We start from the raw sequence: 116,985 nt of genomic DNA, 5'->3' as shown, positions 1-116,985 counted from the left end.
GGGTATTCTTAAATTCATCAAGTACATTTGTAAACTTAACTCTAAAATTTATTGGATTGGCTTTGAACGATGAATCCAAACTGTCGAAACTAATCTACTTTACGAGTGATGCGTCTACATGAAAAAAAATTGAATTTTTGAACTAATTTTGTATAGAGTCAAATGGTTAAAAAAAAAAAATCAAAAACTGAATGTATTAAAATTAATTTATAAACCTTTTTATTTTGACCGCTTTACTTTATACTGAATTAATTCGAAAATTTAAAACTCTCACATGTAGACACATCACTCATTAAGTAACTGAATTTCAATAATTTGAATTCGTCGTTTGAAGTCAATCCAATAAATTTTAAAGTTTAGTTCGCTCAGAAACTTGATAAACTTAAAAACAGCGTAGTTTTAGTCGTAAATATTTATATTAACAAAATTTCGAATATGACTAACACATTTTTTTTTTTATTGACTAGCGCCATAGTATATATAGTTGTTGTTTTTTTCTTGTCTTCTCTAATTTTGGACCTATTACTTCCTAGTGATTTTTTTTTTTTTTTCAAACTTAGCGGTGCTGCCAAGAATTTGTTGAAATTAAAACAACCGGAATACATCATGCCTAATAGAAGAAGTGTGCAACATTTACGCTTTCCTAGAGAATTGAGAATTCCCATTTTGACATGTTTGCGAGCAATGATTGATGATTGATGATTGATACCAGTAAAGTGTCCAATAGAAATGTTTAATGTTATATAAGCTAAGCGTATCGCAAAAGCAAAAGGAAAAACGGGACATCTTTTTACTGTTTTCGGAATTTTGTTCCCAAAAGAGAAAAAGCTTGGTGTGAACTGCAGTCTGCAGCAGAGCTTGAACTAACAGAAAAAAAGAAGACTGAGTCTATGGTACTATGCATATTACGATTTGTTACCGTGCTATAGCTCTATATTCGAGTTTTCAAATCCTAACGGTCGATCCGAACCGTTCATCTTGTTCTCCATATTAATGTGTTTGGAGATCAAATTTTACATTTTTTGAATTTTTTTAGATTTATTGAAAATCACTGTTTTTGGATGGTCCAGAATTTTCAGATCAAGTGATTTTCTAAATATCTAAAAAAATAGTAAATTTTTTTCAAAAAATATAAAATTTGGTCTCCAAACACATATTAATATGGAGAACAAGACGAACTGTTTGGATCGACCGTTAGGATTTGAAAACTCGAATATAGAGCCGTAACACGGTAACAACCCGTGATATTCATAGTACCATAGACTCACTCAAAAAAGAAATACAAAGTTGCACATTATCAGTATTGTTTTTTGTAACTACATAAATGCAGTTACTTTGCTGAAAATGATACTACAATAGATGAAAATATTATTTATGATGGGGGTTGAAGGCAGGACTAATTTAAAATAAATTGAAAACTTTAAAGATTAGAACAATAGTTTTAAAACTATGAGGACTAGAATGCTTAACAAGTTATCATCTAAGAATTGTGTAATTTACTGAATAATTTATATGTTTATATTTAAAGATAAAATAATCAATATACGAGTTGCATTGTGGTGTTCCGCAAAATAAAATGCACCATTACTTTACATTCAAAAATTTGAGCTTTTGAACTTGAATGGATGATCCAAGATACTTAGTGTGATTTACATATCGAGATATATCATTGATCAAATTTTAGACTTTTTAGATACGAAGAAAATTTCTGAATTTCGTCTTTAGTTTTCTTTCTATCTAAAATAATACCAAAATAAATCTATAAAATATAATTTTTATTTTTAGTAAAATTTTAATATGTAGATATTAAATTGCTCTAGTCGGTTGTTTAAATCGAGATTTGAGAGTGTAAAATAACAACAAAGTTTTACTTTTACAGAGAACTTACTATAAAAATTTGTCACTATTCGTGAGGATAAAAGTGTTTTTTGTCGACGGTATCTTTGCGGATGCTTTAATTGGGAATACTGATGTGTTTAGAAATAGCAATTTCTATTGGTATACCTTCGGTAATAGTCACTTCTTAGAATAGTGGCATAATTTTGTAGTTATATACATCCAACTCTCTAATATGCAGTCGTACAAAATACAATGAGAAATAATATTGTATTTTGTACGACTGCATACCGTTAAAATTGATTTACTTTATGAGTGACGCATTTAGATGTCAAATTTATATTTTTTTTCAACTTAATTAATTATAAAGTCAGACTGTTAAAAAAATATTTATAGGTTAATTTTAATGCATTCATATTTCATTATTTTTTGACCACTTATTTTATACTAAACTAATTCAAAAATTTATAAATTAGACATGTAAACGCATCACTTGTAAAATAACTGGTTTCGATAAAAAAAAAAATTGAAGTCAATTCAATACTTTAAAGATAATCTCACAAAAACTCAGTGTTCTAAATAGCGGCGCTATAGCGCCGCTATAGCATTTTTGGAGACCAAACGCTATGCTATAGCATTAAAACACGCTATTTGCGCTACAGACGCTATAGCGGTAATAGCGGTCCGCTATAGCGTATAGCGTGTAGCGCAAATAGCGCGCGCTATGCAACATTTGCTGTTTTTTTTTTCAATTTATACGAGCTTTAAAATAAATAAATGGTGAAGATATTGTTTAATTTTGATGAATATTACATTATATCAAATTCAGGTCCGCTATAATAATTTTTTCATTTTGCTCTTGGTTTTTTTTTAACTGATGATAAATCAAATAAATAATTGCTAAATTATGGAAATTTTAGGGACTAACAAGAATTTCTTCAAGGATCATCTGTTTATTTTACTAGAAGTATGATTTTTTTTTTCTTTTCAATTTCTAGGTTATTTTGAAATTTAAATAGAAAAAGGATAAATTATGTTATGATGTTGAAGATATTTTAAATAGAAAAAGATCGATAGTTTATGATATTAGTATTACTATAGATATTTTGAGTCGCAATTTGGACTTTGTATTGGTTCAATATGAATATTATAATTTTTTAATCAATTTGATATTATTTATTGTTCTATGAGACTAAATAATGTTGATATTTAGTACAAATATATAATATAATTTTTATAAAAATAAAAAACGCTATTTGGAATAGCTTTCGCTATAGCGTCGCTATTCGCTATAGCTTTTTTTGGAGGCTCCCCGCTGTGACGCGATAAACGCTATTTAGAACCTTGCAAAAACTTGATGAACTCAATGACATTCTTAGTTCTATTCTAAAATCACATGGTATCTTTTCTATTTATCACCGGGCATCATATGTATATTTTTTTCTCGTGATATTAGCGTTTCTCGTTGCTCAGCAATTGAGTACTAAAATATCCTAAAGTAGACACCATCTTACATGCGAGCACAACATTGGTATGAAAATTGAAAGTTCAACAATATTTCGCACAAGTTTTTTAAAACGAAAATCAAACTCAACAAAGAGAAAATGAGAACAACACCGGAATCTTTGTCTTAAATAAACTTGAAGGTTTTTTTTCTCAAATATAAATAAATTTAAAGGTAAGTTTATTGGGTTGGATTTCTCACCTATCCCAAATCTCCAATTTACTAATTTACAAATAAATTAAAAGTTTAAACAAACTGAGATCATTTTATCAAAATTGAACAGTCAGATCAATCCTCATTTATGGACTATTTAAAGAGCCTAGTCAGAATTTTTATTAAGACTAGACAAAAAAAGAAATATTGGTAAAACTAAAAAGTTACAATTATCGTGAATTAACTAATTCATACCTTTGAGTTGTTTAAAGATAAGCAAAATTTTCTTCAAAAATAATCTGATTATATAGACCTATAATAGGTTTTCAAAATTTAAAAATAGACAACAACAATAAAATTGTTGTCAAACATAAGTTGAATCAAATAAAATTATAAAAAATGTAGAAGAGTACAATTGAGATAAAATTTTGCAGTCAAAATGGTCCTCTTCCTCTTTCAGTGAAATTTCCCATGTATTTTATAAAGAATAAAATAATAAAAGAGTAATCTTTTCATAAGCTGAAACATTCAAATTTTACCTTTTCACCATTCCATATTTACGGAACCCTAGCAGCAAAAATAAAAATGATCTTCTCTTTGCAAGTTTTGTAGTTTTCATTACTCCACTGTACGAGTTTAATTAATAGAAGTAACGAGGATGTCAGCGTAAGAAATCTCGAGCAAGAGAGAGAACTTTACTAGAGTAGAGAAGTCTGCTAGTTACCTAGTTTGAAACTAAAGTCTTCGACTGGCCTCTCCGTAAATAATGTAAATTGCAGGGGTCAGACTGTAAAAACACTTCTCCCTCCTATCTTTAAGTAAAAATACAACCGAGCTTTAATTTACCACCGACTTGCTCCCCTATCAGCCCAAATTCCATTGCCATCTCCTCTTACCTCTCATCCCATCCCATCCATTTCCATGGCCGATCCCTCCCCTTCTCCATCCCACCATCCCTCTTGAACTCTTCTCTCTCTATCTTAACCTCTCTCTTTCCTTCTCGTCTCCTATTCTATCACTTGCTACCTGCAATCAGAGCACAGTAACTGTCAGGAGAAATAGAAGGAAAAAATATTAAAAGGTCATGTCTGGAGGTTTCACGGCATCCCAATGGGTAGAGCTGGAGCATCAAGCTCTTATATTTAAGTATTTAATGGCTGGAGTTCCCGTGCCGCCGGATCTGCTCCTTCCTATCAGAAGAAGCTTTGATCCCCTTCAATCTCCTTTCTACCATCACTCTTCTCGTAACTTCCCTTGTCCCTTCTCATATTCTTCTTTAGTCTTTCGATATTGTTTTGTTTGCTTTTATATTGATCAGGTCTCAATATATCGTGTTATCTTAACAACTACCCCCTTCATTGTTAACGAACCTTTTTTTAGAATAGACTGTTACTCTTTAGCATAATATTTGTAAGGGACTAGGTTGAAAATCCTTTTTCTAGACTATTTGGTAGACATAAAGTGCTCTGGTCTATATTAATAGCTGACAACAGGTCTATTGGATTGCCAGATGTATCCTAATTTTTTTTATTTAAAATCTAGGAAAACGAGTAATGAGATTTTATAAACCAAGTCGCATGTCTTATAATTTTTATAAAGGAACTGTATTTGATAAAAGAATGTACTACACAGTGGGGTACTATGCTTACTATGGCAAAAAGCTAGACCCAGAGCCATGGCGGTGCCGACGCACTGACGGCAAAAAGTGGAGGTGCGCAAAGGAGGCGTACCCTGACTCCAAGTATTGCGAACGGCACATGCACCGTGGCCGCAATCGTTCAAGAAAGCCTGTGGAATCTTCTTCTACTCCTAATTCTATCTCTACTACCAAAGCTCCTTCCCCCCCTGCTACACCTTCTCTATTGACACCAGTCCTCAATCCTGCTGCCCCGAGAGGCTTTGACCCTCTTTCTGCCCCCACGGATGTGTCAGGCAACAGTGGTTCTCAGGGGTTGTGCCTTGACGGGCCCACTAGCACACATGGTTACCTCAACAGGTGCGTCTTTTGCCTCTCTAAGCACTTAAATTTAATTACATCTCTGTTGATATGTGTGATAACTCAGGTAGCTTGGTCCAAGAGATTTAGTATCAGATTTTGGCACTTTGTAGAGGATACTTATTAGATTCTTGTGAAAAGGAATGACTGGATACTGGCAGCTACTGTCAGTATAAATCACTAAAAGGCAGTATGGTAATACTGGGTTTTACTTGTACCAAGGGTAATGATTGTCAAAATTGACATTCTTGGAGAATGTTAAAATAAATCCAAATACATGCAGGTACTCCAACACACTAAAATCTGAATCGGGGGAGCACCATTTCTTTGCGGAACCGTCTGGAACCGCAGCATATGGTACTGTAGACTCTGCCATGACCTCACTCTCGTCATGCAAGTCACGAGATACGCATTCCCTAGGAGGCTTGTCTTACTCCTCTTATGGTGACCTGATGCAAGAGGAACTGGGTCAAGTTGTGACGATCAGCTCCCTGCCACGGGAGCAGGAAAAGCCACCACCGCACTCCTTTCTGGGGTATGGGTTCAGACATGAGGAACCCGTTAAGCCAGAGAACCAGTTGCTCAGGCCCTTCTTTGATGAGTGGCCAAAGAATAGGGAGTCTTGGTTGGAGTTTGAGAGTGAGAGATCGAACCGCAACTCTTCTTTCTCTACTACTCGCCTCTCCATATCGATTCCGATGGGCTCTTCTGCCTCCTCTCCTAATGGTAACATCTTTGATTCCTTGAGAAATGCTAGTGTGAATTTTTGTTGTGCACCCTTCTTTTTCCTAATGTTAAGGGTTTATAGATGATTTCCTTCGGTGTCCATCATGACATTAATAAATTAATAAAAAAACACACATATACAGGGAGAAAGGATGTATGCACAAGCATCATAATCTCCCTTTAATAGAAAAGTTAAAACATCCAAGTACTCAAATTAATAGGGTGATTATATTGCTTCTTGTTCCAAATTAATCCTTTTCAGCATGTGTATTTAATAAGGTGTAGAATCAGTCCTTATTAGCTATTAGTTCAAGAAAAATATTTACATTTTTGTGATTGTTACCAACGCAGATGGGTGATGCAGAGGTGTTATGTTGCATGTATCCAACTGTAGTTTGGTCCTCTGCTGCACTACTCTTCCCAAGCTTAAGTAAACTCAGAATATTTCTTCCCTAGTAAATGCAGGCTACAAATTATGATGTTGCTACTTGTATCTTAGTCATTAGACCATATTCTCTTTGTGTATTTCCAACGGACTATGTTCCTTGTATGATTACTTCCTGCGTCTCATAAAAAGGATGTCCTCTTGTGTTGCTTGCCTTTTTGGTTCTATGAGAAATGCTGATGGCGAGGTCATTTTAAATGGTATGATAGAAGCTATTGGTGTGGGCAGTGGGAGCCATTTTAGTCAGTGTGAGAGAAGCTAGTGAAACCTTTCTTTTATCATATCAGATTGTTATTTCTTTCCCCTTCCCTACTGTCGTCTGTTGGCCTAATAATTTTGCTATTAGAGACAGCATGGCCTGTTTTGGGGCTCAAGTTATTTGTTGACCATTTAGATTTGATGAGGGGACCACGTACACAAATCTCCTAGTAAGAACCTACTGTACTAAATAAATGTCATTTAAGGGAAGTCAAATTCTTCTAAGTTCTAATATATAGTTCCACACTTATATAATGTGAGAATAAGCAAGTGCTTTCTCCTAGCAGCTTAGCTAGATCAAGTTCTGCTCATTTGTATCCCTGGACCATATCAGTATATTTATGTCTTTTATTTTGGTTTATTTTTATTTTCTCTTGACCATCTCATTTGGAACCATATTCAACGTTCGCATCTACATATCTGTACGACAGCAATAATATGTTTTTTGTTCAACTTACGGAAGTAATGTGCGATGTCTATTATCTCTTAAAAGACCTAAAAAGAGGGTATCTTGAAATTTGGTCACTCATCTTGTTTCTTTGCATTCTTCTCTTTAATATTTCTTCTGTAACCCTCTCATCGTCCCGCTTCATTTTTTGTCCTGCATGTTATTACTTAAATTGGAGAGCGAGGCTATGGTAACATAGCGTATATTTTAGTCTGCCAATATATCTCCTTAAAATTATGCGGTTTAGATTGCCTATGCAGATTTTGAAAACAAAAATATTTTTTTTGAAAACTCGGTAGTTGCTACCAAGGTTTGTGAGGGGGAATCGAACTCTCGACCTTTGGGTATAATAACTCTAGGACATTTTCCTAGTCAATTGTGTTACCTCCCTTTTCTCCAAAACAAAAATATTGATACGGACTAATCTGCACTGTTCATAGCTCATAAGTTACTTGGTTTTTTTGTTCCTATATAGGGTTATAAAGGATGGTCCAGTTGAATCGTTTGCGTTTTTTATTCTCGTAGTAGCAGCACAACTCGTCCACTTTTAAATTTTAATCCGACTCATTTTACGTAAATAAAGAGCTCTATGCAATAGGTTAGCGCCAGATTCAACCTCTCAACTATTTCTCTTCTTGAATTTTGATGTAATGCTATTTGAATAATTTAATTTCTGATTGACATACAGTATGTAATGTTGTTGGTTGTAATTCTCTGCCTACGGGCGTGATCAATGCAAAAAAATATCTCCTAAACTACTTTTATATTACTAAGCCCGCAAATAGATTCATTCCTTACTGCCCGTTCTAATTTAATATTGACAGAGTAAACTAACTACAACTTTTTCTTCATATAGACATCAGAGGGAGTGATTATGCTTGTGCAGAGAGTAGTTCATAAATAGTGTTTTGTTCAACTGTCTCGTAACATAAGCCTGTTTCAATCATTATTGCACTAAAAATATTGGTTTTAATGCATCACCTGAGAATATTGAACCATCCCTCGCAAATTACAGAAACAACAGGCTAGCCACAAAATTTAAAGCATTGCAAATTAATTTTTTTTTTTATAAAAAAAGAACCACAAGCCATAGTATTTATTAGGAAGCACAGAATATTTGACCCCAAACAACATAGAAAACAACACCTTACAAGTCAAAAACAAGTTTGCTTTATTGACACACCTCACAAACAGCATCTGCAAAACACTAGCAGCAAGACGAGCAGAAATGCAGGAAAGGTATTTGTATGGAGAAAAGGAGAACTAAACATGATTATAACTGACGAGTTTCCGTGAAGGAAAGTTTCTCGTGTACGGAGCCTGATACACTGGTTCGGCATAATCTGTACGGTCATACCCATAACAATATCCATGACCCTGACCTTGCCACCCCCCTGCCTTGAAATTGGAAGGTACCTGATTGGGTACCTGATAATGGACACCTCCATTTGTTGCTTTTATACTTGTAAGTTTCCCTTCAGCCATATCGGTAGAGACAACCCTGCTATTATTCACTTTTGACCTCACTGATAGCTGAGACAGCTGATCCGCCACATCAGATACCCTTGGAGTATCCTTAGTAGTGCCATTGTAAACTGCAATTCATTTTAACATTAAACACGTTAATATGGAAAGAGACCCTATCAATCTAGAAGAAAATATGCAAAGAAGGGTTATTTACCTGGATTTGAATAGTTGTTCATGGGAGTCAGTTTGCCTTGAGATTGCTTCATACTGTTCCTTGACACATAGTTGTTATCCAGTACCTATAAATTGCAAAATCTGTAAATGCATGGAGATCTACTTGTAGAAATAATAAAATGCTATTTAGACACAAAAGGGATTATATCGTATTCACCTTATTGTCCATCTCCAGCTTCCTCTGCACACCTGTTGCAATCCATGCAGATCATTAACTTGTTTATATAAATCCACAAAGAAACTCATGGCAAGTAGAAAACATGGCAAATTCTAAAAGCACAAGGTATTCTTATTCACCTGTCTTATAGGAAACTCTAGCATTCGTTTGCCAATTGTTGCATTCCAGCTTGGCACCAGAGAAATTGTTTCCAACTGGATGCCTATCAATACTTCTCTGCCCCATAGCTCCTTTGATCCCTACCAAAAAAATATTCAAATAGACTGTGTTATTACTCTTTTTAGACAAAATCATTACAGGAAGTTACTTCCGAAATTCTCCGATACTTCAGGTCCTAATAATTCAGTACAGAACCTATATTTGGTGTATTACTACACAGCTATGGGGACATCAAATAGTAAAAGGGTAGTTCTAGAACTGACCTGATGGAGGAGTAGCACCAAAATTGGTGGATCGGTAACGCAGTGATGGCGGTACATAATAACAAGGCTGTAATACAATCAATTATGACATCAGTAACCAGAAAAATTTGAAACAACAATATTCATAAAAATAGAGCACATATTCTTTTATTGCAAAAATTTGAAGTTATAATGTAAAGAAGGACTAGAACCTGGAAGAAAGAATGCTGAAGGGCCTCTGAAGCTGTTGGTCTTCTATTCGGGTCCCACAAACAGAGCCACTGCACAGAACAACATCATTCTCACATCACACTTGTCACTGTTACTATAATACATGACAGTATAAGATGGAGCCAAAGAGAGAAGAAATACCGAAATGAGGCTGACAGCTTCTTCGCTAGCAGATGGAATTAGCTGAAACAAGTTTGCTCTCTCACACATAGGGAACTGAAAGTTGAGAGATTCAGCAAGGCACAATCCATCAGACCAAGTGTCATGATCTGGAGTCCCAATAACACTGCATATCTTGTACATCTCATCTGCTTCGCTGATTGATGTAACCAACCATACAGAGTTCCAGTGAATCAAACCAATAAGTCAGACAAAATGTCGAAAATATATATACAAACAAGAAAGGAAAGGCACAGGGATGGATGTAGTACTTGGAGCCAGGGAACAGAGGGCGGAGTGTGAAAAGTTCTGCAATAATCGCACCCATTGCCCACATATCTGAATAAAATCCAAGAAATGGTGGATAAATATGAATTTTAGATATCATACAAGACTTTGGAAGAACTATAATTTTACTTACCAACTGCAGAGTTATAAGAAGTAGCCTGGAGCAGAACTTCAGGAGCTCGGTACCTATTTACCCAAGATTGTAAATTATCAGCATCTTATTGAAGTAAAGATGCTTTGCATTCAGCATCAAAAATAAATAAAAATTAACAGCTCACCAGCGGGTGGAAACATATTCTGTGTAAGGTGGTTCAGACGAAATCTCACGTGCAAGTCCAAAATCTGCCATCTTAATCACATTTTTTGTCACCAGCAGATTTTCTACAATGATGAAAATTAGATTAACAAAAACTATCTATAGACAGAGATGGTAGGAACGGAGGCAGAGAGTTGAGCAGCTTACCAGGCTTGAGGTCCCGGTGAAAATATCCACGCTGATGCATGTGAGCCAGAGCATGGAAAACTTGGAAGCACCAATTTCTAACCTCTGCCTCCGTAAAAGGTTTTCCTCTGTTCTTCATAAGCTGATATAAATTGCACTCCTGTTGTAAAGAGAAAGTAAAGTTTCAACTACAACAATAAACTAGCCTTATGACTTTCTTGAGTTTTACAATCCGTGGGTTAAGTGGCAGGCATACCATGTACTCAAAAACGAAGAACAAAGTGTCATTCTCCCTTATGACTTCCCTGAGTTTTACAATATTTGGATGACTCATCCTCCTCAGTGACTGCACAAACAGAGAATATATCCATGAGAAACCAGACTTCCAAAGGAATTCATTTGCCAATTCAATAGAAGAATTATTTTTACTACCTTTACTTCTCGAAGATTGATACACTCCTCCCACGAGAAGTATTTTTTCTTCATTTTCTTAATAGCAACCTGTTAAGACATAGATTATGAATTTAATAAAACCTCACATTCAGTGAATTTGTGGAAATAAGGAGAGGGATTAAATTAAAATACATACAATTTCACCACTTTGCTTGTTTACTGCTCTAAAAACACTTCCAAATGTCCCGTCCCCTACTTCCTTGATAACCTTATACCTATTTCATCCACAGAATTATGCATACAATCATGTGATCATCTCTGTTTGCATTACCAAAACTCAGATCATGTAGTATTTTGTAGAACAGAGCAAATAGTTACCTCTCCATTATGTTTATCGTAAAAGGTCCGTCAGATATACGGTTATTTGTGGGAAGAAGAAACGCTATTTCCACAGTTAGGATATCTTTTCATCAGACATGTATCATTGAAGAGGGATTTCTCGGGGACAGAAACAAAATTCAGGAGTGGTTCATTTAATTTGTGAGAGCTCGTGGACATTTTAGTGGGGAAGCACAGGATTTTTAGTCGTCTTGATAACCTAAGAAATAAGAATCAAAAGTTAAAACATGAATAACATAAGAAATCAATGTTAGGCATTTGTAGATTACACTTATTCACGGTTATATTGTAAAAGATTGGCCGAAACAGGTGCAAAACTCAGCTTTTGCATAGTTAAAAAAATTTAGTACCACACACCTTAATGTAACAATATTTCTGGCTTTAGTTTCTACTTGATGTTATAAGAGGGTATCAATAGATAAATCCTACCTATTATGCAGTTATGCATCATGGCACATGGTAACGGCTCTGGCTGTAAAGGAAATATTAGATAATGTAAACCGGATATAAACAGCATACCTTATCCAAATTGAGCCATATTCTCAATAGAATAGCAACGCAGCAGAAAAAACAGGTATGGAAGAGGAAAACAGACAGTGAGAGGCAACAAGCGAACAGAGAGAAAACTATGTAAAGAAAACAAGATGTGCAACTGAAGTAGCCAGTTGCCTAGAGACAAAGATAGGTCAATCCTTTATCTAGAGTTGCATGAGAAAGAAGAAAGGGAGAAGAGGTTTCAGGTATAGTTAAGAAAGGAACTAAGGGAGTCCCCAAATACAAAGAAACGCCAACCAAGCACTTCTTGTAGGAGCAAAACGCGACACTTTGCACAGAAGATGCTCTGCTCCATATCCTCTCTTTTTCCCTTCGCCTAAGAGCAAAACCCGCTAATCGAATCTGAAATAGACAAAACAAAATATAAACATTTTGAATGAGAATATTCAAATGGGCGATGAAGTATAACTGCTGCTCCCCCCTCCTTCCCTCTTTTCTCTGATTGGCTTGTCCAAAAGAATATGCAGATAAGCTTATCCTTCAAAAAGGAAATCTCCAGACAAAGCAGGAGTTTTAATTGACTTTGTTTCATGAAAAAGTGCAACAAAATTCCAACGCAATAACCCACTTTCGCCAGTGCATTTGAAAAAGGCTGAGGTCATCAAAATTAGGTTACATAATGTGAAGTTTAGGCCATAAGGACCCACTAATATCCAATTCCCCCATCAAAACGAGCCCCCAACCAGTAGGAATAAATTCAATTCAAAGTCCCCCATAACCTACTCAATATAACATAGAAAATAGATCCAAAAGCACCAATCGACCAGAAATTAAACACGCTGCAGCTTTATTGCTCAATTGAGACTAAATTCGTACTAGCATACATACAAATTAGACAATTCGAGAACGAATTGGTCTTCAAATCCCACTCTTGCCACAAAATCAGCAAATTGAGCAAACTAATCAATCAATAAGAGAAGAAAAAATTGAACCGATCAAGGATTCGGTGTAGTACCAAGAAAGCTAGAGGCATACAAGGCCTCTTGGGACGCCGCGCCGCCGCTGGTGTGGAGCGTCTTCTCCAGGGTAGAATAGAGTCTCTAAACAGGTCAAAACCAACAGAGTCGTAGAAGAGGGGATAAGGAAGGTGCTCTGTTGAAATTTTCCATTTATCACACTTGGTGTGTCGGCGGTATCCTGTTCCTCGAGTTGCTATTCTGATCCAACGTGCTAGTGGGAAGAGCGCATCGACAGACCCGCAGAAGCCACTTTCTTTATATATATGCTTTGATACGCGCTCCCTATGATGGTCCGCAGGCTCATCTTCCTCTTTTGTGAACCGCTTTTGACCCCTATAAAAGTTGCTATTTTCTAACAACCGAGTTTTCAGGGACAGAATTGTCATGTAGAAAAATGGAAAAAAGGTAAAATGAGGTTTTTTTTCTGAGGAAAAAAAAAATGAAGTTAAAGAAATGGTCCGGCTTGTAATTAAATTAAGTGCACCACATATCACGTACTTCTATCTATTAATTGCATGTTATATATATACATCAGTTTAAATTTATATATAATTTATAATTTATAATTAGTACAGATTTATTTAGAATTCACAGTTAATGTTATATTTAAACTGACAGAAACATATCGTGGCTTTGAATGTTGGATGAACTACAAGACGAAAAAGAATTTGACAACCTATGGGCATCGGGGGGTGTTGGGTGCAGGAGGAATTTTTTTTTTTTTAGAAACCATAAATGAAAAATTAAATTTTATTAAACCAACTTGATGCTTTGTTTTTAACAAAAATCATAAGAATCGAGATATCATTTCGGTCCCTTTTTTTTTTTACCGAATTATCATTTTGGTCCCAATCGTTCTCACAGATTTTGAGAAAAAAAATACGTTAAAAAATTGTTAAAATACCTTAGACCAAATTACCATTTCGGTCCAACAAAAAAAAATTCAAAACCAAAATGGCATAAAAAAATTCGTGCAAGAGCAGATTCACTCTCAATGAATGGAATCAATTTAACCCCATTTGTTCTAAAAAAAAATTTATACTTATACATTATTTTTTATATATTTTAGAGCAGTGTATTGTAAAATTAATCTCCATTTGTAGTATGAAATTTTTGTATGATTAACTCTTATAGTTTGAAAATCTTGCTCCACTTTTTATTGAGTGCTATGGTATGAGTGAAACTGAAGAGTTTTTACAGAAAAGAGCAAGACGATGCTGGATCTAGTCAATCACACCACGCTAGAGTTTTTAAAATGACATAGGAACTTATAGTCGAGCAGGATTTCTATTCTAGAGTCCTTGTGAATATTTACTTTTTATTTTTTGTAAATGACTTTTTTTATTAATCAATATATAATATAATAGTTTGTTTTTTAAGTGATTGTAATAGCGAAAATGAAAAGAGCGATTGGCCGATTGTCCTGCATTTTCAAGTGAAAATTTGAAAATTTGAAAAGCGAAGGTAAAAACTAAAAATGAAAAAGAGCAATTGGCTGATTGTCCTACATTTTCAAGTGAAAAATTGAAATTTTAATTGGTCAAATTTAAGATGGATGTTTTTGCATGTATAATTTATAATTTATAATTTATGACGCATGCAATTTCAGTTATAACCGAAAGTTGTTGTTAACATCAAATATCTAAATATTTTTGGGGTTAGCAATTTCCAAATAATTAGTCGGACTGAAGATCCAATAAAAATCATAACATGTGTAGAGTTTGAGAGAACTTTTTGCGAAATAAAAGATGACAGTTATATCAAATTTTAAATTTACAACTTTACATTTTAAAAATATTTTCTTAGTGAGAATCAGTTTTAGATTTAGTGGCAAAGTCGATATTTTCCGTGTGATAGGAAGCTGATTTGAAATCTAAATAAAAAAAATATCTTCTAGATATTAAATAGTTAGATGTTTTGACTTTTAATCTTTACAAAAATAAAAATCCTTTAGTCACTGAAACAGTAATTGATCCTTGTAAATACACTATTGTTATTTGATGTTTGGCGCGTTTATTATGGATTAAACTCGGCAGGGGCGGAAGGTGGTACTGTTGAAAGGTGGCTGAGTAAACTCCAATATTTTCAAAAAAATTTAACAAATACCTAGAAAATTTACTAAAATTTATATTTGAGTGAGTCTATGGTACTATGCATATTACGATTTGGCACCGTGCTACGGCTCTATATTCGAGTTTTCAAATCCTAACGGTCCATCCGAACCGTTCATTTTGTTCTCCATATTAATATGTGTTTGGAGACCAAATTTTACATTTTTTGAAATTTTTTTACTATTTTTTGAAATTTATTGAAAATCACTATTTTTGGATGGTCCAGAATTTTCAGATCAAGTGATTTTCTAAATATCTAAAAAAACAGTAAAAAAATTTAAAAAAATGTAAAATTTGGTCTCCAAGCACATATTAATATGGAGAACAAGATGAACGGTTCGGATCGACCGTTAGGATTTGAAAATTCGAATATAGAGCCGTAGCACGGTAACAACCCGTGATATGCATAGTACCATAGACTCACTCTTTATATTTTGTATACCTCAGCCTTGTGATAATATTAGAGAGTTCATATATAAAAAAGTAACATCAACATCATTTGTTTGGGTATGGTTTCACGTGACCTGCAACCGATTGACTTAAAACATCTCATTTGAAAACTTTAAAAAATGTTTAATATAGAAAAGTACAAAATAAAATAGGAAAAAAACAAATGCACATCACAGTTATAAAAACAAAGTTATTGTAATTTCAGAAAAACGAAAAAAATTATAAAAATGGTTTAATATAGAAAAGTACAAAATAAAATAGGAAAAAGACAAATGCACATCACAATTATAAAAAAGAAGAAGTTATTGTAATTTCAGAAAAAAAAAACGAAAAAAAAGTTATAAAAATAGAAAGCAAAGAAAAGAGAAGAAAGCAACAAATTAGTTTCTCATGTTAGAAAAAATTCAAAATAAGAACGATAAAATTAGCGCTCCATTAATAATCATTCTATATATTTCGAAAGTAGCAAATTAATTTCTAAAGTTAGAAGATTTCAAAAGAAGAAGAGCATAAGTCTAAATTAAAATAATATAAAAAAATATGATGTTTGAATATACTATGTTTTTTTTTTTTTTTTGTTAAACATGTCATTTATCGGTGTTTGTTAATTATTGTAAGTTTTATAAAATCAAATAGTGAAGAATCATATTATTTTGTATTTTATAGATTTTGATTTTTATGATAATATTTTTTGAGTATATGATGTTTAGTCGGTTAGCTCTCCCCATACTCAAAGTTGAGTTCCACCTCTGAAACTCGGTAGGTTAACAACACATACACGCGCTTTATGTGTAAATTTGTAATTACGAGGAAAGTGCTATTTTAAAAGTTTAAATAAAAAATTTGCTTTGAATTTCAAAACTTAAATTTTTGAATATAAATTAAGTCTCCGCATGCTCAATAAAAATTAAAGTAGAGCTCTGAGCAATTCAGTCGAACAAGAAGTCGGGCTTACAAAAGACCATGCCTTAAAAAGGTGAAGCATGTGGTGTAGTGGGAATCCGTATCCTCTCCGGTATTGCAGAGGATCACCCTCACTTTACGGTTTCAGATTCAATTTCAACCGGTTTGGTATTCGGGCTGCAATAGGGGACAGTATTTTTGGGCTTTGAGATCTGTGCCAAGTTAAAAAGAACGGTTCAGATCTAGTAATTGTAAAAGATTCCCTTATCAGGTATTGGAGAGGATGTGAATTCGTGTGGTGGTGGGATAGGAGTCCACATCGTCTGCATTAACTCAAAAGAGCATTTTTTGAGTTAATAGATATGGACTGTTCGATTATAAACAGAGCTCATCCGGTTTCCGTCTAAAACAAACAAGATCTTTAATATTAGTGCGGATTTAATTCACACGAATCTTAAAGCTGATCGGACAGTCCAGATATATTAACTCAAAAGATTCCTTTTTGAGTTGATGCATAGGATACGATTTCGTGGGGTAGAGACATAAAGCACGGTATAAGACGGATTCAAGCATTATAAATAGGGCTCAATTCATTGCTATTTTTTTAAGTATATACTTATATATAATTTTTTATATAGTTTAAATTAAAATATTATAGTTTGTAAATTAATTTTATTTTCATTATACAAATTTTATATAATTAGTTCTCAATGTGTGTTTGACTTTTATAGTTCAAAAGTCTAAGTCCTTCTCTGAGCATAATAATACGTTCATATAATTTAACAAGACCTGTAATTCATTATTTTATAATCAAATAATATGTATTTCGTACTAAATAAATAACTATTTTAAGATGCTCGTTAATTACATCGAATAAACATGCGCTATCTGTATAATTTGACAAATTTGAAATTAATTGAAAAGATATTAAAAAAGATACACGTATGATCCAAATATATATTATTTGAGAACTTTATTTATGTGATTGCGAGTGCTTGTTGTTGATATATGACAGATGGCATAATCTCGAGCAAGAAACCATGAGCTAATGTTGAAAGATTATTAACGAAGCCGTTAAACCAGAAGACTAAAAAGTTCCCCTAACTCTGATTCCATGCAAACGAAGATAATTAAAAGGGGAAATTAGTTTTATGCCACTCCAAAACATTGAAATTATAAAATTGCCACCTCAAAACTTGAAATTAGTTTTTTGCCACCTCAAAACTTTGAAATTTATGAAATTGCCACATCTATACAACTAATATACATATTGAATTAAAAATATTATGAAAAGTATTGTATAAAAGATGTATTTTGATATTTCCAAAAATACCCTTCAATAAAATTATAAAATTGAAGCCTCCAGTCCAATAGCCCTCCATCCCCTTCGCTTGTCTTTCTCTTGTTCCTCCACCAGACCATTTCCTCCGCCAATCCACCGATCACCCTTCTTCCCTCTCCACTGACGCACGCCCCGGACCCAGACCCAACCCCAAGCGAGGAGGTCCGCCGATCCACTTCCGTCGCTATCCACCCTGCACTCCCCGGACCCAGACACACCTCCGTCGTGCTGCTTCGGCCGACTTTGTATGGCAGGCCAAATTGCCAGATAATTGTAGTTATTTGATGGGGTTTGTATTGGTTGAGAAGGGAAGGAAAGAGGTGCGGTTTAGGAAGAAAGATATCTATACTCGGCTTTGTCAGCCAATAAACTTGGATGATGGCAATCATAAAAGGCAATCATAAAATCTTTTCTCATAATTCAAACAAAAAGGATCAATACAATTATATTCCTAATTCAAAGAAACTCCAAACAAAAAGGCAATCATAAAATCTTTTCTCATAAAGGAATGTTGTCAGAAGTTCATTCCCTGCATAATTGTATTGATCCTTTAGCTTGTTACTTCAGAATATGTTTGGATCGTGTTCTGCGGTTTTAATTGTACGAAGTTCTGGTATATACATATTATTCACAAGTCATGTAATTGCAAATAGAACATGCCATATCAGTCTTGTCTCCTATTTCTTTTACTAAGTATTATTATTATTTGCTACCTTTTCAGATTCCAGTATGTTGCATACCTTCAACAGATATGGTGGTTTGAGGTGGTAGGAGAGGTTGAATTCTGCTTCCCGGTTGGCACATACAGCCTCTACTTTAGACTCCATCTGGGCCGTCCATCAAAGCGATTTGGCCGTAGAATTTGCTTCCCAGATTGACTGTACCCATACCAAAGGTGGTCTCTGTGTTGACTCTGCTTTTATCTACCCAAAGGGGTATAGAGAAGAAAGTGTATTTAATACTAGATGGTGTTAGTGTTAATTAGTTATTACTTATTAGTTAGATAACGAAGAATGACCAGGCCTTTTAAATATGGTCATTTATCCTGTGTGCTTAATTTGTATAGTGTACTCTGGAAGTGTGAGGAAGCTGTGTTTTTGACTAAGTTTGCATGGGTGCAGCTTAGGCTTTTTCTGAAATGAATGAATGAAAAAATTGTCATTTCGTGATTTATGTTTGCGTTTTATTCTTTGATGCTATTTCTACTTTCTTTTTTTATTTGTTTTATTGCATGTATAAAGTTTGAAGAGGTCTACTATTATTATCATACTGGTACTGTATCAGGTCATAGTCGTCTCCGCAATCTATTTAAATCATAGGGAACCAGATTGCACCTGGTTACATACTGTTCCCTTTTGTGTTTCGTGGTTGGGATGCTAGGTTGAGATGCTGAGGTAGTTAAATTTGACTTGCGTTCTTGCAGCACAAGTTTCTTACTCAAAAGGCCATTGCCTCTAGTCACTAAACCAAAATTTGATTCTCGCTTATATAATTAAACAGTTGCATAAAATAATCAGATGTATTGGAATCATGTTGATAATACTAAATAACATTAAAGTAGAAATTTTTACATCGGCTCATTTTCAAAGTAATAACATAAATAATGTATTCGATCATACATGTTTAGAAATATAAAAAAAAATAACATAAATATCAAATAAAAGTTCCAAAATCAAAACACATTATGACCAAGAAACAGTAAGATCGAGGACCTAACTTTATAGAAAATTAAAATTCAAAATTCCAACTGGCACATCTAACATTGCCATCAGTCTGGTACATACCAAACTTTTCTCAAACAACAAGTAATAAGAACACAGAGCAGATTATACCAAGCATAAAAAAATATCAATTCATGTTAACCATAAAGAAAATAAAAAATGACAAAACTGAACCCAACAACAAATAAGGCTTGTAAATAGCTTACAACATAAAATGCATGTATTAGAAATGACATTGCATTCATCTCCAATTTAGAAGAAAAACTAAAATTAACATAAACTAAACCCAACGCTTTCACATTCTGATATGCCTTTGAACCCATTTCTGATGTAGTGTCACTCTGATTGGATCCATAGCAGATTTAACTGGTATATCCGTGTGAACCATGTTTCTACAAGGTGATGCCGACAACAATTTATTGAGATCAGGGCTTTTGTATGACTCATAATCAAAAGGCCAAAAGAAGGCTCCTCTGTGTCGGAATTTAGTACTGACTTGTGCAATTCTTCCTTACAACTGTCACGGCAGAGACAAAAGAGATCAGAGCCTCAGGGGATTTGGAGAGGTGGTGGCAATACCTTGACGGGAAGAGGGGAGTAGGCGACGAGGTAGTGGCGGACCGACGGAGCTCCTCGCGTTGGGTTGGGTCTGGGTCCGAGGCGTGCAGGGTGGAGAGCGACGGAGGTGGATCGGCAGACCTCCTCGCTTTGGATTGGGTCTGGGTCCGGGGCGTGCGTCAGTGGAGAGGGAGGAAGGGTGATCGGTGGATTGGCGGAGGAACAAGAGAAAGGCAGGCGAAGGGGATGGAGGGATGTTGGACTGGAGGCTTCAATTTTATAATTTTATCCCTTCAAATGAAGGGTGTTTTTAGAAATATCAAAATACATCTTTTATACAATACTTTTTAGAATATTTTTAATTCAATATGTATATTAGTTGTATAGATGTGGCAATTTCATAAATTTCTAAGTTTTGGGATGGCAAAAAACTAATTTCAAGTTTTGGGGTAGCAATTTCATAATTTCAATGTTTTGGAGTGGCATAAAACTAATTTCCCCTAATTAAAAGCCAAATGTATTAATAAAAAAATTAAGTTAAATTTACTGTATTTTTTTTACCATGTGACTTCATATAATATGAATTCGTAAATTTATAATTTTTTTATGTAAATACATCACTTGTAAAGTAGATTGGTTTGAACATTTTAAATTCGCAATAATATTGATATCGCAGTAGCGAGACTCGTTAGTCAATATTACTATCTTCGTTCTTATATTATGCACGTAGAATAATGTCCTGATCCGTCAATGACTATGATTGAAATATGAAATTTCAAATTTAATATCAACTCTCCAATCAAATAATCTGTCTTCTTTTGATTAGATGCATATTTTTACGTGTAGAAGTCTAATTTTAGTTAAAAACATACTTGTCACACATACTATCACACGATATGTTACAATTAAAATTGAATAGAAAATAAAATTAGAGAGAGAATCATTTTTTTATTTCCTTATTTCTCCTCTCCAGTTATCTCACATTCCTTATTTTCTTATTTAAAAATTGTAATGAATGATCAATTTATTTTTAAGAATGTAAAATGTTGACATCTTTTAAAAATATTTTATCAACATTTGATATCTTATCAAATTATTTGATATCTCCAAATTCAATGCATTACTCAATTTAAGCTATAGTAAATCTTTTTACAATTTTGCTTCTTCAATTTTAATAAAAAAAAAATTTATTAGTATATTCATGTTCGTTTTTAGTTTCAGTTGTTAATTATATGGAGAACATATATTGAAGAGAAATTTTAGTAAAATTAACTATAATTAGTGCCACAAAATAGAGCAACTAATTTATTAATACGAATCAGTGTTATCAGAACCGGACCGGACCGACAGTTGAACCGGAAAAAACTGGAACCGATCACATGTCCGGTCTGGTTATGTAAAATGATCGCTTCTACTGTTGGCCCGGTGAAAAGTGAAAACTGATTCAACCGGGCAAATTATTACGAAATCGCTGAACTAGTTAGATTAAAAACCCGGTTCAAAGCAAAAATTAACCCGGTTCAAACCCTAAATCATCTGGTTAGTGCTGTTAGCAGTCTTAATTGGTCCCTCCCGCTAATTTGGTTGTACTCTATCAGTAATAAATGTCCTATCACTTTTAATAAAACACTAAATTATCTAATTAAGAAGTTTCGCATACATACCACCTGGTGATTTTTGACAATCCTTTCTTCTTAATTACTTTTGTTATGTTAGCTTTTATTGTTTGTCTATGGCTCAATAGTTGTCACTGTGTCAGTTTCCAATCCAAAGGAAAAAACAATAAGAATATTGTTATTTTGATTAATTATGTAATGAATCGTAATAATACTGATGGGTACCAATTTGAAATAAATAAAATGTATAAACATTGTTATTTAAATTATTTATAAAATGAATTATGCTATCTAGACAAAATGTAATTGAAATTGGCATTCCAATAATATAAGAAATCACAACTCACTATCAAACTTAAGTAATTGATTTTTTCAAAAAATCGGTGATTGAACCGGTTGACCAACTAGTCCGACCAGTAAACCAGTGACCCGAAGCTTTAAGAGGTCGACGTCCGGTTCGGTTCTGATCAATGTTATCATAACCAGATTGGACATTGACCCGGTAACTTTTATGGTCAATGATTCACTGGTCTAACTGATGGGTCGACCGGTTCAACCGCTGTTTTTTTTTCTAAAACAATCACAATTTATATGGGTACCAGTAAAATTGGGAAACCTGTTTCATTTACCATAAAAATTGAGAAATATGTTTCATTTACCAATAAAACTGGGAAACCCAAGCCCTTTTCTGATTCCCAATTACCAGTACCCTCCATTTTTCGTTTTCTTGATCCCCCATTTACCAGTAGCTTCCTCCTTACCTTTGCTGATCCCTTCTACTGTTCCATTGCCATCCCACTTCGATATGCAACTGTTGGTGCTTGCTGTACCAACTTGGAACTACCAAACACTAACATAGATGAAAAATATCAAGAAGTACTTAAACAAGCAAACAAACAATAATTTACTAATTTTATAACTTCGGTTTTTCATTTGAGCAATCATTGGCAACCCCACTGTTCTCATCTAAAATTATTTTTTCATTTGAGCATTTCATCAAACACTTAATATGCATGCATGAATTCAATAAAGTTTACTAAAAATTCAACCATTTCACATATTTTACAGAATTGAATGGATTAATTGAATGAGATTACTTACAATATGGGATGTAGACAAGTTCTTTTGCGATTTCGTTTTAACTTTCAAGCTACTTGCTCCACCGTGAAATACAAATAAATAGATCAGCAATATTGAAGAACACGGCCAAACTGAGAATTGGGAGGTTATGGGAGGAAGGAGATCCAATTTTCATATGCTTTCCATCTTGGCGATTTGAGAAAAAGGAAGAAAAGTTTAGTATCCGAGAGAAAATTGCGATGTTGGCTAGATTTATGAAATCTATATTGAACTGGGTTTTGACTTCATTTTTTTCCGACGGTTTTATAAAAATCCAGCCGGTTGCAAAGAGGGGGGCATCAGCACTATCGATTTTTTGAACGCCAACCGATGGTACAAAGTTCAACATACTTACAGCGCTGCCACTCGTGACGAGCGCCATCTGTGCAAAAGCACATCCGATGGTAAAGGGGTGATGGGAAATTTTTTTTTTGTAGTAGTGTGTCCAATATAGAGGCATCAATGAGTACGGTACGGATCGGATGGAGGCATTTTCATACCCATATCCATTAAATTTGATCTCACCCATATCCTGTCCTTATCTATTAAAAATTGATCATACCGAGGGGCGGAAGGTAGTTTGTTGAAAGGTGGTTGAGTAAACCTCAACATTTTCAATTTTTTTAACAAGTACCTAGAAAATTTACTAAAAATTATAATTTGTATGCCTTAGCCCCCTGTGAAGATACATAAAATTAGAGGGTTCATGTGTAAAAGTAATATCAACTATTTTGGTATGGTTTCACGTCACCCGTGACCTCATTTGAAAACTTAAGGCCCTGTTCGGCAGCAAAACGCAAGTTACTGTTCACGCGGGGAAAAAAATTCACTCAGACTTAATTTTTTTTCCCACGTGAATAGTAATTTTTCAGTTCAAAATTTTTAATTCCTATTTCCAATAGAGCTACCGAACAAGGCCTAAAAGAGTTGTTTAATATTATAATATAAAAAGGCACAAACTAGAATAGAGAAAAGAGAACATGCACATGGTTACCGAAAAAAAAGAAAACATATTGTAATTTTAGAAGAGCCAACAAATAAGTTGTAAAAATAGAAAGCAATGACAAGAGAAGAAATAGCTAATTAGTTGAGATGAGATTATTATCGAATTTGAACTTTTAGGAAAGCATAGGTATAAATTAAATTAATATAAAAAATATGATATTTGAATATACTATTTTTTATTTTATTAAACATGTCATTTATTGGTGTTTGTTAATTATGGTAAGTTTTATAAAATCAAATAGTGAAGAATCATATTATTTTGTATTTTATAGATTTTGATTTTGATTATAATATTTTTTGAGTAAATGATACTTAGTCAACTAGCCCCCCCTATACTCAAAGTTGAGTTCCGCCCCTGATCGTACCCTGCCCTATCCTTACCCGTTAATATTATCGGGTAACGAAACGGTAGCGGGTGAATAACGGATAATACTAATATAATAATTAGTTTTATTATATTTTACAAATAAAATACTACAAACTCATTTATTTGACACATGTAATTGCATTACTAAAAATGTATTAAAATTGTATTAAAAATCATAATTGACAATAATAAGACTTACGATTGAGCCTCAGAGAAAGCTGTAGAGTGAAGATTCACGGTACATATTACAAATTAATCAAGTTATCTAATTGAATTAGCTTGTCTAGCTTTGTTTTTAATTATTTATCATGTGTTTTTTGTCTAGCTTGTCTAGATTCATGGTACAGTAATAAGACCAGAGATTAAAATCACATAATTTGACTATGGTACTGTGCTGGCATAGAATGATTTTTTTTTATCAAAATAAACAAAAAAAATTCATTCTTACTCATCATCGTGATCGAAGCTATTATATGACTCTTTAGGATCTTATGTAGATGACATTGAAATCACTAAGGGCCTGTTCGGCCGTAGATGGGATTGTGGGAATGGGTTGGATTTTTGGCACATTCCAAAAAAATTTCCTACAGCTGTTCGGATGACATATTTATTCCCACTTCTGACCTTTTTATTTCCCATTCTGGTTCCCAACTCAGTTCAATTTGATGGGAAAAAAACTATCTACTCAGACTTCATTTTTATTTTCCCAAGTCGCGCACTCTATTTTTTATATGTACTATCTCTCTTCTCTCATCTATCATCATTCTACTCTACACGTAAATTCAATTAAACAGATGTAGGATATATATAACTAGTTCCCTTGTATTTTATGTTTGCTTGTGGGACTAACTGATGCAACCGGATCCTAGCACTTTTTTATTTTAATTAATCATTTAATCAATAACAAAGCTAGTTGACCTTCGCTTCTATATGGAAATAATTGAGTGTATCTTTGTCTGTGTACATTTATCTATGGATTTGAAGAATGACAAAAATATTTTGTATCAGAAAAAACTAGAATGCACACATTTCACATATTTTATAATACTTTTTTATACGTTCATTTTAAATATTTTTAATTGTTATTTCATATTGGTTTGTATTTGTTTATTAAAAAAAAATCTTATTTTATTGTATCCATTTTAGTAATTTTTTTTAAATTTATAATATTCTTTTATATGTTCATTTTTTGAAAATATTTTTAGTTGTTATTTCATATTGGTCTGTATTTATTTATAAAAAATATTCTTATTTTATTGTATCCATTTTAGTAATGTTTATCAAATGCTACAATTTACGACCCATTAAAATATTAAATTTACAATATATTATTTGTCTAAATAAATGGATGGTGGCATGACAGTTTTTTTTCATTATAATTTTATATTTAATTACTTTTTTATATTAAGCTGACTTTAAATTAATTGGTTAAAATCAATACAGAACAAGACGTTATACTATTCAAAAACAATAATTAAATAAAAAATTATTTATAACTAAACTAAACAAAAACAATTAAATACATATACATATTTCAAAATAAATAAAGATTTCCCACAATTAATCCCGTGATACAAACGAACACTCATTTTCTCATATTCTCATAATTAATCCCATGCATTTCGTACCCGTGGGTTCCCACTTTTTCAAAAGTGAATTCCCATTCCCATTCCTATTCCCATTCCGTAATCCCGTGACATCCGAACACGCCCTAAGGGTTTGATTCACCTACATTTATAGATGAGAATGAAACTGAAGCTATTTATTTTGTTTCACTGGATAAGTCAATTTCAAATGGTGTTTACTGTTGACGGTACCTTTACCTAAATTAATTAAAAAACACAAATTCATGGGATAAAAAACATACAGTGTGTGGTTGTCTTTTGTGAATATGTGATTCCGTTTTAATCAGAATTTTGCAAATTACACTTTTCATTCCTACGTTGGAGTAAAAAGGAAAGAAAACAATAACGAAAGAAAAACCATACCAACTATCAAAGATACAAGACGAGCAGTTTTAGGGCCTTGAAATGAAATTATGGAAGAGTAAATCAGTATTGAATTGAATATATATAATTTTAGATTTTTATAGGTAACGGGTACGAAATGGTCATTATCCGTACTCATATCCATTTGGTTAACAATTTTTTTTTCTTACCCATACTCATACCCAATAAACTAACGAAAAAAAAACTTACCCATACCCACCTTATCGAATACGATACGGGTCAGATAAACAATTAAAAAGGTACTATTGCCCCCCTAGTCCAGTAGAATTAAAATATCACTACGAAAAGTTAGCATAAATTGTGGAATCCACTTAACAAAAGAGGCAATTCTCAATTAATTTTTTTCTTATTGTAAGTCCTTAGGAAATTGCATTAAAACATCAGAGCAAATTACAAGTTTGTTCCAGCGTAGACATATAATTACACAAAGATAGCATCCTATATATTGAACTACTTGTAAAACCTCTCAGTGCTAAAAATTAAAGAGGAGAAAAAATAAAACCAGTAGTTGTGTAATGTTTACTTCGCGCCAAATTAGCAAGTCAACGGGCCTATTCATTCACTTCTCTTAGTATGCAACCGTAGCAGTCGAGCGAGCGTGACTACATCGTATCAACACTGCCTAGAAGAATGTGCACCCGAGAGGCAGTGAATCAAACTGAATCAACCGGATTAGGACAGTCACCACTCAGCCGACGAGGCACTAAATCAAAACCGGATAGAGAACTGAATCAATCGGACTAGGACAGTCACCACTCAACTAAGAAGGCACTGAATCGAACCAGCTCGGAAACTGAATCAGCTGGACCAGGACAGTCACCACCTCACATGAGTCACATCGGGAGAGAGAAAAAGGAGAGGAGGAAGAGGGAAAGAAGGAGAAAAAGATGAAAGAGACAACATATTCATCATCATCACCACAACCATAACAACACGTACCTTATTCATATATAGTTATATTAGATACTACGAGGTGAAACGAATTTACAACACCATCAGTTGAACCCGGAGGATTGAGGCAGATCGAAGAGCGGTGACCAGATTTGTTGGACGAAAGTACCTGCTCGGTTAGAGTGAGGCAAGATGAAATGACGAGTGGTGGCCAGATCCGTTCGACGGAAGCACATGCTCAGATGAGGCGAGGCGAAGCTTCGAGCGGCAATCAGATTCATCAGATATAATCATCCACTCAAATGAAGCAAAGTGAAGTGGATCAGACGAACGAGGGCGGAGACGAAGGTGACGAGATGGAAACTCGGAACGATCGGCCGACTCTCAAAACTTCAGACTTGATTTCCTTCTCTGATCGTCTAGGAGAGGAGAGCGGATGTCCCTAGTTGCGTCGCGAACTCCCTAAAACTTATGTTTTCTTCTCAATTTAATTAGACCGTCATATTCTGATATAAAATGCTTAAAACTCCGGAGAACGGAGTAAGTCCGATGTTTCTCAAATTTATTTTTAGATTTAGTGTGTTCCAAAACCATTTGATTTATTTTCAAATATGTGTCTATGAAAATTGAAGCAGACTTATATGAATTTTAAAGCGGATCGTACGGTGATTGAGCCCATTAAATCTAACAAAAGTATATCCGATAAGCATCGGATCTATTCTCAACTCCGATATATATATATATGTTTCGAAACTTGAAAATTGACCCAGTGAAAAAGAAATCTAAATGAAAATATCAATAAAAATAATATCAAGTAAGATTTTAATGTGGGTATGTGGCCCCCGGCCACCTGTGTTTTACACTTTTGCTCGGAAAAACAGGAGTTACAATGAAAAATAATTCCCGCTTTCATTTACCTCCAAACGGCCCAAACCCTAATGGCGCCAATTTTCCCGCCTCCTGTTCCAATCCGCGATATAACCACCTCAGCTCTCCCTTTCCTCTCTCCACCCTCTCCACGCTCTCTCTCTCTCTCTCCCTCCCTCCCTCCCTCGAAAGATGGTTGTCGCACTCGGCCCCGGACGCTTCTACGGCAGTGGCCTCCCTAGGCCGCGCTACTACCCGGATCCAAAACTGAACTCGACCCGGATCGATCCGCCTGAATCCATGATGGATCCTTTCCTCTCCTGGGCGAACGAGGCTCACTGGTCCATGGGGGGTCTTAGCTCTCGTCGGCTCCGTCTCCAAGGCCGCATCGAGGGTTCTATCACCAAGCTCCGCAAATCCATGTCCCCAAAGAAACGCAAAACCTCGACCCGTTTCACCAAGCAGAGGCTTGCTTCTCTTGAAGAAGACGACGACGAGCCTGAAACAGACGAGGAGGTTTATGATTCGGATTTGGAGGCGGAAGAGGTGGAAGAAGAAGAAGAAGAAGATGACGAAGAAGAGGAGGTCTCGGAGGAGGAGACAGAGGCGAGTAGCAAGAAAAGAAAGAGGGCGAGACGCCTTGGGGATGAGTTTGATCGGATTGCTGAGGAGGCAAAGAAGGGAAAGGGGGATAAGAAGGTGAGTAAGAGGGAGAAGGGACAGGAGAAAAAGGTGGAGAAACCAAGAAGGGTCAGCCCAAGAAAAAAATGAATTTGAGGGTTGCTTAAAAAAAAGTTGGTATTTTCATGTTAATTTCTTTCCTTTCACATTTTCTATCCCTTGGGTTTTCTTGATTGTGGTTGTAGATCTGACTAACGTAGTGGTGATGCTGGTAAAGGTGTTTAGAACTAGTGTTTGACAGTATGAAAACTGGTAGCAGTAAGAATTTAGATCTGGTAAATCATCTTTCATGATCATGTGTTGCAACTTTGTGATTGCTGTTAGTATTTTAAATCTATATGAAAAGAAATCCACCCTTTTTTCTTGGTTCTTGGCTTTTCTTGCCTGGAATACAACTGTTAATGCGCGCCTCATGTTTGATAGTTGATACTATCTCAGTAAGAGAAATATTTAATATTTAAAGGAGTTCAATGTTTGATACTATCTCAGTAAGATAATTTATTTGATCAGCTTCCCAATTTGATAAAAAAAATTCATAGCATTTAAAATTCAGGATTTTTTTTTATAAACCATAAATAAAAAATAACAAATCAACTTGATAATTTTAGTTTTTATGAAAAACCAAAGTACGAGATGTCAAATTAGCACGCAATTTATTTCATTTTGTTGTGGTGAGATGCGATCTTTGTCTGAGAGTTTTCACAAGTTTTTAGTTTATATGAAACAAAAATCCAACATTTTCTTTGTACCGAGATGGGAATTCGGCACCCTATAAAAAACAAAATTACCAAATGGGAATTTAGCACCCCTAACAAATTATATATTTATTTTTAACCTAAAAAATAGAAACTTTTTGCCGATGGGAGAATTCGGCCCAGGAAAGAAAATGTTAGAATTCAATACGTTCATGGTTTCACCAAATGATTTTGTGCTGAAAATTAAAAAAAAAAAAATCTGCCGAATACTATTCGGCACATAGCCGACATTTTTATTTTTACTCCATTAAAAAAGTATTTTAATAATAATAAGCAAAATTTACTAATAATTTTAAAAATACCCTATCCGTGGAATTTTTTCACGGATTTGAATTTTAATTCCAATTTTTTTTTTATAAAACAAAAATTTGTTTTTATTTTTTATTTTTTGTATTGCAATATTAGAAATGTTTGATATATTTCTTTGAAAATAGATGGAATACAATATAATTTGATTTATTAGAAAGACTGTAACAAATAATCCGGATCAATATTTTTCAGGCCGGATTTTTCGCAGCTGTAAGAAAAATTAATATATTTATTTATGTGTTATTGGAAGAAAATAAAAATGCTTAGATTCTGAGTTATTAATCTTGGTTCAAAGTCACTTCTATGTAATATAGAAAATATTGTGATCCTTCTAGGATATTTAATTTATGAAAAATGTATCTATTTTTGGAAAAAAACAAAAACTTTAAGTTATTTAGTAATTATTATTCAAAAAAATTTCTCAAAATAGATACAACTTTTTATAAATTAAATGTCCTATAAGGATCACAATATTTTCTAAATTACATAAAATTGACTTTTGAACTGGGATCAATAACTCAGAATCTAAGCATTTTTATTTTTTTCCAATAACACAAAGAAATATATTAATTTTTCTTACAGCCGCGAAAAATCCGGCCTGAAAAATATTGATCCGGGTTATTTGTTACAGTCTTTCTAATAAATCAAATTATATTGTATTCCATCTATTTTCAAAGAAAAATATATCCAACATTTCTAATATTGCAATACAAAAATAAAAAATAAAAACAAATTTCTGTTTTATAAAAAAAAAAATTGGAATTAAAATTCCAACACGTGAAAAAATTTCACTGGTGAGATATTTTTAAAATTATTACTAAACTTTGATTATTATTATTAAAATAATTTTTTAATGGAGTAAAAATAAAAATGTCGGGCACAGTGAAAATTACTAAAATCCAACTTGGCCGAGTATCCATCTCGGCACAGCAAAAAAAAAAAAAAAAAATTCACCAAAAATTGTGAAAACATCCATCGGATGCATCTCGGCATAAGAAAAAAAAACACTCCGACCGATTTGGTATCTCGGATTTTCGGTACTTGTGGATTTGTAAATACTGAAACCATCAAGTTAATTTGTTAATTTTTTATTTTTTTATTTATGGTTAATAAAAAAAAAATCCTCAAATTCACGTAATCGATTGTCAAATATGCCATGTGCCAACTCCTGCACGTAGAATTAGGTCGGTGGTATGATGTCGTTCAGTCGTTGCATGGATCGGGCAATTTTGCTTTTCTGGCCTGTGACGTGAAATGAGGTAAAAAATGATGACTCAAATTGTAAAAATTTGATTGTTTACATGGGATTAATTTGCTGACAAGTTGGAATTTCATCTCCTAAAATAAATAATATATAAAAGGGGATTAATCTGCTGAAAAGTTGGAATTCGTACTTATATATCAATCTCTTTTGTGAATTCAAATCTAGAACTTATCAGATTGGCTTCAAACGATAAATTCAAACTGTTGAAATTCTTTTACCTTACGAGTGATGCGTCTACATACGAAATTTTTTAAATTTTAAATTAATTTTGTATAAAGTCAAGTGGTCAAAATGTGTCTAAAAAATTAAATGCATTAAAATTAATTTTTAAAAACCTTCTAATTTTGACAACTTGACTTTATACTAATTTAATTCGAACTTCTAAATTTTTTACATGTAGACGCATTACTCATAAGGTAGAAGAATTTCAACGGTTTAGATTTGTTGTTGAAACTACTTTGATAAGTTTTAGAGTTAAGTTCACAACAAAGCTTGATGAACTTAGGAGCACCCTAATTCTGCTCCAATATCTCTGTATTTTTTTAAGTTCAAACAATCAATTTCAACTATTCATCATAATGTGCATATGAAAACGTACATATTGATTAAATTTTACAGTTTTTATAATTTTTTTATTATTTATTTAGATGGATAAAAAGTTACTTTATCTAAAATTTTAGACAATTCAAAAGTAATGATTTTTTTTTTTGGTAAATTTCGCTAAAGGTCACTAAACTTTGTTACTTGTCACGAATTGGTCACTCAAGTTTGATTTGTCCATTATTAGTCACTCAACTTTGTTATTTGTCTTAATCAAGTCCCTCTATACTTTTCCATCCAAAATCATAACGGAATATTCCCATTTCGTCCAAAATATTAACGGAATATACTTATTCCATCCAAAATATTAACATAATGAGCATATTCCATCCAAAACACTAACGGAATAGGCATATTCTGTTAAGATTTTGGATGGAAATGTATAGAGGGACTTGATTGGAACAAATAACAAAGTTGAGTGACAAATCAAACTTGAGTGACCAATTGGCGACAAATAACAAATTTTAGTGACCTATGACGAAATTTACCCTTTTTTTCTATTTAAAAAATTCTAAAAAAAATATAAAATTTAGTGAGCAAATACATTTTCAAATAAAAATCATGTTGAATGGTTCAGATTAATTATTTGAAATTTAAAAACGAAAATATTAATCCGTAATATGAATCAATCTCCGGTATGCATAGTAGGACCATAGCCTCACTCTAGTTAAATTATTACATTGGTTATTTAGTACAGTTCGTCAATTACTAAATTGTTGGTTCAACTAGAAAGGTGCTACTATCCATATTGCAAAACAACCCTCATCTTCAATCTTTCTAACAAATACAAGCTTAACTAGTTGCCAAAGCTAAGAGATAGCCCCTAAAATTATCAAGCCTTGACATATCCCCCTCTTGCCTTGCAAGAGAATTAACTCTATTAAGTAGGTTAATATGAAATCTGCTTACAAAAGAATTAACTAATATTTTAGTTGATTGTAGTAAGGGGTGGGTTAAGAATTTCCATTGGGGGGGGGTTTGCAAAAATCCATTGAATCAGATTTAAATAGTTAATCGAGTTTAAACCCATTAACTAATTGGATAGTTGATAAAAATAATATTTTAATTTATACTATCCAATGTCCTGACTTGTAATTTATGATATCCTAGCTTATAATTCTAATTACCAATCATAATTCAAAAAATTAATTTTAATTTTAACCCTAAATTTAATCCAAATTATAAATCAAACATTCAGAGTGGGGCAAAAAAAAATTCGAGAGAGAAAGTTAGTCGGGACTGATAGATCTCCAATAAAATTAAAAATCCAGAAAGAGGGCAGGTTCCCCCATGATATAATGTAGGGCCACCCTTATTGTAGCATCCAGTAGTGTAACTATTTTGTAAAAAGAAAGAACAAAAAAAGAGGCTCAACTATAATTGCAATGAAGGGAAGAGTCACAAGTCCAGTCAGGTCAAGTCAGATCTGTCAAAATTCATAATTAAGACCGGTAAATTACGTAAATTATGTTCTCTACTTTAATAACGATGAAATTTGAATTTGAGGTCCTAGCTAAATTTGAGCAATGTTATTTCGTAGGACCAATTGAACATTAAAATAGAGAAAACAAAGAGATACCTTATTTGTGGTTTGGGCTATGATCCGATTTGTAATTAGGCCCACGGATTTTATATTAAAAAAACCCCTGTAATTGGGCCCAATATTGGATTCGCTCCTATAAATTCCCCCTTCTTTCGACTGTGAAACCTAAAAAATCTGAGACCAGCCGTCTCTTAGTCTCTCCTTCTGTCGTCGATCCTCTCTTTTCTCCTGTTTTTGCTTATTCTGCATGAGAACTTAATATTTTGAATAATTACCATTGATCTGTTAACATTTCTGTAATTTTTTTTCGCATTTCATCTGGGCAAGTGATGAATACAAAGTAGACAGAGACATCAGCACTCCTTTTGGAATTCCAAAAGGGGAATGTCGACTCTAATTGGGAATCTCTCTGATGCCTTGGTGCCTTTCAAATTATTTTTTTGGCTGAATTTCTCCCTTTTTTTTGTCCTGGAATGATTTTTGTTCCAAGCACCTATGAAGCATATTTTAAAGAAGTTATTTGTGTAGTAAATTTGCAACGAAATTCAATTTGGTTTGCACATTTATGCAAACGCATTGTCCTCTTTTGGACACAGAAATGGTATCTGTATCGGATCTGCATTAATTATATCCGAATGTGGATGGATAATATACGACCCGTTTTCAACTCGAATTTTACGTGTTTCTTTTGTCGAGGACAATACTAGTTCACATTCTATTTTGTTTACTGCTACAAACAAATCCTGTTTCTAGGAAATCCATCTAATTAAATTGGCTATATCATTTTCTTAGAGGCTTTTATGGGACACCTAATGTTGCCCATGAGATAATCGGAAGAAAATATATGAATTGATATCTGTAAGTCTCAAGAGCATAGAATTGAGAATATAATATAGTATAAGATTTTAAACGGATCTATATTTGGAGACGGGTACAGAAATATATATTTGCTGACGGGCACCACAAGCAATTTTCTTTTTGAGGTTGGAAATTAAGAAATGCTCATTTTGCTCACAAGGAAAAAATGTGTTACAATCAGTTCCGATCTAATCTGAAAGGTTATGTTCATAATAAAAAATATAGAGGCTTACATTCTAATTAGAGAATGAAATTATAGTTTCCGTGAATAAGTGCAGCTCATCCTCCAGAACGTAGAAAAGCTGCATCGATTAAAACTAGATTATTGTTGTTGTGGAGAGCGGTGTAGCCGTGTAGGCGTATATTTGTCTAACAAGGAAAAAAATGCAGTTGCAGAATATCGTTCCTGATACGCCACTGGATGACTGGAATAGGATGAGAAAGTGCTTCTGCTTACTATTTTGTAGGATGGATTTCACGTTGTTCATTTACTGATTAAAACTTACTATTTCTCTTTTCTTTACTTTTTTCTTATTGTTAATTTGTTTTGTTCTCTTTATTTAACATCGGTTATGTATTTGTATCCTGAAAAATTATAACCGATAAGAATACAATTTGATAACTATCCTACACTGATCCACCGAAAATACAGCTAAACAATTTAGCCCCCTTTAACATTCGGAAGCGTATCCTCTGCGGAGTTTTTTCGTGCGGAGCTTTTAATCTGATCCGTTCGTTTTAAATTGGATGGATCAGATCAGATCTTTCCTGAATTTTAAAAAAAAATTGCGGAACTTTTAATCCGGTCCGTCCGATCTGAAACGAACGGACCAGATTAAAAGCTCCGTACGGAAAAACTCCGCAGAGGATATCATTTCTTGTACATTCATCACACTAAAACAGTACACCACAATTTATTGATTCTTATAGGAGAGAGATATCACGTGAGAAAGCAAGGTGCAACTAATGAACGACTGTGAAATTACAAAGAACTATTTAATCTTTATCATTCACAACTTAGAAATCATATTAAAAACTTATTGATATTTTAAAAATGCAGTTTTCATTTTAAAAGTTGCAACCTATCACGTAATTGATAAACAAGCGGGCATAGTTCAAGCAGCATGTATTATACATAATTTTATTATATATCACAATGATGATGTTGCTTGGATTGAGAACACTAATTTGAAAATTGATTCAAATGATATTGTGTATGTACCGAATGGAGATGAAGAGTACGACAAAGATGTGGAATGACTTAACAATCAACGTCAAGTAGGGAATGAAAAAAAAATGAAATTGCTAGGCTTACGTAGAATGATTATGTTAGACGTCGGGATAGGAAGTTAATTTAAAATTAGTTTAATCTATTAAAATTAAGTGTTGCTAGTTTAATTATACTTGTTTAATAATTTTTTGTATTATTAAATTGTGTTTGTTTAATTAATTTTAGTCTTTGTATTATTGAATTGTATTTGTTTAGTTGAGTGCTTGATTGTACAAGTTAATTTTAATTTAATTAATTAAACAAGCATTGATTAATGCAATTCTGTCTTTTAATTTCATCCATCTTTTAACTTGAGTGCTGCACTCAAGTTAATACAGAGAGCAAAATGGGTTCCAAAATAAGTACAATAATAAGTGTTTTAACAAGCTGCCGAACACCATATAGATAAAAATATTAAAATACCGTTACTTATATTTTTCTCTGTAAAATTCATGGGAATGAGTGCCACCGAACAACCCTTTAGTCCTCTCTCAAAGTAAAGTAAATTCGAGTTAATTTTTTTTATATATATACAAGTCCGTAGGCATCTTGGTCACCTTTGTTAGTCATAAGGTTGTAAATGAGTCGAGTTTGAGCGAGTTACTTCCAACTCGAACTTAGCTCATTTAATAAACGAGTGAGTCAACTCGAGTTGAGATGGTAATAACCAGCTGTATAGCCAACTCAAACTCAGCTTGTTATCAACTCGAGCTGACTCGCAACTCGTTTAACCAGTCAAGTTTTTAGATATTGTTATACACTAATATGTGTTTATCTATACAAACAATTGAAATGATCTAGTAATAGTTTATTTAAATACAAACAATCTAACACAGAAATAATATGTCAACTCAAAGCAAACAACAAGTTAGAATCCAATATTTTTTTATATAACTTAGTACATAAGTTGAGTTATAAATGAGCGAGTTGGACTCAGCTCAAATTCAACTCATTTATTAAAGGAGTTAGTCAACTCGAGTTGAAACTGACTCGGGTTGTAAATGAGTGAGTTAAAGCATTAACGAGCGAGTTATGAGCGAGTTGCGAGTTCGAGCAATTTTGTCATACACATACCCTCATGCTGACAATGGATTTCTCCATTTATCCTAAAATGGAGATGATTTGTGCGACGACCAAGTAGAAATTATCACTACCTTCGTCAGCTGTTCGCCTGTTGCCAGTTCATCCCCCCTGGATCTCTAGTCTTTCCCCCTCCTCTCTCTGACTCTCTCTCTCTCTCTCTCCTCTCTTCTCTTTCTTTCTCCGTCAATCTACCGACTTAATCCAGTAACATGTACACACCATATTTAAAATTTTAATGGCTTCCTGCTAAACCCAAATCTTACTCCACCTTGTTTCCTCATGGCCACCGCCAATTCCCTCTCCCTCCAGCTCTTCTTCCTCTCTCTACTTCTCCCCTCGCAACTAACCCAGTCCCAAACCCTGAACCCCGATATTGCATCATCCGAAACCCAAAACCCGGAAATCACACAGGAAACTGAAACCCAAATCCATCCATCCCTGATCGATCGCCAGGAGGCTCTAATTAACCGGCTTGAAACCCTAATCGCAACCCTCGAACAATCCATTGCGAGCTTGAAACCCAAACCCAAACCCGAACCAACCCTCTCCTCCCAATACGCGAACACGAAACCCGCTATCTCAGTCACCAAGAACCGCCCATTGTTCACCGAGCGGTTTCTCTTCACCGCCGCGGCCAAACTCTCTTCCTCGATCCCTTCAGCTGCTACACCTCTCCCGTTCGAAGACCACGACGGCCTCACCAAGTACTTTGCAATAGGAGATTCCCAGGGCTTGGTCTATATCTTCTCATGCAGTGGCGATGTCATCCTTGAAGTTCCTTCTTTCTCTAACACTTCTGTTACCGTTCTTCTCTCTTATCTTTCACCAATCAAACGTAGTGAGTGCCTTCTGTTTGTGGGTCACACTGATGGGTCGGTTGGGGCCCATCGGCTAAGTGAATCTGCTCCATCAACCGAATCCGATTGGGTCTCTCTGTATACAGTCGGTGACCACCGGATTATCACCCATGGGCTTGACGATTCACCTGTTACTGTCCTTGAATTCTTCCCAATTGCCCGTGCCCGCTACATAATAACAGGTGATGCAGCTGGTCGGATACGGATTTTCACTGAAAATGGTACATTGTATGGTACCGCTATAGTATCAAGCAAGCCCGTTGCATTCATGAAGCAAAGGCTTCTTTTTTTAACTGAGACCGGTGCCGCTTCGCTTGAATTACGATCAATGACAGTTAGGGAAACCGAGTGTGAAGGGCTTAACGGGTCGGTTGCAAGAGCTTATTCGTTTGACCCATCAGAGCGGTCCAAAGCATATGGTTTGACTAGAGAAGGTGACTTGGTGCATTTAGTCATACTTGGTGATGTCTCAAATCTTAAGTGCCGGGTTCGGTCTGTTAGACGGGCAGAAATTGAGGGCCCTGCTTCTATCCAGGCCATTAAAGGTGGTTACCTACTTGTATCTAACCATGATAAGTTTTTTGTTTATAATATTTCTTCACAATATTATGGCCGGGTTGGTGCTCCAAGACCTTTGTTCTTTACCTCAATCCGTGAAATCAAGTCATTGTTCCTGAATTCCTATCCTGGAGAATCAGAGGGGGGTAATGGTGAAACAGACACGGGAAAGCCGCTTATAGCAACTGGTAGAGAAAAGCTTGTGATTTTAGGGTTTAGGGATGGATATGTCGGGATCTACAGGTCTAATTTCCCAATATTTCGACCTGATAACAGTGTGGTTTTGTGGAGTGGGCCTGCTTTGTTGTTTCTATTATTTCTCATTGGTATCTGGCAATTCTATGTGAAGAAAAAAGATTCTTTGGGTTGGGTCCCGGAGGAGTCATTTGACACGTCTGTGACAGTGCCAAGTGGTAGTCTTTTGAACAGCACAGAGCGAGTTGGGTTGTCAGATAGTAGAACAGGAAGGGACCTCAGAGTTGACTCCTCTGATTTGAGGAGAGATGCCAGGAGATATTTGTCTCCATCAAGGTATGCAGGTCTAACTTCTGGTATTTCATATAGACCTGTTACGGGTGATGCGGGTTTGAATTATAGAGGGGGGCAAGGGTTAGAGCCTCCCGGGTTGATTAAGAAGAGGGACCCGTTATTCCCTAGTACACAGATGGTGGATGAACATGCCGATTGATTTGAAACCTGATGCTTGAATTTTCCTCTGTTTTTTGAACCATGTTTCTCACCCTTTAATGGTTACATAATGTCAGAGAGTGCTTTAAGAGTAGATTGTTTCAAATATGGATGACAGAGATAGAAAGCAAAGAAGAGATTTTGCCCTTGTTCTTGGATGTAATTTTGTATTACAGGAGGAAGGCCACTTTTTTATTCTCATTTTTTTTTTCCTCCAAGTTATTTTGGATTTCCCAGCAGCGTCTAGCATAAATATATAAGCCTCGGTTTGCGACCTGGCTGGTTCATACTGGCACTCGCTAGTCCTGGAATTGGGTGGCACAACATGACTGCCTCTTTTGTGTTTAATTATGGAAAACGGTTAATTCTTTCTCCATTTTTTTAATTAGTGGAAAACCAATTCTCAAACAACATGAGTCAGCGGTTGTGCTTGCTTTATTTTGTACATCAATTTTTTCGGATCAATTTTATTTCTATTAACTGATATATATAATTGCCTATTGCTACATCTTAAGTTCTTAACATATGACCTTTTTCGTCATGAGCTTCTTTCTGGTACGTGTTAATAACTATTTTATTTTGATCCTGTAATGCTCTCTAGTTTTGAACTCAAAACGCATACTGTTTCCTTTGAACCATACTTTGTAATTTGCTATAATTATTACATATTGATTCAGTTAAAACATTCGACGGTTTTTTTTTTTCTTTGCAGCTTAGTCTTCACAATTCTCATTCTTTTTTGTGGAATGCAATCTATTGTAATTTATGAAAGAGTGTGATCTGTATGAAATTTTGCTTCCTCATATGTTCATATCCTATTGTGAAACTTGTCTTCGACTAAAATTTTCTTTTAAGATTTTCCTAAATACAAAAATAGGGTCCATCCAAAAAATAAATAAATTAGAATTGGTAAAAACTGGAACTAATTGAAAGATAATTTGTCAGATGAGATAGAATCACATATAAATTAGTAATGTCCGAAATTACGATATAGATATAATATAGAATCACATATAAATTAGTAATGTTCGAAACTTATTGTCGCATTAGAGGATAATAATCACCCAAATTAAGTTATTAACACAATTTAACTTCGGCAAAAAGAAAATTTAATGTTAGCGGACTGAGAAATTAATGCAAGGGGGATACGGCCATTTTTATTAATATCCTAATTAAAAAACTTAATTTTAAAAATGACATTTTTTTTTGTTTTTTTTTATTTATGCCCCAACCGCCCCTCTTACGGGCGCTCCATGCCTCAAGTGAGGCGCCCCTCACATGGGCGGCCCATTCCTCAAGTGAGGCGCCCCTCACACGGGCGGCCCATAATCCATTAAATTACAACGACCCGAGACCCTCTTTCTCTCTCGCTCTGTCCCTTTCTCTCCCTCTGTATCGCCTTCGCACCAGAGGAAAAAAACCAAAAAACCCCGCCGTTGCTCCGCCCCGCCGGCCGTTGCCTCACCGCCCTCTCCCCACCGCCACATTCTCATCTCCCTTGCTTTCTCTCTCCCTTGCTCGCTGCACCACCGAGCATTGCCTTGAGCCGCTGCACCACCGAGCCACTGCCTCCTCTGTTGAAAGTAAGTTATTTTTTGCGATTAGATTAGTTTAATTTAGGGTTAGAGTTAGGGTTAGGGTTTAATTGTGAATGTGATTGGATTCGAATCGATTCGATTAGTTTAAATTGATTGTTGAATGTGATTATTGATTGTTGAATGTAATTCGATTCGATTCGATTAGAGTTTAGGGTTGAATTGCTTGAATTGTTGAATATGATTCGATTCGATTCAATTATAGTTCAATTGCTCGAATTGAATGTTGAATGCTTGAATGCTTAAATTGCTTGAATGCTCGAATTGCTTGAATTGGTTCAATTGCTCGAATTGCTTGAATTGGTTCAATTGCTCGAATTTAGGATTATGATTTATGGTAAAATTGCTTGAATTGCTTGAATGTGATATGGTTCAATTTAGGGTTTATGGTTGTGAATTGCTTAAAAAATGTAGGGTTTATGGTTCAATTTAAGGTTTATGGTTGTAAATTGTGAATTACTTACAAAATTTAGGGTTTATGGTTCAATTTAGGGTTAGAATTTATGGTTCAATTGCTTGAATTGTTTAAAAATTGAGGGTTTGGGTTTATGGTTTAAAAAATATGCATATTTTTATTTTGAAAATTATTTTTGTGATAGTTAACGAAAAACATGTATATATCAATACAAATTAATTTAAAGTAAAACAAATTATTTTGAAGTATATCAATATTTGTTTAAAAATGACATTTTTTTTTCAAGTAAATTACATGTATATCAATATTTTTTTTAAACATATCAAACTTTTTTTTTTTGCAAATTTTATTTGTTTGTCGATTTTCACAATAAGTATTATTTTAAAAAAGTAAAAATTTGACAATAATTTTTATATTAATTATATAACTAATATGTTATATTCTTCATATATTAAATAATTATTATAATAATAATATAATATATTATAGTTATTGTATAATTATTGAATATAGTAATATCATATAATTAGGAGTTTATTATAAATAATTAACCATTTTAATATAGTATGCCCAGAGGTAGACGGTGGGGAGTACGACCTGAGCCTGCAGCGGGTCCAGATGCTGTGGATCCGACTGGAGCGAGCGGATCCTCGGTGGATCCGACTGGAGAGGGCCTGTCGTCGTATGAGGATACGACTGGTTTCCGTATCGTGGATGGTACCAGCGTAGATGGCTGAGCCGATTGACATTAGAGCAGACAGAGCTGTGGTATTATCGAGGACCGCTCGTTTGTTTCTGGATAGTGGAGTATCACTACCTCGATCGGGTATCTCGTCAGTTTGGCTTGGATGCTTTCATCCCGGAGTACCCGCTGATGAGTAAGGATGATACTCAAAAGTTCCACAAGTAAGTACTATATACTCACGTGCATTATCACTTTAATAATGTCATCATTTACATATTTTCTAATTAATTGTACTTGCAGCACGGCGCACACTAAGTCTAAAGTTGATTGGAGCGAGCATTTCAGCTTGGAGTACGGCTTGGCTCGACATCCGGAGCAGCAGTTATGGAGTCCGCCATCTACTATAGATTTGGGTGCTGGTCCCGGTGATGTGAGATACGCCGTTTGGTACCAGAAATGGGGCATGTCGACAGTCTACCTTACGGGCCATTACGGCGACACCCTTCGGCGTAGGCTGATGGATTCATCCAGCAATTATATGCCCTGGGGTCCAATCAATGCTCGCGCAGTAAGTACAACTTAAACATACTTTAATTAAAAATTGGAAATTTTAATTACTTACTGTTGTCAAAATCATGTTGTGTGCAGCTGTTGACAGCTATGAGAGGAGTTGGACACAGCCTGGTGTGCATGGCGACATATAGGATGCCAAATGCTCGAGCACACTGCACCAATCGTGGAGACAGGTGGTTTTGAAGGCTGTCTCATTGGCATGCTGCGCGACTCTAATGAGAACATCAATTGGCGGGAGATACAGAAGACACCGCGGAATCCGAATTACCGACCAGAGGCCATCTACGCTCATGATATGCCGCCACTTCCTGCAGGTAATTACAAGTTAATATTAGAAGTAGGACACAAACAATGGTTTTATTTTCCTCAAATTATTTGTTCTAACTCACAATGGTTTTATTCAATTATGCAGATGATGACTCAGGTTGGGCATTCCACCACTGGGTGTTGGGGACCAGAGGATGGGACGCTTATAGAAATAAATATGGAGTTCCGGTAGAGCTTGGCCCGGTAAGTTACCGCTTTTTATTATTTATTGTAGAGTTCTCTTCATGCAGCAAATCTAACATTATTTAAATTTAGGATGGAGCACCTCGTTGGAATGCCAATCCCAGTTTTAGCATGGAGCCCCCGTTCGATACAGATGCAGAGGTGATTGCCTCCCACAGACCACGATATGGAGTGGAGATGGAGCACGACTTTGAGGCTGGTGGGAGTGCATCTCAGACTATAGATGGCTTTGTCTCTGCATTATTTGGCGCACCGCCTCCTGACACGTATGCTGCAAGCTGGGAGCAAGATCCATGGGAGCTGCGTACTACGCCAGCCGATGCAGAGTCAGCTGGTCTATGGGATCCATGGGCAGCCAGTACAGGTACGCAGCACAGTACAGGTACGCAGCACATGTATATGGGAGAGGAGGACGATGATATGGGAGAGGATGATGAGGATATGGGAGAGGAGGACTTAGGAGATGTGAGCCCGCAGAGGCAGATACAGAGGCGCATGCAGCCGCACAGGGATGGCAAAGGCATAGCGGCTCCTAGGTTGTCTCCCTCCGGAAAGAAAAGACGAGGATGATTGCAGAGTCTTTTTTATTATGATGTAGTTCTGACTGTAGTATTCTGACGTTGGGACTGTATTCATGTTGGCTTTTATGTTTTTTTCTACTTTATATTTCGTCATTTTCGTCAATTATAACTAAGCATTTAACAAATCGAAACAAATCATATTACATATCATAGTCATAACAAATTGAAATATTACATATCATATTATAACTAAGCATTTAAAAGCGCAACTGATGTCACATTATTAGACCTATTATATTGACTTGTTTCCATACAGAAAATGATATTTTGAACCAACAAATAGCACCTTTTACATTGAATATCCCTAGAATGTGGTACTGCTATGTTTTGGTTCCTACTTTGCAGGAATCAGGTGAAATCAGGCAAAAGGCAGACTTCAGGAAGCTCTGATGCGAGTCGCATCCAAGCCCAAAGCGACCTGCGATGCGACCCTCACTGCTCTCTCTTGAAGACCATCTGATGCGAGTCGCATCCAGTTGATGCGAGTCGCATCCAGTTGATGCGAGTCGCATCCAGTTGATGCGAGTCGCATCCAGTTGATGCGAGTCGCATCCAGTTGATGCGAGTCGCATCAACTGTTGCCGCCCAATTCAAATTCGACCTGATAAGCTCCAAGTCAGATCTAATGCCTATATAAAGAGGTCCTAAGCCAGAAATTGGGAGCTTTTTCCCCCTCTACATTCCAGAACACAAAAAGAGCGAAGATCAAGAGAGAAGAAGGAGATTGGAGCTTGATTGAAGAAGAAGAGAAGGGAAGATTTCAAGATCCTCTCCAATCTACTTTGGATCTTCGAGCTCCATCATGATTTGCTTATTCTCTCTCTTTTTCATGTTTACTTTTGTTATGCTTGAGTAGATCTCTAGTTCTTAGGGTTAAGATGTAATTTCCAAACCTTTTCTTTGAGTTGAATGATGTTTTGATCTAATGTTGAACTTGTGTGATTGTTGTTTGAGTATTCATCGTTTGCTTGATTGTGATTTCTTGATTGATTCTTGATTGTCTACTGTTAGATGTCTATAGCATCTCTTCTAGTAATTAGGCCTTGATGTATCTTGCAATTGTAATTGAGCACTTGAAGTAGATCTAAGATCAATAGTAACCGAGAGGTGAAATTTCTATTATCGAGAGGTTATAGATACTTCTAGTTAACCAGACAATCAATTTAGGATAAATACCAGTAGGCGAGAGCCACAGGTTGAAGCCTCGCACAAGAAATCAACTTAGATACGAACTCATGTCAGCTCTGCTCGAGGGCCATGCGACCCGCATCAGAGATGATGCGAGTCGCATCACACAGGTCGCATCAGAGATGATGCGAGTTGTATGATAGGTCCAGAGAATGAAAAGTTTGAGATGAAGTCTGAAACCCTAAGAACGCCTTTTATAATTGATTCAAAACCAAATCTTTTAATCGCTTTCATTTACCTTTAATTGAATTGTCTTTTGAAATTAGGAAACATAAACAAATCAAACCCAATTCTTCAAACTTCTAGTACCTAACTTGGATTTGTGAAAGTCTAGAATTGAGTTTAACCGTCCCTGAGGATCGATACCTTATTTTACTACACGGATAGGATTGTACACTTGCAATCCTAGACGTGAGTGGATTCAAGGTTTAAAACAAGTACAATTAGTTGTATTTGGAACTTTGTAAGCACACTCTGAGAAGCGAACAACAACAGTACACTTAAACCTCAATATCATACGATTAAACTTCACACAAGAAAAATAGCAAGTTTATTATAACAATACACTGATTATACAATAATTGTACAGTAATTATAACGGGTAGTAACTATACAGTTATTGCTACAGTATCTATACAATAATTGTACAATGATTATGTACTAATGATACAGTAATGACTAATAATAATTAACAAAATTTCAATTAAAATAAATAACGTACCTGTAGCAATCACCTGAAAATCGTCAAAAATCGCCAAATTTTTCGCTGATTACTGTGCACAGAGCAGGAGAGAGAAAAAACTGAATAGGAATGCATGGTGGGCCGCCCGTTTTATAGGCGCCTCACTTGAGGCATGGGCCGCCCTTGTGAGGGGCGCCTGACTTGAGGCATTGAGCGCCCGTAAGAGGGGCGGTCGGGGCATAAATAAAAAAAAACAAAAAAAAAATGTCATTTTTAAAATTAAGTTTTTTAATTAGGATATTAATAAAAATGGCCGAGGGGGATACAAGGCATTATAATTTATAAACATTATAAAGTATTAAAAGAATTAATATGACCTATGGTTATAAGGGTATAATAAACACAACAATTTTTTACCAAAATTATTAATGCAAATTCGTTCGGGGAACATTCTTGTCAGTCCTTTGATCCGGATCCGGATTTGTAGATTTGCTTCTATTGTTATATACATTTAATTGAAATTCTCCGACTCAAACTAACACAGATTAAGAGCATTGGCTACTAAGTGGGAACGGGAATGAGTTTGCATTCGGATTTAATTTGAATGGTCGAAACACTATGCGTGTTGTGAGTGATTTTTTTTTCGACGGGCACAGTAACAGTCGAATAGGCCCTAAAGTTGTGTACTTGTGTTTTTTTTTTGACAAAAAAATGTGTAGAATGCATGTGATCCAGTGATTATGATGTCAATAAAAAAAAATTCATACTTGCAACTGTGGCCTACTAGTGATTGTGATGTGAATAATTTTTTTTTTTCATACTTGCAATTGTGGCAGGTAGGTGTGGCATCGATTCAAAATTAGTTCGTTTTGAAACAAATTAAATCAGTTCGGTTCGAATTTTATTCAAATCAAATTTAAACTAGATATAATTCGTTCGAAATTGATTTGCGAACTATTTAGGTTCAAATCTCAAATAACACAACTAATGGATTCAACCATTAATTTTTAATAATGCAGGAACCAAACTTATATCACATCTCAAAATTGTTAATATAATGATAACTTATAATAGAAAAATATTTCAGGAGCAACAAATTAACAATGTAAAAAAAGTTTGTAGTTCACAATTAATCCGATTCGAAATTAGTTCGATTCGAATCTTATTCAAACTCAAAGTCAAACTGAAATAACAATTCGGTTTGATTCGTTTACAGAAAATTGGAGTCGGTCATTCTTCCCAAGTCCAAAACGGAGTAGAGCTAGCCGGATCTCTCTACTATCGGGTTTCAACCCGATATGATCGGCGAGGCGTTGTAGTTATTTGCGTCAGTGCGGGGCTTAAGACAACTGTTAGGGAACATATTCCCAGTTTTGCGAAGCAATTTGATGATATTCATTCATTTATAAGTTTAAAAGGCACCGACCCAAAAGTTGGCAAAAGCCTACTACGCAGGCTCGCAGAGAGATATAACTTCTCATGGTTCAATTAATACAAGTAACATAACTGTGAAACTTCTCGCTTTAAGTTTGTGTTTATGTTACAGTCACTTGATTAGCAAGCTTTTTATTGCGAGGCCGTTCCCTGTGCCTTTCCCTTTTACCAAAGCATTCCCTTCTATACTTTTTTGGATTCTGTTACAGCCAAAGAGAGAAAAGAGGAATGGAGAGGAGAGGGGTGGCGGTGTGCGCCGTAGTGGGTTTCCTTGGCCTCCTCTCCGCCGCCCTCGCCTTCGCCGCCGAGGCGACACGAGTCAAGGTCAGTGGGCCCCGCTCTCTCTTGTTTATCTTTCGCCAACTCCGTTATCATCCATCTTGTGGTGATTTGCATCTCATTATTTTTTTCCTCCCTTTTTTAGTTTTGTTCTGTTTCCTGTGTTCTTGCTGTTAGGCTAGGGTTTTGGTGGGGATCTTGTTTGGATTGATTCGTAGTGCACAAAAGTTGATATTTTTTTAAGATAGAGAAGTTTGATCGGGCTGTTCTATCACTGACCGAGTTCTGTAGGTTAAAAGACTGACAGAGTAATATCAACTTATTTTCCGTATTTCCTTATTAGAGTTTAAGATTTGCAGCAAGCCCTCAGAAGTTGGAGATTATACTGTGCAATCAGAAAGCCCTCAGAAGTTGGAGATTATACTGTGCAATCGGAATCTCTGTATGATCTGTTGAGAATACAGAGTAGCAGCAGTGTAGCACCTTCTGAATTATCGGACTATGTACCAGTATTGAATGGTATCTAGTACATATGGCACACTGAAATGCAGCAAGCCAATCAGTAACCAGATTCTATGTTAAATGCCAACCAACATGATGAAATTCTTACCAATATCTGGTACAACAAACTTACCTCACTAATTAATTAAAATGATGTGTAGGCAAGTGATGTGCAAGCACCAGAACCAGGACAGTGTGTATATCCTAAGAGCCCTGCTCTATACCTAGGGCTGACATCAGCAGTGGCTCTAATGATGGCTCAGGCTATCATTAACACTGTGGCAGGGTGTATTTGTTGCAAGAAGCATCCCCATCCATCTGATAAGAATTGGACCGTTGCATTGGTCTCCTTTATTGTATCCTGGTATTTCTATATCTGCTTTAACGTAAAGGCCAAAGACACACAATACTGTTGTGTGCATGTGTTTAAGTTCTTTCCTTTCTGTTCTAATTACATATTTGTTAGTGGTTGTTAATGCTGAATTTCAAATCATCAACCGTTGATGTGTTATAATCATGTCAGATAGCAATTTAATTTTGGCAAGTTTTTTTTATCGATTCGCTGATCCTCAATGTACAATGGTCTTGAAATTTGTTGTCTTGTCTTGTAGAAAGAAATTGCTATTTTGGGAGATTTTGCTAATTTTTAATATTCTGTATTCACATTTCTCAAAAGATAACTGCAAGCATACTAGAACATCTTGAATCCGGATTATATTGCTGGCACTAACCTGAAAAATCTTAAAATACTAAAAATAGCATGTAAGCCCTTGAAAGATGTGAAATATGTACATACCCCTAGTAAAGGACACCAGGACATGATAAATTCGCTTACAGACTAGTAAAGTGTCAACAATACCATCTAGTCCTCTATTTCCCACTGAGTAATTATTTTTGCAAGATCCTTGCCTAGTACATTAATATATATTTTTTTTCTTAAACTTTCATTTTGTATCAGTAGCTTTCCCTTCCCCAAATCCTAGCAGAAAATGAGGGATTTGTGAGTTCTGTAATAATGTTGATATTATCAATTCAATGGATCCCTGGCTGGACTAATGTCTGTGGGTATTACAATGTATTGATGTCTCACAATTCCATGATTTTAATTTTTTCAAGGCCCGTAATTCATTTTTTTAAACATCCTGCAATTTGTAATACATGCAGGGTCACTTTCATCATTTCCTTCCTCCTATTACTGACGGGTGCTGCGCTTAATGATCAGAGGGGCCAGGAGAGCATGTATTTTGGTGGCTATTGTTATGTGGTCAAGCCTGGGGTCTTCTCTGGTGGGGCAGTGTTATCCCTAGCCAGTGTGGCACTAGGCATTGTCTATTATGTGGCATTGTCTTCATCAAAATTCGTGCAGCCATTGGGACCATACCAGCAGGGTTCACAGGGGATTGCCATGGGCCAGCCGGTGGTGGTCCCGCCTCAAAGTAGCCAACCGGTATTTGTGCATGAGGATACTTATAATCGGCGAGAGTTTCCTTGATCAATTTGGATATTTGTCCTGAGAATAAGAGAAAGCTTCAGATATAACATATGAATTTTGATCCCTTCTTCCTCTTCTCTCTCTTATTTCCGCTTTTTTTTTTTTTTCTTCTCTCTCTGTTTTATTTTGTTGGTGTGAGGGGGGTGGGTGCCGGGACTTCTAATTTAAGTGTTAGTGATTTAATTAATTTTCTGTAGTTTGGTGTTCTAATTTTTCATAAGCAAATGTGTTTTGATTTTTATTTCTGAACACGAGTATCGATAAATATTGAGACCTATAAAGGTAGTGAATTAGTGGTGGCTGTACAGTTTGATTACAAGCTCGTAATTTTCCTGCATTTACCCTATAGTTTTATATTGCCGCATATTTCTTTGATTGTTCTTGGTAAAATTTTGAGATTGTGTGGATTTTAAAAATAGAGAAATTTAGATATATGCTCATCATAACTTCATCAATTAGATATTTTCCCATCAACACTTGAAAATTAGTTATTTGCCCATCTAAACTTATCTATTTTGGATATATCCCCATTGAATGTTTTAATCAATAAAAAAAACTGATTAATATTATGAAAAAAATAATATGACATTTTTGCCCTTTCCTCTCATACCTTCTTATTCATTCCGTTTTGTTTTCTTATTTATTGGATTACCAATCAATTTGAGAGGGTGTTGTCAAAATGGATTGCTGGACAATGAAAATCCCTGAGAATATTCGTCTCTAATGCAAAAAAACCTTGTTAGCTGCTTCTCCAAGCATGAGTCCCAGTAATGTGGATTAAGACCTACATTAGTAATGAAACTTTTAACACAGAACTGAAGAATGCATTAGTGCGATTTAAATATTGTTATAAGCCCAGGCAAAGAATCAAGCAAGCAAGAATATCAATTGATTGTACAATCAAAAGCAAAGAGAAACAAGAAATGAAATATGAGAACGATGCCATGGCCTGACGAAGCTGAGAAGGATTATATTTCTCTTTTTTTCAATTAGAGTCATCAGGCGTATCAATATTAAGGGAAACGTCATATCAGATTTGAAGAGAAGGGCAAAAATGTCATATATTTTTTTTAATAATATTAATCAGTTTTTTTTATTGATTAAAACATTCAATGGGGATATATCTAAAATTGATAAGTTTAGATAGGCAAATAACTAATTTTCAAGTGTTGATGGGGAAATATCTAATTGATGAAGTTATGATGAGTATATATCTAAATTTCTCTTAAAAAGATATGCATAATGTTAGTTAAATTTATCCTATTCTGGAACCACAACAGTAATGCTCACAAACATTTTTTTAGTTGGTACCTTAAAATAAAAGAAATTTAAGACGGGACAGGCAGACATGTATTTTGTTGTTTAAAATTGAAGTTTTGACATAGAGTGTACAAAGTATTTGTGCGTCATTGATGTTTCTTCAGTTTACAGATTCCAGTTTCTGTTTAGCAAATCAATTATGAACTCCAAAATACTCTCAAGCTCCATAGTGGCATCAACCCTAATTATCGCTTCATCCTTTTCGAGCTGTAACAAATCCAATTGGGATTCCAACAAGCATGAAGGCATGAAATGGGACCCTTCTTCTGACCTTCTCTTCATCCTCTCCATTAGTATTTCTACTGGAGCCTCCAGGCACACAAATTTCACTTTGCACAGAGAATAGTTGCCGGGTTTGTAGTCGCAATCGGCTGATCTGAGTGTCTCTCTGTATCTTTTTTGCAATGCGGAGCAGCTGAGGGTTACGTTATGGCCGTGCTCTATGTTTTCTTTGATTGCATCCCTTAGTGTTTCAAGCCATGGAATTCGATCCGATTCTGACAAGGGAATTCCAGCTTTCATTTTTTCTGCAATACAACAGAAAGACTGTTTATTGCCATTGGATTGCTTTCGGATGATAAATTGATAACAGATCAAATTAATGAAGTCCGGTCACTGCAGCATCACAAAATAAAAGTAAAAATAATTTGTGTGTGTTTGGAAGGGGGAGGAGCTGCCGTCTTTGGTATGTATGTAACTATGTACTGGTACCACTTCTGAAAACAATCACTGCACTGCGTAGTTATATACAGAAGAAAAGAAATCTGCATCAAAACCTTTATTAGATGGAGGATGGAAATCATCAGCTTCAACAAATTTACATCCTATTGCATTCGCAAGTGACTCGGCTACAGTCCTGGTGAAGAGTTGAAGTTCAATGAGTTCAATAATCGAGGGTCAAAATTATTTACTTCAAAAAAATTGAGGGTCAAAATTAGAATACATATAACAATTTTATATTTATATGATAAATTATGGTACAAACGTAAATCCGCCCCCTTCATATAAATCCCGTAGGGAATAAGGAGAAAGAGAAAAGAAAGAAAAGAAAGCTCACGATTTGCCAGAGCCAGATACTCCCATGATCACAATTGCCAATCCTGTTTTTCTCCAATAAGAATAATGTAAAGAGAGAAGAATAGAATCATAGTAAAGATCAGTACGATTATGTCAGAATTGTTTCTTTCTATCAAAAGTGCCTAGATCAGGAGGAAAGGAATAAATCTAACACGAATGTCCACACGAAGATTTTTTTTTTTTTTTGTTTACTCGTCCCTTCATAGAAATTAAATTCGATCGTAAAAGAAGGCGCTAGAATTTACAGAGAAAGAACTAACCCGTGATCGTTGACAACCCCATTTATTTGGTACCTCAGACAAGCTTGACAGCCTCTGCAGAGATTTTGGGAAAAGGAAAATAGAGAGAGAAAAATGTCTTTTGTGGAGAACTGCTTGTATGATTGTATCCACGATCTTGAAAAATTGTAATTAGTTTTGGAAGTATTAGGCGAAGCCATGTCAGAGTCGATCTTTTCCTATGTAGATCAATTATACGGCACCTCCAGTGTACTGAGACCGCACGCATTGATATTTGATATAGCTTAGGAACTTTATGTATATCGAAATTATGTATTTTATTTTTCAAATATTATTATAATAACTCATTCATCTATCTTAAATTTTAATAACTCATATATTTATTTTATTTAATTAATTAAAAATTAAATTAATTATGCTAAACATTGTATAAAATATAATTAAACATCTAATTATGTTTTTTTTTTTTTTATATTTTCTCGTGCGTTAAAATTCTCATAGCTCGGCTCCATTCTTCTTTAGTTTTTAGCATTAAAATTGTGCCCTTTTCTCTTCCTCTGACATTAAAATTTTTCTTCTGATTGAGTCTAGTTATCTCCAGCGTCATTCCAATCACACTTGTTGGACTTGTGCTAAATCCTCTCTTTTTGATCGCTTATAATCCTCTCCGGTATGATTCCAATCATGCTTGTTGGAGATGGTATCCAAAAAAGAACTCTGGATATAGATATGAGAATTAACATTAAAGGAGGAAGAAAGACCTAGATAAGAGAAATAGTCTAGTTTTAATTAATCTTTGATTAATTATAGAACATAATTAATTTGACTTTTGATATATTTTATTTATATTTAAATTATATTCAGCAAAGATGTCAGTTAGAATTTATAATGGTGAATACGTTATTATATAATTTAGAGAGAAAAATATATGTAATTTTATAATTTTAAGTGATATGCATGATTATATCGCCATTAATGATTTTTTTTAAAACTAAAGTTAGAAAGAAAAACAGAACTGACAATGTAAATGACGATAACAACATGTGGCATGATTAGTTTTTGGGGTGTGATATATTGATATATGGGAAAATTTCCGGTGTACTCATAGAAAATTTTGAAATAGCCTATATCTCTATCAAAACTTTATAATATTCAATATCTCCATAAAAATTTAACATTCTTATTTCTATCCCCATCTGATTATTGAACTTTTTATTTAATAATTTTAAAAATTAAAATGACAAATATACCCTTGAATTTAAAACCATGGATCTCTCTCTTCTCCCTCATGCCTTACTCAAATCCCACCCTTCTCCTTTAATTGTAGCGTACTCGTATCCAATCGAACTGGAATATTTGCAAATTACGTAAGAATTGAACACATAAATTGAGATAATTGGATAAATGAAGGGTTGAGCTCCTTGCGCAATGTGTAATTAACAGAGTCGATGCTACCAACTTGCTCAAATCTTAAAATGTTATGTTTAATTTTTTCATATAACCCTTGATAAATTTCAAAATGTCACTTCATCCCAGTATTAGGCTCAGATCTACTGCAATTATATATAAATTTGCATCAAATTTGGCTCATATGAGCAGCGAACAAATACAAGAAAATTGTAAACCATGGCCTCAATTCTCAAAGCATTTTATTATCCTTATTCTCTTAGTCGTTGGAGTTACGATCACTGGAATCGCTTCTCAGAGAGGCTTGAGGCCTTTCTCCAGGTGGCGGAGGACGAGGTCGAAGGGAGGGTGTCTTGATCCAATTGCAATTTCAATAATTTGGGAATAGGCACTGGAAGATGGGGTCATCTAATAAGAAATAAAGATACAAGTGGTCCGAGTATATGGAGATTAAGAAAGCTACTTGGTTACAAATTGCGAAGATATATCAGCCTTTGGCATCCATGTATTTGCTCGTAATTCATTTAAGAAATCTAAATAATAATTCTTTGTAATTATTTCTGAGCAATATCGCATATGCATGAAAGACCAGTGTCTGTAATCTGCAACTTTCATTTGTCCTTTGCTCTTTACCAGTATTAATCAAATCAACAACTTACATTTATCCAATTATCTCAATTTCTGTGTTCAATTCATAATTTTGCAAAAAGAAAAGAAAAAAAAACCAATCCCATTCAATTGAAGGCTAGTGCACTGGTACGCTGCAGAGGGTAAGGGTGGAGGATGGGATTTAATATTCAAGGGTACGTATACTGGTCAGTTGGATTTTTAAAATAATAAAATAAAAAGTTAAATAATCAAATGGGGATATAAATAAGAATGTTAAATTTTCATGGGAATATTGAATATTATGAAGTTTTGATGGGAATATTGGCTATTTCAAAAGTTTGAATGGGTACACTATTCCACAATTCCAATATATCATAGCATGAAATAGAATTACAAACTTTTGAAATAGAATTACTGCAAAAGTTCAAACTTAATTTCACTTTTTCTATTTCCACAATTCCAATCAACTATTTTCTTGTTTGACATAAATAGAACTCGTATTCCACATTTCTACTCTATTCTCTTTTTTGATGTTTTCCAAATAGGTAGTTAGAGAAAAGTATGAGAATTATTAAATTTTGTTCAAAAGCGTCTAATTGCCCACAAACTTTTGTTCACCATTTGTCCACAGATTTGACTTGCGCGAATACTGTAAAACTACTTCTACATGTTGTATAATTATATAATATATCACATAAAATATATCAGTTAATCACAAAACATCCAACAACTATTTGAAATGGTCTCATGATAGTTAAAAATAGATTTCAACTTGCACAACATGACAAAAAAATTGTACTTTTGGAAATTGCAGTTATAGAAAGTTATTGGCAGTTAGTGTTAGTTATTAACATTTATTTTGACAAAAAACGTGATAACAAGGGAAAATTAAAAATTTCGATTATTATTTTTTTTTCTTTTTTCTCGATTTAATGAACACACAAATAAATCATCAAAATAATGAATATTGTAAAATTGACCACTTTAACTATAAAAATAAAATGTACAAACTACAAAATTACAGACATGTAAAATTCCCAGATGAAAACGATAAAATAAAATGTTGAAAAATATCAATTTTCAATACTGTAAAAATATCAAGTTAAACTGTGAAATGAAAAGGTAAAAACTATATAATTATAAAATTATAAAATTAACAGATTAAATAAAATTAAAAAAATGTCAATTTTCAATACTGTAAAATTGTAAACCTAAACTGTGAAAATAAAAAGAAAAAAAAATTGGGTTTGGCATTTAAATCGATTTCTACAACCCTAATTTCTGCAACACTATTCACGCTAGAATTATCATTTGCCAAATCTTCATTCAAATCAAAATCTATTGGGGTAAAACTGTAAAAATCAATAATATAGAATGTTAGACACAAACAAAAAAATATATATAGGGAAGAGAAATTCGAAAGATCAAATTCACGCCTGAAACTAGTTCGATTCACGCCTGAAACTAGTTCGATTCACGCCTGAAATTAGTTTTGAACTAGGGACGAGAACTCGCGAATCGTTTGAATGAAATTGATGGCTGAATCTTGCATCGCGACAAAAGAGGAAGGAAATCGCCAAATGTGGAGCAAATCTGATCGGATTTGGAAATTTGGGAAATGAAATTCAAAAAAGGAAGGTTCCATCGTCGGCCGACATGTTTAAATAGGAGGAGACGAGACCGTTAGAAGGTGGGGACCGAAGGCAGTTAAAGTCAGTTGAACCGGGAGTTGGATAAGGCTGTGGACAGATAATGGACAAAATAGGATGGACGAAAACCTTTTCTCCAAGTCTTAAATCTTTGGACGCAGATAATTGTCTCCGCACCCCGGTCCCTGCAATATTTCCACATATAACTTCCATAACTAAATTGGGGGGACTGTCCCCGCACAATTTCCTTATATAATATGTATTGTCCTCGCACAATTCCTAAAGCATTAATACCTATGAATGAAAATATTTATATATATGCACAAAAGTATTTATACATATACACGAAATACATGTGGGGACCACTCAAAATAAATATGTGTGTGTGTGTGTTTGGGGGGGGGGGGGGGGGACCATACAAGTTTCTAAAAATATGAATATTGCCATAACTATCTGGGAGACCACATTACTTAATTTTTTTTTACATATAGCGCTGGATGACGTCTGAAAGTATTTACACCTATGTACTGAAGTATTAAAATTTTATTTTGTAAGTATTGATACCTATGCATTGAAGTATTTATACCTATGAGGTTAACTATTTTTGTTATAGAAATATTGATGCGGAGATTCAAGATCCCCACTACATTAGAGGAAGGATGACGCGGAGACCATTGAGGGACTAGAAAAGGGAATCATCACATCAAGTTACTTTGAAAGTATTAATCTCTTATTTCCCAATTATTTATATTATAGGTTGACGCGCAGACTGAGAAAGGGGGCCATATAATTAGTGGTGACCATAGTATAACTTTCATCTACTGTAGCTGCAAAAACAGAGAGAAAATTGGAGTATGGGGATGAATATAATTATTCTAAACCTTTTTAATTTAATTAGACCTCTAAACTATTTAAGTTAGTCAATCAAACTCTTCTGTTAACTGTCCTGTTGAATATATGCTGACATGTCTATTAAAAGAAAATAACAGGTCCATGTCATCTTAAGACAAAAGACAACATAAAAGAGATGACCAGCACTCTTACAACGTTTTCCTTTCTCCGGCACTCCTCTCCTGCTCTGCGATGGTTGATTAATCGCCAAATGAAATTGAGATTAAAAGCATCACAATAACTGCAGGAGCATTTATCCGTTTCTTTCTTTTATTTAAAATGGGCACTCCTCTCCTGCTCAATGTTATAAAATAAATAATTTATGAATGCCCATTTTGTAACTCTCAAGATCATCAATCACTTCAAAAAAATTCCTCAAAAAATTATATTTTATTTCTCCATATTTATTCATAGAATATTCAAATGGCTCTTTATTTAAAGTCTATAAAGAAAGACTTTATAAGTTTGTATTGAATATGAAAAATATATGAACAAGAGATAGTCATCATTTGTTCATTATAGATATCTTGTTAATTTTTCTTCATCTTCAATTAATAACACGCAAATAAAAAATTTGTCATTATATTTCTCCTCTTCGCGCATTGATTCGTCGTATTTCCTTCTGAAGTATGTCGCATAGACTTCGGAGACAGAGAGGGGATCTGGTAGAAGGGGAAGAAATTAGGAGTGTTCTCCTCTTTCTCTCTTTTTTTTCCACGTCATTAACTCGGACAATACAGCTAGATTGATTTATCAACATAGTTAAAGGAGAGATTCAGTTACAGAAGGGCCTGATTGAATGTAACAAAAAAGTTTAGGGGCCGATTGAACTAAAGAAAGTTTAAAATTCAGATTGAACCGAATCTAATAGTTCAGAGGCTGAAAACATGACTTCTTTTTTTTATATATTTATCATACGAAAGAAGTCTCCTTCCCAGAAAATGATGAGAATGGACAGTTCAAGAAAATATTTACTTGAAAAAAAACAGTTTTAGTAAATGAGCTGACAATGCTATTCTTATTGATCTTGTCTTAAGAGCAAGCTACATTGCTTATTACCAGTGCTGCAACTAAGTTATCTAGCAGATATGCAACAATCTACACACTACTAGTTATCTAGCAAATATGCAACAATCTACACACTACTCTGTTTATGATCCTACTTCATCTTTAGCAAGGCTAAATACCTCAAGCAAATAAGAATGTTAATTTAATCTTAATGGAGAAGACATCTCTTTGCCAATGGTCATGTTGGTGCTGAACAGGGCACAATTTTGAATTAAATTAGCATATATTAATTAAGATACTGCGCACGAAAGAAGGAAAAATCTCTATATGATCTAAATCTGCATTTCAGGTTCAAATGCGGAAGAAACTCTCTCCACCAATTTGTCAGTGGAGATAGAATTGATGTCGTCCTTTGGTTGAGCTGATAAGGTGGAGAGTATTGAGTGGTTAAGAGAGAAAGAGAATTTGGGAGGGAGCGTCATGAGAGGCTCGTCCCCACTCTTCTTTAGCCATGCTGTGGCCAACGCAAAACCCAATGCACGACTGACAGGTACAGCCACTGCATTTCCTATCTGGCGGTATCTGCAACCAAAATACAACCATTTTAGTGTTTGCAGCTCAAAGAAAAGTAGGTGCTCATAAGAAATATGTAGCATACCTATCTTTAACAGATCCTTGAAATCGGTAGTAGTCAGGGAAACCTTGCAACCTTGCACTCTCTCTTATAGTAAGTATCCTGTCTTGCTCAGGGTGTATTATGGGCTATACAGGTTAAAGGAACAAACATCAAATTTCAAATAGACCTTGGTTTTATTTTGGATAACATCACCAGGACCAGGACAGTAAAGGTGGTACTGGTACAGTATGAGTACCTATGGTAACACTGTGTAGCAGCACTCATATATTTTTGCTTTTATCTTGCTTCACTTCCTTGGTTTTTATGGTTTAGTCCAGGTTTATTAATCAATTCAAGTCTAATGAGAATCTAGTAAGCTTTACAGTTTTCCTGAACCAACAGCACAAATATTTTTGTTCCCACACAATTCAGCTACAACACATATTAATTATCAGGTATGGGGGATTATGCATCATCCCATGCAAAATCGAGATTAAAATTGTGACTTGAAAGAGTGTTGGCATTTGTACCATGCAATGACAATTGGGTAAAGTCAGCACTGTCGACACAACCTCATCCCACCACAACCGAGCATAAGGTCTGCAAAACATTGTCCATAAATATCATGGTTAAAGTTTAAAAAAAAAAAAAAGATTGAATAAGTGGAGGGAGAAAATATAATGTATAATGATAGTAGCAAAGCTCTCACCTCAATGACTTTCCATCTTCATAATTTAGGGCATACTCAGGTACCTAAGAGGAAACGAGTAGATATTAGTATAAATTTGTAATGAGGCTAAACTCAGACCCCTATTTTGGTAAGCCATTCCAACTGGAAAATACCAGTCCAGAGCAGTGGCAACCTACTACACACTGGCAATTCAAAGAACTGGATCTGATTTATTGCCAAAAGCTAAGGTATTAACACTTTTTTTTTTTGAAAGATTTGACAGTGGCTGTCAAGGTATTAACACTTGGAGGTATCAACACATGGATTGGCAATACAAAGGTCAATACTAGCAATATTAATTAATTAGAAAAGGTGATGTTGGAAGATCAGAAGGTAGTTTTTTTCCTCTTTTTCTGTCAGTTCCTGAAAGAGGTTAAGTACTAAAGTACTACAACAATGATCATCTTTTGTAGATCTTTCATTAGGACTTGAAAAGAATTAAAAGAAGCTTTGTCCTGCATGATGTGGAGACCACTGCAGAGGACTTAGCTCTGTCAGTGGGGTCCCGGATGGAGTGAAGGAAACTGGTGTTGGAGGACAAAAGTTGTAGCAGGAAGTTGCTTCCGGGCATGTTTGGGGAAAATAAAGGGGGCATTTAGTGACATCTTACCAGAAGGTATTATTGGTACAGATAGGCTAGCTAATAAGATTTGTGTACTGCAAATAGTCAGGATGGTTGTAATGGCGACGCACTGATGATGTTACTAAAAGCTGGAAGCAAATCCACTGTTATTTAATAAAAAGGGGAGAAGAAAAGTTGACACCTGACATACCAGGGGTCTACCAGATGGTAGCATTATGCGGTCCATTTTTGGGTCTAGTTTAACAACATTGTCGGAGCCTACTATCAACCCTTGTAGGTCTCTAAAATTAGCTCCCTGAAAGTTAAAACAAAACGAAAAATAAGCTTGATATTGTTTCTAGGAATTTTGGAATTTAAATAATTTAAAATGGAACCTTTCTTTTGGGAATTTGACAAACGCGCATATAGTCGTCTTCATACAGTGGCAAAGGGCGATGGTCATAGAGTCTAGGCTTTGAATCATTAGAACTGCTGGATCTTATACCAAGCATCTCTGCATATAAATCAAATAAAATAACAACAAACCTAAAGTTAATCAACTAATTAGAACAGTCCCCTTCAGAGAACAATGCCAGAACAGGAAACAAATAAACATTATAGTGGTTTTTTAAGTTATTCAAAACCATTGTAAGAGCTAAATTTGAAACATATTAAAAAGGCTTTGGAAAGCAAAACAAGAAAAGCTTGTTGTTGCTTTCATTGTTTTTCACCACTTGCAATTACTATTAAAGTACTTTAACTGGTATTTTTTTTTTTTTTTTTGAGGGGGGGGGGGGTGTGCTAGGGTGAATATCATCCGATTTTTTTTATTTATAGGAAAATAAATACATTAATATCAAAATAGGAGTAAGATTTCGTGAAATTTCAAAATATAGGAAGAACGTGATAGTTTATCACATCCAGGATTAACCGTAACTCTCCGCACTTACACTTGGTAATTAACTAAAAAAAAAGAAGTTACTGGACGTGATTGTTAACCACGTCCAACAAATGCATTGTTTTTTTTTTTTTGAGGGAACAAATGCATGTGGCTGGACGTGATCCTCTATCACGTCCAGTAAATTTTTTTTTTTTTTATAGTTAATTAACAAGTGCGGTGTTTATGGTTTAGATTAACTGGACGTGATAAATCATCACGTTTTTCCTATATTTCGAGATTTTACGACATCCTACCACTACTTTGATATTTATTTATTTATTTTTCTATTAATAATAAAATCGAGAATATCATATTTAAAAAAAAAATACATATACAAATAATAGCAATCAAAATATTAACATCGGAAAAGCAAGTACCAAGTTTAGGGGTACGAATGAATCTCTGGAACTCAGTCTGAGGATCTTTTTCATGACGCATCTCATCACGCATTTCCTTATTAGTAACCTAAATGTTATGGCTCAATAATCATAAGAACAGACAAGGAATTGCATTGCAAAGATTTACACTGTAAACGGCATTTCAGAAATTACGCTGTGCACAGCATTTTAAAAATATATTGAACCATTGAAGTTTTTACTTACTGCAGGGAGATCAGATAGAATATCTTCGAGAACAAGTGCCTTTTCGAGCTGAAGTGGCTTATCCTCGTCATATCCAACTAAGTTACGCTGTAAACCAGGAGCATTGAAATAACATATAATAAATTTTCAAATTAATAATAAAGAGTGATTAATTAACTTTAAAAAAAACAGTAAAAGAATTTTTACCTCAAATTCCAGCGGAGAGCCATACTTCTGAATAACTTCGTGTGTGGGAAGTGGAAATTGCGGTAATTTCTTGAAGAGTGAAGAGTGCAAATGTTAGGCAAAAAAGTGGGTGAAAGAATATAAATTACCCACTGAAGCCAAAATAGTTGGGGAAGTTTACAAAAGGTCCCTGATACATGATCCCCTACCCAAACCCCATACCAGTACCCAAAAGAGTAAGACAAGTATTCTCAAAATCTATACCATGTACAATACTCAGTCTGGAGTTCATACCATTTTGGCTACCAGTTGAACTCATTTGGACCATTTTCCTTTACTTGACCTATATAATGGCACAATTAATTTGACAGTAAAATCAAGGCTTAGCTTCTATGCTAACCAACACATCAAAGCCAACAGATAACAGAACAAATGGATAAATCAATAAATAAATAAATAAAACAGAGCAATACTATACAATCACTGCTATTAAAAAAGCCTGCCTGACTATGATGACAACCCCACAAAAAAGCCCGCAGTCGGAATTGAGGTAGCCCATATGAGCCAGCAGCCATGATCCCTAATCTTGCTTGATATCTCATATGTACCAATCTGCTGATGGCATATCTCCCAAGTGTACCCTTGGCAAATCTTAGTATGTCAACTACATTCTCCATCAGGACATACTTAGGTTTGAGAAATTCAACAATGTCCATAAAAACTTTGATCTGGCGGTTTCTTTCATCTTCCAATGGTGCATCGAAGTTCCTAAACCGGTTGTATCCACTTATTCCTTGGCAAGGTGGGCCTCCACATATTGCACCTACTTCCCCCTAAACAAATTAGTGTAGAAAAGAAACAAGTGCTAATTAAATAATGTGACACAAGTGTCAGAAAATTCAGAACTTAAATAGAAGATTATGAATGAAACATAGCTCCTACCGGAAGTGGCAAAAGATTTTTCCTGTAACCTTCAGTAACAAATTCCTTCATTACTTCCTCACAATTACTGAAATTGTCAAATAAAAAATTAAAATAAAAGAAAAGAGTTGTTGGCCACAAAATGAGGCAACTTCTTGTTGCAAGATATTGAATTGCACATACCTTAGGCCCTCAATTGACTCCCAAGTGTCATCATTATGGCTGTAACCTTTCCAGCGTACCTTTAAAAAACAAAAAACAAAATCCATCATATGCAGTGTGTGACATCCTAAATAGATGTAATAGACCAAAAGTGACGTTTCATGGTTGGGCAGCATCAGGCGAGTTAACTATTAGTTGACGTTTAACACCGAATTAAGGCTTTGCTTTAGTTGCATATGGAAGTACCAAAATGCCATTGACTATTGCTTTTGATTTTTGGACCAGTAGGGTTTGGTATGGTTCTAGGATGTATCAAAATGTGAGGTGACAAGTACCTTGAAGTGTAAACCACGGTTACCGTGATTGTTTGGGTCACCATAACAAATATCAACAAGCTTCCAAACTTCATACTCCTCTTCATCCGATGAAGAAGAACTCTTCTTTTTGTTGGAATTGTTCTTTCTAGAATTTTCCTTCCTTCGGTTTACACTCGCATCCTTGTCACCATTTATGTACTTCTTACATAGATTCTCCCACGCCTTGAGCAAATCCAGGAAATCTTCTGCAGTCTCATTCCTGACCTGTTTGTGCTGTGTCAGAAATTCTTTGATAGAGGCAAAATAATTCATAATAGTCCGCAACTCACATTCGAAAAAGACCAAAAAAAACGGGGGAAAGAGGATAAAAGGGAAAAATGGTACCCGAGTATCAGGATGATTTTGTTGCAGACTCTTGCAAGCAACTTCATCAAAATCAATAGCCCATTTCTGTACGAAGATAATGAAATGGCTGAAAAAGATAACATAACCAGCAATCTGGTAAAAACATGTGGTCATCTAACCAGACCTTTAGTTGGTCCTTTTTGGTTATCTAGGATGATTTATTTGTAATTTAAAAAACACATAAACCAGTATTGTTAATATTAAACAACAAATTTTAGTTCTGAAGATGAAACTTGATAAATTACTAGAAAATGGTTCACAAATGAATTGTAATTTTATTCATTGCTCTCTTTGTGCCTATATAGACGTTACATTTTACATATGGTATCCAATCTCTAAAATCTTTTCTTACCAAAGATACCTATAGTTTCTATAAATGCATAAACATACCATAAATCTCAACACTCCCTCTCAAGATGAGCAAAAGATATCCATCAAGTCCATCTTGTCATATAACCTAACTAGATCTATTGAGCTAAGTCCTTTGATGAGACAGTTAGCTACTTGATCTTCAGTAGCTATGTGACTCAGCTCCAATAGTCCACTTTCCAGCTTTTCCTTTATGAAGAACCTATCAATCTCCACATGTTTGGTTCTGTCATGCTGCACGGAATTGTTGGCAATGCTGATCGCTAACTTGCTATCGCACCAAAACTTCATTTGGGCTCCGTGATTCATCTTGAACTCTTTCAATAACCCCTTCAGCTACAGCATTTCAGCAACTCCCAATGCCATAGCCCTATACTCAGCTTCTGTCGTTGATCTCGCAACAACTGGCTGCTTATTGTTCTTCCAAGATACCAAGTTACCCCCTACAAACATGCAGTAGCCCAATGTGAACTTCCTGTCATCGAGGCAACTAGCCCAGTCAGAGTCACAATAGCCCTCAATGTTCATGTGCTCATTCTGCCTAAAGATCAAGCAAATAGCCCAGTCAGAGTCACAATAACACTCTTCAAGTATCTCAAAATGTGATACACTGCGTCCATATGGCCCTTCCTAGGGTCATCCATGTAGCGACTCACCACGCTCACTGCAAATGAGATATCGGGACGAGTATGACTCAAATAAATCAATCTGCTTACCAGTCTCTGGTACCTCTCACGATCAACCTGTTCTCCTGCCTCTGCACTCATCTTGACCTTCACATTAATTGGAGAAACTGAAGGCCTGCACCCCAACATGTCTGTCTCTGTGAGCAAGTCTATGACATACTTCCTTTGGATAGAACAATCCCCTCTGCTCCACGAGCCACCTCAATCCCAAGGAACTACCTAAGCTGTCCCAAATCCTTCACCTCGAATTCCTTCCCCAATTTTGTCTTCAATTGTGCAATTTCCCCCTCATCATCCCCAATAATGATCATATCATCGACATACACAGCCAGCATAGTAATGTGACCATCATGTTGTCGAAAGAACACCGTGTGGTCGACATTAATCTGCTGATAGGCCCCATGCCTACCATAGCATTCCTGAACCTATCAAACCAAGACCGGGGAGACTGCTTCAACCCATAAAACGACTTCTTGAGCCTGCACAGCTTACCCACTATTTGGTTCGTGCCAAACCCTAGTGGAACCTCCATGTACACCTCCTCAACAAATCACCATGAAGAAAAACATTTTTCACATCGAGTTGGTGTAACTGTCATCTCCCATTCGCTGCCATAGAAACCAGTGTCCTCACTGTGCTCATCTTCGCCACGGGTGCAAAGATCTCATCATAGTCAATGCGATAGGTCTGACTGTACCCCTTAGCTACCAACCGAGCCTTGTAGCGCTCAACCAGACCCTCTGAATTCTGCTTCACTATGAAGACCCACTTGCATCCAACATCCTTCTTGCCTGGTGGTAATGACACAAGTTCCCAGATTTTGTTCTTTTCGAGAGCCCCGAGCTCTTTTAACATGGCTGCTTTCCATTTCGGATCTCCCTTATCAACTTGCCAACACTTAGGGATAGAAACAGTGTCTAATGATGCAATGAATGCTCCATGTACATGTAATATGTGTGAGTAAGAGACAAACTAAGCAATATCATGTGAGAAACCATAGCGATCAGGAGAATGTCCCGCATTGGACCGAAGAATCCGTCTCAATAACATGGGAGCGGGAGGAGAATCAAGAGGAATCATATCACCTGAGTACTCTGAATCTGAGCTAGGTGTTGCACGAGTCGGGTTAGGTCGGGACAAGGGCTCGTTGGTACGAGTGTCACTGCAGGCACTGTTCTCTCATTCTGCTTCATTCTCCTAGCATACACTCTCAGCTCCCCCTGAGTCTGAGTCCCACCACCCTCGGGTTCAGCTTCCTCATTTTTCGGCTCCTCAGTCGATCGTCCCGGCACCTTAGCTGATTGTCCCGGCTCCTCAGCCGATCATCCCGGCACCTCAGTCAATCATCCCAGCTCCTCAACCGATCGTCTCAGCACCTCAGCTGATTGTCCCGGCTCCTTAGCCAATTTTCCCGGCACCTCAACCGATTCTTCCCTCAAAACAGAGCAAGGCATCATCCCCACATGTAACAGTCTCTCACCATCACTACTCTCCCCCTCTCGCCTCATACTGCTAGTATCGGGCGAATCACCAAAGTGCGAGGTCACTCTCAAGGAGGGTAATATGGCTCACTTTCTCGAAATGTCACATCCATACTGACAAATAATCGCCTCTCTACCGGGCTCCAACAAACATATCCCTTTTGAGTACCAGAGTAACCCACAAATATGCATTTCACCGCTCTGGAATCCAACTTTCCCACTGTTGGTCTGTTGTCTTTCACAAAGCACACAGTCAAATACCTTTGGAGGAAGAATGCCTCATTATCTCCTTTCAACATCACACACGGAGTCTGCCACTTCAACACTCTAGATAGCATTATGTTGATCAATTGTGCAGCTGTCAGGACTACTTGTCCCCACAAATATTTCGGAACATTCAGGGAGATCATCATGCACCGGGCTACCTCCAACAAGTGTCTATTTTTCCTCTCTGCCACTCCATTTTGTGCTGGTGTGTAAGGGCACGTGGTCTGATGATGTATTCCATGAACTGACAAATACTCCTCGAATGCCTTGTTTGTATATTCAGTCTCATTATCGGATCTCAGTGTCTTCACCACAGCACCATACTAAGTCTGAGCCGCCTTATGGAAATCTTTGAAGCAAGCAAGTACATCATTCTTGTTCTTCATCAAGTACAACCATGTGACACGAGAATAACAATCGATGAAAGTCACAAAAAATCTATGCTCATTCATCGGAGTTGTTAAGCAAGACCCCATACATCCGAATGTATCAGATCAAAGGCATGAGAACTCCTACTTCCTGAGCTTACATATGAACTCCTTGTATGCTTCCCAAACTCACATCCATCACACACAAGCTTCTGTTTGTCAGCTTTCTCATACTTTGATGGATACAAACGTTCCAGTAGGCTGAAAGAAGAGTGCCCCATCCGCCAATGAATCAGAAGCAACTCATCCTCCACACTCACCCCAGATCCTCCTGCCCCCACTCTATCGACCACAGGTGCCAGCGCTGTGTCCATCCCTTTTCTATCCATGTACCACAACCCATCATGCCATGTGCCAGTCCCAAGTATCCGACCTGTCCCCTTCTCCTGAAAGACCATCTTAGGAATATCAAAGGTCACAATGCATTTCTGCTCACGAATAATAGCATTAATAGACACCAGATTTACGGGAAAGGAAGGAGCATGCAACACATTGATCAGAATCACTGAATCGATACATCTCACAGTACCCTTACCAACCACGGGCTGAGCCGTACCATCGGCTGTTTGAATGCTCTCTGGGACTGCTAGGTGAGTATAGGAAGAAAATTCTCCAGCAGCGCCAGTCACATGGCGAGATGCACCAGAATCTACTATCAAATCTGGTGATCTAGTAGTGGATATAGAGGCAAGAGCAAGTGTATCACAAGCCCTCTTCCCCTCATTTGCTCCTTTCTGCCTCCTCTTGAGTATTTGTGAGGCCGCTTCTACGATTATGAGATCCTTCTCTGAAAACCCCACATCAGCCTCTTCCCCTGCTACCACCAGATTTGCCCAGTAGCCTCCTCTTCCACCTCTTCGACCTCCACGGCCACAACCCCGACCTCCAGACTGTCCCCTTCCACTTGAATCTCTCCCCTTGGGTGGCTTAGGACAAGCCTGCTTTAGGTGACATACCTCACCACAGTTATAGCACTCCCTAGTCTCCCCTTTGAACCATGTGTTACCTGAGTTGGAGACCGCTAGTGCTGACTTCACCCCTGGAAGTCCACCTGCACCAGCCTGAAGCCTAATCCGGCTCTCCTCCTTTATAATGGCTGAGACTGCCTCCTTTGCCATTGATCCGACTCAGATCTGATCCTCCCACACCAATCTAAGTCCTGATCCTCCTTCTTCCTTCCTTAGACCCGTTCTTGCACCCTCAAGATTTAGATATTACTCATCTCCCTCTCGCTTCCTTTTCTTGACCCGATCTTGATTTATCCACTCATCAAAGATCGAGATCCAAACCCGATCAACCCTAATGAGGTATCGTGGGATATAAGCTCCCCACGCCGGCCGACCTCAATCAAACAAGCAAGCCTAGGTGGTGGTCGGCCTAGAAAAGAGAAGGAAGCGGCTAGAGAGAAGAGAAGGGAAACCAGCCGAAGATAGAGAGAGAGGCAGCTGCTATAGTAGCGTGACGCTACAGTGTCGCGGTGTTATAGTGCCTATATAGGCATTACATTTTACATATGGTATCAAATCTCTAAAATCTTTTCTTACCAAAAGATACCTATAGTTTCTATAAATGCATAAACATACCATAAATCTCAACAAAATGAAACAACAATTTTATCCTATAACAAATTTATCCTGCTACCATTTGGGTTTCAGATAGCTTTCATACAGTTAAGTTTCAAAAATTAAAACAATGAATATACCGTGACAAGATTTAAGCCGGCAGACTGAGCCCCCAAACAAAGGCCAGCAGACATACCACCACATCCACAATACAAGTCCAACAAAGCTACCTCGTCCTCCTTTTTATTGTGCTTAATAGAGTTGCTTCTTTTATTATCATTTCCTATGATATATGTACTGCCCTGTTTTTCTCCAGAATTATCTATGTACCAAGAAATACACAAAAAGTAAATATTGGCAATAGGTATAGATTAATGAGGAGGGATCAAGTTACAACAATTTTTGAGTTACAATAAGTCACCACAACTATTTTCTACATTTTCAAAGTCCAAATCGTCGATTCAAACCGTTAGATTTGATCTCTACAATAAAATGTGCTTGGAAACCAAATTTTACATTTTTGGAATTTTTTTACTATTTATTAAGATAGGTACAAAAACTAGTCAAATTCAGACCATTGAATTTTGTACCCATCTTAATAAATAGTAAAAAAATTCCAAAAAATGTAAAATTTGATCTGGAAGTACATTTTATTGTGGAGATCATGTTGAACGATTTGGATCGACGATTTGGACTTGAAAAATGTAGAAAATGGTTGTGGCAACTCAAAAATTGTTGTAACTTGATCCCTCCTCTAGATTAATATTACCCAATAAAAAAATGACAATTCTGGATACCAGCCTGACTTGAGTCTAATAACCCATCAAAACATTTAAGTATACACAAGGAAGGTAAGTTTGAGGCACCATATATGACTAAATCCTTGTTATTAATGACGTTTCATAGCATGGAAGATGAGGCAGCGTACCGATATCAATGGTAGAAAAAGTACTGTAGTCTACAGAATACTTCATGTCGTAATAGTAGTAGCAACATGGAACTAAAGTTGATTTCTCACCCACCTTTCATTAAAAGAAAATCAAAATATATAAATTAAGAGTATAGAGATAAACTATGCTCAATCAGGACCTGATAGCTGGAAATGGAGAAAAAATTGAGTGATACATACACCAAGAGGAATTTGCCCGACCCTGACTTTAGAAATTATGCAAACTAGAGGGTTGTCATTCTTCAAGTCTGATAAAAAGAGCCTCTTCTTATCATGAAAATTTGCTTGGTTTCCCATGACCTAAAAAGAAAAAGGAAAATCATGCTCTTTTTGCTTGGTACTTGGGTTTCCAAAGGCATGAAAAAAGCAATAATTTACCGTATCTTCAGCTCTAAAGAACCATTGAACCGTGAAGTAATTTTCACCTATTCTAGTTTCAAAGAATTCCAATATCCGGCCCACATAGTTAGGTTTTCCTGGCGGACCCTACAAATTTAAAATAAAGTATAACATAAGCTGCATTTTTTTAAAATTGGGATCCATTAATGATGGATCAATATGACAATCTTGAAAATCGTTAAAGATAATGCTTTTGAAATCCAACATTAGTAATATGATCATAATATAGTTCATCAAACAATTGGGAACTCAATTGAATATCAATGTTACTCAAATTTCACAAAACTTGATAACAACTAATCTATACGGCCAACAGTGCTTTTATAAGTTCTTTTCTATTTTTGAAACTTTTTGTTTGATTTGGTTTGAAAAATATAGTGAAAATTGTCACATTAATCCACTGTCAATGGATCCAACCCTTATTTATTATTTATAGGAAATTTAGACAATGTAACAGTCTAAAACAAGACGAATAACCCCAATAATTTATATTCACCTATTTATCAAAAGTTGCCCATACCCCCACTCTTCCCCCAAAAAAAATGATTTTATATAAAGGGATTGCTTTTTATTTTTCTAGGGTATGGGACTTGAAGGCCTCAGAGTAACACAAGGGCAAGAAATAATCTTTAGGATATTATTTTTGCAGAATATTGTTCTTAGAGAGAGATATATTTAACTCACTTCCACATATGCACAATCACCCAGAGAGAAAATGCATCCGGATATACAAGCCTGCAAATAATGGCACTTGGCATCCAATACCAGATCGTTGTCATCACTGCTGTTGCACATAAAATATGAGAAAATATCTGAGTAAAGTTGACTAGAAAGCGAAGTAAAACTCTTCCTGCCTGAACCCACACGGCCCAAATTAACCATTCATTATTCTGCAATCAGGTCCCTGAACCTGAACTGTAAACAGATCAAACCACAAACCCTTAACCAAGATTACTAATTTAGAAAGGTAAACCCTCTTAATCCAGAATCTGAATCAAATCCAATTGACCCAAACCTGAACCTGACATAAGACCAAAAACTACCCAAAATAACAACTGACAATGACCAGAGACTAACCAAGACCTAAACCTGACAAATATAACCAGACCTAATTCTCACATTTATTGCTGCTAAGAACAAGTATCTCAAAATTTGTTGAATTTGAAAGTATGTGTGCTGTAAATTAACTCACCTGGAAGGTACTTGGCGCCTCTCTTTTGTCTTCAAATGAAAAAGGACACAAAAAGTAAGATCATAAGAAAAAAACCTTGAAGCTTGAGAAAAAAGAGAAGTCAATTTTAGTTTTTCAAACCAATCTCGATTGGATCAATACGATTAAATCAAAGGCAAGAGCCATATGTTTGCTTTCAACCCTGACCTGTCTTACTAAGTGCAAAACTCCACTTGTTTAACTGACATCATAACTTTTCGACTGGTCAGTTGTTAAATAGAGAAGTCAACTCCAACCCAATAGTTTGTCCAATTAATGTATAAAAAGACAGTTTAGAACTTATGTTAGGAATTAGCGAGACATAAATTGTCCCATGTTTATGTGTCAGCAGAATTATTGGAAAATTAGCCTGCAATGTGTAAAGCATCGTGGTCGATAAATCAGAACAAGATTGGAGAAGAATGCTAGCTTTTATATACTATAAATCACCTTCTAAGGTCTACACAATGATAAAAGGCTGGTTTTGCTTTTCACCTTGAAAAGCCAGATAATATTAGTAGCAATAATTATTACTTATTAAGAATTAAGTAAATACAACAATAAGTGATAAGTAACAAGTACCTTTTCAATATAGTGATGTGGCCATCTCAATCTGGCTTCTTCATCAGGCACAGCTTCCCCCACAAAGAAGCCCTCATTGACTCCATTCTCCTTTCTATTATCCCGATTAATTTCTGAAATTCGCAAATCCTTTTCTCCTGTGCTCAACTTAACCTTTTTGCTCTTACGACTTGAATAAGAATTTCTGCATTCTGCGTTGCTTTCAAGTTTCTTGTCAGTACTATGTTGTCCTCCATTCTGATTTTCTACAGCAGCAACCAGCCTCAACGAACGACGTGGGGTTATCGAAGATTGGCACTTGATAATTTGTTCAGTGGTAAGTGCAACTGCAACTATCTGTAATTCTCCTTCCAGGCTCACACAACCTGACTTGCTTGTCGGCTTCTCAACAGTGCCATTTTGAGCTACATTGCTCTTATCAAGAGATCCGACAAGAGTGGGCGAGCAACAGGGAGTGAGTGGTGAGGAACAGTTGGCAGTTGGCTCAGCAGGGCAAGTGGCAGGCTCTGCTTTCGTCGCCTCCCTCTCTTGGAATCTTAATTCAGTGTCTTTGCTGCTAGTGGATTTACCAGAATTTGAATTTTGGTAACTGGACTTGCTTCTAGACTGCTCGAGAGTACTACTTTGATCAACATTGCTAGTTTCAAGGGATACATGAAGATCTGAGGACAGATAATAAGACCCTGGAGAGGAACACTTGGCAAGAGGCGGACACGTGCCAGGTTCAAGTACATGCATTTCTCCCTCTAAGCTCTATGGTATCAGAAGTGCTTCCGAAACTCAAATTATCAGAATCCAAGTTGTCTGTAGCCAGTTTAGTGGTACAATTTTGATCAGCGTTGATTTCTTCAACAGCTCCAAGCAGCCCATGAGACTGCAGAAGCAGAGATGGACAGATAGCGAGAGGACTAGTAAGAAACGTTGCAGGAATGGAAGGAATTGGGGACGATCTGGGGCTACTTTTGGTGGGATAAGGAAGCAAATGGAGGAAAAGGAAATTAGGCACGATCGCGGAGTTCGAATTCGATTGAGCAATTTGGTTAGTAGCAGATCCAGCCGCGAGTGAAGGAGACGGCCAGAATGCAAAGGCTGTTGCCCGTTAATTCATCTCCTCGATCAGTTTGTGGGACCCACTGAAAAACGGAAACTTTAGATAATAATAAGAGATTGGTCGGGACTCCGGCGATACGGAACGCTATCCTCTGCGGATGTTTAACCTGCGGTGCTGTGGTTTTGATCTGGTCCGTTCATTTTGGATCGAACGGACTGAATTAAGGGTTCATCAAATTTTGAGTTTTTTTAAAATTCGGACAAGATCTGATCTGGTCCGTCAAATCCGAAACGAACGGCCAGATCAAAACCACCGCACAGCACCGTAGGTAAAACCTCCGCAGAGGATACGCTCCCCCGGCGATACTCCTATTAGAATTGTTTACAAGTGGATCAGGGACGGATGGGAAGTTGGATTATACAATACAGTCACTGGATTGTGGGACCCTAAAAGGAGATGACGGGTCCCAGAGACTCGCTCGTTTAGATTCAAAAGGCGCAAAATGTAAGCAGTTCGGAGATGTGGTAGGTAGGGATCGCGGAGTTCGAATAGTTTGAAACTTTGAATCCGATCGTCCGATTAATATAAATAGTAAGAGATTCTATTGAATTTTCAATTTATATTGAGTTGGTCGGATTTTAATCAGACAGTTCGAATTCGAACTAATTTTTTTTAATTAGAGAAATTTATATATATCCCCATCAAAACTTCTCTTTTTTTGATATATCCCCATCACAACTCTAAATTTACCGAGATTTTTATATTTACCCAAAAAAATATATTTTTTATTAAAAATAACCACGGTTCGACGAAATTTTTAAAAATATCCAACTCGCGGAAAAAATCCGCGGCCCGGAAATTTTAATTTTTTTTTTTTTGGAGATTATGTTGTTCAGTTTATTTGGAATTTAGATTAGATTGAATTGTTAAGTTTGAGTTTTGTATGAATTTTATTTGTATTAATTGTTAAGTCAAAGTGTTTCTGAATCCAATTTTGCACCTCTGATTAACATAGTAAAACATTTTCAAAAATCATGAAAATTGATCGACATGCATTCTTGACATCGTAGAACAAAACTGTGAAGTTTCATACAAAATCTCAAAACAGATCGCGAGATATTATCTCTCAAAAATTGCCCGAACTGCTGAAGGAGTGCTTCTGAGCCCAACTTTGCACCTCTGGTTAACATACGAAAGCATCTTCCAAAATCATGAAAATTAACCGACATGCAATCTTGACATCGTAGAACATGACTGTGAAGTTTCACAAAAAATCTCAAAACAGATCGCGAGATATTGTCTTTCAAAAATTGCCCGAACTGCTGCAATCTTGACATCGTAGAACATGACTGTAAAGTTTCACAAAAAATTTCAAAACAGATCGCGAGATATTGTCTTTCAAAAATTGCCCGAACTGCTGAAGGAGTGCTTCTGAGCCTAACTTTGCACCTCTGGTTAAGATAGGTAAACATCTTCCAAAATCATGAAAATTGACCGACATGCAGTCTTGACATCGTAAAACAAAACTGTGAAATTTCATACAAAATCTCAAAACAGATCACGAGATATTATCTCTCAAAAATTGCCCGAACTGCTGAAGGAGTGCTTCTGAGCCTAACTTTGCACCTCTGGTTAAGATACGAAAGCATCTTCCAAAATCATGAAAATTGACCAACATGCAATCTTGACATCGTAGAACAGGATTGCATGTCGGTCAATTTTCATGATTTTGGAAGATGTTTACCTATGTTAACCAGAGGTGCAAAGTTAGGCTCAGAAGCACTCCTTCAAGAGTTCGGGCAATTTTGAAAGACAATATCTCGCGATCTGTTTTGAGATTTTTTGTGAAACTTCACAGTCATGTTCTACGATGTCAAGATTGCATGTCAGTTAATTTTCATGATTTTGGAAGATGCTTTCGTATGTTAACCAGAGGTGCAAAGTTGGGCTCAGAAGCACTCCTTCAGCAGTTCGGGCAATTTTTGAGAGATAATGTCTCGCGGTCTGTTTTGAGATTTTGTATGAAACTTCACAGTTTTGTTCTACGATGTCAAGACTGCATGTCAGTCAATTTTCATGATTTTGGAGGATGCTTTCGTATGTTAACCATAGGTGCAAAGTTGGGCTCAGAAGCACTCCTTCAGCAGTTCGGGCAATTTTTGAGATATAATATCTCGCGATCTGTTTTGAGATTTTGTATGAAACTTCACAGTTTTGTTTTACGATGTCAAGACTGTATGTCGGTCAATTTTCATGATTTTTGAAAATATTTTACTATGTTAACCAGAGGTGTAAAATTAGATTCAGAAGCACTCCTTCAGCAGTTCGGACAATTTTTGAGATATAATATCTCGCGATCTGTTTTGAGATTTTGTATGAAACTTCACAGTTTTGTTCTACGATGTCAAGACTGCATGTCGGTCAATTTTCATGATTTTTGAAATTGTTTTACTATGTTAACCAGAGGTGTAAAATTAGATTCAGAAGCACTCTGACTTAACAATTCATACAAATAAAATTCATACAAAACTCCAACTTAACAATTCAAACTAATCTAAATTCCAAATAAACTGAACAGCATAATCTCCAAAAAAAAAATTATTAAAATTTTCGGGCCGTGGATATTTTCCACGGGGCGGAATAAAAAATTCGGGGCCGCGGATTTTTTCCGCGGGTTGGGTATTTTTAAAAATTTCGCCGAATCGTGGTTATTTTTAATAAAAATATATTTTTTTGGGTAAATATAAAAATCTCGGCTAAATTTAGTTATATCCCATCAAAACTAAATGATTTTATTTATATGCCCAGTTTTTCATTTAACCTCTTAAAATTTCAAATAAATATTAATAAAATATTTAAAAGACTATTTTGCCCTCATCATAATTACTGTCCTACTCCTTTTTCCCACTAGCTAATTCCACACGGAAAGTATCGTTACTACATCTCCAGTATCTCCCTTCTGATTTCGACCCAGTCAGAGATCGTAGTCACTACCAAGCTCGGAAAAAAAAAAAATCCAGTTAGAGATCATTGGAGGAGATGAAAAAAGGGGCTGGAGACGGCTGGTCAGACTCCTATCAGTAAATACTAAATAGAGAGACGTAGTAAACCAAATTTAGTGATTTTTGTTGCATTAGGATTGTGTATAAATAAGGAATGTACTCAATTTAGCGAATTATGAAGTGATTGTATGAGTTCCACCTAAGACTTGACAGTTATGCCATTTGTATCGATTTTCTGAGATTTTAATCAATTGAGTTTGTTTGTTCTTTTGTTCAGTTCTTGCGCTCTTTGATCAATTACAAAGCACATGTGTCATATTGAGCCCTTGTCTATGAGCTCACTTATTAGGCCAATAAAAGGATGAACTGTACTGTTTTTCCAAAAAAATTGTCGGACAAAAAAAATATCACAAAATATGAAGTTCATTTCTTACATCTGGTCTAATTGCTAGAATTCATTTATCTGGATATTAGGCTGACATTCATGTCAGATTATGTGCTCTCTTGATGATCCTTAATTTGTTTTTATAATGATATTGCAATATCATTAGAATATTTTTTTTACTTGCTGGCACCACCAGCATGGTCGATGTCTCTGTCTCTATCTCTCTTGTTTAGGTGCTAGGAAGTAATCCATTCTGTTTTTTTTGTTGGTAGTGCTGACAATATAGTGGGACTGGTATAACAAGTTGTCCCTTTGTTTTTGGCATCGATCAGGTAAGACAGTAACTAGATCTTAATATGATATTATGATAGAAAGAACATTCTAGTAAACAGATAATGTTTACTTGTATTATCCTTAATTATTTTGTGACAAATATGGTGAGTTATTAGTTTGTTTCATATTTTGCTATTTTTTGCTTCCTATTTTGTGTAGTTTAATGATCAGTTTTTATAAAAAATCGATGGTATTTGTTACGTCCTATTTGTATCATTCAGCCCCTGTAAGGTCTCAAACAAAATCGATGCTAAAAAAAAGCTATGAAATTCAAGTAAAACAGAATCGATGCTAAAAGAAAGCTGTGACAATAATGAAAAAGTTGGATTTAGTACAAAAAACAAAAGAAAAAAAATGGGGATATAAATAAGTGTACACCGCAGATGAATTATATGCTGTTAAATTTAGAAAAACGAAAGGGTACAAATAGACTCAAAATTCACCGTATTTGCAAAGAGATTATCTTTTTTTTTTTTCTTGTCCTTGAACAGTGAGAGATAAAACTCCTCCTGCAAATAGGCATTTGAACATGAACTGCTTCAATAAACCTTCAATTGCCGGAGCTCAGAACATGAATTACTTCAATAAACCATGACCAAAAATAATTCTGATAAATCCAGCCCTCTTTCTTATTTCATTGACAATTGCATTAGAACAATTCAACCCAATAGATGTAATTGACTTGATTAATATCAGGTAAAGACAGATAGTTATTAGGAAACTGAAATTTTCAGAATAAGGACGATAGCAAACGGTCAAACCAATTTTTTTTTGCTTCTAAGTTCGGTAAATAGTAAATTGTCTAATTGAAACTCATAACAAAATAATGCTTCTGAACTTACAAGTAGTCTGAGAGGCGAGCTGGACAGGAATTGCTTTTGAGACTTAGAAGCATAGTGACAAGATACCCGAATTATATCCGAATTATACCCGTTTAATTCTTTTTTGGGGTGATGCCGAACTGAACACCGAATTATTCGGTTGACCGAACTTTGACCGAATTAAACCCGAATAATTCCCGAATTTTACGAACTTTTTCCGAATTTTTCCTGAATTTTTTCAAGAACAATTATTTTTTTGGCTTTTTATTTTTTTGCTCCCTTGCAGGATTGAGATTTCTGATCCGGATAATTCCGAATCATTCCCGAATTATACCCGAATTATACCCGAATCACGAATTTTTGATCTCGCCGAACCGAACCCGAATAATTCATTTGTCACTATGCTTAGAAGCACAGCAACCCATGAATTATTTGTTGTTAAATTTAGAAAACCCAAAGAAAAAGTTCATTCCGTAGATGAAGAATTGGAGTGTGCGGAGAAGAATTGAGAGGAAGGGGCAATGTCACCTAGGAAATGGTTTGGCGGGAGAAAGAAAGATGAGGAATCAGGACTGTAATTTTGATAAAGGGCAAAACAGTCTTTTAAATATTTTATTAATATTTATCTTAAATTTTAAGATATTAAATGAAGAAATGGGGATATAAATAAAATCATTTAGTTTTGATGGAGATATAACTAAATTTAAAGTTGTGATGGGGATATATCTAAAAAGAGAAGTTTTGATGGGGATATATATAAATTTCTCTTTTAATTATTTTATGAGATTCGAACCCCTCGCCGAAGATGACCGGTTGTATTATTGATTCACTGTAAGACAGTATGAACCGAATTTTTTTTTTCCAATTCAATACCATATAAATTTTTTTATTTAAATTTCGAACTTATAAACTCTGATAAAAAAAACATATATTTTTACTTACTAGATCAAAAATTGATTCTTATGAAGAAAAATACTTATAAATAACATGAAAAAAATTCAAAATTTTACTTCTACCATCGGTTCCGTCCGATTTTGAAAAATACCACAACCACTAACTTTGTCAGTCGGTACTCGGTAGGAACCAGCTCCGACCCACTCACTTCGTCAGCAGCCCACAGCTGATCCCTAAAGATGGTGTGTTATTTGTAAGTCTTGTTACTGTGTTATATTAAATATTTGATCGCTCATACTACATTATATCCATCTGACTAAAGTAAATTATTTGATTGTTCATACTAAATTTTATGCGCCAGATTAAGATGCTTATTTGCCCAAGGAATCGAACTTTCGTCGGCTCTAATGCATGACTAGAGATAACAAGTCCAAAAAGGATAAATTTTGGGCCTTTGGCCCAATAAAACATTAGGCCTGCAATTGTGGGAGAAGTCCTTACCCTGAAATTAGGCGTATTGAAACTTTTCCAGATAAACCGGAGAATACTTCCTGCATTCCACCTCGAACCCTAGCCTCTCCCGTTCGCTCTCTCCGTCGATCAAAGGTAAGAAGTTCGCTATTTTTTTGTTTCTGTTTAATTCGATTGTATTTCCCAAGCTATTATGTTGCCCTTATTTGTTTCGTTTGTGAATATTGTTTGCTAATCTCGAACCTCAATTTTTTTTAATAAAACAGAAATATTAGATCCTGAGGCTTTGTTATTGTTTTTGTATGATCGATTCTTGTATTGTGGAGTTCTGATACCCCGTTGATGGGGAAATCTTTTGGTTCATGAATTGTGGACCTGAAATTGTATAGCTGAAGTCTCGGGTTCGATTTCACGAACTGATAATCCAATCGTGAGATCTGATGTCTGAACCCCCTTTCTATCAATATTAAAAAAAACTCACCTTCTATTATTTTTGGATTGTCTATCATGTTTCCTTCTTTACCAATTCTTAACCTTATATTTGTTCTAACATACGATCAATGAAGCTTGGTGTTTATCTCTCTGTATCTTACACCTAAATCCTATGGTTGGAGTATAGTTAGAGTAATACCTATATCTATCTTTCTAAACAGAATCCTGAAACTTCTTCCTATTTAACAATCTTTTATGCAGGTTTTGTACTTTATTAAAGGTTGTTAGTTGGTACGCTGTTAAACTTTGCTTTCTAGTGTAACTCTTTATGTACCAGATCACTTGGGCGTTACTAAAATCTGAAATTCATAATAGAGGTGCTATCGGGTCGGGTCGGGTTCGGATACTATTATATTTGGATCCGTACTCTAAAAGTGTTCGGGTCCAAATTTCGATCCATACACTTATCTGTTTCAATTCGGGTCGGGTCCGGATCCGGGTACCTATCTACCCGTAGATATTTCGGATCCAGTCTTTCGGTTTCGGTAGATATATATCCATAACTTGTTTGTAGATTATCGAGTCCGGTTCAGATACGGGGCGGTTCTGGATCCAGAGCGGGTATATGTCACAAAAAAATCAGGAGGATGGAGAGAAAATAATTTTTGAAAAAAAAATATTGAAGAAGAGATATAATTTTTAAAAAGTAAAATATTAGAGATGACGATTTCATTTTTTATGGTTCAAAAAATCTATGAATGACATACTAATAATTTGTAGAAATGATATATCAATGAGAGCAATAAATTTCCATTATTATGCAGAGAATATCAAGACAAATATTGAAGGATATATCCATAGTAATAAATTTTATTTAAAAAATTAATGCGGTTGTTATAAAATGAATAAATTTGGCATCTATCTATGTGTATAAACATAGCGAATATGTCACAGCATTCTATTTTCTCATATTAAAAAAAGTACTGGGCTCTCCACGGCTTATGCAAAAATTAATATGTAAAGTTATATTTTTATATATTAATAGTTATTAATATATGTTTTATCGGGTATTTATACGGGTATCGGGTCGGATTCGGTTATGGGTCGGATAATTAAATGAAACTCATATCCTACCCATTACAGTATCGGTTCCGGTTCAGATCCGGGTCAGATATTAAATTATTAATTTTGTAACCATACCCATAATTTAACTGGTTATATTTTTTAAACCATATCCTATCCAAATTAATCGAATCTGGGTCGAATCCGGATAATCAAGTAAAAGTAGCACCTCTAATTCATAATTGACTAAATCAAATTAAATCGGAAACTAAATCAATCAGATTGGGAGCCGCCATGTTTTTTTGTCTCATTCTATTAGAACTCCATAGCGGATTAAAAAGAAACGATTCAACCTTGGACCCAGCCCGTATGGATTATTCTTTGAGGCCTGCTTTATCCCAACCAAATTACAAGGAAAAGAATAAAATGCCTACGGCTACGGGCTTGTGCAGTTGTGCTAAAGAAAAGAAGAAGAAAAAGGACCAGCTCGCGCTGTGCTGCTTCTAGACTCTTCCACACCGCACTGTTGACACCTATAATATTTTCACAAAATCGCATCTTAACAGATCCGAGGGATGCGATAGCCTCTCGAACCTTCCCGACACAAAACCCTTGGATAAGTTAACTTTCATCGACCTGGTCTTCCAACACCGACTTTCACTAATTGTGGGACCGGACTCAGTACGATTTATGCACTCTCACGAACCAAGTTTAGGTAGGAAACGGAGTACATTTCATCTATAAAGAGACCAATCCTTTGCCTACTTCGCGAGAGAATAGAGAGCTGCTGAGAAGGAAAAGCCTTATCCTACCAAAGTATCGCTAAAACCCTAGCCTCCCAATCAGTAGCGAGGTGAGCTTCATTCAGATTTTGCTTTTATTTGCTTATACCCAGCAGCTATTATTTTGTCTGGAACTTATAGTTCGATTGAAAATTAACAGTGATAAGACGGGGTTGATTCGCACTAAATCTAGATTAAATTTGTAGGTCTGGCTTAGATTTAAATGCAAAATTAGTATTGTTCGGCAAATTTTTTTGGCTGTACATCCGACGAGTTTCTGTTTCATGGTTCTTTAGAAGAGTCAACTGTCACTGGTATAAGCGCATCTGTAACAGATCGGGTTTTTTGTGGTCGATCGGCGCTGTAACTCATTGAATCGGCGTCTGACAAGTGAGGCACGTTACTCAGGTCGCATGGGTCGCCTCTCCAATGGCGGATCGCCAATCCGCACCGGATCTCGCTGCTGCTGAACAATCTGTTTAAATGTTTGTCTCATCTGAAGTGGCGCCATTACTGAGCCCAGCATCGCTTCCTTTGGGCCTGGTGCTGAGCATAGCCCACCATCTAACTTGAGAAAGGCTTGGTGGAGAAGACGGAGATGAAGTTGCGAGGCCCGTGGCACAAATTTGCTCATCGCTTTTTCGCTTTTTTTTTTTGTTTTTTCTAATTGCCTTAGATCGCCTCCATTATCACCTTCATCGCCTCTCTCCACTCAGTGCTCATTATTTCGACTTTATATTGTAATTACTCTCTTATACTTTGCTTTCTAGTGTAACTCTTTAGGTACCAGATCACTTGGGCGTTACTAAAATCTGAAATTCATAATTGACCTATCATTAATCACATGATAATATGTTCTCGAACCTCAATTTTTTTTAATAAAACAGAAATATTAGATCCTGAGGCTTTGTTATCGTTTTTGTATGATCGATTCTTGTATTGTGGAGTTCTGATACCCCGTTGATGGGGAAATCTTTTGGTTCATGAATTGTGGACCTGAAATTGTATAGCTGAAGTCTCGGGTCCGATTTCACGAACTGATAATCCAATCGTGAGATCTGGTGTCTGAACCCCCTTTCTATCAATATTAAAAAAAACCCACCTTCTATTATTTTTGGATTGCCTATCATGTTTCCTTCTTTACCAATTCTTAACCTTATATTTGTTCTAACATACGATCAATGAAGCTTGGTGTTTATCTCTCTGTATCTTACACCTAAATCCTATGGTTGGAGTATAGTTAGAGTAATACCTATATCTATCTTTCTAAACAGAATCCTGAAACTTCTTCCTATTTAACAATCTTTTATGCAGGTTTTGTACTTTATTAAAGGTTGTTAGTTGGTACGCTGTTATACTTTGCTTTCTAGTGTAACTCTTTATGTACCAGATCCCTTGGGCGTTACTAAAATCTGAAATTCATAATTGACCTATCATTAATCACATGATAGTATGTTGTTGAATTATAGAGACAAGCATAAATCAATTAGAAAGTAATAATTAATAATGTTGATGGATATGGTGCAGTGAGAAAAGATGTCGACCAAATACATCATCGGCTCACTTGCTGGTGCCGCTGTCATAGCTTATGTTTTTGACAACATCATGGCTGATCAGAAGATCTTTGGAGGTATAATCTTTTCCATTTTTGCCAACAACAGCTATTTTGCCTTTCGTATTTAAGGAATAATTTGTTTTCTTCCAGAGAATATGAAAGCATCATCTATGATGCTCTTGTAAGAGAATGATCTCCTGCATCTACAAACAGGAGAATAACACACAAATATAACTATTCCTTGAAAGAAACTATAAACTGTCTGTCTTTTCTTCCCCGTCCGTGTGGAGTCAGACAGTGAGTTAGGTGGGGTAAATTGCACACCTAAGTAAATACTGGAGGAGGAGCTCAAATGATAATATTTAGGTTTTGTAGGGTTAAATTATACTGGTGGTGTGCCATATTTCTTGTTTGGATTTTGTTGTGCAGGAGTATATTTCAAATTGTCATTTTCTTAAATAAACCTTGGTTCTTATGTCATCTTGGAACCTTCCATGGAGGTTCTGTGGTCTCATCCTACTTAGATATTATCACTATTTTGTACCTTTGGCTTTGTTGAATCAGGAACGACACCATCGACTGTCGCTAACAAGGAATGGTGGCTTGCAACTGACAAGCAGTTCCAGGCATGGCCCCGCACAGCTGGCCCACCAGTTGTGATGAACCCAATCAGCCGTCAGAACTTCATTGTCAAGTCTTCTGATTCCTAAATCAGATGCATTCTCTCTTTTAAGGCCTTTTTTTATGTTGCTTTCCCTTTCTTATAACATGCAGAGATGACACTGTATAGGTATTTGCAATATTTTCTTCAATTGTTTGATGCGGTGACCATTTATGTGATTTGTTGATCATGCTCATTTTGAGCTGTAATAATATACTTTAGAGTCTGTTTTACAGTGGCTGCTATTTTTCAAGGGATTTGGAAATAGTTAGCTATCTTCTTACTCTGTTTTAATCGTTTTTTTTTATATTTTGATGATTTAATATTTACATGGAAACTTTAGAGTTGATATTTGTCGAACAACAAGCAGACCAGTAAGTGGTACATACTTTTGAGTGTTCATTGCACTCTCAGAGATTCAATATTTAGGCTTGAATTTTCTTCTAATCAAAGCAAACAAATTTCTCTGATTCTTGAAATTTTTGTCAGAACTATTTTGGGCTGTTGAAATTATATGACACCAAGGAATTGCATCCTGCATCCTACATTCCTACGACGCATCCGAATGTTTTGAAATGAAAACCACGGTTGTAGGAGTAATGCTGCCGCTTTTTTTTAATATCCAAAATTAAATACAAAATAACAGAAATGTTAAGTTGAGCTGAATATTTTTTAACTTTTGGCGGCCGAGAAAAAATTAAGTCCGTTTTTTTTTTCCTTCTTGTGGAATTGGTTAAAAAAGGGTTGTTTCTCTCTCCTCTCACTCAAAAACCCATCATAAGAGAAAAAGAAGAGAGGAAGAAAAGGATGAATAGTAATAATTGAGAAAGATTGTTCAATTGTAGTGTAGTGAGAGGAGGGTCAATGGGTGTTCGAGATAGAAATGAGACAAAAATATGCAGTTGTTGTACCTATTTTATGGGGGGATTATGTAGGCGAGCAATTCAGTATGAAATTTCAGATGATAATTGTGGAACATCTTTATAATCATGGTTTGAAAAAATAAACGATTGAACTAGAGCCTCAAACATTGAACGATGACTTTGTTTCTTGTACTTATACTGATAATGCTAGTACTTTGTCTGTTGTTACTGATCTAGAGCCGCCTACTAAGAAGTATAATTACTAGTGCTTAAATTATGATTTAAGGTTATAAGTTTGATGAATTAGGGTTTTACCATCTTGTACTAGAGTTTTAATTTCATTTATTTAGAATCTGTTGTATGTTGGATGGAACATTGTAATTGAATTTTAATGTATATTTGAAGGTCATCTACTTAGTATGCAAAAATCCTAGAATTAATTTTTGAATATGATAAAAAAACATTAAAGTTATAAAAATTGATAATCAACTTGCTTATAATTTAGTCTAAATAAAGTCGTTCAAACCATACAAATAAAGTTTACACAAATTACAAATAAAATAGTTTTCAAAGCTGCATCTAAATAAATAAGTTCACAATATACATACAAAAATTAATTTAAATCACCTACTATGTCTAAAATGATTTCTAAGAAACCAACCAGTTTCAAGAGATTGACTACCAGATGCCCATAAGCAATGGTTCCAGCAAGCTGCATAAATTCTTCAAATTCTCAAATTGTCAGGCTATTGCAAGCTTAAGACTCTTTCACAATCTGTTTTACTTTGGGGTTACATTGTCATACCTTACATTTACCAAAAAAATCGTCTAAAAATTCTTCTTTTTTGTCTCTGAAGTTGCCTCTTTCTTTCCTTTTCTATTCTTCTTTTTCTCTTATGATATATTTGAGTGAGTTGTGAGTGGGAGGAGAGAGAAACAACTCTTTCATAGTCAATTTTAAAGAAGAAAAAAAAAATGGGCCATCCAAACTTTCTCGCCAAAAATTTTAACCTGGGCATTTTTAAAAATATTCAGAACTGGATATTTCTGTTATTTTGTATTTAATTTTGAATGTTTGAAAAAAAAAGGTAATGGTGTGATGACTATTAAAGCAATACAGGCCTGATTGAATTTTTAATTGAGCAAACAAGCTTCTAACCATTTCGTGGAAGACAGAAGTTCTTCTGTATCTTGATATCATAAGTCGTTTAATTTTTGACTGAAAGCAGACCAAACTCTGGTCATGGAAGGAGGTGGTACCGCGCATAAGAGCATCTATATTTCAACAATTCAATTCAAATGAGTTTTTAAATAACTATTAATCATTTTTTAGAAATTAAAGTATCTAAAGTTTTTAAGTCTCACATCTCTGAAATTAATTATATAATTTATATTAAGTCACGTCAGCAATAACTTAAAAAAGAGAAACAATTTCAGTCAATTATTTGATTGGCATAGAGTTTATAAACAGTTTCTTAATAAAAAACTTTAGTGCATAATTTCTAAATAAGAAATTTTCTTGCATCTCTGAAACTGAATTAAAAACTGCCACATCAGATTAGAAACTCTAATAGTTTCAGGAATGTAAATGCTCTAAGAATGTTTTTATGGAGAGCAGTGCATGATAGCCTGGCTAAGGCACACAAGTTACACGAGTGGGTCAATGCTACTAATCCGGTATGCCAGTGGTGTGGCCAAGAAGATGACACGCCAATGCACCTACTGTTCCACTGTTTAGTTTCACGAGCGACCTGGTTCGCATCGAAATTCACGCTAAGGGTGGATACCTTACCATAAATATTGTTGGGAACCTTTTATCAGTAATTAGGTTCACTTAGGCAATACCACAAACACCTTGTGTGCAGTAGAAAACCAGAACTGGTATGGTATAGGTAGAACTCAGCACCAATTTTCAGCAAGAAAGTAGATTGAAAACAACAAAAAACATTCACACAAATTCTGAAAACAAAGACACTTTCAACTGATTAATATCAAGGTTTTATGCTTACAAACCATACACACATTTTCATCATATGAGATAAACAAAGAGAGATGACTAAGGCTTGTACCAGCCTTCTAAAACAACCTGTGCATTTCTCTTTTTTTCTTCCTATCTCTACTATCTTTTTCAAGAAGGACATACATAACTAAGAGGAAAGGGCTAAACTTATAGAACACGCTAGAACCTCCTGTAGGAAATATCAAAGCAGCTCAAAATTTCTCTTTTACAAAATAGACCTTAGACTTAACAAAAATGTCAATATAGCCCTCTCTCTACTAAATTGACCCAAAATTAGCCCAAATCAATTGGGCTGAAATGAGGAGGGACCCAACAAATATTTGCAGAAACCTTGTTGATGATCTCTACAAACTCGGAGACACCGGACATAGCCAATTTTTGCAATTTACTGTGGTGTCTTAGGAAAACACGTAATGATGAAATCTTCTCAGCATGCAAAAAAAGCCCAAGGGCAATACTGTCCCAAGCAAGAAATGTGGTCCCTGACAAGACGGTGACAGTGGCGGCAATAAGTGAAAAGAGGCAGGATCCCATTACTATACCGGCTGGTACAGAAACGGTGCTACTGGATGCATCATGGGAAGTCTCGAACAGGTGTACACCATGAAATTAAGGAGATCTGAGTCACATGAATTATGAGAAGGGGAAGCAGCAGGTTCGTTTCATGTTGAAATCATGGCACTTCTAAAGGTACTTAGGTACGTGATTGGCCAAAGTCCACTTAAGAAATTGGCCCTGTACTCGGATTGTAAAATACTGGTACGGCTGATGCAAGAAGCAAACACACAAGAGGTGCCTTCCTGAAGAGCTCTTGAAGATCTGACACAGTGCAATGCCATCCTCCAAGCAAATGCGGCATATCTCACACTCAGCCACATAAATAGGAAAGTTCTTAAATTGCGCGCCCCGCGTACGATTTAGCTAATATATCCACATGAATGGTGTGAAGGACAGGTACAATCCCAGCACAAGCAATTTCCTTCTGGTTTTTGAACTGGTACAAGAGCAACATAACTAGAATTGTGATACTGGTTCGTTAATTTTAGGTTTTCTTTATAATTTTCAGTTCATGTTATTTAGGTTGATTACGCAACTGGTTTTATTTATTTTCATCAAGGTGTGATGTAAGATTTGTAAACTTTTTATTCTCAGTAATGATATGTGCCTACGGGCTTTCTCTGAAAAAAAAAAAAAAAAAAAAAAATTGACGAAGTATTCCTTGTCAGTTGCTCATTTCACTCCTCAGTTCACAAAATAGCATATATATATATTTTTTTAAACTATTAGCAGTGACTGCTAAGTATAATTTTTATTAATTAAAACAAAATAGCATATATCTCCACATATGAAATTAAGGTCATCTTTCAACTCGACTCAAATTGCAATCGGACATGTCTAGTTAAACCGACAAATCAATATAGAATAATAGATGGGGGCTGTCCGAAATTTTTTTATCTGTAGAAATTAAAAAAAATTAAAGAGAGAGAAACAGTTCTTTCAAAAAGGAAAGAGAGAGAAACAGAAAATATATTATGTTTTTGATTGATAGAAAGATATGTAGAATCTCTACCGATGTTAAAAAGAAAAAAATTTAGATCAGTAGAAATTCTACCGATTCAAATTTAGTGTTTTTTATTTTTAATTCGATGTATAGATGGAGAGAATTTTTCTATTATATTTTTAGTAAAATATAAATTTTTTAAAAAAATAGATGGAATATTTCCATTATATCTAAATTTTATAAGAGGAGGGTTCAAATGCACTCTATTTTTCAAATCTTTTTTCTCCGTTTTCAAAGTCCGAATAGTCAATCCGAACCGTTAGATGAGATCTATATATTAAGATGTGCTTGGAGACCAAATTTTACATTTTTTGGAATTTTTTTACAATTTATTAAGCCACTTTGAAAATCGCTGATTTTACATTTTCTGGACCATTGGATCAGCGATTTTCAAAGTGGCTTAATAAATAGTAAAAAAATTCAAAAAAATGTAAAATTTGGTCTCCAAGCACATCTTAATATATAGATCGCATCTAACGGTTCAGATTGACTATTCAGACTTTAAAAACGAAGAAAAAGGATAGGATGCATTTGAGTGCACAAAAATTTGGGTGCATTTGAACCCTCCTCATTTTATAATACTCTATCTTTTTTTGTAAAATCTTTTTATATTTTACCAGAGAAAAACTAAAAGAAATAAAAGACAAACTGGTTTAGATCGATAGAATTCCTTCCAAATCAAACTTTTTGATTTTTAAAATCGGTAAGAATCCTACTAATCTTTTTACCAATCAAAAATATAATATACTCTTTTTATTTCTTTTCCTTCTTTTTCTTTAATTTCTACCGATAAAAAATTTCTGCAGTGCCCGGTTAAAACCAGAATTTTGTATTTATAGAAATTATATAAAAATAATATAGAATAATAGATAAATTGGCTTGATATTGTACTTTAACAGAAGATTTCGAAATTGTTTTGCAGTTTATTTTTTCTTAGAAATAGAAAATTTCTTAAGCATGGGGCCGAAATTTTTTTTTCTTACCATCCTGAAAAATCAGAATTAAACAAATACCACCTGTTTATTCAGATTTAAGATTCCGCCACGAACTCGAACTGAATCTGCGGACGGATTCCCAATTCGTGCTCGTATTGAACCTGCGGACCGATCCGTTCGCGTATTGAGCCTGCGCACGCATCTGTAAACGTACTGAATCGGCGCACCGTTCGCGTCCCCAGTCGGGGTTCGTAAATGTCATACCACTCTGAAAATTGAAACTTGAAGTTTGAACTCTTAGCTTGAAAATTTGACAGAATACATTAAAAAAAGAAATTTAATATCCTATCACATTTAACTCTGATGCCCAACCCAACAAGACCCCAGATTTAGTATACCATTAAAGATCTTCTTTCCATGTAGCCTATCCCTGACAGAAAAAATTTATATAGAAATACGAGGGTCTTTTGAACTGGTCAAAACATATGAAAATATTTATTCGCCACAGAGGATCCAAAATGAGCTTATAATATTTAAATATACAAAAAGTGTGTGCATATATGCAAATACCAAACTGCCCCTCACATGTAATCATGTAATAAATAGTCTTTTTTTGTGTGAAGTAATAAATATAGTTATGAAATTTAATTAAGTTAATGTTAATATCTAACTCTTTTATGAAAGAACCAAATTAAGTGCATACTGGTATTCGTGAAAATTAGTGAATTCTAGTTGGGTTGTACCAAATTAAATGCATATATGCCCTTCTGTTTGAGACTTATAGTATGAACTAGTACAGAGTCAGACTGTACCGGTATGAACTGGTACAAACTCAGACTGTACCGTATGAACTTTAGTTCAAGCCCCTCTCATTTTATTTTAGAAATTAAAAAAAGTAAACAAACTTCAACAAAAACCAAAGTTTATACAATCCATTATTAAAAATGAATTGCGTCAAAAGTAAAACAAAAGTACAAATCAAAATGACGAATTTCCAAAAAATTATCAAACAAAAAGCATTAAGCTACGAGGATGGAATCAAAATCCACAGGTCAGAAAATGTCTCAAAAACTTTCATCAACACAAGAAAACTGGAAAATTTTATAACCCTACGCTTGAATTCAAATAAAACAACAAAAATATATATATATGAGGAGGGTTCAAATGCACCCAAATTTTTGTGCACCCAAATGCACCCTATCTTTCAAATTCTTTTTCTCCGTTTTCAAAGTCCGAATAGTCAATCCGAACCGTTAGATGCGATCTATATATTAAGATGTGCTTGGAGACCAAATTTTACATTTTTTTGAATTTTTTTACTATTTATTAAACCACTTTGAAAATCGCCGATCCAATGGTCCAGAAAATGTAAAATCAGCGATTTTCAAAGTGACTTAATAAATAGTAAAAAAATTCCAAGAAATGTAAAATTTGGTCTCCAAGCACATCTTAATATATAGATCGCATCTAACGGTTCGGATTGACTATTCGGACTTTAAAAACGGAGAAAATAAATTTGAAAAATAAGGTGCATTTGGATGCACAAAAATTTGGGTGCATTTGAACCCTCCTCTATATATATATATATATAAATAAAAGCTTCAAAAGACGTAGACGAAGAGAAAGGAGAAAGGGATTCCCATCAAAATGGATGTCAAAAGAACGAGCATCTCAAGACGAAGCTTTCTATGGTGTCAAATCAACTGCGCTACCAAATTGGTAAACAGTCCTCTCAAGTTTTATTAATCGCAAATTGATTCGTTTTTGTCTATTATTGCACAAAGATGATGTCCTTCATAGTAATAATAAGATTGATCATAAGTTTGATACTAAGTATCTGTAACAAGTGCTGTTAAAATAAGGTATGACGTCTATTTTTTTTTTTAAATCGAGTTTTCACCGAAGAAAAACAAAATAAATAAGATCATAATACCATTTTTTTTTTTGCACAATATTAAACTTTTTGTCGAACAATCAATAACCTCTACTTTTTTTATGTATATAAACATAAAGAGAGTAATTTAGAGGAAATAAAATGCTATCCATGTGAGTATACATATCTAGCTACTATATTTCAGAAAGTTGAGTGATATAAAATTAATGTTCCTAACTTAATTCAATAGATGTCTTGTCAACAATGCAATTATATATGCAGCTATAGAACATATTATCTCACAAAATCCCGTTTATCAGTATTCTCATTAACTGAGGAGTCAAATCTTTTTACTTGCTTTATTATGTCAAATTTCTATTAAATTACTGACCGGTCGGACGCATTAATTATAGATAAATAGACTCATAAATATTTATCTGAGATATATTCCCAATTACCGAACATATTTTTTCAAATATACTCACATGGATGTGTGAACTTTTAAAATTTATATTTAAAAAAAAAAAAAAAAAACAGGCCGACCAAATTTCGGCCGATTCTATTAAAATTTCGGATGGGCAATTTTAAAAATATCCAGCTAAGTTGGTGAGATATGTTAAATTTATATTTAATGTTGGGTATTAAAAAAACAAAAATGTTTTGGTACCCCAAGCTAGGGGTGATTAATGAGCGAGTTAGGGTATGCTCATGCTCGCTCATTAAGTAAATGAGCGAGTTGTTAATGAGCGAGTTTAAATGAGCGGATAAATGAGCGAGTTGTAAATGAGCGAGTTTTTAATGAGCGAGTTATGAGCGGTTCACGAGTTATGACTTATGACTCATAACAAAATTATATAGTGTGCTCACGCATAACAAAATTTGTTAAAAGTCATCATAACAAATTGTCATAATTTATTTAAAATAAAATATAATAAAAATTCAACAAAAATATAATTATATTACAAAAATAAAATAATCCAACATAAACTAACAACAGAAACTAATAAAAATTCAACAACTATCGTCTTGTCGATTTTGACGGTCCTACTTGTGACATACAGATAGATATTTCATTGTCACATACCTACAAATTTGTATTATGAAAACAATAATGAAAATTCATCTTAAACAAGCAACAAGCAGTTGGAATTTTAAATTGCTAGTTTAGAATTAAACCTTCATCTTAAACAAGCAACCTTGGTTCTGCCGATTTACAAAAAAATGAATATGAAATCATGAATATTAGTATATTACACAAGATTAAATGTTATATTGTGCTCACTATATTACACAGGATTAAATATGAAATTATACTCACTATCTATCAATTTTAATGAGGCAAGGTTGATGTTACACAGAATTACACATGATTAAATGTGGCAGGGATTAGATGTGGCAAATTCTTAATGAGCGAGTTATGAGCGAGTTGAGTCATGCTCATGCTCGCTCATTAAGTAAATGAGCGAGTTGTTAATGAGCGAGTTTAAATGAGCGGATAAATGAGCGAGTTTAAGCGAGCTTTTAATGAGCGAGTTATGAGCGATTTACTCACCCCTACCCCAAGCCATCATATCCGAGTATGTTCCCCAAGTAATTTAACAGAAAAAACTTTCAGTGTTGTCTAACTTTCATTTCCAGTGCTAATATACAAACATTTAAAGCTATATTTATAACATTTTACAATACTACTCACAAACATATAAACCTCTGTATGAAAGCATTAAAATTATAAATCTGTAGAGTTTTAACTCTTAACTACTTTTGTCTTTAAGCCAAAAACGAAATAATTCATTTCACCTACTCTTTTTTATTTTTTCTCTGATTATTATAATTTATTTTTCCGACGACCCATGATAAATTTTACGAATCTAAAAATACGAACGTTGTCTATTCAATTTTATCTTTCAAATAAGATCCATGAAGAAATACTTTTGAGTAATTTTAAAGTCATTTGTTTTTTTAAGTAAAACTAATGAGCACTTTAAATTTTCAAGTTTTTAAATCTGAGTTTACAACCAAATTTTCAAGACTTTGTACATGAGATTTATATGTTTTGTAAATGAGCTTTCTAAATGTAGTGTTATTGTTGAGGTTTATATGCTTTGAAGTGTTACTGTTGAGATTTAAATTCATTGTACATGAGGTTTATATGTTTTATTCTAGAGATTTAAAGTATTATTAATGAGGTTTATATGCTTGTACATACGATTTAAATTATTTTGAAGCAAAATTAAAAAAAAAATTGAAAGTCACAAAGATTTAAAGTGGTAAAAAAAATTACGACACAAATATAACTCGAAAGTTATTCTTCATGGATCTCATTTGAAAGAGAAAATCGGGTAAAAAATATTCATATTTTTAGATTCGCAAAATTCATCACGGATCGTCGAGAAAATAGATTAGAATGATTAGATAAAAAAATAAAAAAGTGGGTGAAATGAATCATTCTGTTTTTGTTTGAAAACAAAAATAGTTAGGAGTTAAAACTATACATATTTAGAATTGTAATACTTGCAGACATAGGTTTAAATACTTGCTAATAACATTGTAAAATGTTATAAACAAAGTTTTAAATGTTTGAATATTAGCGCTGAAAATGAAATTTTTTTCTATTAAACTACTTAGAGGACGCGTTCGGAGATTTTATTTGAAGTACAATTATGAGGCTCCTAAAAAAAATCAGCGCAGGGTACATCGATTTTTTTTTTTACAGTTTGTTTTGTTTAGAAATGGAATTTTCTATGACACGCAGAGGAGGTTATAATAGAAAAAAAAAATCTTTCTGACAATTGTAATTTGTAAAGGAATCGAAAAAAAAAATTACACAATTTTTTGTACCGTCCATGTATTTTTTTACATTATTTCTATTAATAAAAAATTCTGGGAAAAAAACTGCTGAAGTGGTCACTCTCCCCGACATTTTTATTTTTACTCAATTAAAAAATTATTTTAATAATAATAATCAAGGTTTAGGAATAATTTTGAAAATACCCAAACCGTGGAATTTTTCCACGGCTTGGAATTTTAATTCTAGTCCATGGAAAAATTTCACAGTTCCATTTTTTTTTTACAAAACAGAAATTTTTATTTATTTTTTATTTTTTGTATTAGAAATGTTGGATATATTTCTTTGAAAATAGATGGAATACAATATAATTTGATTTATTAGAAAGACTGTAACAACCGGATCAACATTTTTCAGGTCGAATTTTTCGCGGCTGTAAGAAAAATTAATATATTTCATTATGTGTTATTGTAAAAAAAAATAGATACAACTTTTTATAAATTAAATGTACTAGAAGAATGACAATATTTTATGTATTACCTAGAAGTGACTTTTGAACCGGGATCAATAACTCAAAATCCAAGCATTTTTTTTTACAATAACACAAAATGAAATATATTAATTTTTCTTACAGCCACGAAAAATCCGACCTGAAAAATGTTGATCCGGGTTATTTGTTACAGTTTTTCTAATAAATCAAATTATATTGTATTCCATCTATTTTCAAAGAAATATATCCAACATTTATAATATTTTAATACAAAAAAATACAAATTTATGTTCTGTAAAAAAAAAAAAGTTGAAACCGTGAAATTTTTTCACGGATTGGAATCAGCCGTGAAAAAATTCCATGATTTGAGTATTTTTAAAATTATTCCTATACCTTAGTTATTATTATTAAAATAATTTTTTAATTAGATAAAAATAAAAATGTCGGTCACTCTCCCACTGCCACGTTGCCCAACAGCTGTGCCTCTGGAACAACTCAAAAGGCTTAAAAGGCGGTGCCTCAGTCTCAATGTATTCCTTTGCGAAATTCTCTCAACAAACACAGGCGTCAGGCGCACAGCACCTCCATTCTTCTCAAAATATTCTCCTCTTTCATCTGAATAGAACATCAAAGAGCTAGACAGATCACAGAGTGTTACAGATCCTCTTCGCCATGGCCATTGCATCAGCCCATTTGAAGCGTGGTAAATTTGCCAAAGCGTTACCAGCTTTGCAAATTGGTAGTCTTCTGTCATCCCTCATCTCTGTCAGGTTAGTCACCCATTTTTGGTTTCTTATGAAGTAACCATGGATCAGTTGCTATGGGGGCAAAGTCGGAAAAAGTAGGAAGCAGGGTTATATGAAATATAAATTTTCAACAATCTTTGGTACATTTTTTTTGTGTAAATAAATGTTTTCACGTAATAGATAAATTATCAGGTAAGACTCGTAAGTTTAATTACATATACCCTTCTTGGCTTTCCCTTTCCGGCTTCGCAACCTGATCGGTTAATTCTGTCAAAAAATTGAAATCTTGATTATTTCTGCACATTTAATTAGAACATGAGACAATGAACAGTGAAAGTCATGGAATCAAAATTTCTGAGGTGTCTCTAGTCTCTACTAGAACAAAATTGACTCTTATATGAGGTGTCTTCCCTAGAATTTACAGTTGCTTTTGTAAAAATAGAATAGGACAAATGTTGGTTGGTGACTTTGGGGAGGGGGGTTTAGTAAAAAAAGGTCAAGGTGCCTTTACTATGAAATAAATAAACAAAGTAACTCGAGAAAATATTGAAGAGCATGTTTATTATCTACAGGAGAGGAGCTCATACATCTTCAAACAATTACAGCGGCAGTGACACAGATGAAGTGAATTTGGACTGTGACAGCATGCATGAAGCACTGAACCAAAAACCTATTGAAGAGCATGAAAATAATGCGAAGATGGTGACACCGATGCTCCCGGACAAGGTGGAGTCTGAAACTGAAAATTTCTGGGCCCCAGATCCAGAGACAGGTGTTTTTGTGCCGGCAGAAGAGTCGGAAATAGATGTGAACAATAGTCGGCCGGCGCCACCGCACCCGACTGAGAACGGGACATCAGTTTTGGACCAGACAGTTTGGGTACGAGAAGTGGAGATCGAGGAGGTTGAGCGTCCCTCTCCTAGCATTGCCGGGGAACCTCCAAGTTCTCCAACCGATGTCAAGGAATAGTAGAGTTCTTGCAAAAAAATAGTTGGAGGAGTTTACAAAATTGTCTTTATGTTATGTATTCTGTGTTGAAGTAGTACTGGCATTATCTTGCCTTACTGTTGCAGTACTAGTTGTAAGCTGTATCAATGCAAATAAATAAAATTTGCCAGATATTTGCTCTTGCTCATTTCTTTTTGTTTTCTTATTAGGAGTGTTTTATTTGGCACTCTTATTTCCAGTTTATTCTCTCAGGTACAAACTCCAATAATCTTTTTAAGTTTTTTCTGTCATTTAATTTGCACTACTGATTTTCAGATTCAGATGCAGCAAAAATTAAAAAAAGAAAGAATGAGAATTACATTTCCTTCAGTTGTCATGTCTGTTTTATCACAAAATAAAATAGAGTTATATGTCACAAGAAGCCTGATTGAATGAGATCACACAAACACCTCTCTGCTATCCAGTACTGGCATTGGAAAATTGAAAATTACTGTGCAAGTCTGCATACTGTTATAATTCTCAAGCCAAAACAGTGAACTTGTTGGAGGAAGCCTCACAAGGAGAACTTGTTTCCTGCTCGAAACTCGTAAACAATCCCATCTATCTCAATTGAACTACATCCAGGTATTTTCTTTACCTTTTTTCTCCTCATCTCCTTTCTCACCCAAATTGAATCATACCGTCTGTTAGAAGATGCATACATGTTCGACATGAGTACATAATCCCCGTCTTCTTTGCTCTGTGTATCCTGAACACGCTGCATGACTCTCTCCCCCATTTCTACATGCCCATGCATCCTACAAGCTGCAAGAAGAGAACCCCATATAGACGAATCCGGTTCAACATGCATTTCTTTCACAAATTCTTCTGCTTTTTCTAAATGCCCGGCACGACCCAGCATATCTACAACACATCCGTAATGTTCAACTTTTGGTTTTAATTTGTAAATTTTAGTCATGTTTTCGAATTGGAGGAGACCTTCCTTAACTAAACCGGCATGGCTACATGCTGTCAGCACACCAACAAAAGTAACCTCATTCGGCTCTACGCCAACTGTCAACATCTCAAAGAAGAGATCCAAAGCGTTCTTGGCTTTTCCATTCATGGCAAACCCTACTATCAAGCAACTGAAGGTGAAAACATCCCTTTGTGCCATCCCTTCAAATACTTGCACTGCATGGTCTATTACACCGCATTTTGCATACATGTCAACCAATGCATTTCCTAAGACCCCTTCTGGCTTGATACCCAATCTCAGCATGAACAGGTGTACCCATCTTCCCATATCAAGTGCTCCAAGATTTGTACATGCGCTAAGCACAGATACAAGAGTCGTATTGTCTGGATCAATTCCTTCACTTTGCATCTTTCGAAATACTGACAATGCCCTTGTGAACTCCCCGGCATGTACAAACCCAGAAATCATCGAGTTCCACGTAACAATATTCCTTTCTGGCATTTGCTTGAACTGCTTATAGGCACAGGTGATATCCCCGCACTTTGCATACATGTCCACTAATGCATTCCATGCATACACATCCATATTCACATTTTTGGTTTTAATAAATTTGTGCAATTTCTTGCCCAAATTCAAATCGCCAAGCTTGGAACAAGTTGATAGTGCAGATACCACAGTAACAGCATCAACTTCCAAATTTAAAGCCATCATTTGCATAAACAGCTTGATAGATTCTCTAAACATTCCAATTTTGGTATATCCAGACATTAAGATAGTCCATGAAACCACGTCTCTCTCAGGAAACAGATCAAACAACTTGCGTGCAATGCCAATATCACCACACAGTGCATAAAGCCTGATTAGATTGTTTCTGATATAGGCATCATACTCAAATCCCAATTTGATAATATGGGCATGAATCAATTTTCCCTCAGACAAGGCACGTGAGTTTGCCAGAAGCTTGAGAAGGCAAGGGAAGGTGAAGGTGTTTGGTGAAAAGCCGCTATGGAGCAACTCTTGGTACAAGGCGATGGATTTGGGAATTGGGTCATCTTTTTCATTGGCCAGTTTGAATAAAATTGAGTTGTAGGTTGAGACATCTCTATGGTGAGTTTTGGATTTGAGATGAAGAAATTGGGTTTTCTTTTGTTTTGGGGTGGGTTCGGATGGGATCAAGTGGTGGAGATGGTTTGCTTGAAGGGAAGGTGAATTCATGGTCTAATATACAGATTCTTCGTTTGTGATGGATGAAAGAGCGAGCTCCGTATATGAAAAAAAATATCCTTCTGTTTTGTTTGTTTCTTTCTTGATATTTTTTCTTGTCTAAATAAAAATTTAAAAGTTAATTTTATCTTTATGAAATCAACATAATTTTTGCGCTATACAGAAAGAAAGCTGGCTCAGTAAAACCTTTACACCGTAGAGATCATCAAGCTACTACCAAATCCCAAACAAAATTGTGGGGGCAGCTGTAAGTCCGGCCTTTTTTTACATCATCGCCAGCAGCTTATGTAATTCAATTTAAATAATAATGAAAAAAGGAATTGGTCAAAAATATAATCCCATGGCCATGAGAAAGTCATGGAGATTTCAGAAGACTTATAAATGCAAAAAGAAAACAAATAGCAAACGGTAGAATATAGCAGCCGCCCCAGCACCTCTTTCAAACCCTAGAGATTAGATCGAAATGATTTGGCATCCGGTTAAGCGGCTCTTATATTTATTTGTTCCGGTTAGGCTCAGCGTCGGACTCGGTAGACCGCGAAAACACCAGGGACGTTATCTTACCTCCCTCCGCTGTTCTGAATGGAGTGTGATGCGCCGCGCAAAGACCGGGTCTTGATGCGGGTCTCAATGAGTTCGGATCCAGTGAAGTAACCCAAAAGTTAGGTTTTAGATCTGGACCGTCCGATTCGAATCTGTGATAATCCATCCGAAGTGAAGCGCACACATCCCGATGTAATTTATAGCGACAGATTCAAATCGGACGATGTCGATTCAAAACCTAAAAGTTGGGTTACTTTAGGGGATGCTGACCCGGCCCAATCGACCCACTGCGATCCACGCTCATCTGTGTCGACCCCAAAATTTGTTATTAATTACGGTATTTTGGCTAAGCTCTAATTTTTAGTTTAACGATGGTTTAATTAAAGATTAATTGATTACAGTATTTATATTCATGTGAAAAATTGAGCCGAATTTTTTTAGTTACCATTAAAAAAATAAAAGAATAGACGGAGTTTATATGAATTTAAAAAAAAATTACTATCTCCATTAAAAAAATATATACAAGTGTCCTGATTTTTTTTAAATGTTTATTTTGAGGTTTTCCAAGACAATTGCTGAGAGATTCAGTGTTTGTCTCTCTTTTTTTTTCTTTTTTTTTTTACTTTAAGAAGATGTAACGTCCATATTTTATTACAGAAATATCGATATTTTTGCATTGAAACAAAGATGCACTTGGACTGGAATTAAATAGGGTATAAAATATCAGCGCGTCACCGATGTTTTTGTATTGTAATATAGATGAAGGATTAATTGATGTCATATTTTTAAATTATCAAACTACTAGCATATATGTGGAGGATTAATAGAGCAATAAAATTGTTAAGTAGTTATTTTTTTTAATTATGAATATCACAATATATAACTCTAATTAAATGACAGAACAAAACAAAAAAAAAAACAATATTAGTTTAAGTAAAAAAAATTATGCTCATTTTTTTTAAATATTGATACTTAATTTTAAAATATTTATTATCATAAAATAAAATTTTCTAACGAATAATTAACAAGTAAGTTAAGTACAATTATATTTCAATACAAAAATATTGATGTTTCTCTAATAAGATATGGCACATGGGCGTCAGTCACATCTTCTTAAATTTTTAAAACTAACATGAAAAAAACTGAGGGTATTTGTGTAAATTTTTTAATTGAAAATATGAAAAGGAAATCGGTATTATTTACGCATCACTCAAAAATTTCATAATGCAAGCCATAAAAGGGTTATCCTTGAATAATGTTGAAATTTGTTCCAAACTCGTATCGACTTCGTTTATTTTTTTTTTTTTTAATTAGTAACTAAGAATCGTAATAAGATGACCATGTATTCAATTTTTGCTAAGTTTCCACAATGGTCCGATCAAACTTTCCATTAGTTCAAATGAAATTAAAGTTACAAACAACCTCGAAAATAAATATATCGGGATTAAATTCAAGTTCAATAGCTTCAGCTTTAAAATTTCTTGCTTTTGTCTAGAGCAAAAAGTTTTTCCCATCCGATCTCCTTCAAATAAAATACGAAAAAATGTTAGATGTGTAGTATGAGGAGAAAGAAGACTACAGGACAACTCCATTTACATTCAGAGGACATATTAGTCAATGTACTTTTATATATAATTAAATAATTAAAAGGGGATAAATGAAAGAATGTTTAATTTGTACGGAGATATTAGATATTATGATGTTTTAATGGGTAAATTGGCTATTTTAAAAGTTATTATACGAGGATGGGTAAAGTAAAAATTTTCCCTTCATCTAAAATTTATAATATTATATCTAAATTTCAAAAATTCATAAATTTACTCCATAAAACTTTTCTATTAAACACACTGTAATTTTTATTTTTTCAAAAATAAAGAGTGAATCAGCATTTTATAAACTTTAAAATAGCTTTTATAGTAACTCAATAAATTAAATAAATTCTGAGCTTTTGAAAATTTAGAATGATAAATATAATATGGGGAGGGTTCAAATGCACCCAAATGCACCCTATCCTTTTTCTCTATTTTCAAAGTCCGAATAGTCAATCCGAACCGTTAGATGCAATATATATATTAAGATGTGCTTGGAGACCAAATTTTACATTTTTTTGAATTTTTTTACTATTTATTAAGCCACTTTGAAAAATCGCTGATCCAATGGTCCAGACAATTTAAAATCAGCGATTTTCAAAGTGGCTTAATAAATAGTAAAAAAATTCCAAAAAATGTAAAATTTGGTCTCCAAGCACATCTTAATATATAGATCGCATCTAATGGTTCGGATTGACTATTCGGACTTTGAAAACGGAGAAAAAAAATTTGAAAGATATGATGCATTTGGGTGCACAAAAATTTGGGTGCATTTGAACCCTCCTCGTATAATATATATGTGAGGGGAAAACATAATTTGGAGAGATTTTTTATTGCGTACAAGGAATGCTCAGAGCAGCGCGAGTTTGTCCTCGGCAGACCACGCAACACACGAATTTTATGGCATACGAGGATTAAATGATTCGGAATTTTATGGCATACGAGGATTAAATGATTCGGTTTTCTGATTAAATGGATCGATACAATTTAATTGTTTTGTTAGGTTTAGAAATTTTTATAACCAATTATATCGAACTGGCCGAAAAAAGTAGTGTAAATATTTTGAGCCAATATAATATCAACCATGAATGTTTTATTTCTCCGTAAGTACGAAATTCACTGGATAGTAGTTCAATTATGTGTATTGAAATATATAAATTTTTTTTATCCTGTAAAAAAAAAAAATTAATTTATCTCTTTATTTAGATTCCATGGGATAAACTGAAATTTAATTCGGTTCGTTTGGTTTTATTTCTATTGGTTTGATTGTATTATTAAAATCCAAATAAAATTTTAATTTTACCGTTTTTATTTCGGCTGTAATTAAACGGCATACAAAAATAAATAAATTATAATATTTTATGTTTAATTAAAAAAATAGAAAAAACTTAAAACGCAAAATATTTTTGCATAAATAAGAATTATAAAACCGCAAAATTCTTTTGCATTTTGAGTAGATTCTGAAAATTTTCAAAATCGGATATAGATTTTGAAATTTGATATTTATTTTTGATATTAATAAAAAATTGGATAAACTTAGCTACGGCAACATGAACACCTGACTATTTCATAAATCACAGACACTGCACGTTTGTGATTATTTTTTTTCGTAATTTTCGTTCTCTTATAAAAAGATATTTAAAATGAGGAGGAAACTACTTACAACATTTGTAAGTTATAATATTTTACAATAATTCTGTTTTGTAATTTTTAAAATTCAAATAGTCGATTTAAACTGTTCAATATAATTTCTATATTAAAATGTACTTTAAAATCAAATTTTTTATTTTTTTTATTTTTTTACTATTTATTAATTATTTTACAAAATTACTGTTTTAAGACAATTGTGGACCATTGAAAAACAATAATTTTGTAAAATACTTAATAAATAGTAAGAATATTAAAAAAATATATAAAATTTGATCTCCAAGCTCATTTTAATATAAAAGTCATGTTAAACAGTTTGAATCGACTGTATAAAAGTTTGAAAATCACAAAGCTAAATTTATTATAAGATATTATATTTGTAAGTCTCTTCTCATCTAAAATACGCATAGAGTAAAATAATCAGAGATGTGAACACTTGGTATTAAAATTTGAATCCATGCATTCAAATTTATATATAATCTGGCTACTTTTTGAAACAGAGTAATTCTAATTCTTTATAAAATCTAATAAATGAAGAAAATAATTAGTATTCCAGTAGAAAGAGACGACAAATGTTTCGCTGATTTTATTCATCCGCGAGAAATGTCTCGCATTCGCTGATTTTGTTCCTCGTATAACTACATGATACCTGATTTTAATTCTTTATAAAATCGGTAAAGATGGAGAAAAAGAAAATAAATTTCCAATAAAAAATATTAATTTAAACGTTATTATTTTGTTGTTGTTGAAATCTCTCAGGGGGTTGTATTGATTTAAAATAGTTATAAACTAATTGTTATATGCTATTGAATATAAATTTGATAATTCTTACTCGATTGTAATGATAGGAGTGCATATTTGTGTTGTTATTTCTGATTGATTACACTGTATCGAATCCTTTTATATACAACGCCAATAAAACACAAAATCAAACTAGATCGAAAATTGAATCAATCGGAGTCATCATTTAGAGAAATATATAACTAAATCAAATTAAATTGGAAACTAAATCAATCAGATTAGGAGCCGCCATGTTTTTTTGTCTCATTCTATTAGAATTAGAGCTCCATAGCGGATAAAAAAGAAACGATTCAACCTTGGACCCAGCCCGTATCGATTATTCTTTGAGGCCTGCTTTATCCCAACCAAATTACAAGGAAACGAATAAAATGCCTACGGGCTTGTGCAGTTGTGCTAAAGAAAAGAAAAGAAAAGAAGAAGAAAAAGGACCAGCTCGCGCTGTGCTGCTTCTAGACTCTTCCACACCACACTGTTGACACCTACAATTTCACAAAACCGCATCTTAACAGATCCGAGGGATGCGATAGCCTCTCGAACCTTCCCGACACAAAACCCTTGGATAAGTTAACTTTCATCGACCTGGTCTTCCAACACCGATTTTCACTAATTTGTGGGACCGGACTCTGTACCATTTATGCACTCTCACGAACCAAGTTTAGGTAGGAAACGGAGTACATTTCATCTATAAAGAGACCAATCCTTTGCCTACTTCGCGAGAGAATAGAGAGCTGCTGAGAAGGAAAAGCCTTATCCTACCAAAGTATCGCTAAAACCCTAGCCTCCCAATCAGTAGCGAGGTGAGCTTCATTCAGATTTTGCTTTTATTTGCTTATACCCAGTAGCTATTAGTTTGTCTGGAACTTATAGTTCGATTGAAAAGTAACAGTGATAAGACGGGGTTGATTCGCACTAAATCTAGATTAAATTTGTAGGTCTGGTTTAGATTTAAATGCAAAATTAGTATTGTTCGGCAAATTTTTTTGGCTGTACATCCGACGAGTTTCTGTTTCATGGTTCTTTAGAAGAGTCAACTGTCACTGGTATAAGGTATACGGCCTTCAAATATGAAATGTTTAAAATTGCTGAGCAATTTTAACTTTTCTTTACCTCTGGCTGTGAAAATCTTTTGGGCTTATCCTGGTTCATCTGCATTGACAATTGTTGGCTAATAAGTTACATGGAAGGGCAATGATATTGTGTGCAGCTAGGAATTATAATTCAACTGAAGTAACAACCGTTTGTTTAATTTGTAGAAACGCTGTACTTGCATCTTTAATTACTATCATTGTTTAATCTGAATAGAATAATGGCGACAACTTTTGGCACTGTATCTACAATTGGTCCGATGGCCTCTTCTAGTGGCCTAACCTCTACCGACAAGGTCTCCATGCCATCTAGAAACGTAAGGTACCAAAGAAAACACAACTACAAGGTCAGAGCGGCCAAGGAACTTTACTTCAACAAGGATGGTTCTGCTACTAAGAAGCTTCAAGTAAGATTTCATGCAATTCTTTTTAAATGTAAGACATAATTGTTGTTCGTACAATGTGTCATTTTCTTATATTTAATGTTTTCAATTGCAGGCTGGAGTGAACAAGCTAGCAGATTTGGTAGGTGTTACCCTTGGGCCGAAAGGGAGGAATGTGGTCTTGGAAAGCAAGTATGGTTCCCCAAAAATTATTAATGACGGTGTTACTGTTGCAAGAGAGGTACATTTCTTCCCTATTTTATGGTTCTGCATCCTTTTTCAGTGATTACTGACTTTGCAAAACAGTAATAAATTTGCTGACTATTTTAATGGTGTAGGTTGAGCTAGAGGACCCAGTTGAAAATATTGGAGCAAAGCTTGTGAGGCAAGCTGCTGCCAAGACCAATGATTTGGCTGGTGATGGGACAACCACATCTGTTGTTCTCGCTCAAGGGCTCATTGCCGAAGGTGTCAAGGTAAGCTGTATCTAATTTATGTAACCTGCTCAGTTCTCTAGTCCGAGACTCATGCATGGTTGTTTCTATAAAATTAGAACTATCGCATGAACTGGAAATGACGTGCTTTCACTAATGCAGGTTGTAGCAGCTGGAGCCAACCCTGTCCAAATTACTCGTGGCATTGAAAAAACAACTAAGGCCTTGGTGGCTGAATTAAAGAAGATGTCAAAGGAGGTAAATTTGGATTGTTATCTCTAATTTATCTCTAAATTACTAAAACATTATTCTTGGACACTATAAATCTGCTGCCCGTTCATTCATGGTGTGGAAGTTTTACTTTTTGAAAAGCTGAGGAATCTGAATCAATAATCTGATTTATCGATGGTCTATCATTCCACTAAAAGTAATAATAGAAGTTAAAAGCTGGTTTTGTATGTTTAAGAGTGTTTTTAGTATTGAGAATGGTTTTGTCTGAGTAATGCAGGTGGAAGACAGTGAGTTGGCAGATGTGGCAGCAGTGAGTGCAGGAAACAATTATGAGATCGGCAACATGATTGCCGAAGCCATGAGCAAAGTCGGCAGAAAGGGTGTTGTCACCCTTGAAGAAGGCAAGAGTGCGGAAAATAGCCTTTATGTTGTTGAGGGAATGCAGTTTGATCGTGGCTACATTTCCCCCTACTTTGTTACTGACAGTGAAAAAATGACCGCTGAGTATGAGAATTGCAAGGTGTGTAAATGGCTTTATGTTTCTTACAACTCCTGCATGTAGCTAGTTTATATTTTCATTGAGCAAGTTAATGCTAACTATCTACTAGTTGAGTGGGACTAATGAGCTTTGCAATTTTGTTCCAATGCGTTAAGGAACTGGCTGTATTTCATCACGGTCACAGTAATGACATTGAATTATGGACCTCATATTTTTTTCCCTTAAGCTACGTGATATTAAAAGATTTACCCTATTGTAAATGCAGTTAGTCTGAATGCGAAAGTTTTTTTAAAAAAAACATTTTCTTGGAAGAATGCCTGCATTGCATTGCTAACTTTATTTTATTTGAACTTGCAGATGCTTTTGGTAGACAAGAAAATTACGAATGCTCGGGACCTGATCAACGTGTTGGAGGAAGCTATAAGGGGAGGTTACCCAATCATTATTATAGCAGAAGACATTGAGCAAGAGGCTCTGGCCACTTTGGTCGTGAACAAGCTGAGAGGTTCTCTAAAGATTGCCGCCTTGAAAGCACCTGGTTTTGGCGAGCGCAAAAGCCAGTACCTTGATGACATTGCCATTCTCACAGGAGGTACTTGTTGATGTTTCTCTTTTTTATCCTTGTACATGCAGCTTTAAATTTTAAAAGATGAGGTTTGTTGCTGTCATATATTGAAAATATCTCCTTGGGTTGCAGCGACTGTGATAAGAGAAGAGGTAGGCTTGTCATTGGACAAAGCAGGAGGTGAGGTTCTGGGCACTGCAGCAAAGGTGGTGCTAACAAAGGATTCTACCACAATAGTTGGAGATGGTACAACTCAAGAGGACGTTGCCAAGAGAGTTGTTCAAATTAAGAACCTGATCGAGGTGTGCATTTTATTGGAGCTAAAATTGTGCCAAATTGGGTTGAAAAGTTTTTGTTTTTGAAAGTAAAAAGTGACTCTTTGTCTGAGATGAATACAAAAATAGCTGTTGATTTGAGCTTATGATATTTGGTAAAGAATGATTATGTTCCATCTGAGAGGAACCGGGAGAAAAACAGTTCTTTGTTTCTTCTGCATTTTTTCTGTTTCTTCTTTTATTATGATGTGTGTTGTGTCTTTTTCAGAATGCTGAACAAGAGTATGAGAAGGAAAAGCTCAGTGAGAGAATAGCTAAGCTCTCTGGTGGTGTTGCTGTCATTCAGGTATATCCTTCCTACATCAATTTTGTATTCGCTTTTTGGTCTTGCTTATTTTAACTCGAATGATTCTGAACAGAAACATTCTGTTGCAGCAATTATAATGTTCGAGTACAGAAAAATGAGGGGTTCTCTAACTACTATCCGCTGTAACTTTTTTAGGTTGGAGCTCAAACAGAAACAGAGCTGAAGGAGAAGAAATTGAGAGTCGAAGATGCTCTCAATGCTACCAAGGTAATTGTTCAAACTTGGTAACATTTCTTAATTAATTAAACATAAATTTGTTTCTTTCTCATGTGCGTATGTGTGTGCCGTGAATCTCAGGCAGCAGTGGAGGAAGGAATAGTAGTAGGAGGTGGCTGTACCCTTTTGAGGCTTGCTGCTACAGTTGATGCTATCAAGGACACACTCGAGAATGATGAGCAAAAGGTATATTATTTGAAACATTTGCTAATTCTAAGTTATCAGTATGTTACCAGCACATTTCAAAGCATACCGGTGCACTCGCAATTTATGTTCAGTTATCATTAGATTTGATGTTGAATTAAAACATTATTGTACTGCAAATTTAGCTTGTTAGTTCACATTGCAATGTAGGTGGGAGCTGATATAGTCAAGAGAGCATTGAACTATCCCCTGAAACTGATTGCCAAGAATGCTGGTGTCAATGGAAGCGTTGTCGTTGAAAAGGTTTCTTTTAGTTCCTAATTCGTTTCAGCATTATATTCAGTTGATGGAGAATTGCTCTCAAATACTGGATTTTTTGGAATGCAATCAGGTTCTTGCTAGTGATAACTACAAGTTTGGTTACAATGCTGCCACTGGTAAATATGAGGATCTCATGGCTGCTGGCATCATTGACCCCACAAAGGTTCTTCCTTTCTCTTTTTCTAGTAGATTACTCTAATATTATTTGTAGCGTCTTTTTATCAGATTTCCTGTCATTATGCCAACAACCTTTTGATGAAACTAAGAAAGAGCTAACTTTTTTATGTATACTGCTCACATGAGAAAAAAAGATCCAACTTTTCATAGAAGGTGAGGATAAAATTTAGGGCTGGTAGAGATGATGAGGTCATTTAAGCGCTAACACCTCCAAGGCGTTCGTATTATCCCCACCCAGATCTTTCTTTTAGTTGTAACAATATGTGTGGTAGATGGGTTGGTATGAAATTTAAGAACCTGTCAATTAAACCTACCCCATTCTCTTATCCTTCATGCTCAAAGCAATTTTGAAGATTGGATTAATGACAAAATGGGTTGGTGGTCCTAAAGCAAAGACCAAAAACCTACTAACATAGTGAATGAGTCATTGCAACTACACTGGTTATAGTAGTACCAAACATTCTGATTACTGATTGAGGCTTTTTTCAAGATGTATTTGTAACAACAATGTTTTTCAAGATCTGATATCTGCATATTACTGACAGTGACGATGTCATGGGTCTTGTAACTTCTGGAAATTTCATGATCTTTTTTTATTTGAGAAAGTACACGTAATGAACAATAGATATAAAGAAAAAAGTAGTTCTCTAATGGATATTAATTGTGTTGAATAGGTGGTGAGATGCTGCATGGAGCATGCAGCTTCAGTTGCCAAGACCTTCCTCACTTCTGACGTGGTTGTGGTTGACATCAAGGAGCCGGAGCCGGCACCTGTCGGAAACCCCATGGACAACTCTGGTAATTTTTTATTTTAAGCACCCCCAAAGATTTTGTTAAATACTTGTAGAACTTTTCTAATGTTTGAGTACAATATTGGTATTGACTTGCCCTTTTCTTTTGGTTTAGGTTATGGGTACTAGATAGAGGAAAGCCAGACCGCACAAAGGTTGTCAAGGGTCCACACAAAGGTTGTCAAGGGTGTTTGGGCAAAGCCTGTTAATTTTTGTAGACATAGTAGACTGTTATGTATTGTTATCATTATCCTGATTTATGTGATTGTTTGGCGAGGCTGCTTTGATGAATGTTGAGTGTAGGTTTAAACTGTTGTAGCTGGCATCGATGGTATGCTTTGTTTTAATGGTAATAAGTTTTTTCCGTTTGGAATAAGTGAGAAGAGTTATCCTTAGTTTCAGTTTTTTATTTTTATTTTTGTTTTTCAAGTATACACCCCCTTGCCTAATTCTCCAATTAAAATTTTTAGCTCAGTTGTAGTTGAAATTTGAACTTCATTCTTCATGTTGTGAGATAATGAACACTATCATTAAAGCTTGTAGCGACGTAACCTCACGGGCACACGACTTGTGATGAAATATAACTTGAATTCGAGGATTTAATTCCTATGTCTTTTGGATATAAATAAATTGGGAACAGTTTTGCCAATTGTTATAGAGGTCTGTTAGGGTACATACCCTTATAAGTCACCATCAACCTATGGCTTTCGGATATAATTTAATTGTGAACGGATTTGCCTATAGTTATAGCGATGTCTGTTAGGGTACAGACCCTCATAAATAGCCATCAAATTAGCTGGATAAGAGCCCGCATCAAGCAAGCCATTGTTCTTGGCATTAAATATCAAGGAAACGAGGGCCAGAAATTTAACAACGGCTTCCACCGTAGAGGACTAGAGGGTCATACAGCAGGTGCCCAACACGTGCGGTACCAATACATGATTGCTGAATATTATGTCACACTTAAACAATTGCGCACGTCATGTTTCCAAAATCGCTTTGATTAGTAGGCCCTATATGGTCATTGATGCTTTCTTTCTAAGTGTGCGTTTTGCTGAATTGACGCAGTTTATTTGGGAAGATGCCAATTTTTAAGTGTAGAACCAGGGCTATCTCAAGCTTATCAAACTTTTTAGTGAGCTTGATTTCAAAATCAATTGAAATAACTTCAAATAATGAATTTAAATGGTTAAATCAATATACTTCACGAGTAATTTATAAATTTTGGAATTAATTTAATTAACGTTTTGTCATGTGTCGAAATTTGTTTCCATCACAACAAGCGAGCTTGGAATTTGGAAAGAATTATTACGGAAGCATGAAGTTGTTTTTGACCACCTCCACTACCTCAGCTTCCTTTCAACGAACCAGAACTCCACTGAGCACGGACTGTCTCCAGTCCTTCCTTTTTGAACTAATATGCCTGTCTTATCTGACTTTAATGGACGAATGGCAATAATAGCTTGCAATTTCAGTCTTTCAGCTCCTGATCATGCAGCATACCACTTAGATCACGGCCGACACGTGGGCCCCCTGTTGTTAACCAACTAGAGGTTGCTTTAAGTAATTTTTTTATTTTACGATAAGCTAGCCATTGCTGTGTATGGCTATAATTTGTTGGAGACTAGGGGTGTCAATGGTTACGATACAGATAGGGTGGAACTATTTTTATATTTATATCCACTAAGAATTGATCTTATCCATATTCGTTAAAATTAGCGGGTAACGAAACGGTATGAGCGAATAACGAATAACACAAATATAATAGTTTTATTATTTTTACAAATAAACCATCAAAACTCATTATGTCATATATATACAATCACAATTACTAATATAAAATTAAAATATAAATATGCAATCAATTCTAAGTAATAGTTTTTTATTAAGCAAAAAAGATAAAATCACAAATATCTCTTCTAACAAATTCAATCCTTTAACTAAATAATAAATTAACATTCAAATAAAAAAGTAAAATGTTTAGCATAATATCATTCTTATGATATAGTTTATTTTATATAATTACTCGTTACCCAACAAGCACGAAATAATATTTACCCGTACTCATACACGTTTATCTAACAAAAAAAAATCCTTACCCATATCGGTATCCAATAAGTTAGCGGAAAAAATCTTATTGAATATGATACGGGTAGGATAAATGAATAAATGGGTATCATTGATACCCCTATTGAAGACCTGGTAATGTAATTATGATCCATTGGGCATCCTATAAATTTCTTAGCGTGGAAACGAACCAAACTTTAATGCATCCTGCCGCACAGGGTAATCAGTGTAAATTTCACCACGTCATTGTAAGTGTGTTATTATAACTACCTAAACTAAAATCCTGAAGGAGATTCTGTGTTGTACTTTTGTTAGCTAAGCCTATTTGAAATATCAAGTAAATGCAGGAAGAATAATGAAAAAGTTAACTTCATATAGACTCTTCCTTTATAAGGTGCGTTTGGATGCTCAAAGAATAGAGCTATTCTCAGAATAGCGGAGCTATTCTTAGAAGAGGGTCATCCAAACGTGAAACGAAGATTAAGAATAGCTCCGGATTAGCTCTATTCCGCTATTCCGTGAAAACGTTGGGTTAGCGATTTAGCACCCGCAAGAATAGCGATTTAGCACCCGCTGGCCTTTGCTATTCCTAACATACAATCCAAACAACATTTCTACAAATCCGGAATAGCCAAAGTTAGTGCTATTCTTGAATCTCTTGGGTTAGCACTATTCTCAATCACTAATCCAAAAATCGCTATTCTTGAGCTATTCCTTGCACGATCCAAACGTACCATCGAGTTTAACCTGTGTTTGTGGAACACAGCCTTAGTAACAGGTAGCCTATACCGATTTATATAAAAGCGCATTCTCTCATTCGATGTATTTTTTAGAATGCATATTATTTACTGACTTTATCATCAGCACTTTATTCTGGGCATGACTTTTTGTATTAGAAGTTGAACTTATTTTTTTATTGTTTAGATATATAATATATTAAATTTTGTATAAATTGAGAAATGGTTTAATCACTGACCGAAAGTTCAAAAAATAAAATTCATAAAATTTCATTTACTTTGGAAATGATGGATTGATTACCTTTTCAATTGTACCAAATTTACACTTTATTGTAATATATGGATTTTGAGAATCTAATGTTAGCTATCGCTGATTAATTTGACTCAATTGTTATATTCTTTGATCTCATCGAAGATAATCATATACTCCAAGGCTCCAAGCACACTGGCATGTTATATATTCGGCAGAAAGCAAATATTGCAAAGACAGAGAAGCATAAAAGCACCAGTGTTATTTGAATTCCAGATTCATAGGGGTCTTTCTTGTACGGCAGTGCCTCGGATCCAGAGACTCTTTCCGCATAGGAAACCGAAATTTTTATTAATAGAAAATAAATTAAATAAATATCGGCTTTGATTTTTTTTGAGATATAGAAAAAACGTGATAGATTATCACAGCCTCTGGCCGTTATAGACTATTACGGTCAGGATTAGTGCTAATTAATTCCCTTGTCAACTAACTGAACCGCGCATGAAAAAAACTCAGGCCGTGATACTCCATCACGGTCAAAGATTTGTATAAAAAAAAAAATTCAGGCCGTAATGAAGTATCATGGTTAGGGGTTTGAAAAAAAAAATAGTGTTTTTGGGCTGTGATTGGACGTGATTGAAGTTCAGTAAATAAATTTTATAGTCTTTTTGAAATAAGTTCAGTAATGCACACATTAAATCAGGTTTGTGGAGGATATGAGTCTTCAATAAAGCACACATTTTTATATAGTCAAAATAGTCTTCTAGAACTATTTCATGAAGTTTCAAATAGTGCATTTTTTTTTTGCAAATCTCTGGCCGTGACAAAGTATCACAACTTGGGATTTTTCCAATTTTTTTCTTTACTGTTCAGTTAGTTGACGAGGAAATTAATTAGCACTAATTCTGACTGTTATAGTCTATAACGGCCAGTGACTGTAATAGTCTATTTTATTTTTCCTATATTTAAAGAAAAAATTCAAAACCGATCTCTAATACCGATATTTATTTAAATTTATTTTATATTTATATTAACATAGGAAACCCCTGCCAATCTGCCGTGCTCGGCGCAACATAATTTTAAATAGACTCCGAGTTCCTACGCCATAATTACTGATCGCAAGTAATAACGGTCAGTTTAAAACCGGTGCAGGGAATCTTATCGGCATGGTCCATGCCCTTTTCTCGGCATGAAAAGAAGCGAAGCCTGCAGCGCTGACACTCCACATTTTCCGAGATATTATACCGTGCAGCTGAGTAAACGATTACAAATGTAAAGCGGGTCGATATACTGACCAATAGACCCGCCGTACAAAAAGAATGCCATAATTAGAAAACAAATATTTGGGACTGTTCACAGTAGCTGCATGATCAGTGCTCACAAGTCACAATAAAGCTTCTGCAAATCCATTTCGTTGGACTAATGCTAGGAAAAAAATAATTTTTTTTGGTTGAAAATCCGTGGTAGTATTATTGATTGAAAAAATAGCTGTTACGTAAAATTAAACAATAAATATCTGTGAAAAACATACAACTAAATAAAATAAAAAATACATAGGAGTATGTGCATCCAGTGAACGCAATTTATCATTATTGCTTAATTAGAGTGATATGAGCTTAGCGATAGTGTCCTATGTATGTGTATTACAGTCGAACAGGCACTGAATCCAAATTAGATCGGAAACTAAATCGACTGGATCATGACAGTCACCCATCAGCTGAGAAGACACTAAATAAAACCAGACTGAAAACTAAATCAACAAGTCCAGAACAGTCACATCGAAACAGAAAAGGAAAAAGAAAAAGCGAAAAGCAGCACAAAACAACACATAACATCATCATCACAAAAAACTAACATTTATTCTTCGATATATAGATAACTCGTTCCACCCACTCTTCCATTGTCAAAGAAGGGAAGAAGAGCTCAAAAGATGGGAAAAAAGCGAATCACTGATATTGGAGAATAAAAATTCCTAGAAGCACGATGCGAAGAGCAATGATCAGATTCATGAAGTGGAACAATCAAAAAATGGTTGCCAAATCCACTAGATGGAAGCACCGGCTCGAATGCTAACGAAGAAAAGAGCAGTGACCACATTCATTAAACGAAAGCATCAAAAGAGGCAACCAGATCCACCAAAGCACTGACTCAGATAAAGAAGATAAATAGGAGGGAGGTGCGAAGGATGTGGAAGAGAGCTGATCACCATGGCTTTCGCCTGGCCTTTCCCCTTCTAATATTCATATTAGTTCTCTCCCATAAATCTTCATTATAAAAAAAAAATGTTTTGCTGCATTTAGAAAATTATATTCATGGACGGCAATTTTAAACTTCGATAAATTCAAAAACATATTTTTATAAAAAAATCAGTCTAATTGTTTGACTTTTTTATATCTTGTTGTAGAACCATGGCATTGATTGTTTATAGCATTTCTTTAATTTTTTCTAATAAATGATGACAATTCTTAATTTTTTTCATATTCTATAAAAAACAAAACAATCATATCAATTTTTATAAAAAAAGAAAAAAATTTGAGCTATCAGAAAAGGGAATCTTCAGATCCTGGGAAGGAAAAATATTTATTAGTCTTGGCTGAAAATATGGAGTTCACGTAACGTTGTACCCAAAATGTGACGAAGCAAGCCAGAATGGGTCTTTGACTGATTGACTGATACCAACGAATTAAAATCTAGTACCATCCCATGGAATGACAGTTGAAGCTACTTGCAAACTAAAAAGAAATGGTGTCAAATCACTTCATTTTAAATATTTAAATTTTTTTTTATCGCAGTTCTAAAATCCATTTTTTTTTTAGTTACCATTTGAAAAATTTGGTTCTAAAACTGACCGCTTATAGTCTTATATTATTGTTTTAGTAATTAAATTAAATACTGAATCTCAATTACAAGCGGATTCTATTATATGTAAGAAGCTTTCTTTGCCAGGCTGTGTGGGGTTTAATACTTGTTGAAAAATCAAAAGTATAGAAGCGCTGGCAGTTATGTAGTTATAGCTGTCTGTCTCTATTCAATTGAATTAGCGGAAATCAAAACAAATAGCTTCACTGTTATTAATCATAGAATGGAAAAGGCCAAAAGGGTCTGTGTTTGTTTGCATCGTCTCCAGTAAGTATGGAACTGTAGACATCGGAGTAAAAGTTGAAGTAATAACAATACAGCATGACAATGATGATCAGATGATGGCACTTTTTTGTTTCTTCTAGTTTTTTGTTGTTGTTGTTGTATGTATTCTTCAAAACTTATTGCAGTTTACAGCTTACTCGACAATGCTTTCTCAGCTTGAAATTAAACAGAATAATAATCAGCGTTGTTCTATAAAATGAGGCTGATTTGGTGAAACTTGTGTTCATCTAATCAACGCTATTGTCGAATAACTGAATTTGTTGAGAAATTCACAAAATGAGTTTTAAGAAACTCTAAATTGTTAGCGGTAAATTGGATCGAATCATTGGTTTAGTCTCATTAAGTTATTCTCTGTACCAAAAGATAGAAAATAAAGAAGAGATTAGAAGACAAAGGGGAAGGACACAATTTCACAGCTTTTATTTTATTGGAATCAAAACAATAATTTTTGTATTATCTATGTTCATAGTGCGCAACAATTTTCAGTAACCGTTGGAATCGAACCATTAATTCGGTATCATAAATGAATCCGATGGAATCGAATCATTGATTAATTCGGTCCTATCTACGAGATCTGAAAAAGGTACATCATGTTTTGGATAATTTTTTTAATTTCTAAAATAAAAAAATGGATTTGTTAGCTGTGAAATATTTAGAATTATGTCGTAAACCCACGATACCATGTTCTTAACTACTAAAAAATATCAAATTAAAATGCTCTAAACTCATGGTGTTTAAGTTTTAGTTCCCATCCACTAACCAAATAATGAGTTTAAAATTTGGAGTAGAACTAGGTGTATTTAAGTTCATCAAATCTTTTTATAAACTCAACTCTAAAATATATTAGATTGATTTCAAACGACGAATCGGAGTCATTGGAACTCATCTATCTTACTAGTGATGCGTTTACATATAAAAAAATTTAAACTTTCAAACTAATTTAGTACAAAGCCAACTGATCAAAATTAGAATGTTTATAAATTAATTTTAATGCATTCATTTTTTGAATATTTTTTTTACCACTTAACTCTATGTAAAATTAATTTCAATTTTTTTTTTTTTTTTTTTGCATATTGACGCATCACTCATAAGGTAGATGGTTTCAATGAATCAGATTTGTCGTTTGAAGCCATTTTGATAGTTTTTAGCAAGGTTCTAAATAGCGTTTATCACGTCATAGTGGGAAATCTAAAAAAAAAAAGTTATAATGAAAGCTATGTTACATAACGTTTTTTTTTATGAAAATTATATCATATATTTGTACTGAATATTTACATTATCTAAGTCTCATAGAACAATAAATAACATCAAATTGATTTAAAAATTATAATATTCATAACCAATATAAAGTCCAAATTGTGACTCAAAATATCCATAGTAATACTAATATCATAAACTATTGATCTTTTTCAATTCAAAATATATTCAGCATCATAACATAATCTATCTTTTTTTCTATTTAAATTTCAAAATAACATAGACATCATGGCATAATTAACTATCTTAATCTATTCAAAATATTCAAACTACCATATAGTAAGTATCATTTTGTTACTTCAAGAAATATCTTAATATATTCAATCTGAGTCTTTATTTAAAGCCCATATAAATTGAAAAGAAAAAAGAAAAACTCATGTTGCATAGTGCGCTATAGCTTCCTTATTTGATTTCGTTTGATTGATCTCTCATTTAATAATTAATAGTTTAATATAAAACTTAGTACATCAATTGCAAAAAAAAAATCACGGTTAAAATCCAATCTGAGCCTTTATTTAAAGCCCATATAAATTGAAAAGAAAAAAAAAAAAAACTCATGTTACATAGCGCATTGCTATTACCGCTATAGCGGACTGCTATTACCGCTATAGCGTCCGTAGCTCAAATAGCGCGTTTTGATAGCTTGGTGAACTTAAGAACACCCGAGTTCTACTTTTACAATTTACTAAATTTTTAGAAATTTTGTTTCAACGAGGTCCGCGTATTTTAGTGATAATAGATTTAAATTGATTTTGATCATTCAATAAATCAATAACAAAATTGAAAAACAAAAATTTTAAAATGTTATAATTTTTCAGTAAGAAATATTATAATTTGAATTGTGATAGTTGAGAGACTATCAACATTTCTATTTGAAACAGATAAATAAAAAAGAGAGAGAAGGAAATATTTTCTCGTGACCAATTTTGGCCAATCGTAGACATCACAAAATATGCGTAATTAAAGTAATAATATCATTATGAAGCTTCTCATGCATCGGATGACAGTAATCAAATAAAACCAATTAAACTGACGGGCCCGTTCAGAATTTAAATAATTGTCTACTATTTTAAAGATTACATTAAAAGTTGTTATACAATTTTGACTTTCTGATGGTAATACATGAATGAGAATGAGTCAGTGACCATTCCGATTTAAATAGTTTGCACTTTGTTTTAAGTTGTGATGACACCGTTGTGCTACATGGATAACTGTGGGCCGTTAATAACAAAATGACACCTGTCATTGAGCATTTAATTTATCGCATTAAATGAATTGCCTCAGCTTGGTCTCACCCGTATCAGGTCTTTATCGGCCATGGGTCCGGATTCGGATCTTCTGAAGGCGTACTCGAGAAAACTGAGAAAAGGGTTGGAAAGGGAAAAGATGAGCGATTTCACCTTCGAATTGTCAACCGTTAAAATTTTGCTTATAAAAATTTTATACATATTTCATATTCTGTCTCTTTCTCTTCCTTCTGTTCATCTCTTAAAATTATCGTTATGGATCAAGTAAATGGCCCTGGTTATATCCGATTAGGATTCAATATCCTTCTCCTCATGTCCCTCCTTTGAATCTAAATCTAGATCTAGACTGTCCGATTAGAATTCGAACTAATCTGATATGATATGATATGATATAAAATGTGCAGAGTTCATTTAATATTCGTACAAATTTTTATTGGATGATGCATAACAAAGTTTCAATTTTTAGTTATTCCTCGTATGACTTATATCAGTCACTGGATTCCAAGAAAATAATTAGTAGAAAAATAAGACGAGGACGATATTTTGTTACAAAGAATTTTATATTTATGATTGGAAAACTAATTTTAGATTCACTCCTTCGATTAAAGTTCATTATGAAAATAAAATAAATGTGAAAATGTATTTTAATAAAAGATTGTTGTCAGCTCTTTATATAAATGAGACAATACTTTTCTGAAAATAGTACTAGTTAGTTAATTATGATTTTCTTCTCTTGCTTGCAAGGTGCAACGTATTTTTTCTTTTATAGAATTTTAAATTTTGACTTGAGTATACATTGACTTCAAAATAATTGACGAGAATCTTTAAATTATTAAAAATAGACATGAATTCATTGCATGCAGGGACGGATCTCAGTGTATTGGAAAGGTGTCTAAGCCACCTCTATGACATTAAAACTTTAGTAACATATATTGAAATTTAATTAAATTTTATTTTTTTAAAACTTTCTATATACTCCACCCCCTTCAATAATAATTAAATTTTACTTGTGGTCTAATAGTTAGAAATTTATTTTATAATTGAGAAATCTTGAGTTCAAATCTCACTCACTACATTATGCATTTTAATTTTTAGCTCTTCTATTAAAGTTTTCTAGTTCCGCCCCTGATCGCATGGACCAATTAGCAAGTTGTAAAATACAAGCCTCACTTTTATTAACTGATCTCTCTAATATCATATTTAAATTACAATTTATTTTATAATATTTTATTCAAAAAATACTTCTTGACACGGAACACAGTCAATTAAAACTTTGAAATCACAATTTTAATCACTCAAATATCTTTGTTTTATAACTTTCATTAAACAAAACACAGAAAAATTAGAAGAACAAACGTTACATTACATTCCCGAGAACATCATTAATTCTACATTAAAGCTCCGGAAAATGCATTAATTTTTCTCGTTGTTATATTGAAATTTTACGCTAAAGCAATTAATTGGAAGTCTTAATCAACAATTAATGTAAACGAAAGAATAATATTAAATAAAATAAAAATAATAAATATCATTAAAAAAAAATGCACAGTAGTTTTAGGGCGTGCTCCAAACGAAGGGAGGCGGAGGGAAGGAGCGGCAAATTTCCTGTGCAGAGGGGAAAACTTCCGAAATATGGTCAGCATAGATCAACTTGCTCCAGAAGAGGAGAATTGGAGAGGGACGCGCACTGTTCGGAGAGGAGAGACAAGGCAGATTTTGGCGAAATCTGTCACCCCAAATTGGAGTGTAGTTTTTACTGATCCGAGGGTACGTTACCCCTGTCGCTCCGTCCCCTCTCTTCCCTTTAATGAGATTTCTCCTTCAATACTGGAGCACAGCTTAGTGGTTAGAAATGGAGATGAGAAAGAACTATACTAAGCAAATCCCAAGTCAAAAGTGCTTACGAGTTACCTAAAGTTTTCTGGCAGTTCACGTTCCAGCATCATTGCAAGCGCTTTGTTTCTTTCTTTTTCGTTTTTTATTTTATATTTTCTTTTAGATCTCCTCTGACGCCGGATAAATATTTTAACAGAGCTATTTTAAGTTCATGCAGCTTAAAAACAATAGTAAAGTTAGTTTTGATTCTACAGTCTTTGCGCTGCATAAAGTTAAAACTACTCTGTTAAAGTATTTCCCTGAAGACCTCTAACGCATAGTCGCACAGCGGTGCAACGAAAAAGGCAGGAGGAGGCCAATTCAATTTTTTTTTATTGATTCATGCCCTTAGGCCATTTCATTACATCATTCCTTACTTCTGCTACATCCGATAGAGATAGATTAACGAGCTTTAAGCAACCAAAAGACAAAAACATAATGAAAAAGAGCTAAACTAAACAGGAAAAATTGGGAAAGTGAAGCCTACTGGGTGGTTCCTATGAA

At 34.8% G+C, this 116,985-nt stretch overlaps 11 protein-coding genes, 1 non-coding gene and 3 pseudogenes across 17 annotated transcripts; 10 read left to right on the top strand and 5 right to left on the bottom strand.

Moving 5' to 3' along the window:
- The first annotated feature begins 4,337 nt into the window (after window positions 1-4,337).
- On the top strand, window positions 4,338-6,808 carry LOC144567772 (growth-regulating factor 5-like). The gene is made up of 4 exons (XM_078317944.1): window positions 4,338-4,737; window positions 5,126-5,489; window positions 5,773-6,215; window positions 6,567-6,808. The coding sequence occupies exons 1-4, from the start codon at window positions 4,578-4,580 to the stop codon at window positions 6,572-6,574; spliced, it is 975 nt and encodes a 324-aa protein (XP_078174070.1). The 5' UTR covers window positions 4,338-4,577; the 3' UTR covers window positions 6,575-6,808.
- Window positions 6,809-8,403: 1,595 nt separating this feature from the next.
- On the bottom strand, window positions 8,404-13,267 carry LOC144567245 (cyclin-dependent kinase F-4-like). The gene is made up of 17 exons (XM_078317334.1): window positions 13,069-13,267; window positions 12,078-12,455; window positions 11,538-11,757; window positions 11,356-11,434; window positions 11,199-11,267; window positions 11,023-11,112; window positions 10,788-10,926; window positions 10,603-10,705; window positions 10,458-10,510; window positions 10,309-10,375; window positions 10,019-10,193; window positions 9,859-9,927; window positions 9,668-9,734; window positions 9,365-9,484; window positions 9,225-9,256; window positions 9,048-9,132; window positions 8,404-8,961 (listed from the first exon to the last, which is right to left on the bottom strand). The coding sequence occupies exons 3-17, from the start codon at window positions 11,543-11,545 to the stop codon at window positions 8,630-8,632; spliced, it is 1,488 nt and encodes a 495-aa protein (XP_078173460.1). The 5' UTR covers window positions 11,546-11,757; window positions 12,078-12,455; window positions 13,069-13,267; the 3' UTR covers window positions 8,404-8,629.
- Window positions 13,268-14,623: 1,356 nt separating this feature from the next.
- On the top strand, window positions 14,624-18,981 carry LOC144567649 (F-box protein PP2-A13-like; annotated as a pseudogene).
- Window positions 18,982-28,104: 9,123 nt separating this feature from the next.
- Window positions 28,105-29,078, top strand: LOC144567482 (microtubule-associated protein). The gene has a single exon (XM_078317630.1). The coding sequence runs from the start codon at window positions 28,224-28,226 to the stop codon at window positions 28,800-28,802; it is 579 nt and encodes a 192-aa protein (XP_078173756.1). The 5' UTR covers window positions 28,105-28,223; the 3' UTR covers window positions 28,803-29,078.
- Window positions 29,079-33,502: 4,424 nt separating this feature from the next.
- Window positions 33,503-33,602, top strand: LOC144567888 (small nucleolar RNA R44/J54/Z268 family; annotated as a pseudogene).
- A 2,885-nt stretch (window positions 33,603-36,487) lies between these two features.
- Window positions 36,488-38,982, top strand: LOC144567339 (putative membrane protein At1g75140). Its single transcript, XM_078317450.1, has one exon. The coding sequence runs from the start codon at window positions 36,674-36,676 to the stop codon at window positions 38,495-38,497; it is 1,824 nt and encodes a 607-aa protein (XP_078173576.1). The 5' UTR covers window positions 36,488-36,673; the 3' UTR covers window positions 38,498-38,982.
- Window positions 38,983-41,980: 2,998 nt separating this feature from the next.
- Window positions 41,981-42,878, top strand: LOC144567005 (uncharacterized). Its single transcript, XM_078317026.1, has 3 exons — window positions 41,981-42,078; window positions 42,177-42,274; window positions 42,347-42,878. The coding sequence occupies exons 1-3, from the start codon at window positions 42,060-42,062 to the stop codon at window positions 42,842-42,844; spliced, it is 615 nt and encodes a 204-aa protein (XP_078173152.1). The 5' UTR covers window positions 41,981-42,059; the 3' UTR covers window positions 42,845-42,878.
- A 3,368-nt stretch (window positions 42,879-46,246) lies between these two features.
- Window positions 46,247-48,758, top strand: LOC144567773 (transmembrane protein, putative (DUF1218)). Its single transcript, XM_078317945.1, has 3 exons — window positions 46,247-46,483; window positions 47,101-47,303; window positions 48,104-48,758. The coding sequence occupies exons 1-3, from the start codon at window positions 46,388-46,390 to the stop codon at window positions 48,429-48,431; spliced, it is 627 nt and encodes a 208-aa protein (XP_078174071.1). The 5' UTR covers window positions 46,247-46,387; the 3' UTR covers window positions 48,432-48,758.
- A 1,097-nt stretch (window positions 48,759-49,855) lies between these two features.
- LOC144567336 (P-loop containing nucleoside triphosphate hydrolases superfamily protein) lies at window positions 49,856-51,282 on the bottom strand. Of its 2 annotated transcripts, XM_078317443.1 has the most exons (4): window positions 51,089-51,243; window positions 50,809-50,851; window positions 50,528-50,607; window positions 49,856-50,278 (listed from the first exon to the last, which is right to left on the bottom strand). In XM_078317443.1, the coding sequence occupies exons 1-4, from the start codon at window positions 51,108-51,110 to the stop codon at window positions 49,857-49,859; spliced, it is 567 nt and encodes a 188-aa protein (XP_078173569.1). In that variant the 5' UTR covers window positions 51,111-51,243; the 3' UTR covers window position 49,856. The 2 variants fall into 2 exon arrangements, with proteins under 2 accessions (XP_078173569.1, XP_078173568.1); XM_078317442.1 differs by lacking the exon at window positions 50,809-50,851 and having other exon boundaries at window positions 51,089-51,282.
- Window positions 51,283-56,608: 5,326 nt separating this feature from the next.
- LOC144567464 (DNA (cytosine-5)-methyltransferase CMT2-like) lies at window positions 56,609-71,167 on the bottom strand. 4 transcript variants are annotated; one of them, XM_078317608.1, is made up of 21 exons: window positions 69,985-71,167; window positions 69,385-69,413; window positions 68,877-68,976; window positions 68,172-68,279; window positions 67,974-68,093; window positions 67,773-67,866; window positions 66,985-67,166; window positions 62,031-62,096; window positions 61,665-61,910; window positions 61,351-61,409; window positions 61,189-61,255; window positions 60,750-61,079; window positions 60,268-60,336; window positions 60,082-60,168; window positions 59,857-59,944; window positions 58,935-59,053; window positions 58,751-58,855; window positions 57,957-58,000; window positions 57,778-57,847; window positions 57,290-57,393; window positions 56,609-57,213 (listed from the first exon to the last, which is right to left on the bottom strand). In XM_078317608.1, the coding sequence occupies exons 1-21, from the start codon at window positions 70,720-70,722 to the stop codon at window positions 56,964-56,966; spliced, it is 3,075 nt and encodes a 1,024-aa protein (XP_078173734.1). In that variant the 5' UTR covers window positions 70,723-71,167; the 3' UTR covers window positions 56,609-56,963. The 4 variants fall into 4 exon arrangements, with proteins under 4 accessions (XP_078173734.1, XP_078173735.1, XP_078173736.1 ...); XM_078317609.1 differs by having other exon boundaries at window positions 68,877-68,973; XM_078317610.1 differs by lacking the exon at window positions 67,773-67,866 and having other exon boundaries at window positions 67,934-68,093.
- A 5,790-nt stretch (window positions 71,168-76,957) lies between these two features.
- LOC144567463 (uncharacterized) lies at window positions 76,958-81,708 on the top strand. Of its 2 annotated transcripts, none has more exons than XM_078317606.1 (3): window positions 76,958-77,076; window positions 80,745-80,847; window positions 81,337-81,708. In XM_078317606.1, the coding sequence occupies exons 2-3, from the start codon at window positions 80,754-80,756 to the stop codon at window positions 81,480-81,482; spliced, it is 240 nt and encodes a 79-aa protein (XP_078173732.1). In that variant the 5' UTR covers window positions 76,958-77,076; window positions 80,745-80,753; the 3' UTR covers window positions 81,483-81,708. The 2 variants fall into 2 exon arrangements, with proteins under 2 accessions (XP_078173732.1, XP_078173733.1); XM_078317607.1 differs by lacking the exon at window positions 76,958-77,076 and adding an exon at window positions 79,173-79,288.
- Window positions 81,709-92,512: 10,804 nt separating this feature from the next.
- Window positions 92,513-93,835, top strand: LOC144567462 (uncharacterized). The gene is made up of 2 exons (XM_078317605.1): window positions 92,513-92,730; window positions 93,279-93,835. The coding sequence occupies exons 1-2, from the start codon at window positions 92,633-92,635 to the stop codon at window positions 93,673-93,675; spliced, it is 495 nt and encodes a 164-aa protein (XP_078173731.1). The 5' UTR covers window positions 92,513-92,632; the 3' UTR covers window positions 93,676-93,835.
- Window positions 93,836-94,083: 248 nt separating this feature from the next.
- On the bottom strand, window positions 94,084-95,904 carry LOC144567459 (pentatricopeptide repeat-containing protein At1g08070, chloroplastic pseudogene; annotated as a pseudogene).
- A 103-nt stretch (window positions 95,905-96,007) lies between these two features.
- Window positions 96,008-96,114, bottom strand: LOC144567892 (small nucleolar RNA snoR113). Its single transcript, XR_013515538.1, has one exon. It is a non-coding gene; the product is annotated as a small nucleolar RNA snoR113 (small nucleolar RNA).
- A 4,777-nt stretch (window positions 96,115-100,891) lies between these two features.
- LOC144567457 (ruBisCO large subunit-binding protein subunit beta, chloroplastic) lies at window positions 100,892-106,299 on the top strand. The gene is made up of 15 exons (XM_078317599.1): window positions 100,892-101,213; window positions 101,719-101,908; window positions 102,000-102,125; window positions 102,223-102,360; window positions 102,481-102,576; window positions 102,827-103,069; window positions 103,406-103,640; window positions 103,746-103,915; window positions 104,157-104,234; window positions 104,391-104,462; window positions 104,553-104,657; window positions 104,826-104,918; window positions 105,007-105,099; window positions 105,788-105,911; window positions 106,020-106,299. Exons 2-15 carry the CDS (start codon window positions 101,723-101,725, stop codon window positions 106,031-106,033), a joined length of 1,773 nt encoding a protein of 590 aa, XP_078173725.1. The 5' UTR covers window positions 100,892-101,213; window positions 101,719-101,722; the 3' UTR covers window positions 106,034-106,299.
- Window positions 106,300-116,985: the final 10,686 nt, after the last annotated feature.

The sequence above is a fragment of the Carex rostrata genome, chromosome 16, assembly GCF_964058835.1.
Source record: "Carex rostrata chromosome 16, lpCarRost1.2, whole genome shotgun sequence".
NCBI lineage: Eukaryota > Viridiplantae > Streptophyta > Magnoliopsida > Poales > Cyperaceae > Carex > Carex rostrata.
The sequence above is the reverse complement of the archived record's forward strand: the minus strand, read 5'-3'. Positions and strand labels throughout refer to the sequence as shown.

Bases quoted from the DNA above. Each gene is read 5' to 3' on its own strand.
- LOC144567772 (XM_078317944.1), top strand. From the start codon at position 4,578: ATGTCTGGAGGTTTCACGGCATCCCAATGGGTAGAGCTGGAGCATCAA. The intron at 4,738-5,125 runs GTAACTTCCCTT...TGTACTACACAG, and splicing joins TTTCTACCATCACTCTTCTC to TGGGGTACTATGCTTACTAT. The intron at 5,490-5,772 runs GTGCGTCTTTTG...AAATACATGCAG, and splicing joins ACACATGGTTACCTCAACAG to GTACTCCAACACACTAAAAT.
- LOC144567245 (XM_078317334.1), bottom strand. The intron at 11,113-11,198 runs GTAGTAAAAATA...CTGTTTGTGCAG, and splicing joins TCAATCTTCGAGAAGTAAAG to TCACTGAGGAGGATGAGTCA. The intron at 9,257-9,364 runs GTGAATAAGAAT...GGATTGCAACAG, and splicing joins TAGAGTTTCCTATAAGACAG to GTGTGCAGAGGAAGCTGGAG.
- LOC144567482 (XM_078317630.1), top strand. From the start codon at position 28,224: ATGGTTGTCGCACTCGGCCCCGGACGCTTCTACGGCAGTGGCCTCCCT.
- LOC144567339 (XM_078317450.1), top strand. From the start codon at position 36,674: ATGGCCACCGCCAATTCCCTCTCCCTCCAGCTCTTCTTCCTCTCTCTA.
- LOC144567005 (XM_078317026.1), top strand. The intron at 42,275-42,346 runs GTAAGTTACCGC...ATTTAAATTTAG, and splicing joins TTCCGGTAGAGCTTGGCCCG to GATGGAGCACCTCGTTGGAA.
- LOC144567773 (XM_078317945.1), top strand. From the start codon at position 46,388: ATGGAGAGGAGAGGGGTGGCGGTGTGCGCCGTAGTGGGTTTCCTTGGC. The intron at 46,484-47,100 runs GTCAGTGGGCCC...AATGATGTGTAG, and splicing joins CCGAGGCGACACGAGTCAAG to GCAAGTGATGTGCAAGCACC. The intron at 47,304-48,103 runs GTATTTCTATAT...TAATACATGCAG, and splicing joins GTCTCCTTTATTGTATCCTG to GGTCACTTTCATCATTTCCT.
- LOC144567336 (XM_078317442.1), bottom strand. From the start codon at position 51,267: ATGGCTTCGCCTAATACTTCCAAAACTAATTACAATTTTTCAAGATCG. The intron at 50,608-51,088 runs GTTAGTTCTTTC...ACTCTTCACCAG, and splicing joins GGGGTTGTCAACGATCACGG to GACTGTAGCCGAGTCACTTG. The intron at 50,279-50,527 runs GTTTTGATGCAG...GTTGTATTGCAG, and splicing joins CCATCCTCCATCTAATAAAG to AAAAAATGAAAGCTGGAATT.
- LOC144567464 (XM_078317608.1), bottom strand. From the start codon at position 70,722: ATGCATGTACTTGAACCTGGCACGTGTCCGCCTCTTGCCAAGTGTTCC. The intron at 68,280-68,876 runs GTGAGTTAAATA...TTAAATTTGTAG, and splicing joins GTGATTGTGCATATGTGGAA to GGTCCGCCAGGAAAACCTAA. The intron at 57,214-57,289 runs GTATGCTACATA...TTTTGGTTGCAG, and splicing joins CAAGGATCTGTTAAAGATAG to ATACCGCCAGATAGGAAATG.
- LOC144567463 (XM_078317606.1), top strand. From the start codon at position 80,754: ATGTCGACCAAATACATCATCGGCTCACTTGCTGGTGCCGCTGTCATA. The intron at 80,848-81,336 runs GTATAATCTTTT...TTGTTGAATCAG, and splicing joins TGATCAGAAGATCTTTGGAG to GAACGACACCATCGACTGTC.
- LOC144567462 (XM_078317605.1), top strand. From the start codon at position 92,633: ATGGCCATTGCATCAGCCCATTTGAAGCGTGGTAAATTTGCCAAAGCG. The intron at 92,731-93,278 runs GTTAGTCACCCA...TATTATCTACAG, and splicing joins TCATCCCTCATCTCTGTCAG to GAGAGGAGCTCATACATCTT.
- LOC144567457 (XM_078317599.1), top strand. From the start codon at position 101,723: ATGGCGACAACTTTTGGCACTGTATCTACAATTGGTCCGATGGCCTCT. The intron at 103,070-103,405 runs GTGTGTAAATGG...TTGAACTTGCAG, and splicing joins CTGAGTATGAGAATTGCAAG to ATGCTTTTGGTAGACAAGAA. The intron at 104,658-104,825 runs GTATATTATTTG...ATTGCAATGTAG, and splicing joins TCGAGAATGATGAGCAAAAG to GTGGGAGCTGATATAGTCAA.